Source organism: Pinus tabuliformis, chromosome 9 (genome assembly GCF_031772625.1).
Source record: "Pinus tabuliformis cultivar Carrire ecotype Pingquan chromosome 9, CPIR1, whole genome shotgun sequence".
Lineage (NCBI taxonomy): Eukaryota > Viridiplantae > Streptophyta > Pinopsida > Pinales > Pinaceae > Pinus > Pinus tabuliformis.
Window position 1 is genome coordinate 1,730,413,415 of NC_142307.1, and position 144,179 is coordinate 1,730,557,593.

Below are 144,179 nucleotides of genomic sequence, written 5' to 3' on the forward strand. Positions count from 1 at the left end.
ATATACCGTTAAACATGAATTGGGTGGATTATGCCGACTGCAAGGTGGGGAATTTCCAGACTTATTCGATGTCAGGGTGACAAACGAACAGAATCATTGCCTTCAAATTCTTACATGCCTATATTGCAACGAAATACAGGTAAAGCTCAATTCCAGTTGATAATTTTGATTGCCATGAGATTGAACTAAGCTTGCCTTTGTTTTTCGTTTTAATAAATGTTTACATGCATATCATGACAATCACTGATTTCTCTGTAAAATACTAGGGTATGATCTACCATCAGTATACATTATTTTCTTTTGAATTAAGAGTGTCTGCAAAAAAACATAGAAGAGTGATCGCTTATTTCCCTTGAATCACACTGCCTTTAAAAAATAAAACTAGAAGTCATTGTGGATAGCAATAACTGTCTGAAACGCCGAAGTATAATGTATATATGTGTACATTCTACAATCGTTATACATAAATTTCTTTTGAATTAAGAGTCTCTTAAAAATTATACAATGTTCATCGGTTGTTTCTTTTGAATCACCCTGCATTTAAAAATAAAATTGCGATTCAATGTGATTGGAATGCTTTTTGAGTTTTCTTCTATTTTGTCGATCTTCTTACAAACCAATATGGAGAATTATATAAATTTAAATCTTCAATTTTGACAACAAAAAATAAACTATAAATAATATTTATTTAAATATAATATCAACAATACATAAATAAATATAAATATTAAAACTATAAATTAAAAAAAAATAAATTGAAATTTGGAATTTACTTTTCATGAAATATATGAAGGAAACCAATGGAAGAGGGCTCTCACAGGATATGGGCTCTTTGTAATTGATTTTTTTAATAACTAAATAAATAATTTAAATTTGGATTTAATTTAAAAATATATATTAAAAATATAAAATAAATAAACCGAAATAATAATATTACCTTTATGAAATTACAAAAAAACTTAAAGAAAATACTGATTAAAATAAATGATATATATATATTTATATATAATATCTTTAAAAAAACCTTAAAACAATAAAAATTTCAAAACAATAAAGATGGGAGTCTTGGACATACAATATCTCAACTAAAAAATAACAAAACCAAAAAATAACAAAACCCATAACTTGCAGCCCATCCAAAGATATATTATCATATTCTAAACAAAAGCTACCCTCAATTTCATCCATGAAACCCTATCAAGAAATCATGCTTGATACGATCAAACTATTTATTTATTTATATATATTTGAGGCCTCTCCCCTAAAAACCGTGATTATTAACAGTGATTTAAAAGGGAGAAGAAAACGAAGTAGATGAATATATAAGAGAATGAAAGAAAAGCAGAACAATAGAATAGAGGCAGAGAGAGAAAAATGTCTCGTCCGCGGGGAGCTGAGGCCCGTATGCGCCTTCTCTATTTCGCAAAACTGTTGGCGCACAAGCCATTTATGCTCATTAATTCGCTTCTCTGCGCCATCTCTGTAACGATGCAGTCATCAAAATCTTCTGGCGCTGATCTTTTTCTGGCAAATCGGAAACTGCAAAATATGCAACGACAATACCCGGGATCTATTTTCCTCCCAGACAATCTTCCCGGGAGCTAATGCTATCGGCACAATATGCTTTGTTTCAAGCGTGACACCAAGGATTTCGCCGTGGCGTCACGGCAGGGCTGGTATTAGGACATAGGCTATGATACGCGAGGCTTTGACAGATAACCAACTCTTCCATTTCCAACCAACAACTTTAAACGGTACGTAGACTTCTCTTATCACCGATATTTTCAGGAGATTTTGTGAATGCGTTTGTTCCCTGGCCTTAATTCGCAAATTTTTTCGGACTCAGAACCCCAGACATACTCTGTAGAAACATACCATAGATATTATTTGTGCGTTATTTTCACTGTGATATCACGGCTAAGGTTCTCCAAAGCACTCGGGACCTGTAGGGTACTTGTAGTCAGAGTAAGTTACGCAGTTGCACTCGATTAAATAACCTGGGTTTGCATGATAGTATTGCTCAGGTCAAGCGCGTATGACTTCCACATGTCCTGCATCACCGGCCCACTTGATGTTAAAATTCTCAACTGCGTCTTTACCTTGTAGTATTTTGTTTTTTTCTAAACGGACGTCTAATTCCATGATTTTTTGTAGATTATATCATCAAGTTTCTGATATTCCAATACTATCATCTCATCTCTTTGGCTTTGAGGTGCTTAAGGTCACCTGATAACCTACAATGACTTCAAAATGGAAGTAGTAATTGCAACAGAGCTACCTTCTCCAAACGTCTTGCAAACTGTTCTGTTATCATTCACAACCCTTTTGTTGATTAACATTTGCATTCAGTGAATCTTCTGAGTTGTTACAATTCAAGACATCTCTTTCGTCTCTGAATTTCATAGTACGCTTTAAGATCAGAAATGTCAAGCAGTAGGGATGCCTTTTTACATGTAGAGTACCTTTGGTTGTCCTGCTTTCAGAAAGTTATACTATTTTGACATCTGCCATTGATTGAATAAGACCATAGATTTGAATGTAACTTGTACAAACCAGTCATATTTTAATCTGTCCTACAGATCTCATATAGACAGTTCATAATAAAGTTTGACTTGATATCTGTTAGAAAAGAAATCAATAGCTTTGATAGTCCAATTGGTGACATCTTTTGGGCTTTATGTTCTGTGCCGAAATGAGTGATTCTTCTTCTTCTTTCTGGTTTTTTCAAAGTGTATCCGAGAAAAGCCATGATGTTGGGAGCTGCACGACATAATATGGATTTTTTCTGCTTAGGTGCCACATTGGAGGGGTACGAATTCTGCCAAATTTTCCCAGGACTTGCACCCACTCATCCATTTTTTTGACATGCAATTCTGGTGGGGCAGACCACAGCAAAAAAGGAATCTTTATGGACGGCTCAATACTCTGTCAACCTCATTTGTGACCCAAGCCACATAGGGAATTCTTCATATTTTTAGACTATAGTGTATTGATTTTAGAAAGAACCTCAAGCGTTTGTCTGTTACAGAACATTTAGCTTAGTTTCACTATTATCCTGTGGGTTAAGGCATCCCTTGGATGATAAATGTTTATGGACAAACGCATCTGAAAAGGCAGTTAGAGTGATTGTCTTGGCCTGATATGCCCATTGGAGTGAAGTTTGTGCCAACTTTGGAAATTTGGAAAACGTACCCATTAAAATAGGTTGTAAAACGGGAGTAGTATTCGGAATTATGATTCCTTTATAGGACGTCCAAACATGAATATGAGCAGGAATAGTTGCAAGGACCATGGGAACATGAATATGAGCAGGAATAGTTGCAAGGACCATGGGACAAGCAATATACAACCCTAAACTTATAAACAAAATAATTCTTCGGCATTGTAAAGTCATTTGGTAACAGACATCACACATGTTAGTATCTTCCAGCATCTAATAGGGTAGAGTCGGATGATAAGTGGGCCCCCAACTGATAAGTCCAATGTTTTTTGGGGTCAAATATGCGTATTCATTCATGCATGCGATGTCTTCACCATTTGAAAATGTTCTGAAGCTGCTGTATTTAATGATTGAAGATGTACTTATCATGGAAGAGTGGGAACACAGTGGATTCTGGAAGTGTCACTGTGAAACATGGAAAGCATTATCAGAAAATCCTAGGCTATGTGCATATTATCCCTGAGTCCCCAGCTAGCATCCATTCTGTGGTTTGTCAGAGAAATATTTGTTTTCATGTGTCACCTTTTTTTAAGAAGTTGCCAAAAATTATTATTAGTTCACTAATAATGTTACACATCGTAGTTATCTTGGTTTTATCTATGATGGGTGAAGTTTCTAGCTGCTCAAATTTAAGAGTTTCAAAAACTTGTCTCCTAACATCAATTGTATCATGAGACAATCCTAGGCTATGCGCATATTATAACTTTGGTACATTTTCTTGCCCATGTAAGTCTCCAGCTAGCATCCATTCTGTGGGCTTTCGGAGAAATATTTGTTTTCATGTGTCACCTTTTGTGAAGAAGTTGCCGAGTGATTGAGTAATTGGTTGACTAATAATGTTACACACCATAGTTATCTTTGTTTTATCTTAAATGGGGGATGTATCTGGCTTCTCAATTTTAAGAGTTTAAAAAACTTGTCTCCTCTGTGTGCCAGTAACATTAATGCTGTTCCCTCTGTGATCATCACTATCTGTGAAGAATATTTTAGTTGAACCATCTGGAACCTAACTACATCTAGTTTTATTTGAGAACTATATATTTGTTGGACTATGTATGAACTTGAAGCTTCATTATTTTTGGAAGAACTAAATATTAGATCTTTTTGTGTCTTTGCAATAAAAAAGGTAACTGGATAAATCCTATCTATCATTCCTTTTCAGTTATATGGAAGCTGATTAATCATTCTAAAAGAAATTCTTCACCGCTCAGAGATTTTCAGAATGTTGAAAAAATGAAAACTTAAAGAGCCAATTAGAGCATGAATGCTTTATTATGGAACAACACTATGCAGAATCTCTACTCTGTAGAAATTGAATGGCAAGGATTACATTCCCTCTGATTGCAGATTAAACTTTTCCACTATATTTGAAAGGAGCCACAGGTTAAATTGAAATGAAATTCATCAGTATGCATTCCTATGTTTACAAGAAAAATTGAACTGAGACACTTTCAAAGAAGGTAAGTGACGACAGAGTCTATTGGGGTAGTTTGAAGAAAGACTTAGACTTCGTGATCCTTTTAAGCATATGCCAGTGATTACAAGGTGAATCTGATTTTTAAAACCACGAAACTGTTATTTTTCTGCTGTTTCTTTTTACATAGTCCCCTTATTTAGACTTAAGTTGGATCTCTTAAACACTCTGCATAGAGTTATTAGGTTTAAAAACTATATTTACACTTTCTTATTTCTCAAACTCACTGGAAAATATCTCAAATCTTGCAACTATACTTATCAGAGTCATGAGCCCATAACTTGACAGTTCACAACCTTGACTGCTTCTTTGCACTTTATTAAGGTCATGCTTCGATGCCTCTTAAGCAAATGCACTTGCCTCAGTCCTGGTCTGAACTCTAAGAGAGTATAGCTCTGCATGAAGAAGAAAATTATTTCTGCTCCGAGACTAAAATAGCTAGTTTTTTGCATACTTACTATAATGGAGTTAAAAGAATGGCTTACAAGAGTTAGTGACTTCGGATCTTGCAATGGTCATGGAGCGTGAAAAATCATTTTAACCATATGATCTACAATTTTAGGACAACTGTGCTAAACAGTACATTATTTAACTAAAATGTATACTGTTACAATCAGATTATCAGAATATGGTCTTGGCAATGTCGATAGTACATCATTATTATTGTTTGGCATAAAAAAAATTAAACAATCCAATATTTTTAGAATGGTATAATTAGCATGGGAAGAGAAAAGGTTATTGAACCTGTCAAAAATGAATTACAATGCAACATCCAACAATGTGAATTAGCTTTACCCTTTGAACATGTGCTGGTTCCAATGCCTTTATCCCGCAGTAATGACTGACTCTAAAAAGCTCATGGTCAAAAGATAAATAAATTCCAGAATACCTTCAAATAGGCCTTGGATGCGTGATTAATGAACTTGAACCCAGGGACTTTTACAAGTAAAATTACTCCCCTATTGCTTAATGTAAGCCCCAATTGTTTAGAAGCCTGCCAATTTTGATTTCTCGTTCACATTGCTAACTGCAAAATTTAGCCATTCACTCCTTGCTTCTAATAATCTTCACTAATGTTATATGAAAGATGGGCATGTTTCAGAACAAGTCTGTTAGTTGAAATTGGATTTGGTCTGAAGTATTGATTTCAAAATTCAATGTGCAATAGACATGGTCTGGAAGTAATCTAGATCCATGTCACAGTCATCTTTATGGATACTGGCCTCTTTTTAAGAGGCAAATCTTCGACAATAGCAAGACTATTAACCACTAGACTATCTAGTGCTTGTTAGCTATCTATTAGTGCTCATTTTGAGATCCCATTGATGGTGAGATAATCTAAGGGAGGTGTGATTTATGTGACAACTCCTTTTGCTATTCCCCGTGTAATTATCATTATGAATTGTAATTCATGTAAATATTGTGGAAATGTAAACACAAGGACTGGCTGTGAGGAGTGGAAATGGATTCAAAGTTTTGAGGAGGAGTTGCTTGGGAATTGGTAAGTCAAGGTTGTTCATTTAATGGCCACTAACCTTCTGATTGAGTTTTAATGGCCTTCATGGCAGGAAAGGAGGTGGAGTATGGGCTTCGTTGTGTGATCAACACACAAGAGGTCGCGAGGAGGTCAGTGGAGGAAAAAGGAGCCGACAGGAAAAAAGGGGCATTCACTTGAATGGGGAGAGCGAACTGCACACAGTGAAACAAGCGTGGTTGACATCGACAAGTTCACAGATACGGGCAGTGTGTTGTGAGTGTTGTATGTCAGTTTAGGCATACAAGGATTTGCAAGTGAACTTGTAGAATAGAGGGAAAATGTTGGAACAAGCATTGGCACTGGAACAAGAGTATGCTGGGAAGTGTGGTTGAAGAAAGAAAACGGGTGGAGACGCCGTGCCTTCTGGAATCCTCTGAGGTGTAACATGGTGTACTCTAGATCCCTGGTTTACAGAGGGAAAACTTTGTGTGTTTTGATATCTGCGAGATTAGCAAATGAACATCAGTGTGCTTTGGATTCCTAGGTGAGCAGGTGGAGACACTGGAGGATATAGTCTTGAACTAAGCAAGTGGAGACGAGGTGGTATCTAGATTCCTATGTGATCAATTGATTGGCATCGGTTTTAATTCCCTTGAACAATTACTCCTCAAACTCTGAATCCAGTTCAGGGGTGGTCAGCTGCAAGAAAGATTGCAGTGTAGTTGGCCTACGGTTGGGTGGAGAGTGGAAGTCCCTCCCTTAGTTTCCACTCATTCGCTTCATAAGATAAGTTGCTTACTTGTATTCTTTGTGTGTTCTTACTACACATGAATTGTAATGTTGTCATAAATGACAATGAATATATCAACAATACTCATGGAGGAATGGTATTATTCCTAGTTGTTTTCAATGAGATGCAAGTGTGCTTGTTCTCATGGTTTGAGGGGGAATTTGCAGATCCCTGTGACTATTGATGTTTTCCTGAGTACATGGGTAAATTACATAGTGTATGTAATTATTCGTTGGCTTCAGTTGTTTGTCAAAATGTGTGTGGTCTTCATTGTTGATATGCTATTCTTGTCATGATTAATTGTTATTATGGACTGGTTTAAGTTTGTGAACAATGGTTGTATGGCATGTAACATCAGTGGTTCGGATGGTGCTTGAGTTCATCATGTGATTAATGGGGTGTTGTCATATCAAGATTTATAGTTAAACCTCGGTGATGCTTTGGTTGAGATTTGTGCCAAGTGATAGGCATGTTAATAGTTTTCATTACTCTTATTATGGCTATGTTTTATGACTGTAAAACTAGTGTGGAATGGGGTTTCCATTCCTGCATATTTATCCTCTGATTGAAGGTCTTCTTGTTGTAGAAGATAATATTTTGCGTAACACTCTAATTTGAGGAGAATCCCTGGTTGAATCCTTGAAACACCAGAAGAAGCCTAGAAAGTTATTCTGGTTTGTCGAGGCAAAAATTGTCGTGTATTTGGGGCTGAACTTGGACTAGTTTGATGGGTCTAGGAGTCCAATCATTTAGGCAGAATGGCATGTGTTACATCACCAAGGATTCAGATTCTAGATGGGCTGGCCTCAGTTAGCGCAAGTGTTTATTGGACCGGATAAGGTATATTTGGTGAAGGGCCTTTGGGGTTAGTTATTGGTGTAGTTTGGGCCGGGCTTTGTTGCAAGCCAGATTGAATAGAAGTCCAGGGTGGGGCCCTCGTAGTGAGAGGTGAAGCAGGGTCGGACTAAGTTTAGAGTGGTCTGGAAGTTCGAGACATCTAGAACAAGAGTGAGAATAAGATTTTGGGACGCTTGGATGTGGGCTAGGTCGAAGGTGCACACCATTCAAAGCTAGTGCAGATGTTCGAGGGTCCATAACTTTTTACAAGCACAAGTTCATGGAAAAGCTAGATTTCTGAAGAGTTAGACTTATGAAGGATTAATGCAATTCACTTGGTGGGCACAAACTTGTGGGCCCATGAGGGATGTGACTTGGTAGATGTTGATTAAGGCCGAGTCATGTCCATGTTGTCACCGAAGTGATGTGGAACCACCTAAGTGCAGTGGGGTTGCCACGTAGGTGCCATGTGGAAGCCACATGGCAGGTCTGGCCTTTGTGGCTAAGTTTAAAAGGTGATACTATGAACGGGCATATCTTTTGATACAAGCATCAGATTTTGATAAAATTTACATCATCACAAAGCTCTTGACGAGTTGGTTGTTCAAAGTTACTTAGGCTAACTTTGGGAAATGAAGAATTTTGTAGCCCCATTTCCATAATGAGACTATGGAGGTTGGGTTAGAGCAAAGTAATACCTCCCACTAAGCTTGGGGAACTCTAAGGAGGTGGGAGGGAGCGTTACAATTTGCATTAAAGTGACACTTCTAGCTTCTAAACTATTACTATTTTTGAAATACTTTCAAATGTTGGAATCTGTTTCCATAATGTTTCTTGTTGTTGTCCCTAGCCAATGTAAGATATTGCTTGTATAAGTAAAATGGTATGCTAACATGAAAATAGGTTTATGAGTAATAAGTGAGTAACATATATATGTTTATTAGGTTGTGGTCTAGTGGCAATATAGAGTGATTGCCGTGAGGATGACCTAGATTCAAATCTCATCTTGCTTGCTCCCCGTTGTGTGGTGGATGACCTAATATGAATTTCAACGACCTAATCACTAATAATATTTTCATCATGTGTAATGTTAATGACTAGCCTTTGGTAATTTATATATCTACAATATATATGTGTGTGTGTAGTCATTTGCACATAGATGTATATGATTATTTGGTTTCTTACCCTTTGGGGTTATATGGAGATATTCTCCTATTTTCTAGGTGTTCATGTGCATCTTCTCATCACTTTATACTTTGGAGCATTGTTCCCCACCAATATTTGACATATTTCTTGGTTGGCTTTTTTGTAACTTGGAACATTACACTTTATTATGAAAATAAATATATAGTTGGCAAGAGAGATGCCATATTTGATGAAGATCATAAAAGGGGATTTGGATAAGTTTGAAGCTATGTTGTAGGAAATGCCCCTCAACTTGGCATACCCATACTAGCAAAGCTTGAAAATGTCGAAACATCACCGAAACACATGTATGGAGATTCGTGATTTGAAACACTGTTGAAACATTTTGGTAGTGTTTCAGCCCAATCTGCCCTGTTTCTGCGATTGCTTTTGCTTATGCAGGCTCACTGAAACACCCAAGAAAATTGTGGGGTTTCCCTTCTATGGCAAGAAAAAGTTAATCTACCACTTAAATTGATCTCTAATCACTCCACAAACTAATCTATATCTAATCAATGCATGCTCTATTTTTTCTAAACAAGCTCCTTGTTTTGTTTTTGTTGACGAGGATGAGGATGAAGATTATTAGGATATGTAATTGTACTTGTCTTTAGCTCATGTTTTATTTCATTTTTAGCACATATTGCCATGTATAAAGGTTGATTTGGAACCTTGGATGTATAGCCTCATCTATTTTGGATTTCGCACCATGTAATTATCCATGAGAGTTGATATAGACTTACTTTTCCTTCTAAATGTCATTGTTGTGTCTCATTCTTTTCTTTCTTGCAAGATAATGCGGTGTTGACTTATATATGTGTGTGTGTGTGTGTTATCTCGGGTGGTGGGGCAAAATGATTATTATCCTCCCCACCCTGGTTCAAACCCCCACTAGTGACATGATGACCTTTGATGCCTTGATGATTATTGTTGTAATGGCTTTGAGCCTGAGAAAAACACTCTTAAGTCAGTACAGTTGTGGGCTGGTCTAGTATCAACAACCTCACTCTTCCCTTTCGGGCTGAGAGGGAGGTCGATTTCTTTCCTCAGAAAACAAACACACACATATATAGAACTGACTTTTCACGTAACGTTTCCATTTATGGGGGGTCACGTTTCTAACCGTACCCATTTTGGAAACTTCTAGATGTTTCCACATTTTGTGCAACTTAGGTTTAAAGTGTCCTTGACTAGCAGAATAAAATGGTCCAAATTAGGAAGATAGAATGAATCAAGGTTCTAGTGATGATGAGGAAGCTAGTGTCAACAATGCTAGCAAGGAGTGGTCACTATGAAAGCCTAAGAAGATTATAAAGCATTAGTTGCTAACATTAAAGGATTCAAAGCTAAAGGAATTTCTTGAAAACAATGAACATAGCACAAAATAAATAAGGTTGTGATAGTTAGCTTCACAATAGGTAAATGTAGCTTTGATGGCCATTGCTTGGAATTCTAATGAACTTATTTCCTTTGAGGATGCACATGGAAAATAGGAATGGGGCAAATTGATGTAGGTTAAATAAGGTTCCATATAGTGAAAAGAAACATGGGAATTGGTAGAATTTCCTAAAGGAAAAAGTGCAATGGGTTGTGATTAGGTCTATAGGATAAAGTATAATGTAGATGGTTCAATAAACAAAAGGAGGGGACCAGGTGATGTATCCTTCTAAGGTCCTAATATTTTTATTTTTCATTTATTGACAAGCATAAACCAAGGTGAGTGCAAAAAAAGTTTCACATAGAAGGAAAGTATTGATTATGAATATCCCTTTGCACTTATGATGGAAGTGATCAAAGCTATATTAGTGTTAGTGGTAGCTCAAATTCATTAGATGGATGCCAAAATTAAACTTTCGAAAAGGAGATTTGGAAGTTTACATTGCAAGCCCAAGGATTATTACAAGGTGGAGAAAGTATCTAGTGTGTAACCTGAAAAAGGCTCATGGTCTGGAAGGTTCTTGATGGCATAAGCCTTAACCATACCCCTTTAATGTGACAATTGGAGAAAGGGTTGGCATAAAAGAGAATAAAATGATAATCTAGGAGGTCTTATAAGTGTTTAATTCCCATTTTATATGTTGGTGAGAATGTGACTTGCTAGGTCTTTCATAATTTGTTTGGAAGTCTTTTCCTAGAGTAGTGGGTGGGCACTTCGTTTGCTCCATTTTCTCCATTTTGGCCCTAACCTATTCCTATCTAAGGAAAATAATATCTTGTAAAAAATATACCTATATAATAGAAAAGGCACTCACCTCAACCATATAAGGACTTTGCTCCCTTTTTTTTCTTACATTTGATGGATGTACTACCCTCACATCATCTCGAGCTCCCGCCTCCCCTAGTTGAGATCCAAAAGCAGGTTTTCATAAAAAATTCCTCCCCTACGAGGCATCAGTCCAAGCTCAGTAGGTAAGAGCACCTCCCTTCCTCTAGGAAGGTCATTTAAAGATGTAGCGGTTTAGCCTATGATCTTCAATTCTTGCAAGCTAGGGATTCATAATAGAAAAAATGAATTTTACCCTAATAGATAAATTGACTCGTAAAACAAGAGAGGCATAGTTGACTTTTTGTTAATAAGTGTTAAAACCAAATCTTATTGGTTCTTGTCCTTAATGCAAACAAAAAGATGCTCTCTAGTCCAAGATTTTTTAAAGTTGCATAGAGTCTATTCCCTTGATACTAGTAGTAGCTAGAGGAACAATATAAGATTAGCTTTATTTTTTCCTAGAAAGAAAATGTAAAGAGTGTCATAAAACCATAATGGCCTCTTTCTAGTAGGAGGATCACATGGAGGAGGATCCAAGGGGTCCATGGGCTCCATGGGTTCATCAGCAAGATCATTTTCAGCCTCAGGATCTTCTTGTATTTCAAATACATCATCTTGTCTATCAACATTAATAGGAGGAAGAGGAGCGTCTCTTGCCTTTCCAAGAGCTACGCCTTTATCAAATGTTACATCCTTGCTAAACTCTATATTTATTTGACCAGGTACGTATATTCTGTAAGATGTAGAATTCTCACAATAACCAACAAACGAACCTTTCTTACCTGAAGCTTCTAGCTTGTTCATCTTTTCTTTTGGCACATGGAAATAGACAAGACAACGAAAGATCCTCAAGTGCCCCACCTCGAGATTTTCACCAGTGAAGACTTCTTCGAGAGCCTTATTGTTTAGGGCTTGGTGAGTGGATATATTTTGAACATATCAATTGTGTTAGCAGCTTCTCCCCATAGGAACTTTGGTAATTTCTATTCATGCAACATAGCTTTGACTGCTTCTATGATAATTATATTCTTCCTTTTGGCCACACCATTTTTTTATGGGTTAAATGGCACAGTGGTCTCTTTCCTGATTCCAACTTCTTTGCAAAAGTCAATGAAATCATTGGAAGTGAACTCTCCTCTTTTGTCAGATCTAAAGATTTTGATTTGCTTTCCAGTTTGTTTTTCTACCAGAGCTTTGTAGTCTTTAAACATGTTAAATGCTTGGCTTTTATTTTTCAAAAAATAAACCCATGTCTTGCAAGAAAAATCATCCACAAAGATTATATAATACAAGTAGCCACCAAGAGAAGTTATAGGCATAGGTCAACATAAATCAAAATGTACAAGATGAAGTACCTGATTGGTTCTGCTTTTGCTCAGAGGAAATAGTCCTTTGACTTTCTTTCCACTAACACATCCCTGGAAAAGTCCATCACGGTCTCCTCTAATCTCTGGCATTTTGAAAACCATCAAACTCACATGAGGTAATGCTTTATAGTGCAGATGAGCGCACCTTTGTGACAAAGTTCACTTTGATGATTGTCGTCATGGATTAGTGCATGGATTGGTCTTCCATTGACTTTATACAGACTTTCACATCTTGATCCTGGAGTGAAAGCGTCTCTTATGCTAGATCTCATCGACCAAGTGAGAACTTTACCATTTATGAAAGAAACTTTCATTCCTTTATCTTATAAAGCATATATGGATACAAGATTCTTTTTCAAACCAAGTACATATAAAACTTCTTGAAGTGTCATAGTTTTACCTTGATCCAGATGGAAAGAAACAAAACCAGATCCCTTTATAGGATATGTAGAGTTATCACCAAGAATGATTTTCAAATATGTCTCCCTCTCAACCAGATTTGAGAATATTTCTTTATAACCAGTAAAGTGCCTTGTGGCACCACTATCAACCAACTAGCTATCACAAGAATCCGTACGACAGGAACTAGAAAGAGCAGAAACAAGAAAGTATTCATATTGTGTTTCAGTTGCATTGTTGTCATACCTTGGGTTCTTTGAAGAACGGTAGCTTTCTTTATGAGTAGAAGGAGTTTCTCTTCTTCTTCTATATTCAGATTTGTTGGTATGATTGTTGTAGTTAGATCACGGTGCTCTTCTGTTTTCTGGACAGTCACAGGGCATAGTGACCATGCTTATGGCAATTGTAGCATTGGACTTTTGACAAGTCTTTGTTCCATTTGAAGGAACTGTTGGATCTGGGAGTAGGCTTTCTTGAACAATGATGGCCTCTTCTTCATTTCTACTTCTTGTCTTGGACAATAAATGCTGTAGGTTCTCCCTCATGTTTGGGAATTCTTCCGCTGGAAATCATTCGAGCCTCTTATTAACTACACTTTCCCAAGAGTTCATCAAATGTAGGAAACTTGTCATTGTTGCTAATGGTGGTAATAAAAGTTTACCAAGATGGAGAAAGAACTCCAAGTGTAACCATCACAAGCTCCTCATTAGATACAATTTCACCAACTATAGACAACTGATCTTTAATTTTAGAGATCCTCATAAAGTATGCTTGAATGGTCTCTCCTATGTTCATCTTCATATCCTTGAGCTGGTTCTTCGAAGCAAGAATTCGGCTCAAGTTATTCACTTCATACATTCCAATCAACTTATCATACATTTCTTTGGATTTCTTCAAGTTGGAGACATAGGTGATGAGATGGTCTCCAAGAGATTCAAGGATAATCTTTTAAGCCTTGACTTCTTCTTTCTTGTATTTGGCCTTGATAGCAACAATTGAGTTACTTGTTGGTTCTGCTACCTCTCCTTTAGCATACTCCAGTGCATCATGTTCCTCAAGAGTTATATCCAATCTGGCTTTCGAAGGGAAGAAATTCGAAGCATCAACTGACTTCTCTTCATTTTTAAAGTAAGAGAAAGACATCTTGATATGCTCAACAAATTTCTGCAACAAGTAGAAGGAGCAACAGGTAATATTTCAACAACAAATAGGAAGGGACAACAAGAGATATTTCCACTGTGAATGAGAATATTTCAGCAGAAAATGAGCTGCATATGGAAGGGACAACAAGAAATATTTCAGTAGAAAATGAGTTGCAAATAGAACTGGTTCTTCAACTTGTCCTGACGATGAATCACACTTGTTGGTTCGAAATGCATCGACAAATGAATTACGATGTGATTTTCGCTGAAAACTCTTCTCAATAAACTTGATATGGATCGCAGAAGCCTAAATTCAAAAACATGAGATATTTCAATAGAAAATGAGTTGTAAATAGAAGAGATAGCAAGAGATAATTCAGCAAGAAATGAACTGCAAATAGAAGGGACAACAAGAGATATTTCAACAGAAAATGAGCTGGGAGAAGTTCTCCACTTTCTGGACTTGTCTTCACCAAAGCTCTGATACCATGTTGAAAACTAGATGTTCTATGCTGAAGAAATTGCTTAAAATAAAACTTCTTCCAACTGCAAATTTAGATAAGCAATTGTAGATAGAACATACACCATATAAACCATATGAAAGATAGAATATAACCAAGAACATAAAGGGACACAAAAATTTAGGTCCAATGACCAAGGCAAAACCCACAAGGGGAAACCCAACCAGATTCTTCTTCTATTAGAAATCAATTGTTTAGCAGAGAAACATAATACAATGAGAGAATGAAGAAGTTCACCCAAATCTGAAGAAGATCTCTGATAGCTGCAGTTGATGCAAACATTGAATCACTTTGGCTCACCAAGTTCTGCTCTTACTCTCCAAGTCTCTCTCTCACTCTCTCAATCCTTCACTAGTCTCTCCAACTCTCTCTTTCGCAACTTTGAAGTCTCCTTTCACAATGCACAAGCGACTAAGAGTGAAGATGAGAGGCACATATATATAGGAGGAGCAAGGAGTTCGAGCCATGAAGGAGAGGAGTATCTCGCATGCCTTGAGGGGGAGTTACATATGCCATTTAGGGAGGAATGCATGCCTTTGTAACTCATGCCATTAAAGAGGTACGCTTGCCTTTGTAATTCATGCCATAAAGCAGGTGCACTTGCCTTTGTAACTCATGTCATAAAGAGGAGTACACGTGCCTTGAAGGAGAGAGTGTAACTTATGCATTGAAAAGTGCGTAAGAGGAATCTTTTATGATGAGACTTTAATGCGTGTAAGAGTGCTATGATGAGTCTTTAATGCGCATAAGACAGTGTAAGAGGAGTGCAACGAATCCATTAAGTGAGAGAGAGAGAATTGAAGAGGTGGCATGATTGAGTGCCAAGTAGGAGAGGTGACATGTATTTCTATTTTAATAATAATATATATATTTTTCTATATAATACTACCTAAGCACCCACGGGGGATTTGAACCGGTGACCTATCACAAGGAGTGCCTTAACAACGCACCCATTCACCATCAATCCAAAGCCCCGTGGGCTATTTTAATAATAATATTATAGTATCATAAGGATCATAATAATATTGATGATAAAAATTGAACAATTGAGATTGATTAAGGATAAGTTAAGTGATTTTCCATCATCTATACTTGATTACCAATTGAAGCAAGGTGATTTACTATTTTTGGAAAGTCATGCATGGAATGATGGACATGACTTTCTATTTTTTGAAAGTCACTCTATAATAGTAAAAAATGAGATTTTATTCAAGGGAATTCATCCCTTAGCTACCAAATTTCCACACTCCCTCTTGACTATGGAGGAATTTTTTTTCTGAAGCAAGGAACTCTGCTTTGGAACAATGATGTTACAATCTAATGGGGAAGAATCATCATAGCGGAGATTCATCCATCACCCTATATTCACTTGGGGGCATTACCAGTTGCCAACACATGACAAGGATCTTGCACGACCAAGTTTGATCTCTGCTTGGGAGGATTACCACTTGTCAAGGATCACACACAACCAAGTCTCTGCTTGGGGGGGTTACCACTTGACAAGGATCATGTTGGGTGTGTGTTATATTCTTTCCACGACTAGTCGCACACGTGGGGGTGATAGCCCCCCCTGTTTGTTGCATTGGGCGTAGCAGGGGGGTCACTGGGGGGTGCAGCCCCCCTTGTAACCCCCTTGCATGGGACTTGGGCAGCGCCCCATAATTTTTTTTGGACCCTATATTAGGTGGGCGGACCTACCTATGGTTTTGTGCATGGGTTTTGCACATGGTTTTGGGCATGATGGTTTTTTTCCCATGGTATTTTGTAGATCCGGTCAAGGGAACTATGATTATGTTCTAATCCAGGGTTAATGAATTGGGGTTTATGAATGCTTCAAAATGTATATATATGTATTGTAACATTGAAAGGAAAATAATGAAAAATCAATCTGGTAGTCCTGATTTTGGGATCCAGGGGAAAATCTTTGTGTATTTGTTTTATGTTTCTTGGCATTGTATATTTTTTGTTTTTAAGAATTCGTTTGTAGGTAAGTTCTGTATAGGGTTAAAACCTACAGATTGTGCACAACCAAGTCTTATCTCTGCTTGGGGGGATTACCACTTGACAAGGATCACGCACAACCATGTCTTTGCTTGAGGGGATTGCCACTTGACAAGGATCACACACAACCAAGTCTTATCTCTGCTTGGGGGGATTACCACTTGTTAAGCATCACACACAACAAAGTCCCATCTCTCTCATCCATTATTGCCCCCTCCAGGAAGGGTCACATCCGCTTGTTGAAAAGTGTAACTAGGTTCGGTCTTCATAATGACACGTGTAATTATGATTTTATGTAATTGATGTAAAGAAAACAAAAATATTTTTGTAATGCGTCATGGGTTTTATGCTTATTGAATTGTATTTTATAGTTAAGGCTCCCATTGTGAGCCTTTAGGGTTGGTCATAAAGTCATAAAGTCTAGGAAATCAATGTCATGTATTGAAGACATGTTACATATTGTAAAAAGTAATTTTGATTGTGTCAATAACCCTCTAAGACCATGTCACAAGCTCACCTTGAAGTCGGCCTAAAGATGATTCTAGAAAGGCATGTCGACCTTGTCACAACCAAAAGTCGGCTCATTTTGATGGACATATCACTACATATAGGGTAGCTTGGCCTCACGAAAGGACAGATTTCGGTCAAGGATCTGAAGCAAGAAAAGAAGTGTGAGAATCACATAAGAAGAGCCTCTATCCAAGTGAAGAAGGAGAACTAGAAGTCGAGTTGTGTTGGATCTGTTTTAGGGCTAATATCTATCACACGTGCAAGGAGTGGTATCATTTGCTGCAAGAGAAGTTGAGATTATCTTAGTCATCTTAGGATATCTTAGGATGTTGAATTAAGGAAGAAAACAAGTCAAGAATGCAAGCCGAGTTGAAGTAGAAGAAGTCTCCATCCTAAGCGAAGGGAACAAGGGTACAAAATTGGTGGTGATACTTCCCACGTGAAACGAGAGGCTGAAAATCTGAAGGATAACCGAGATCCAAAGGAAAGCAAGCAGTTTGTCTAGTGTTGACTTGGTCAAGAAGAAGCAGGGCAGAAGGGTTTGTGACTTAGTCTTGGAGGAGTTGATAGGTCAAGGGTCTTGACCTTGGTATTCGTCAATTGAAGTCTCTATCAGAAGAAGAATTCGTTTGGGTTTTCCACTCAAGTTGAAGAGGTTTTGGCCCTGGATGATTGCCTATATTCTGTGTCTCTTGTCTCTTTACTGTTTATCCCTTGGTAGTTGTTTGATTGAAGAAGAACACTATAATAATTTAAAGAGAAGATCCCAATCTAAAGAAGTAAAAAACACACACTAGCAATTATCATTCAAGATAAATCACCTCATGTTTATGCCCTAGATTTCTCAACATGGTATCAGAGCTAAGGTGACAAATCAAGGAAAGGGCATCCCATCAAGGGACACCCAAGCTCTCAAGGATCAAATCTCGAAGGACATCAAAGCAAAGTCAAGATCTACAAAGAAGTGTCAAAACCCTAGATCAAAGAAGAAGTCTACTCCAGAAGTAGTGGGATCCTCAAAAGACCACAAAGACCCTACTCAAGTTGAAGAGACCTACAAATCAAAGTATCTTGAAGACTATTCATCCAAGAGAAGCAAGATCAAGGACGTTGTCATGATCTTCAAAAGGTTCTAAGGTGATCTCCCTCTTTGTGGAGTCAAGGATCACTCTTGAAGAGAACTATCTTCATCAACGAGTTCTCTATTATCTATATCATCATCAAATTCAAGGAGGTAGCAAGTGGAAGAAGCATCTTCACAAGTGAGTATATTTATGTCTACATCTGAGTATGTCAAAATGTCTTTTTGCAAGGAAAACAACAAATTGGTTGGGGCTTCAAACTTTCTTACATGGAAGAAGAGGACAAATTTGAATCTCATTGAAAATGAGGTCATGGAACATATCAAAGGCCCAATCACAAGACCTCCAAAAGAAGATACTCAAGCACTTGCAAAGTTTATGAAAGAAGAAGTAAGGGCTCAAAGGATTCTCATAGAATCCATCAAGGATCCCTTCATCCCATATGTATCTAAACTTAAAACTTCAGAAGAAATATATTAGAAACTGGTAGAGTTGTTTTTTGTAAGCACTCCAGGAGAAGTTATCTCATTAAGGCAAGAATTCTACAAGGTAAGGATATCAAAAGAAGAAGGAATAGCCTCATACTTTATGAGGATATCTGAAATAAGAGATCAACTTCAAGATTTGGGAGAAATAATGTCTGACAAGGAGATGACCACAGTAGTACTAATGCACTACTAGAGGAATGGGGTAGCTTTACTTCAAGCATTTATGGGAAGAAAGAAGCTACTCCGATCTATGGTCACTATGCAAGGCTGAAGAAACCAGGTTGAAGGCAAAAACTTATGTAGGATCAAATGAGCAAACTCAAGCATATGCTGCTATGTCATGATGAAAGACCATCACAAAGGTAATTTTTGATTTAATGTTCATTTCTTATTTTTGAATGATATTTGGATGGGCTAATGCAGGGCTGCTAAGGGAAGAATTGTGGAAGTCTTCTAAAACTGGCAATCATGTGGTAGGATGAAAGGTCCTTAAGGAAACATGATATGAAGAAGGCAACATGGCATGAAGGAAGACCAGATATGGACTAATGGATCACTTTCCAATGAAAGAAATGATGACATGACTCATGGATGAAAGTGATGGATGGGTTGTTCCCTACGAAGAAGTCCCAAAAGATGTAGACTCTATAACAAAGAAGACATCCATGACATCAAAGGAAGGAGTTCTACAAGCAACTGGTTGTTTTATGATCTCCACCTAAAGAGTTGTTGAAAGCAACTCCCTGGTCAAGAGGGAGCTTGGTCAAGTCCCTAGTTAAGAGGGAGCTTGGGAACATTCTTGTTTATAGGAATGGGTACATTCCTTCATTGGAATGGGTATGTCCTCCCTAAGTTGAGAGGGATAGATAGACAAATCATCCTTGTCTTCACTTGGGAAGACAGAATGGAAGATTGGGTAAATATCTGGCATCCGATATTCTTTGAGGATGAGTTAGGGCATCCAAGATAAGAGTAGTTGTAGAGGACCAATATTCTTTGAGGATTGGGAGTCCAAGATAAGAATAATCCTAGTGGAACATAATCTGAGAGAACCCGGGTGGGGTATGTTCCGAGAGAGACAATGATGAGGGTGTCTATGCATCATTGGTCTCGCCAACATTGAGCTGTAATCTTTTGGAGAGATAGAGATGTTAGTCAAGGCCTTGCTATGTTACAATGCTGGTTAATATGATGCTATATAGATGGGTTGCCAATCTAACTCTTCTTATGAGAATTCTTCATATTGAGAATGTCCAAGTACCTTGTCTGAATTATGAATACCTCTCTAGTTAAGAGGGAGTGTTGAAAAGTGTAACTATGTTCGGTCTTCATAATGACGTGTAATTATGATTTTATGTAATTGATGTAAAGAAGTAAATAAAATTATCTTTGTAATGCTTGAGTCATGGTTTTCATGCTCAAGGGATTTTATTTTATAGTTAAGGCTCCCATTGTGAGCCTTTAGGGTTGGTCATCAAAGTCATAAAATCTAGGAAATCAATGTCATGTATTCAAGACATGTTACATATTGTAAAAAGTAATTTTGATTGTGTCAATGACACTCCAAGTCCATGTCACAAGCTCACCTTGAAGTCAGCCTAAAGATGATCCTAGAAAGGCATGTCGGCCTTGTCACCAGTGTTTTAAAAACCTGGTAGTTTGAACCGGTAACCGGTCAAACTGGCCGATTCATTAGCCGACTAGGTCAAACCGGTAGAAAAACCGGGTTTAACCCACCTCTTGGCCAAAAAAACACATAAATCGGTGCTAATCGATTAGTTTAGGAAGGAACTGGCTGGTTTATGGTCAAACTAGCCGGTTCCATCCTAAACCGATCAATTCACTACCAAGGCCGTGGAGGACCCACACAACACAGTTTAGGAAGGTTCCAAGGTGTTTTGGAGGGAAAATAAGGGTTGTTTCCCTCCAAAAACACCCTCTCCAAGCCTTTAAAAGGAGCTCACCCCCCTCATTTGCCTCACACATCTCATTTGGAGTTTTTGTGAGTTTGATTGGGAGCTTGGAGAGTGTTGAGTTTTTGCTGGAGTAGTGGAACAATAAAGAGTTTGAGCTAAGTAGTAGTCATCATGCCTCCAAAAGCCAAGGATACTGCATGGGCTCATTGTGATATGATTGATGGCAAAATGATCTGCAAATATTGCCAAAAATCTATTGGAGGGGGTATTAACAGGTTCAAGCAACACTTGGTCGGGATAGGAGGCCATATAAAGCCATGTGGAGCACCAAATGAAGTAATAGGGCATATTAGGGCGGAATACCTTCAGAAGTTTGAGATTCAAGTCACTAAACCAATAGAGAAGTTTGTGACTCAAGCAGTTGCAAAGTTTGGGAGTCGAGACTCAACCAATTGAGTTTGATCATGATAACTCATGAGAAGTTTCAAGTGATAATGTTGATCACTATTGTCATATATGTAGACTTGTAGTAGGCCAGTGGCCTCATAGTTTGTAGGCTTTTTTTTTGGCACTCTAGAGGCCATTTAGAGCTTCATTGATTATATATTTTGTTGTTGATATGTATTGCACTTGGTGCCATTTTGACCCGGTTTATTAGGTGGACCGGTCCAGTCACCGGTTCTGGTTTTTATAACTAGTTGTCACAAGTAGAAGTCGACTCATTTTGATGGAAAAATCACTATATATAGGGCAACTCAGCCTCATTCAAGGACAATTTTTGGTCAAGGATCTGAAGCAAGAAAAGAAGTGTGAAAATCACATAAGAAGAGCCTCTCTCCAAGCGAAGAAGGAAGAACTAGAAGTCGATTTCTTTTGGATTTGTTTTAGGGCTAATATCTATCACACATGTGAGGAGGAGTGGTATCATCTACTGCAGGAGAAGCTGAGATTATCTCAGTCATCTTAGGAGGCCGAATTAAGGAAGAAAACAAGTCAAGAATGCAAGTCGAGTTGAAGTAGAAGTCTTCATCCTAAGCGAAGGGAACAAGGGTACAAAATTGGTGGTGATACTTCCCACATGCTACAACTAGGGTTTCTGAAGAGGCCGAGAACTGCAGGTTTGAAACAAGAGGCTGAAAATATGAAGGATAACCGAGATCCAAAGGAAAGCAAGTAGTTTGACTAGTGTTGACTTGGTCAATAAGAAGTAGTAGGGAAGAAGGGTTTGTGACTTGGTCGTGAGGAGTTGATAGGTCAAGGGTCTTGGTCTTGGTATTCGTATTTGAAGTCTCTATAAGAAGAAGAATTCGTTTGGGTTTTCCTCTCAAGTTGGAGAGGTTTTCGCCCTGGTTGATTGCCTATATTCTGTGTCTCTTGTCTCTTTATTGTTTATGCTTTGGTAGTTGTTTGGTTGAAGAAGAACACTATAATAATCTAAAGAGAAGATCCTATTCTAAAGAAGTGAAAAGCACACACAAGAAGTTATCATTCAAGAGAAATCACCTCATGTCTATGCCCTAGTTTTCTCAACACCACCAGTCCAAGTTGCTCTCTAAAAACCAAGAACTTTCCTTTAGGCAAAGGCTTGTTAAGTATGTAAGCTATTTGATGATCCATAACCCGAATACAGTGGTATTTGATCTCAATGTGCTTGGAATTGTCATGGAACATGGGATTTTTAGCAAGTCGAATCCCACTCTTATTGTCACAGTAAATTACTATCGTATCCAATACATGCTCAAACAACTCTCCAAAGAGCTTTCTTAGCCATATTGCCTCACAGCTAGCCATGCTAGCAACAATGTACTTAGCTTTAGTCGTGCTAAGGGCTACAGACTTTTGCTTTTTGCTCATCCAAGATATCATGGCAGATCCCAAGTTGAAGCAACACCCAGATGTGTTTTTTCTATTAGTAGAGTTTCTAGCCCAATTAACATCAAAGTACCCATGTAGTCTTACATCTCCTGCAGTATAGTTCAATCCAAGATTGATGGTCCCACGTTGGTATCTCAACACATACTTTGCAGCAATCCAGTTTGCATGTGATGGCTTATTCATATATTGGCTCAGAGTATTAATTGCAAAACATATGTCTGCCCTAATGTTCACTAAGAACATCAGTGCCCTAATCAGTTGACCATACTCTAAAGGATTAGCCAAATCAGGTTCTGCAACTTCATCACATATCTTCTTCAAATTCATCTCCATTGGAGTATTCATGGACTTACATTCTGTCATGCCAAATATTTCTAGTAGTTTAATGACATATTTCCCTTGAGAAAGGAAAATCTCATCAGGTCTCTGCCATACTTCTAAACCCAAAAAGTAGTGCATCAAATAAAGATCTTTTATTTCAAATTCAAAAGCTAACTCCCTCTTACATTGGAGGATAAGAGGTTCACCACTGGTCAAAAATAAATGATCAAGATATAATACCAAAAGCAAAGTCATACCTTGGATTGTTTTGAAGTAAAGATTGGGATCAACATTGCTTCTAATAAAGCCAAGCTTCATCACGAAGCTATCAATGCAAGCATACCAAGCTGTTGGAGCTTGCTTCAAACCACAGAGGGCTTTCTTCAGTTTACACACATGAGTTTTTCGGACATGTACTTCAAAGCCTTGTAGTTGCTCCATGTTACCCACCATTTTTTGGGTGATATCCTTAGGAGAAATTTTTTCTCCAAGATGGTCCTTAGTCAGCAGCCAATAGCCCTTGCAGCCACCAACTAGTTCGTTGTGCCATTTCTCTACCACCTGATCCAGCGATGTGGGCCTCACTCATCTATCATGATTGTATGTTTGAAGGTGGGCCTCTCGAACCTAAAGGTATGCCTTGTCATTTGGTAATTGAGTATTTTAGTTTGCTTATTATGGACACTTATGAGCATGGATTAATGGGGGGGTTTGGCGGAAAGAATGGGCTAGGCCTGTGCTGTCGCACCCTAGACCCCTTTTGGATATTAACCTTGGATTCTAGCGCCGTGAGATCTCATTTACTGACCATTTGGCTTTAGGGATGGTATTTCATGGGAATCCCTGATTTTGGTTGCGTGGTCGCGCTCCCTCATCCACATATATTGCCCCTTTTCCACTCATTATAACCCCATTCATCATTTCTCCCACTTGGGTCCACATTCCCCCATTGTGTCCACGGAGTGTTAGCTCTCCCCTTCGCTTGCCCACACCTTGGGTTAGGCTAGAAATGATTCCCTGGAGGTTGATGCAGCTAAAAAGAAAAGTAAAAGCATAATTGGCCACATTCAATAGGAAAATGTAACACAAAATGCAAAAGATGGTTGGGACAAACACATTTAGCACGTGGGCAAAAGCCAATACATGAGCTCTACCCTATCATCATGGCCATCACCCTGGTTCCTACAGGTTCTATGAGCCTCCATCATATAGGAACCCATGATTGTCCCAACCCCTGGTGGGCAATGAACCACCCTACCTTAAAAGGGGGTATCCACTGTTATATCTCACACATCATGCTCTTACCCCTTAGCCCTGAGCAGTTAATTGAAGAAAAATCTTAAAAAGGCAATAGGCATATAAAGAAGGGTGGAAAAATCAAGGTCGAGGCAACTCATGTACCATGATTTCTCCCTCTTGTACATTATATACCCAAGTGTGGGCTTCCCTTCTACTAGTACCCTTATACCCCACCATGTGGCCTAGGGCTACCCCTTTTCTTTCCCTACTCCATTCACCTCTTTATCACATGCCACCACCTTTTAAAGGACATACCTTGGACATGTTATAGCCTTTAAAAGTAGAAACCACCTAATGGGATACTTCGTTAACCCCATTTGGAGTTTGGAGACATTAACACATGCCAAAGCCCTTTATGGAAGGGTAGGCCATTATGAAGTCCCCACCTGTGGTCCATGGTTTGTAAGCTCTTTTACTCATTTTCCTTGATGACTTGTTGTACTAAAAGGCTAGGGGACACACTGGATCTTTTACAGCTTTGCAGGTGGTTTCCATCTTGGGTTTGGTCTCCCTATACGGGGTCCTAACCCTCCATAGGGATACATTGACACATGTAGGGTGTGTGTTGAGAGTCACGGGCCTCCACAGCAGTAAACAACACTCCATGGATCCCCAAAGATGTTCAGAGATTGCTCGAGATTCACCTATTGGACGAGGAAGATGCATTTGGTTCACCTTTGCCCAGCCAACCCCACAAATGTACCATGCACTTGGCAGTTGACCTAGGACTTGTAGGATGATGTGGCATCACCAACACCATCATTTGAGCCCTTATAGATGGTCTACAGATATCTTCGACTTACTTGGAGACCCATGAGGTCACTTGTGTGCCCTCACAACCATTGGGAGCACCACAGGTTTATTATGTGGAGAACAAAGGGCCAACTCCTTGCCCACTACTTTTGGAAGTCCAACTCATCATTTGGCACATATGGACTTCATAAGGCCTCTTAGAGAGGTCAACGACATGCATTATTGATCATTCGACCTCTTGGGAGGCTTGTTATTTTATTTATGAGCTAGTTTGGTGGGCTTGTCACCAATAGATAGTTATTTGCACATTATTTTAGTTGATGGGCTAATGTAGGTTCAAATTAGGTAATTCGAACTCCTAATGAGTGTGTAAATAGGAGAGACATGAATTCATTTGTATTATCACTTTGGATTGGATCATTCTTCTCTTCAGAGAATTTCGCACTTTACCTAGGATGATGAATTGGAGCATGGATGAGTTTTGATTGGAGTATTTTATCTTGGAGCTTCTTTATTGTCAAATTGTGGATGGTTGGATATGTTCTATTACATGTAAGTACACACATTTAATGCTATTCTTATTTTACTTTTGTCATATGCATTGAATGGGATTTTCACTATACAAGAGCTAATTGTTGCATTGCATGATTGCGAAATTGTGGAATTATTGTTTCAATATAGCATCTCTCAATGTATGGGCCATGTATGTTGAATGAAATATCCTAGGGATAATTTTGTCACTAAATTTATCTTGATAAGCCATCTCTTTTGCCAAGCGAAGTATAAAAGCTTTGAGGTCTCTTCTTCTTGCCCTAAAGGCCAAGCGAAGTAGTCTTTAAGGCCTCCTTGACTGAAATACGAGTTCCTTTCTCATCATTCTCCTAGACTCCATTCTCCCCAAGGGATTAGGCACTGGTCCACCAATAGGTGATCACTCAAAGAACATTTTTCTCCACCTTTCCTTTCTCTTCTAGGTCTAGCCAAGTTGGGTCACCTAGGGCATCACTTTCTCGACAAAATAGCCAAAGAAAAAGTTCGATCTCCTAGCCTCTACTGCATTGGTGTGTCCTCAAGGCCTCCTCCAAATTTGAAGCCATTCCGATGGTGGAGTTGTAAGATAACCGAAGCCCTAGCTATGAGATCAAACTTTGCCTTAGTATTCGCTAGGCTAGCACCTCATTAGGATCAATTCGACACTTTCAATTGGAAAGTCTTTCTTTGATTGTTTCCCTTCCTTGTCTGGGTTAAGAACATCATTGGTTGCTAGGTTCTCTCTCCTTAACCTAGGTTGGGTCCACTTGGTCCCGTGTGGTCCCATACCTTTGAAAAGTAAATTCTTCAAGAACCATTTGGGAAGTCAAGTTCAATAAGGATTTTAGGATTGGGAAACTTCTTTACAAGGCATATTCCTCTAACCTAACCCTCAAATCCTCACCTCCTTATCCTAGAAATCTTTGTACCTTGCTTGAAGAGCAAGTAAGCTCCATTCTTAACCCCCTTCTAGGAAAAGGATCATTAAGGTCACTTCACATCCATTGGTTGATTCATCCTTCACAAGTGACTTTCTATATACTAGGTCTCCTCCCATTAGTGAAAGTCCGTAAAGAGTAGGGAGTCTTAGTTGAGGTGACAATGGGCTAAGCCTCCATTGTTGCTCTTGACCTAGAAATTGTCCCTTTAGGAGTCCCCTTTACGCGCCCAACTAGTTTGAGTGGTGGCACTCCACAAATACTTCTTCCTTAAGGAAGCCATGCAGAAAAATAATCTTCACGTCCATTTGGTGAAGAGTCCTCCCTGGCTAGCAACTAGAGCCACAATAGATTAGATGGTGGTGTATTGGGCAATAGGTGCAAAAATCTCATCATAGTTTATTCCCTCTTTCTGAGAGAAACCTCTAGCCACAAATCTAGCTTTATATTTTTCGATACAACTATCAACACCATACTTAATTTTATACAACCATTTAGAAGGCAACAAACTTACCTTGGAGTCTAGGAACTACTTCCCATTCATCATTATGAATGATGGACTCATATTCTTTAGCCATTGCATCTTTCCACACTTGATCTTTCACAACTTCTTCAAAGTACAGGGTCTAGCTTGAATAATGTTGCTCATGGCTACAACATATCCTTAGAACCGGCATGGTTTCTGTTATGAATAAATATATATAAATAATGAGGATATTTGTAATAATGGTTAGTTAATCAGTAATCAATACTGAAGAGGCATGTCTAAATGAGACATGAATCTCCATGAAGAGGCACCTATCTAGTATATAAGCAGGTCTCTCACTCTCATTTGTATCATTCATATTCATACATTTAATAGATAATATTTGTATCCTCAATGGATATCTTCATATTCCAAGTCTTCTGGAGTATTTAACTTGAAGAACAACTTTGTTCGCTTCATTTGGTATCAAAGCAGTTCGATCCTCTAGTCAATGCACAGATGTCATTCTCGGATCTAGGTCTTTGGCCATAGAAATTCAACCTCGTTGCCATTGAAGCGTTTCGCTACAAGCTTTTGGAAGGTCTCCAATTCGCTATGTGGCCTTTGGCGAAAAAAATAAATTAATAAATTATTTTAAAAATAAAAATCAAAAATCAAAATACAAAAAAAAGAGACAAAAATAAGGGGAAAAATTATAATATAAAAAATAAAAAATAAAAAGTGTTAGTAAAATTAAAAAAATAGGTTATATTAAAAAGGAAAAAATATACCAAAGTTATTAAATAAAAAAAACATTAAGAAAAAATTACAATAATATCAAGGAAAAAAAGCGCTACTGATTTCGAAAACAGAGAAAAAAGAAGAAGAGAAAGACAAAACGTCAACATACCTGCTGCTGTCGCCACCGTGCTAGCCACGACCAAGTCATCCATCCATATTTGTGTTTGTATACAGCTGCTGCACCTAATCGGTTGCAAACTTGTTCCATCCAACACCTTCGCGTACAGTGCTCAAGCCACCCTTCTGTCACCGTACCAAACTCCACTTGTCGTCCACTGTATTACCCCCGATCCATCGTTCACCCACTAGATGAAAGTCAAACCACAGTTGCAGTGATCATGGTGCTCAATCCACCCTTTCGCCGCCAAACCAAACTCCACCCTCCGCTCACTGTGTTACCCTCAATCCATCGTGCACCCATCGGTTCAAAGTCAAACCACAATTGTAGTGATCGTAGCCTCGACATCCAAACAAGTCAAAAATCAACCATATAACTGCCATCCAACCGTAAGTCTGTTGTACGCAGCTCGAGATACCACAACCATTGCCATCCTTTGCCAGCCACTGCTTCCCCACCTCTCCATTGCGCATGCTATCTCGTCTGCTTTCTCTATTGCCAACCATTGCCAACGCACACTATTTTTTTGGGCCACTTTTCCACAACGCTTCATAAATAGTCGTGATTTTAATCGTGTCTTTTAGGATAATATATATGAACAATAATAATAGACATATGTTATATTAATTATTTTTATATATTTTATTGATTTCCACAATTAAAAGTTCCCACTGTCAGTGATAGATTTTTAAAGGGGTTGAAGAATTAATAAAAGTTAAAGAGGTTACACTTATACCCTAGGGCTTGTCCCGAGAAAGTAAAATGGAGACTAGTAATGAAAGATTTCCTAAAACCTTTAGTAAATGTGTTGATACATTATTTAAAATCAAAGGATCACTTGTAGGAAGAGATATCATAATCTATATCAATCCTACTGAAAGAAGTAATTATGTTAGTCCTAAATGTGCTAACCAATTAGTGATTCCTTAATCAAATATAGTTGAAACGAATTTTGTTGACACAGGTGACAAACAATACGACATAAACAATCTACACCTAAGTATTGGAGATTATACTTTTACTTCGCAATTCACCATGAAAACCTTATTTTTTTGACGATAATGACATTGTTTTGGGCTCACCCTGGATGGAAACTCTAGGGTCCTTTATTCTAAATACAAAAAAGAAGTTTTTGACATTTTCCCACAAAAAGAAAAAAATAACGCTACAAGATGTTACTTTGAAGCCAGATTCAGTGACGCCAGAAGACATACAAGAAATCTCAAAAGTAATTCTTCAAGAAAGTAAAAAGCGATACAAAATATGCAAAAGGAAGTTGACAAAATCACCGCTGACAAGAATGAGGAAGTTTCTCAACTTAGAGACCATAGTGAAAAATTACTAATGCAAATTAAGAAGCTTAAGAAGGATAAGAAGTTGTTGGAAAACAAGGGGCAACAACTTGTTGAAAAGGAAGCGTCGAAATCTTCAAATGTAGAAATTCAAGTTGAAGAAAAAACGAACATCGATCCAGTGAATATGACAACTCAAGAAGAAGACAAGTCAGTTGAAGAAAAGACACACTTAGATGTTGCAGTTCAGATGATAAACATCCCAAGTGAAGGTTCTGTAACCAACTCAACAACATCGTCACCTGAAGTAAATCAAAAAAATTCCACACACTTAATAAGGGAAAGTCAAACCAAAAAAGTTCCCTATCGGCATCCGAATCATGAGAGTAAACAACTCAACCATGCTACATATCGGGACCATTCGGAACAAAAACAATAAAATTTTGTTCAAAGGAAGTTTGGCACAAATTTGGAAACTATATTTCTATAGAGAAATCATGGGTTTTGGCACAGACTTCAAGGCGATATTTTTTGCAAAAAAATCAAGGGTTTTGACACAAATTTTGAGGTAGTCTCTTTTGCATAGAAATCGAGTCTTCGCACAATTTTCAAGGTGCTGAAGTGGCTCAGAATTTGAGATAATTACAATTAATGTTTGTTGGAAAGAAATTTGTTGTAAACTCGTTTTATTTTTTCTATGGGCTCATAATAAAAATTCTCCACCAGTTTTCCCTTTGGGTTTTTTCCAGGGGGATTGCTCAAAATTTTGTGTTATTTAATGTGCTTGTTTTCCCTAGTTTTCGCTTAGCATTTATAGTAAATAATTCATTGTGTTTTCTTTCATAAGTTCAAGTTTTCAATGCATTTGTGTATGAGCATTAAACTCTAACAGCAAGAAATAGTGAAACTTATTGAGATTGAAAATCGTGATTGGGTCAAATTAAAATTTACAAAGAACTCCTCTCAAACAAATATATTGCTTTATATTGTGCCTCACATGATTACAAAGAAGATCGAGACTCCTATATATAGAAAGTAGCTCAAGGATAACTACTACATTGATTACGCTCCACTATGCCACCTTTGAACTATGATATTGATAAGAAACCACTAAATGGTCTTTAACCAAAGAAACTTAATGTCCATTAACTGAAGATTACAATAAACACATAGTAGAGTGTTAATTATGACAACACAAAGGTCATGAATGTGTTTGACCTTGATGATCTATTTCGATGGTTGTTAGGAATAATAAGTATATAAGCTGTTTTAGATTTCAAAGCTCTTTGTCGAGCAATGTGAGGACACTTAGTGCCAATTGATGCTCTAATGGAGTCCTACAATGACATATTGCTTTATTGCTAAATAGGTGGGGATGTTTTGAACGTAAACTAATTCCTCAACTTTATGCATAAATTAAATATGAGCTTTGACCATATCTACTCGAAATAACATATGTCATTAGTTAGGTGAAAGATGGACATAGATGTGGCCAACCACTGGATGCAAAGATGAGTGACCTTCCCCAAATCCTCTCAACATATGTATGACATATGTGAGGAAAGGTACCTATAAAGAAGGATTCACAATGTGGATGGAACTAATGGAAGAAGGGGAATTATATTGAAATAGGAAGGTATGCATGTGTTAGAGAAGCTTTTAAAATGGGAAGGTGAGTGGGTATGTATATCATGAACCAATAGACATCCCATTAAGCATTTGAAGTGGGTCATCAAAAAGAAATGTGCCAAAGATGAATAGTTTAAATGCTACTAAATATGTTTCAGTGAGGTTGTTGGAGAAAATGGGAAGCAAATATCTTGGAAATTGTTAATTAGTATGCCCCCAAGTGTATAATATTCATGAAATCTTAATTCTTAAAATTGTTAGGAATAACTATCCATTTGTAGAAATTGATCAAAGTATCACAAAAAAATTGGAGGCTATCCATAAAAATAAATTGTGCAACCTAGTTGATAGGCAAGAGTGAGTGCTTGTGATATGGTGTAAAGTGTTAGTGTGGATTTGTTGAGATGGATTTGGGTAGGAATGTTAAGCTTGAATCCCATTTCCATGTGCATTCCTAACTAAGTCAAATTGTTGGTTGACCCTAGGGAATGTTTTTGGAAAAATTGTTCTCCTCCAAATGCTAAGGCTCTTGTAGGGCCAGAGTCTATGTTTCCCTTCATAAAAAATGTAAATCATGAAACATGAAAAAACATGATACCAGTTTCCAAAATCAAGTACAAGGGTCTAAAAAAGTTAGGAACTTTGGGGTTGTCTATATAGGAAGTCACAAGGAAATGGAGAAAAACTAGGTAAAGATTTTAGAAAATAGGAATTGTTGCACCCAATTTTTCAACATTCCAAGGAAGCATGATCCAAAGACTTGAGGCAGTTTTCTCAAAGTCGGAATCATCAGCTAATAGTCTGTCATGTCATTGTAAACCCATTATGCAAATTTGTAATGTAAATGACGCTAGTACGGTCATTTAATTATGTAACAACTTAGTTAAGCCTCTGATTTTGGCGATGAATTTCATCCTAGCAGGTTTTTCATCTCATTGATTATCTGTGTTTCTAAACATGGATGATCGATAGAGTTTTTCCCTCCAGCCTCACCCCAAAGCTAGGGTGGAATTTATTGTCAAAGTCTTAGGTGAGTCCTATTGTTTTAGTTGAGTCTATTGTAAAAGTGATTTGGGAATAATTTAAGCTAATTGGCTAAATTATTTTATTACAAATCACTTGGTCTACTAGATCATATTGTGTTGCAAAATGGGGTGAATTTTATGAGGGTCTAAAACGAACGACTTTTCCCCTTTCGAGTATTGAATTTGCAAAATCTTATGTAAAAAATATTTTAGTGCATGGTCCTTCATACTTAGACACCATGGCTAAAATATTTGAGGGTGGAAAAATAATTAATCCCTTCAAGTGTCAATTAATTAATTTTTCTGGCAAAAATAAAATTAAATCCTAAGTCAGAAAATTAATTAATTTAGAATCAAAATTAAAATGTTAGAGAAATTAATTTCTCCAAGTGAAAAAATTCGTTGGTCTAAAAGAAGTTAATTTTTGGAGGTCCCCCACCAAGGGAATATTGGAAATTTCAAAGACTCTTGGGCCTTGGTGGTTAAGTCAAAGTCAAATTTTTTAGGAAATTAGTCCAAAATAATTATTTTTGAACTAATAAAAAATGGTTTTAATGAGAAATTTGAAAATTCCTCAAAAATAAGTATTTTCGACAGTCGAGATTAAAAATTGATCAAGGATTTATCAACGGTCAAGATTATTTTGATGAGGATCAAGCCAACTAGCCGTTATTTTCCACTTGGAGGAATCTCTCTATTAATAGAAGGCATTTCTCTTCTATTTGGATCATGATGATCTTGATCTTTGGTCAGATGTAATATTGTAAACGCTAGTGTGAAGCCACTGTTCTGCTGGGAATGTTTGAATATCATAATAAAAGACTTTGGGGTACAATTCATGGTGTCTTTGTCTCATTGATCTGTGGTATGTTTTGGGTATGTGCTTTCCTATATTATGCTTCAATATTATCTCAATTGTTATTCCATTTGTAGATGATAGGTACATTCTATTCGTGAGTTTTGGTCTTATCTTAGGTGATCCGATTCATTGTATGTTTTAACGATTTTTCTTAAGAAAATATATAGAGTTTGCAAGTTCCCCGACCCTTGGGCTCCAAGTTCACAGATGGTGGGCACAGGTCGACCTTGTTTGGACTTCAAATATTTTATGTGATTTTCTTACTTCGCTAAGGCTGTGGTTAACATCTATTTTTCGAAATACATCAAGCCATTATCAAATTATCATAAAAAAATTCTTCTTCAAAAATCTTTCAAGCATTGTATACTTGTATAATAATTTTTTGTAAATAAATTTTATTTTCTAACCCTTGTTTTGTAGTTGGGGTTTGGGGTTTTGAATTTTTTGTATATATTGGGGTTTTGGGTACTTGTATTTTTATTTGTGCAGGTGAGATTCAAGAAAATTTGTTGGGTTGGAGCTAGATCTAGGCCCTTGAGGGTAAGATCTAGTCTCTAGAATTTTTGCAGGGCCAACAATTGAAGAATTTTGTAGTGAAATTGAAGATCTGAAGCAAATTTGAATTTTGGGCGAGGGTTTCAAATTTTTAAGGCCTTTAGGCCCAACGTCCTCCATAACCTTGGTCGTCTAGCCTTCATAGCCCTAGCCATTGGCCATTTTTGGCCTCTAAGCCTTGGTTGTGGTGCCAAAAGCCTCAGTGTCAACCTTTCTCGACCTTCTAGGCCTAGCCCCAAGCCCTTAGAGGCCTCGGCCTGCCTTTAAGCCCTTGTTGTAGGTGTTTTAGGCCTTTATAGAACCGGCCGAGAGGCCTAAGGCCCTCACCCTCGCCTTAAAGTTTTGTCACAGACCTTAGAAGGCCTTCTCCTTCCAGCCCTCTGTCTCCCCTCCGTTCAGTCCCCTCGACCCTCCTCTCCTCTCGTCCCTTTCCTTAAGACTAGCGGCGGCCTTTCGAGGCTTGCCATGAGGCCCTTTTGGTCTCTTGACCCTATCGCTAGGCATTTTTTGCCTTTCCTTGTGTGTCGCAGGCGTAATTAGGCTTGTTGCTCTCTCTTCCTAGCCTAACTCTAGCCCTCTAGGGCCTAGCGTTGCCTTACCCTTGACCTCATTTGCCTTCTTTGCCTCTGTGGGTGAATTGTCATTTTCCGGACTGACTATTTGTGTGTTTTGCAGAGGCATTTGGCACAAGTTTTGGTGTTTGCAGGTGTTCCAGCCATTGGAAAAATTTGGGAAAGTTGGCAAGTGAACTTTAATACCTAAGGGTTTGATCTCCTAACCCATGTTTCCTCACTGTTTTGCTTCAGCAAGTAAACTAATTTATAACAGTGATAAAATCTCATTTAAATTAGCCTAAAATCAATACATAAGCTGCTTGAGATATTGATGAACAAATTGCATAAGTTGGGCATCTTCCATTGGGCTTGTTTAATGTCTTATTGCTGACTGTCATAGGAGTAATCAGATTTGATATAACTGTGATAATTACATCATAAGAGGGCTAAAATATCTAAATTTCCACATTGGCAAATTTGGCTTGGCATTTTGGAATTGTTTGACACATTTTGACACAAATTAGCACATTGGAAGTTCACTGCTCTTGTAATTTGTCTACTGCTGTTATAAAATTAATTTGTGGCTCATTGAATATCATAATATCATAAGGAACATAAAGTGCCCATACTCATTCTTTCTTCATTGGTATATTTACATTAAAATGAGTTTATTATTGAGCTAATTGTATCAAGAGTACCCCCGATCGAGTTTATAATTGTTTCAAGTGCACTAACATATTTGTTGTTGTGAGTTGACTAAATTTCACATCTTGCAAGCTCACTCCCTAAAGCACATAATCTAATGATATTGGTTGCCAAAGTAAACTAATTTAAGAGTTCATTGGATGTTGAAAGATCTAAGTCACATCTCTTGTCTTTGAAGTATAATTGTTTCCATCATTCAAATTGATATAAGAACCTTGGTGAATAGTCCTCTCATATTATCTTTCTTGTTGGCATTAAAGTCCTATGTGTTCTTGCTTCTAATCTGATTGAGCATCTCTTAATTGTTGCCATTGAGTCTTATTGGCATAAGATCATTGATATTCTTGTTGTAGAATCATCGTTGGCATATCTTCGAAGATTTTAAATTGTCTCAAGTAATTTTCATTAGCATCTCATATTGAATCATTAAGCGGAGAAGTGCTTACTTGTTGATTAATATCTTTGTGGAATTATTGTGAGAAGAGCTCTTGTTTGTTGTTGGCACTTGTATCATTCAGCACTTGGTCTTGTTTAAGATTTTCTTTCAATATATTGTTAAGTACTCTTGTCATAAGATAATCAATATCAAGTACTTGAATAACACAAACAATCTTAACTCAAGACTCATTCATAATTATTGCATATCATTCTATGCTAGTCTTGTACCTAATAATTACCTCCAAGAATAAGTTTGGTTGGTAGACTTTTAGGGCCACCTTTTCTCAATTTAGCTCGATGGAGATCTTGTAGTTGTCAGAGCCATAGTCTCTGCAGCGCCAGAGGCATCGAGTGGTTAGAACACAGGGGGGGTAGCATTCATCAAGCCTTTGCTTGCTTTCCATTGGCTTCTATCCCACAACCTACTCTAGAGACTAGTTCCAAAACAGTTAAGAGGAAGGTTACATTTAAAGTAGGCATCTAACTTAAAATCGGCCAAGATTTTGCATTTCACCTAGCTTGAAGGATTTCCACTTCATCTAGGATAGTCAAGCATCTAAGCAATGGTTGTTCATCCGGTTACTTGGTCTTTACTTGATCTAAGAGAAAGTTAGTTGACTCCATAAGGCATTGCTCTCACATTCAAATCTGATTTAACCTTTAAGCCTTGCTAATTTAACCAAGTAGCTAGGACATTCAATCATGTCTCCCGGACTATTTGGTTGCCAACTTGTCTCTCATTTCATTCTTCCATAGGGACTAACCCCGATAGTCTGTTGTTGGGAGACAACTAGAACAGAGTGGGCGAGGATTAGAGTGACTACCCTCGCCTTGAGTCGTTGTTGCACTGTGCTTGTACAATCTGAGCGACAACAGGAGCAAAAATTTTCAAGCAAAATTTGCATAATAAGATTTACTATTGTGCTTTTCTGTTTATCAATTATCTATTCTCTTTTGAAAAAAATTACGAGTTAGAAGATGTTTATTTTCACTTCCAACGGTTTTTGTTTTGCATATAAGGAGTAGTTGGCACATTTTGGGTTAGTATAGGTTCTACTTTAAAACATAAGTGAAAAATTCTTGGAAATTGTCCATAATTTAAAAAATGCTCTAGAAACTACCCAAAATGTTTATAGCAATTGCTAGAAATTGATGAGTAAAATATGGTTGCCATTGAGTAATTTTTGAAAAAAAAATGTCAACTAGAAACGTTTCAACAATTAGAAATGGGTTTACAGCTTGAGGCTTTTGGGATTTACTAACAAGAATTCATCAAAGAAGGTATGAACAAGAATGTTAACCTTAGAGTTAATGAAGAGAATAATGTGTGAATAGTAATAGAGGAGAAATGGCCAATAAGGTTGGACACAAGGCCAACAAAAGGAGATACCTTTGAGCTAAGGATTTCCAAAGTTTGAGTAAGTTGAGTGACAATAAGGGAGCCAAAAGAAAGAACCACATAGGTATCACTAAGTCATAAATCATTGGCAAGAGCACTAATGATGGTTGTGTACTCAACTTTGTCATTAGTGGCTTGTTGACGTGGCAAAATGCATTGCCAACAGTTAGGGGATCTCCTCAGTATGAAGTACCAATTAGACCTCACATCATTTGGGATAGGAGACCCATTCAAAATGTTGGCCCGATTGCCATATCGTGTTTGAGTGAGAATTAGATCTTGGACGGAGTGAGCAGGAAGAAAGGAAACCCAATAAGACTTCCGATGAAATGCATGTTAGAACAATTTATGGAAATACCTTAAGCAAGGGATATGAATAATATTTCAGCAGATTGGGAAGTGGTCATGAATTTCAAATAAATAGTGATAGTAGACTTTAATTAAGATGCATGAATAAAGAAGTATATTAGTTACCAATTGTAAATTAGTTCGCAATTAATAACCAGCATGAAAGCATATATAAATCAGCAAACAATTCCAAGTAAGATATAAGTTTCCAATTAACGAAATAGTTCATTAATTTTCAACACATGAACAACAATCACATACCATTAAACAACCACAAGAATAGTCCTTCAGTGCTCAACAACACATGAAATAAATGCTTGCCTTTGCCCAAAAGAGCTTATTAATATTGATGTTGAAATATCCCATGCACTATTACACAAAGTATCCATGAAACCCACTAGTGGGAATGCAAAATTGTCACTTTATCATCAACACAAATGTACAAGCTTTTCTTTTCGAAATGCTCTAAGGAATCCAAAATTAAAATCCCCTTCTAACTAGCTATGAGGATATATTTATACAAAGTTGGGTGACCTTTCACCTTCCATGAATTTTCAAATACACTCATGACTTTTCAACTTCTTTTACATCTAATTTCTATTTTGCTTTTAATTCTAATTCTACTTTATTTACATAATTACATGAAAATTCAAAATAATAAAACAAACATCTTTCATGGCACTAATTCCAAAATGGCCAAGGGTACGGTTTGAACTTTGAACTTGTAATTCTTGAGTCAGGTAAGTATGCCATGCTTTCTAATTGGCAACTATGGAAAAGACTTTGCTCAATATCAAGTTCTCATAGGTGATCTCACATTCGAAAGAACATGGCATTATTGTTTTCATGCCTACTTCTACTCAGTGGAATAACGTTGTGGGCATTGTATGAAACTTTGTTGGTTCCACCATGTGTTCCACAATGGCTTCTTTGGTGGGCTTGACACGTTCTGAGTGATAGCCAGCCAACAATCATCTACTATTTCCTGTATTTCTCGCTAGATATCTTGCTCTGACATTACTTCCCCATGAGCTTTGGTTTGATAATTGCTCGTTATCCTAACTATATCTTTCCCCAATTTCTCATGGGCTTGGATGATCAACCTGATTTATGCCTTAGCCCTTTCCTTGGCCATCTCATCTCTTCTTGGTAAATTATCTAGGGCATTAGGGTACTTTTTGTCCCACTTGTACATTATATCCATGATAGTTGAAGTTTTTGTTAATAGCGTGCCTTTTTCCTTTTCATTTTGAATAGCCATGAGCGAGGAGGCTACCTTCTGAAGCGTGATCATATCTTTGTATAGTCACTTCATGACGTCTTCTAGCACTCTGCTTTTCTCCAGTGTCGCTGCTCTAAAATCATCTTCATGGTACTTGAGGCTGATAAAGTTTCCTTCTCTTTATGAAGCCTTTGTTTCTCCTATTGTGAAATGGCTAGATTCTTCTCAAGTTCTTTGACCTTGTTTAGCAAATGCTCGATATTTCTTTCTCTAGCAGCAGAGAAGGCGAATCCTACTGAAGTGATTGCTAGAGGATTGATCATAGTATCTAATACTATATCTCATTTAGTAGTCACTGAGATTGGATTTGCCGATTCTCGGGCTAAGCACATTTGCCTCTCTTGAACAATTATGCTCGAGCCACGATCAAACCTAAAACTTGCAAGGTCTAGAACTTGGTTTTCTTCACTGGCTAAGACTCTCCTCTCTCCAAGTGGTAGGTTTCCTCTAGTGAGTGGCATGAAAATTGGGTAGCATGCTCGACATCCATGCTGGTCACTATGATTTGGGTAGCTTTCTTCTTGTGCTTGTTTGTCAGCTGCTTCTTTTGCTATTCTTTTTGCTTCTTGTTTTCTTGCTTCCTCTTCTTGTATTCTCCTTTCTTCCTCCCGCCTCTTCTTTTCCTCCACTTGTTTTCTTCTTTCTTCCTCCTTTTTCTCTTCTTTTTGTTTTCTCTCTTCTTCCTCTTTCCTCTTTCTTCTTTTTCTCCTCCTCCTCCTTTGCTTCTTGTTCTGCTTTCAACTTTTTCAGTCTCTCTTTCTTAACTGCCTCTTTCTTGCTTTCTCTCTTTTGGGCATTCTTAGGCATCTTTGCCTTTGGATGATTCCCCATTTGCAGGTTCTGCACCATTTGTTGGTTGACAGCTACCAGCTCCCTTCTTCTGGGCATCCACGACTAGTGCAACATTGTAAAAGTTTTTGACCTTTTCTTCTTCTTCATCAATGCTAGGTGTGTATGGCCATTTGTACTTTAGCTACTTATAGTGAGTTGCATTGATGCCTTTGGAATCATACCTATGGAAGCTAAGTTCACCAAACATGAAGTGTTCTAAATTGCTGGCCTTTGCATCTGCTTCTTTATAACTTTTGACACAACATGTGCCTACATAAATTAGGAAAGCGGGCCATGGTTCCATCTTTGCACGCACTAACATGCCTCCCAACTCTGTTGTTACCTAATGTGCTACTTCCTATAAGATTACTTTATCCATGACGAATAGAGGAAGTTGGTGTGGAGACTTGCAGGGTTCAAATACTCTAATGTAGGTAGCGTTTTCCGGTGTAAACCAATCAGCGATATCATGCAATGCTTCCCTTGCTTGGTCAGACATACAGGGCAAGTCAACATCGAAGAGAATGTGCTACAAGGGTGAGATAAATCCTTCAATTATCTTGTGGTACATTGCCCTATAACCAGTGTCCCACAAGTTCCAACAATAGATATGTATTAGCAATATTTCTAGAACCAAAGTCTATCTCCATCCCAATAACTCAAATTGACACCTCAAGCATATGGCATCTAGTAAGTATGATGCCATGTAGAATTCAAGTTGTTGTCTTGTACGTGGAATTTTTAGCTTGTTTTACCCTTGTTTGGTTGGAAGTTGTTAGAATTTCTGCCCAATTTGTAATATATATATATATGCCATTCTTGTCTCGGATGGTCATGTCTTTTATGTCAATGCATTTTATTATCAATGCAATGGTCTCTGCACATGGGAGGACAACAGGTTGTGATGCCACTTTATGCAACCAAGAACTCTTCACATTTTGATACACTTCATTATCTTCCTCATCTTCAGGAACCTCTTTACAAGCAAAAAACTAATATATTCTAGACCAAGTCATTGGTATAGATTTATCAATGTAGAATAATGTATCTGTATCGATTGGAGTTGAGATTATAGAACTTTCTTCTGCCTCTTCTTCAACACCTTCAATAATCTATTTGCCTGATCTTTTCTTGGGTGGGGCCATCTCTCCTGTTGAGGAGGAAATGTTGAGACACTCCAAATCTATAGTACCTGACATTACAAAGATGTTCATGGCGATAGACAATGTTAGAAGAAAGCAAAATAAAATTTAGTGTGTTGCGTAATGGGAGAGTCTGTGTATAATAGGTCAGTGTGTTGTTGCATAAGGAAGGCTTGTACACTATAGGAAATGGGTGCACCATAGAGAGGGTGCGTTGAAGGTAAGGTTATGGTAGCATGATCAATGATAATAGTTTTAGGCAAGCGGATAGTGTCATTGTGTAGAAATGAGGGATAGGCAACTAAAGGGAGATGCGGCGTGGCACAAGGGAAAGATGGTTGGTGACAATGTTGAAAATTGTAGTAACTGAGGGCAGAGAGCATTGTTACACCGGAAAGAAGGGTAGGCTGAACAGGGAGAAAGGTGGTTGGCGGCACTGAGAAGTGTAGTAACAAGTTGGGGTTGAAAGTGGCGTTGCACAGGAAGGCATGATAGACTACAACCAAAGCTTGTGCCACTACGCAAGGGAAAGGTGGAAGGTGAAGGCTAGCTTGGTGTCGTAGCACAAGACCTAAGTGGAGGAGTGTGTTGTAGCGCAAGAATATGTTATAACTCGCATTGTTGTGGGATTTGGAAGATAGGTAAGGAAAGGTAGAAATATGCTAAGTATAGGGGCAATGTGAGGTGGATAGAAGGAAGGATTGTGAGGATTGCTGAGTGAAGAGGGAGATCAAAAGAGTTATATTGCGAGGGTATAAGATTAAATAGAAGCCTAAGGGGATAGTAGAAGGTCAAGGGTTGGAGAGGTGAAAGGTGTTGATTTTCTAGTGCTAATTAGACAAGCACAATTTTCTACATCTAGTAATTACTTCCAATGATATATGATATTACTTTTACACACCTCAACAAATCATTAAGCAATTACACAAAAAAAAATTCAACTTCTTAGAAGCTTTGGCCTCTTCCTCAGATTGCTTCCCACGTGTGAGAGAGAGAGAAGTATGTGAGTGATGAGTGTGTGAGCAAGTGAGAAGTTCAAGTGTCTTTTTATAGTGTTTTTAGGGTGGCCAAGAGATGTCCCTTTTTCAAATTAAATTTAAAATTAGATTTATTTTTCTTTCTTTTAACTTGTGTTGCTGGGGAATACCTCTCGCAGCTACCCAAAAATCAACACTCCCTCTTAGCGAGGGAGGTACCCACCTTAACTTCCTCAGATCTCCACTTGGTTGAAAAATTTCTCCATCCCAAGAAAATATTGAATGAGCCCACTATGTTAATGTATCCATCCACTTCATTTTCCATTCTATAATATTCCCAAGTGGAAATTAGCAGTAAATACCAGAACAATGAACTAGGAACAACAAGATAAATTAAAAACCATGAACACAAATTAGAACACCAAGAAATCCAGTAGAACAAATTGAGCCATTTTATTAATGATGAGAATTGGGTACATAAAATGAGTAGGAATGATGGAACTTGGGCTTGCTATGCAAACTAAGCAAAGCCCAGGTGAAATATCTCAGACCCAAATGAAGAAATGGCCCAAAACAGGAAATGAGCACTGCCTAGAAAAGACTGTTGCTAGCTGCCAACTAGAACTGAAGATTCTGCTCAAAATATTGCTTGAAATGCCCAAAAACTTTAGCCCCGAAATCCTCTTCTAAAACCCACAAAAACTAGGAAATGGTTTGGGCTAATTCTAGGTGATGAGGGAGCCCTCCATATGTTGTGAGTGGCTCTTTGGCTCGTTGTACGTGTTGATGGAAACTATGAGGCTGAAACACCCCCAAATCCACCCCTGTAGAAGTCTTCCAAACTACATGTGGAAAATATCTCTGGGAGCCTACTTCTTCCAGCCCTTGGCCCTTCAAATTCGCTCCTCTCATATACTTGCGCAAGCTCTACCAAGAAACCCCCATGCACTGCCAGAAATGAATGAATTCTGCTCACAAGAATGGCCCAACACCATCCCTCCAAAATGTCACCAAAACTACGACTCCAAGATAGGAAATTCCCCTGCAATTTTTTGGCTCACCGAAGTCCCTTTAGCTGGCCCAAATTTTTCTATTCGATCTGCCTCTGCACCCTGGAAGTATTCACCACAGAAAATTTTGTTGCAAATATAGCTCTATGGAAGCCCGGGAATGGACTCCCCAAATTCCCAACTAGGGAGACACTCGAAGTTCTTCGAAGATGGTGTGGAATTTTGCTTGAAATACTTGTGGTCAACAACACTCCAACCCTTGCGTTGAACAACTCCAAGAGAGGTCGAATTTTGTAATGTGATGGTCAAAATATGAGGAGAAATGATCCCTTGCTACCTTAAGTAGTCATGGCCCCTTTCTCTCCCCATGGTGGCCTCCACATGCCACAAATTTACCCCCTTTCCTCGAGGTTCGAATTGCCTCCTTTGTTGGCCCCCACATTCCACTAGGAGTTTGATTTTTCCTTCTTAGTGTGTATGGCCTCCCCTTCTCTAAAGTGTGGGATCCATCTGCCCACTTCTCCTAAAGTCTAAATGCCCAAAATTGCCTCCAACGCCAAAATTACAAAATTGTGCTACACTAGCAATTTATGAAATTGGGGATATCACGTATTCCAAAACCACGTGGAAAGCATCCTGCATCAACATAATGCAAAGGATCTAGTCACCCACTAGCCAAATACTCTTTGGCGATATGGTCAGGTACTCCCTGACCAAGCTAAAAACAAAACTAGTCTTGGGTCACCAACTAACCAAATCATCATTTGGAACCGGGTCAATTTTCCCTGACCAATGGTGAAACCTTGGGCCCATTTAAAATTCCCCCTTGTTGTCACACAACACTTGAATGGTTAAAATACAAGCCTAATTCCTTGAGGTTACTCACTCTGTCCACTGGCCAAGTAACCCTTGGCAATATGGTTAGAACCTTTTGATTGAGGGAGCACTCTAGGCCCTTATGCTATCTGGGCCATTTTCCCTAGGCACATTACATGGCACCTAATCAATACCCTTGAGCTAGGGAGAATGTCTATCCTAATGCTACAACATCAATAGTCCCTCTCAACGAGGGAGGCGTTCTCAACCACTCCAACCTTGTCCTTGAAGTATTCAAAGTTCATCTGAAACAAAGGCTTTGTGAGAATGTCAACAAACTACTCATTTGTAAAAAATGTATTGTAACCTCTCTGCTCCCTTCTGTACCATGCCTCAAATGTAGTGGTACTTGATATCAATGTGCTTCGACCTATCATTACGGTCATCTCCAACACCTAATCAAACAATCCTGTGAGCAACTTCTGAAGCCACATTGTTTCACAATTCGCCAAACTAGCTGCAATATACTTAGCTTCTATAGTGTTGAGTGTAACAAATGTCTACTTCCTGCTCATCTAGGAATTATAGCAGAACCCAGACTAAAGAAACATCTTGATGTGCTCTTCCTATCTTTGACACTTCCTGCTCAATCAGAATTTGAGTATCCTTGTAGATGTACTTCATCATTTGAGACACATCTCAATCCATAATTGACTGTACCATGCAGATAACTCAACACATGCTTTGTTGCATTCCATTGTACATGCCTAGGTTCCACCATGAACTGGCTAAGAGTGTTCAAGTACTTATTAGACAAACAAAACTTTTTGCACTTGGTAATTACTTCAAATGATATATGATATTACTTTAGCACACCTCAGGAAATCATTAAGCAATTACATAGAAAATTCAACTTTTTAGAAACTTCGACCTCTTCCTTAGATTACTTTCCACTTGTGATAGAGACAGAAATATGTGAGTGATGAGTGTCTGAGTAAATGAGAAGTTCAAGTGTCTTTTTTGTAGTGTTTTTAGAGTTCCTAAGAGACATGTCCCTTTTTGCAAATTAAATTAAATTTACTTTCTTTTAACTTGTGTAGCTGGGGAATACCTCTTGCAACTACTCAAAAATCAACAAAAGGTTTCACAGGAGATGAAGCGCCAAAAGATAGATAGTGACAAAGGAGGTGCGTGGAGACATACCTGACACCTTGGGCCACCTTTTCGTTCCTGGCAGTAGCACAAATCTCAGCAATAGAGGGGCACATTACTCGTTTTCCATGTGTTGATGAGCTAAGGGCGCTTGTGACAAAAAGACATTGTGCAAATGACTAGTGGCTCATCTATTTGATAGTTTTCTTGCACATGCGGGGGGCTCTAATGTGCATTAAATTCTTCCTTGGAGAAAAATTGTGTGAAGTGCCAAGGCATGTGACAAGGCTTATGGTATGCATTGTGTTGAGAAGTTCCGATGCACTGTGCTAGGAAGCTGTGATGCGTTAGTCATTTTCTCAAAATGCACCAGTGAGTTTTATTAAAACATAAAGATTTCTATTGCTTGAAAAATAAAAGAGATGGGGGACTTGAAATTTTAGAAGATCTCGAAAATTTGGGGTTGTTGTAGCTGCTACAACATGGTTCAAGGGAGGAAAACGGAGGTATTGGCAACTAGGAAATCAAAAGGATATTTCAAGGTGTAATTGATGGTTAGTGACTCTAGATTTGCTCAATTTTGATGTTTACATTCATGATAAGTGTAATAAGCAATGGGTTTGAACCATATTTGTTTCTTGTTCAATCAGGGAAGGATATGCTAGGAACTCGAAGTGAGCTACCATCTTAGATAGGGGTTTATGCATGCTTGCCTTGATGGACAAGGATAGATGTGTTGTGGATGTCAAGGCAAATTGGCCTACGAGGAAAGGTATGCGATTATCCTTTGCATGGGTAGTGACCTATACATTTAATTGATTTTGAAGGATTATCATGAAAACAATATTGAGGTTACCACATCTTTGTGAGATAAGGTTGGATGAAGAAGCTTGATTTTTGGATGTTTTAGATTTAGTATGATCAACCATAGGATCATGAAAGATCTTAAGCTTCTATTAGGTTGAGAAAATGCAGGAGTCCTTTTGTTGTCCTTCCTACTTTTGTTTCTTAATATCTTCTTGGTTAAGAAAACTTGTTTGGGTCACAAGGATGAAGTTTGTTTTTGCTAGTTCTATTGTATTGCTTCGTATATTGTTTATCTTAGGGTTGTAAAGGAGCCCCCCCCCTCGCACCTGCTCTTGAAGCGTGCTCCAAACGGAAGCACTCAGGGAGTGACCCAGGGAACACGCCCCTGAATTACCCTTGTTTGGGAGCAATTGTTGGGAGCACGCTCCTAGAAAAAAAAATAGCTCCCTAGTAGATTTCTTTAATTTTCTTCACAAAAAAAAAATTCACTCTACTATTCAACACCCTTGTAAAAGTATGCGACAAAGGTAATGAGAAGGAAAATGGTTGGAACAACAAATTTTACATGCGCCCATTGTAAAACAACCTACTCTAGTTCATATACTTGTGTAAGAAAGCAACTCTACAAGATTATGGCATGTGATGAAAATAAAACTGTATGAGTCAAAACTTGTGATCAAGTGCTAGCAAAAGATAGGAATATATATAGAATAATAGGTAGCTATGATACAATTCCCTCATACAAAGCAAGGGTTGCCTTCTAGGGCAAAAAACCCTAAATTAACATAACTTCTATGGTCAGATCTTCTGCCTAATGAACGGTCCAGATTGACTACAAAATTATAATATTTTACAAGGCAATTACCCCCTTGCAACAATAGTGGGGGGGAAAGCCCCTCCACACCACCCCCCCCCCCTCTTCAACGTTAGGTACTGGGATCCAAATGCGATCAAACCAGAGCTTTGAATCAGGAAGAAAATCAAGCTCCACACCCAACATGATGAGACTCAAGATGTTGTAACTTGTGGACCTGAGGTTGATGAAGATTATAACTACTATATTGATATTATATATAACTACAAGCTTATAACTACAAGTTATGATATTATGATTGATATTAATATAACTACTAGATGAGGTTTTTATGCTTTTTATAACTAATTCATCATTCTATCAATTTGTCAATTAGAAGATCATATCAACTTGTTTCAACGAAGATGACAGTGCCAAGACGAGAAGACATTCGAAACTGAAAAAGAGATCAAGCCTTTTGCATCAACAAGCTTTGAGGACAAAGCTTTTTTAGGATAAAGGCAATGTTACGAATAAAATATGTATAAATAATATAAATATAAATAATTGTAGTAATGATTAGTTAATTAATAATTAGTTAAACAAAGAGGCATGTCCAAGGAGACATGATCGCTCGTGAAAGGGTGCTTACCTGCCTATATATGTAGGACCCTCACTCTCAATTGTATCATCATTCTTACTCATATATTTTAATATATATTCTTGTATCCTAAATGGAGATCTACATATTGCAAGTCTTTTGGAGTATTTAATTTAAAGAACGAACTTTGTTCGCTTCATCCTATTGAAGGTGTTGAAAATGGTATAGCTTGGGAGGTACTACCACAAGTCCTGGGTGTTTGACTTGTGAGGAGAAAACCCACAAAAAGACTTGTTTGTGGGCGAAGTACCCAAGTCTAGGGGTTTGGGACCCAAAGTTGTGGGCTTAGAACCCAAAAGAATTGATTTTATATTCTAACTGTTGTGGAGGAGACTTTTAATGGATCAAAAGGGCTCCTAAGGAAACCATTGGAGAGCTATAAATAAGAGACCCATGGAGAGGTTATGACACAAGTTTGGAAGGACACATCTTGTGGAGAGAATAGGCCCTAAGAGAGTCGTAGTTGTTAAAGAGAGGCCAAATTGACTGTCTGAGAGAAGAACAAGTCTTATATGAGCCTTATATGGGTCATTCCCGAGTCTTATACGGGTCGCCGAGTCAATAACCAGACTAATCTTATACGAGTATGAGTCGCGCAACGGTGCATATCACCTCTCTCTCTCTCTTAAGAAGTGCACACTATTTCTCTTTGTTTATTGATTGGTGTAAGTTTATTGTTGATTTTCTTCCATTTTGCATGCAAATTTCTGAAATTAGGGTTTCTTTTTGCCACATTAAAGAATGCAATATCTTTATGGAATCTTGTTTCTTTATGGTTTGAAAAATTAGTCTTTCAAGATCCATCAAAGAAATTGTTTGTATGCTTCCTTTGATCTTAAATCTCCACTTATAGAAAGTTATTAGGGTTTCTAAGAAAGGCTTCTTAGTCCTCCACCCACTTCATCTAGGTTCCTTCATATTTGACCTTGCCATCATTGACTTCATTGCCCAATTGAGAGAAGACACTAGACTAGCATGTGGTGGTCATTTTTATTTCTTCTTTTTCTCTTCAATTTATGGTAACTAGGGTTATGGTTAGCTTAATTTTGAATTTATTAGCAATTTGGTTTCCATTTGTTATTGCTCTATTGAAAGGCATTGCATTTAATAAGTGTGAAGAGGCCAAATCTAGCATTCATTTGCATGTTATCAACCTACATTAGGGCTGATGTCTTGATTTTAATTGTTGTCATGCATTTTCAGCCATTTAAAACCATCTTTAAATCGTTTACTTAACCCTAGGATACCTCGGTCATACCTTCGCTCCTTTGTTGATCCTAGCACTCAAACTATTTTCTCAAGTTGCTATATGCCATTGTATGCCCTGAATTTGCATATCATAAAAACTCTAACTTATAGCAACCTTCTTCTAAAGGTCTTAGAAAAGTGTACTTGAACTCTAGGAAACTCTTATTTTAACGTTTCAATGCTTGGCCAATACCTTTTCCTTTAATTATTCGACTTTACATCAACATTAAGCCCTCCTTAGTTGAATATCTTGCTACTGATCCTTTGTAGGAAGCCACCCTTGTGCGGATAATATCCACTACTGAATAGTTGGAGAGAAGCTACTAAGCTAATAGTGGTTGCTAACCTCTTACTTCCATAAGACCTATTACCCACCATTTTGTGGGTGATATCCCTAGGAGAAAAAAATTCTCCAAGATGGTTCTCAACCAGCAGCTAGCAACCCCTTGCAACCACCAACTAGCTCTTTGTGCCATTTCTCCACCACCTAAGCTAGACATGTGGTCCCTCACCCATCTGCCATGATTGTACGTTCGAAGGTGGGCCTCCCGAACCTAAAGGTATGCCTTGTCATTTGGTAATTGAGTATTGTAGGTTGTTTATCATGGACACTTCTAGGCATGGATTAATGGGGGGATTCGGCGGAAAGAGTGGGCTAGGTTTGTGCTCTTGTCCCCTAGACCTCTTTTGGATATTAACCTTAGACCCTAGTCCTTTGGGACTTTTTTTACTGTCCCTCGAGCTTTAGGGATGGTACTACATGGGAAACCTTGATTTTGGTTGCGTGGTCCTGCGCCCTCATCCATATATATTACTCCCTTTCCACTCATTATAACCCCATTTGTCATTTCTCCCACATGGGTCCACATAGGGTTAGCCTTCCCCTTCCCCTTGCCCACACCTTGGGTTGGGCCTGGAATGATGCCCCGGAGGTTGATACAGCTGAAAAGAAAAGTAAAAGCATAATTGGCCACATTCAACATGAAAATATACCCCAAAAAGCAAAAGATGGTCAGGACAAACACATTTAGCAGGTGGGCAAGAGCCAATACATGAGCTCTACCCCATCATCATGGCCATCACCTTGGTTCTTACAGGCCCTAGATGAGCCTCTTTTGTCATTCAGGAACCCATGATTGTCCCAACCCCTGGTGGGCAATGAATCGCCCCACCTTAAAGGGAGTATCCACCGCTATATCTCACACATCATGCTCTTACCACTTGAGCCCTGAACAGTCAATTAAAGAAAAATCACAAAAGGCAAAAGGCATATAAAGAAGGGTGGAAAATTCAAGGCGGGGGCACCTCATGTACCACAATTGCTCCCTCCTATACATTATATACCCAAGTGTGGGTTTCCCTTTTATTAGCTACCCTTGTACCCTAGCATGTGGCCCAAGGCTGCCCATTTCATCCCCTACTCTATTCATCTCTTTATCACATGTTGCCACCCTTTAAAGGATGTACTTTGGACATACTATTCCCTTTAAAAGTAGAAACCACCTAATAGGATACTTGGTTAACCTCATTTGGCGTTTGGAAACATTAGCACATGCCAAAGCCCACTATGGAAGGGCATGCCATTATGGAGTCACTACCTATTGCCCATGGGTTTGTAAGCTCTTTTACTTGATTTCCTTGATGACTTGTTGTACTAGAAGGCTAAGGGATGCATTGGATCTTATGCAGGATTGTAAATGGTCTCCATTTTGGGTTTGGTCTCCCTATACGGGGTCCCAACCCTCCAGAGGGCTACATTGGCACATGTTGGGTGTGTGATGAGAGCCATGGGCCTCCATAACAATAGAAAGCACTCCATGGATCCCTAGAGATGTTCAGAGATTGCTCGAGATTCACCTATTGGATGAAGAAGATGCACCTGGTTCACCTCTGCCCAGCCAACCTCACAGTTGTACCATGCACTTGGCAGATGACCCAGCACTTGTATGTTGATGTGGCATCACTTACACCATCATCTGAGCCCTTATAGATGGTCTACAAGCATCTTCAATTTACTTGGAGACCCATGAGGTCATTTGTGTGCCCTCACACCCATTGAGAGCACCTCAAGTTTATTATGTGGAGAAAAAGGGGCCAACCCCTTGTCCATTACTTTTGAAAGTCCTATTCATCACTCTAGCACTTATGGACTTCATCAGGCTTCTTAGAGAGCCCAACGATATATATTATTGATCACTCGACCTCTTGAGAGGCTTGTTATTTTGTTTATGACCTAGTTTGGTGGTCTTGTCACCAAAAGTTAGTTGTCTACACAATATTTCTATTTTAGGGGCTAATGTAGGCTCAAATAGTTAAATCGAACTCCTTAGAGGTGTATAAATACAAATGATGAGAGTTCATTTCTCATCATCACTTGGTTGGGACTTGTATCTCTTTTGAGACTTTCGCTATTCCTTCTTGGTGGACGAAATTTTGGAGCATGGATGAATATTTATGTATGGATTGTCTTTTCTTATCTTGGAGCTTCTTGATTGGCAAGTTTATTGGTGGTTGGATATATTCTCTTACATGTAAGTACAAATTTAAGGTTATTTATTCTTTTACTTTGTCACATACATTGATTTTTGCTATACTAGGGCTAGTTGTTGCATGCATTTACTGCGAAATTGTGGAATTATGTTTCTATATAGCATATCTCTATGTATGGGCCATGTATGTTGAACGAATTTTCCTAGGGATAATTCTATGGTTGAATTTATCTTGATAAGCCACTTCACCTTGCAAAACGAAGTATAAAAGCTTTTAAGGTCACTCTCCTTTGCCCTAATGACAAGCGAAGTTGATCTTAGAGCCTCCTTGACCTAGAAACGAAGTCTATCTTCATATTCTTCTTGACTCCAATCTCCCCAAAGGATTAGGCACTGGTCTACCATAAGGTGATCACTTAAAGAAACATTTTTCTTCACCTCTCCTTTATTCTAGGTCTAGCCACATTAGGGCTCCTAAAGCATCATTTTCTTGACAAACCACCCATAGAAAAACTTTGATCTCTTGGTCTCAACTGCGTTGGTGTCTCTCTTAGGCCTCCTCCAAATTTGAGGAAATTCTAACAGTGGGGTTGTGAGATATCCTAAGCCCTAGCCTCGAGATTCGTTTTTGCCCTAAGTTTCCTTAAGCTAGTTCCTCATAAGGATCATTTTGCACCTTCAACTGAAAATCAATTCTTTGATCCTCTCCTCCTCCTTGTTTAGGTCAAGACTATCATTGGTTGCCAAACTCCTTCCTCTTGACCTAACCAAGGTCCACTTGGTCCTGTGTGGTCCCATGCCTTTTAAAAGTCAACTCTTCAAAAACCACTTGGGAAACCAAGTTCAACAAAGATTTTAGGGTTTTGGAACCTCCTTTACAATTCACACTCCTCAAACCTAGCCCTTAAATCCTCATCCCCTTCTCCTAGAAAGCCTTGTACCTTGCTTAGGAAGCAAGCAAGTCCCACTCTTGAGCCTCCCCTAGGAAAAGGTCCCCGAGATCACTTCACATCTGTCTTAGTTGATCTATCCTTCATAAGTGATTCTCTATATACCGGGTCTCCTCCCATTGGTGAAATTTCGTAAAGAGTAGGAAGCTTTAGCTATGATGATAGTGGGTTTTAGCTTCATTGTTGCTCTTGACCTAGCAAGTGCCCCCCTAGGACCCCCTACTAGTTTGAGCGGTAACAAGACCTAAGTTTCCTAGAGAGGCTTCGCACTAAGCTTGCCAGATTTTGCTGTAACAAGGACATTTAGCATTCAAAAGAGAAAATGCTCTGAATGTGGTGGAAATAGATTATATGTGGCAATCATGAATATACATAATAAATTTGTTGTGGCTAATGAAATCACTAATGATAAATGGTTAGATTGTGTTGACACCTAATCATAGGGATTGGGTGAACAACTATAATTAGTGTAAATAAATAATAGAGGAAATGGAGAGTCATCGGGAGATGAACTGAACAGTCACTCCCTCTTGTATATAATAATGAACAACCTAAATGAATAACACAATTTAATTTTTGAGTTACCTCCTAGTCTGACATGGCATTAGAGCCAGCTCTATCTTTGGCATCACAATTTGCCCTTGTAACTCCCTCCTAGCCTATGTTTTGCCTATTTTGCAGAACTGGCACCTTTGTCATGCTCCAGAGGCCTGAATAGTGCACTGTCATATGCATTTATTCCTGCTTTAATGTTCTCACCGCCTGCGTCCAAATCCCAGTAAATGCAATCTAAATATTTCATGTGTTGCTCGACATTCCCTCTAGGTATCAAAGCGCTGCTCTTTGGTGTATGGTATCAAAGCATTGCTCCATTAAGCGCTCCCTCCATTCTTGCATATTACACTGCTCACATATGCTGCTCCCTTCCTTGGTATCAAAGCAAGGCTTATGCATTGATTGTAGCATCAGTAAATGAAGAGGTGAGTTGCCATATTTCGCCATTTTCAAATGCTTTCAAAGCCTTACAAAAATTGAAGGAACACTATGACTCACACACTACACTTGAAGTTGTTCAACTCATGATTAATTTGTTCACCCTTGAATTACAAAATGATGATCCTCTTGCTCTTGCATCAGAAGTAAAATCTATTATGCATGATATCAAAGTCACTAATGTTGAACTGGACATTCCTCTGATAACTTTTCTCAAGGCACTTTATCCCACTTACTCAAATTATATTGAGTCATTGCAAGAAAATGGAAACCTCAAAGATATTACCTTTGACTCCCTTGTGAAAAAATTTGCTAAAAGAGAGAAAGCTTTTGGGAAAAAGACAGCTCCTTAGTCTTCTGAAGAGGTTGTGTGCCTTGCACATAGAGAGAAGAATCTTGCTCAAGATTCTTTCAGAGGAAGAGGTGGTCGAAGACGAAGAGGAATAAATTTCAAAGGCAGGGGGAGGCAGACACTCTCAAGGAAAAAAATCAGATTTGCACTGCATACGCTGCAAAAGAGATGGATCACATGATGCATCCACATGCAAGTTGCCTTGGGACAGAATTGAGCAGGAAAGAAACCAACCCAAAGGTAAAACTAATGACAGAGAGAAAGGTAAAGCACCTGAATCCGCTCACTATGTTGTGGCACACTGTAATATTGGAGTAAATGAAGACTTATTTAATGCTTCACTTGCTTCTTGGAAAAATGATTGGTTGCTTGATTCAAGACCAACTTACCACATGACTTTTAGAAGAGATTTTTTTTGAAGAATTTACTGACAATGTTGATGGAGCAGTATACTTTGCAGACAAATCAAAACTCAAGCCATCATGGCTTGGTTCAATCAGCGTAAATTGCCCGGACTTTTAGACTTTCCTCTGCATCATGTTCTATATCTCCCATAGCTGAAGAGAAACTTGTTGTCCTTGGTCCACATCCGCCAGCAAGGACACTCCATTCATATGTTTGATGGCAAGATTGAGGTGAGAAGAGCATCAGACCACTCACTTGTCATGACGGGGATAGAAGAAGAAAGGCTTCTCAAGCTGCAGGGTACCACTGCTCGTGCACAAAATTTCTCGTACAATTCTCATTATGAAGAAGGTACATTTCCATCAAGTTTATTATGGCATGCTAGATTTGGACACTTGAACTATGACAACCTCCGCTTGTTGAAGAAAAATGGTGTTACTGGTTTGCCTGCAATTCCTAGGAAACTCAAGCAATGTGATGCTTGCATTCTAGGAAAGCATAGCAAACAGTGTTTTCATGATTCACATTTTAGAGCACATAGAAAACTTGAACTCATTCATTCAGATTTATGTGGTCCAATGCCTGTTCCTTTTGCAAATGGAAATAAATATATGATGACATTTATTGATGACTACATCAGAATGTGTTGAGTTTATTTATTGAAGAACAAATATGATGTTTTTCAAACATTCGAGAACTTTCATACATGGATTGAAAATTATGCACAATGTCATATTGGCTCTATTCGCACTGATAATGGAAAAGAATACACTTCAAATGAATTTGAAAACTATCTTTGCCAACATGGGATCAAACATCGAACAATTGTGCCTTATAATCCCCAACAGAACGGAGTAGCTGAAAGAATGAATAGGACAATCTTAAATATGGTGTGCTCCATGATGTTTTTCAAAAATGTAAAATTGATGTTTTGGGTTGATGCAGTTCTATGTGATGTATATGTAAAGAATAGATGTCCATCTAATGCTATTAGAAACAAAACTCATTATGAAATGTGGTATGGTCACATTCCTTCCGTAAAGCATCTCAGGGTCTTTGGTTCCACATGTTATGCCTTGATACCAAAGGTACATAGAAACAAACTCGGTGCAAGAAGTCGTAAGTGTATCTTCCTGGGGTATTCAAACACCTCCATAGCATACCGTCTCTATGATGAAGTCAATAAAAAGTTTGTTGTATCTAGAGATGTAATCTTTCTTGAATCATACAAAACTGACAATGTTGTTGAGGGGCAACTTGATCGCTTGGATAGATTCGCAAATGCAGAATCATTTCAAGAATTTGATAATTAGATTCCACATCTTGAAGGGGGGATTCCTATACTAGATCAACCTGTGGAATCTTTTTCTGAAGCACTCTCTCCTCCACATGAAACTCCAACAACGAATGATACTTTGAGTGATGTGATTGACAGAATTGGGAGACTCAATCTTGATTTAGTCCCAACTCAATCAATGGAGCAGCCTGGACCATCTCAGAAACGTTCCCCAAAGTGGCTGACAAAGACACTTGAAAGTGTTCATCCTGATGAGGTTAGGAAGACAGGAACTAGAAATTCAACCCAACAAAATGGAGGTGATGTAGATGACTCTGATTCACCTGTGGATATGGATGTTTCTTATGATTGTGAATTGAATTTGTCTATAGATTTTGAACAAACTACCTTCAAAGAAGCTGCTTCTCATGATGAATGGAAAGAAGCAATGCAAAAGGAGTATGATGCCTTGATAAAGAATGGCACTTGGAAGCTGGTTGATCCTCCATTGGGAACCAAACCAATTGGCTGCAAGTGGGTCTACAAGAACAAGTATAAAGCTGATGGCTCACTTGACAAGCACAAAGCCAGGTTTGTGGAAAAAGGTTTTGCACAGAAGGAAGGAGTCGATTATGAGGAGACTTTTGCCCTCACAGCAAAATGGGCTACCATCCGGACACTCTTTGTTCGGACACTCTTTGCCCTAGCAGCTTTGAACGGTTGGAAAGTCCATCAAATGGATGTAAAAACTGCTTTCTTGAATAGAGATCTAAAAGAGAATGTTTTTATGTCCCAGCCTGAAGGATTTGTTGTAAAAGGACATGAACATAAAGCATGTAAACTTGTGAAATCCTTGTATGGCCTCAATCAAGCACCACGAGCTTGGTATGAAAAACTAACTAAGCGTCTTCTGAAACTCAATTTCAAACATTATGATCTTGATGATGCAACTTTGTTTGTCAAGAAGGTTGGCAAAACAGTGGTATATCTTGTGGTATATGTGATGATCTTTTGATGACAGACAACAATGAGAGCTACATTGCATCCATAAAGAAGGAATTGAGGAAAGATTTTGAAATGACTGATTTGGGCTATGTTCATTACTATCTTGGTATTGAAGTAACTCAACATCCGAAGTCTATATTCCTTTCTCCAAAGAAGTACATTGGAGATTTGTTGAATAGGTTGGGCATGACTGAATGCAATCCTCTGACTACTCCAATGGAACAAAACTTAAAGCTCACATCCATTGAAGGAAAAGGATTTGAGGATGCAACAAAGTATAGACCGCTTGTAGGAAGTCTCAACTACTTGACTACTACCAGACTAGACATTTCGTTTGCTGTTGGAATCCTCTCCAGGTTTATGCAAAAGCCTTGTGAGGGACATTGGTCTGCTACAAAAAGAGTTCTAAAGTACTTGAAGGGAACTCAAGACTTTGGAATCAAGTATACACAGGTGGGCGACTTCAGCTTGACTGGATACTCTGATTCAGGCTTTGATGGAGACAAAGAAACTGGAGTATCTACTTCGGGTTATGCTATTAGCCTTGGATCAGGAGTTTTCTCCGGGAGATCACGCAAACAATTAGTTCCAGTAGATTCCACTGTTAGGATATTCCGACACATAGGATATAGTTAAGTTCAACTTGGTCTAGTGTAGAGTTAGGTATAGAGTTAGGTAAAGTGTGTTTCTTTACCGTTGTACATTTTGTAACTTACAATCCGACGGTCACGATATGTAGTGATCCGACGGTTCATTCTCTCCTCGGTATTACCGACACTTGATCCGTGGCTTGACACCCGATTGGTCCATGAGTTCTATTTAAAGCGCATGGAGGGTCATTGTTCGGGTAATCCGTGCATGAGAGAAGCTTATGTAAATTTTCATTCTTTGATTAATAAATTGCCTGTAGTACCCACGTTGGGACAGGCCGTGGACTGTTTCCCTCTTTGAGGGTTTTAACCACGTCAAAAATACTGGTGTATTGATCTGTGATCTGGTTGTGAGCGGTGTCCTTTTGGTATTCTTTCTGAGGAACTTACCCAGTAAATTCCTACATGGTATCAGAGCTATTTGAGGGCCGCGTCCGTTGGTGATCCAAATCTGAAGCCGGTAGAACTGCATGCGGCTGTCGTTTCCTAGATCTGTTGTTTCTGACTGCTTTCGGGCCGAGAGGACTGCTCTGTTGCGTTCGGAGCATCTGTTCCAGTGAGGAACCCCTTTCGTTTCACGCGAAAAGGTTTCCGGTAGCCCTAGCTGCGTCATTTTTCAGATCGGGAGGTATACAGTGTTTTTTGCAGTTTACTGTTATTTTCTCTCTGCTTATTTCGGTTTCGGTTTATTTAGCCTTTTTTTTTAACCGGATCTATACCTTTCATTTCTGCGTATGCTCTTTGCCCTGCGACTCTGTGCGATCTGGGCAAATAAAAAACAGAAAGGAAGGATTTTTCTCATGCGTATGCTCTTTTCCCTGCACCTTAGTGTGATCTCGGAAAATCAGAAACATTGAGAAAAATATTTAGTTTTTCGGCTAAAGCTAACTTTGAGATTTTTTTTAAAATTTTTAGTTTTTTGGCTAAAGCTAACTTCGAGCCGCAAGGTTCGTTTTTCTTTGCATATTCGTGTTGGGTTTTGTGTTTTGTGTTTTGTAGGGAAAAAGAGCTTTCTCAAGGCAAGCACGCAAACCAAGGCCCCCCCTCTCTCTCTCTCTCAAATTTTTTGTATAGATCAATTGATTCAAAGCTATTTTAAGAGAGTAGAGGTCTTGGGTTCAAGTCTCCATTTTGTGGGGGCGGATTTTTTCATTCCCGCACATTCGCGCATTTTGCCGGCAACGACAACAATTTTTTTTCAAAAAGCCATAACTTCTTCATCCGGAAGCCTTTTTCAGAGCCGTTTTTTTTAAAACCGCCTATTTTTTCGAGATCTATCCATTGGAACACTTACTTTCAGCATCTTCAGCTTCAGTTTTTTTTTTTTAAATGGAAAGTCCATGCCAAGTCATTCTTGACAGCACTAACTACTTCCAATGGGTAGCCTACATGGAAGATTTACTTAGAAGTAAAGGTCTCTTCAGAATAGCCACAGACCAAGAGAAGAAACCAAAAGATGAAGACAAGGCTGCAAAATGGGAAAATAGACAAGATCAAGCACATGGTTTGATAGGGATGTCTATTTCTCCTGATCTTAGATTCCACATTGCAGAACTTGAGACTCCTCATAAAGCATTAGAAAAACTCGCTAAAGTTTTTGGGATTAAAAATGAAATTAGAGCCCATCAACTTGAAAATGAGTTGCTTACTTTGGATCCTAATAATTTTTCTTGCATTGAAGATTTCTTGTCCAAATTCAAGACTCTTAGATATCTCTTGGAAGGTGTTAAAGTTAAGAAAGAAGATGGTAACCTTATTTATTCCATCCTTACTAAGTTGGGACCAGCCTACTCTGTATTTGTTTCCACTTTCCATTCTACAAGGGAAGCTTTCATTTGTCAAGGAAAAGACTACAAGGCCCCTTCCTTTGACTCCTTTTGTGATTCTTTAATAAGAGAACAAGAAAAACTCTTACACCTTGGTCTTCTTAATCTTGGAAACTCTTCCACGAAAGCGTTAGCCGCCCAGCAACAACCAAATTCAAAGAATCCTAAGAAGTCATATCCTCAAAAGAATGGTCCTAAACCAACTCAGCCTCAAAATGAAAGATCATTTCAGCAAAATGATAAGACCAATAAAAACAAATGGAAGAAGACTGATAGACATTGTAACTTTTGTAATCGAGATGGCCACTTAGAATCTAAATGCTTTAAGAAGATGGAAGCCTTGGAAGCCGCAATGAAGAAACATAACATCCATGTGGAGCCTACTTCAACTTCAACTTCCGGAATGGCACTTTCTGCATGTCGTTGTCAATCATCTCAGTCTGGTTATGCATTAAATGTATCTTCTTCTTCTTCTCATTCTCATGAGTGGCTCATTGATTCTGGAGCCTCTTATCACATGGCCAAAAACCAAGCCATGTTTTCTTCTTTAAATGATTGTAACACCAAAAATATATATGTTGGTGATGATAGATCTCTTAATGTTGTAGGGACTGGAACTGTTCATCTAGACAATGGTCAGTTTAATGATGTATTATGTGTTCCAACCTTATCCTGCAACCTTCTATCTGTCTATCAGATAACTCATTCAGGTGAAGGTAAAATTGTTGAATTTTCACCTCATGATGTTGTAATCAAGGATCTAAAATATCCTAAACAGATTCTAGCTACTGGTCTTGCTGATGATTCCACAAGGTTGTATAAGTTTCACAACTTTGGGTCATCAAATCTTCCCTCAGTATTTGTTGCTCATAATGATGAAGTGAGCAAACTTTGGCATGAGCGATTTGGTCACTTAAACTATCGCTCCCTTCAGCATCTATGTAAAGAAAATATGGTGACAGGTCTTCCTATGGTATCTTGCAGAGATGGTGTTTGTTCCGGATGTGTACTCGGAAAACATCATCGGGACAGTTTTGACAAACGTGCCTCTTGGCACGCCTCAGCCCCTTTACAGCTTGTGCACAGTGATTTATGTGGTCCTCTTCCTGTTGCTTCATTCTCTGGCTGCAAGTACTTCTTAACTTTCATTGATGATTTCTCCAGACGCACTTGGGTATACTTCTTAAAACTCAAGAGCGAAGTATTTAACACATTTTTGGCCTTCAAAGCCTTTGTTGAAAAACAATCTGGACATCAAATTCTTAAGCTAAGAACTGATAATGGTGGAGAATATGTTAAAAACACATTCATCAACTTTTGCACCGAAAATGGAATTCAAATGCAACATACTGTTCCATACACTCCACAACAAAATGGTGTAGCTGAAAGGAAAAATCGCACCTTAAAGGAAATGGCTAATTGTATGCTGCAATCTAAAGGACTCAGTCTTAGTTTTTGGGCCGAAGCAATTAATTGTGCAAATTATATAATCAATCGCACTCCTACTAAGGTTCTAGAGAATATCACTCCAGAAGAAGCTTGGAGTTCCATTAAACCAGATGTAAGTCACTTTCGTGTGTTTGGAAGTGAAGCATGGGCCCATATTCCAGATGAAAAGCATAAAGCTTTAGAACCTACGAGTGAGAAATGTACTTTTGTTGGATATTCTGAAGATGTAAAAGGTTATAGACTTATTCCATTTAAGTCCAAAAATGTTATCATTAGAAGAGATGTAAAATTTGATGAAAATAAATCGGCCTGCGAGCCTAGTCCGGCGGATGTGCCACCTCTTCCTATCTCTTCTACTTTTGAAAACATTTCTTCTTCAGATGATGAAAGCGAGGATGATAATCCTCCCCCACCTTCTCAGGATCCTCAACTTCCAAGATGGGTCCGTGCTACTCGGGATGCAGCTGGTGATCTTGTCGGTGATCCTACAGATCAACGACGTACACGTTCTCAGTTTGAAAGAGCCTCTTCTTTACTGGCTCAAGCTCCAGTAAATCATGATCCTGACACTTTTGCAGAAGCTTCAGGCCATCCACATTGGGAAGCAGCTATGAATGAAGAATATCATTCATTGATGACAAATGATACATGGGATCTTGTTCCTCTACCAAAGGGACGCAAACTTGTTAGATGTAAATGGGTTTACAGAACCAAGTATGGACCAGATGGGAAAGTTGATAAACATAAAGCTCGTCTCGTTGCTAAGGGCTTTTCACAGGTTGAAGGCATTGACTACACTGAAACCTTCTCCCCTGTTGCCAAAATGAACTCTATCCGCGTTGTTCTTTCCCTTGCTGCCTCTTTAAAATGGGAAGTCCATCAGATGGATGTTAAATCTGCCTTCTTGCATGGGGACTTGCAGGAAGAAATCTATATGGAACAACCCATTGGCTTCATACAAACAGACTCCAGCCTTGTTTGTCGACTTAAGAAATCCCTTTATGGCCTCAAGCAAGCTCCTCGGGCTTGGTATGCCAAAATGGATAGCTTTCTTTTAGAATCTGGCTTTTCTAGGTGTCATTCTGACAATACTGTCTACACCAAGAAAGTGGGCAACTCTCTTATCATCCTTGTTCTTTATGTTGATGATCTTATTCTTACTGGTAGTGATCCCAACCTTATAAACCATGTGAAGTCCAGCCTTAAAAAGAAATTTGAAATGACAGACTTAGGACACTTACACTATTTTCTCGGTCTTCAAGTCTTGCAATCCAAGGAGGGTATTTTCATTTCCCAGTCCAAGTATGCTTGTGATATTCTTCGTCATTTTCACATGGAAGACTGTAAGCCAGCCCCTTCTCCCTTTCAGTCTAGAGTCAAACTTTTAGTCTCTTGTACTTCTCCTGAAGTTGACGCTACCTTATACCGTCAACTTGTAGGAAAACTCTTGTATTTAACCCATACTCGTCCTAATCTTTCCTTTGTTGTTGGCCTTGTTGCTCGTTTTATGCAAAACCCCCGTGAAAGTCATTGGAAAGCAGCTAAAAGAATACTTCGTTATGTTCGAGGTACAGTACAGTTTGGGATTCATTACAGTGCCAAAGCAGCTCCTCTGTTAGTTGGTTTCACTGATTCTGATTGGGCTGGTGACCCTGATGATCGGAAGTCTATTGCCGGTTATGTCTTCACTCTTGGTTCAGGACCTATTACATGGGCTTGTAAGAAACAGGCTGCCATTTCTCTTTCGTCAGTAGAAGCAGAGTATCGTGGTGCCGTGGAAGCTAGTAAGGAAGCCTTGTGGCTTCGTCAGATCCTATCAGAGTTTGGCTTTGAGCAGCAGCATCCAACCACACTTTGGTGTGATAATCAAAGTGCCATTCAGCTATGCAAAGATCCAGTCCAGCATCAACGCAGCAAACACATTGAACTACACATGCACTTCATCAGAAAGCTCATTCATGACCATGTTCTTGAAGTGCAATATTGTCCAACAGATGATCAGGTTGCAGACATCTTCACAAAGGCTCTCACAGAGGCGAAGTTCACTAAACTTCGATATATGCTTGGAGTTCAGGAAGTTGTCACTAAGGGGGGATAGGCTCTAGTGCCTCCTTCCTTCTCCTATTGCGTCATATTTGTAAATCCTTCAATCCTATCCCAAGTTGTTCTTAAGGGGGGATGTTAGGATATTCCGACACATAGGATATAGTTAAGTTCAACTTGGTCTAGTGTAGAGTTAGGTATAGAGTTAGGTAAAGTGTGTTTATTTACCGTTGTACATTTTGTAACTTACAATCCGACGGTTACGATATGTAGTGATCCGACGGTTCATTCTCTCCTCGGTATTACCGACACTTGATCCGTGGCTTGACACCCGATTGGTCCATGAGTTCTATTTAAATCACATGGAGGGTCATTGTTCGGGTAATCCGTGCATGAGAGAAGCTTATGTAAATTTTCATTCTTTGATTAATAAATTGCCTGTAGTACCCACGTTGGGACAGGCCGTGGACTGTTTCCCTCTTTGAGGGTTTTAACCACGTCAAAAATACTGGTGTATTGATCTGTGATCTGGTTGTGAGCGGTGTCCTTTTGGTATTCTTTCTGAGGAACTTACCCTGTAAATTCCTACATCCACAACAGAGGTAGAATATGTGGCAGCAGCTGAGGCAACAAAAGAAATTGTGTGGCTCAAGAAAATTCTAGAAGATTTGCAGGCTAAGTCACCTGACACGGGGATTCGGGACACGTAGGATTCGGGATTCGTGGTGTCGGATTCGGGACACGTTGACCCCCGGAACAAGACACGTTAGGACACGTTATATATTATTTTATTAAAATATATATATATATATATATATATTTAAAATATATATATATATATGATGATATATCTTAAAAATTAGTTATTATTAATTAACTTATTAGCATATTTCTTACACAAATTTTAATTAATGATACAAATTTATTGATTTCAAACATAGATCTTCAATGTTCATCTATAGCTATTAGCATGCATAGTACATACAAAATTCAAATAAATGTCAGTGGTACTGGTCACATAAATGATAAATGATAAATCTATTAAAAATTTAAATCATGATTCATAATTCATAACTGAAAGACAACTTACAACTACAAGATAGTAAGATAAACACACTGACAACTGTAGTTTTCTCATTAAGTCATCAAATCAAAATCTGTTACATAGGTAGTGTTGGTGCAATGCCAATGGCAAATAGAAATAGAAAATATAAAACAACTATAGGTATACAAGCCTCAAGGCATCAATCAGCATCAGAATCAGCATCACTGTCCCCATCATCATGGTCCCCACTGCTCTCCTCTGCATCCTCCTCCTCCCCTGTATCCATAGTCGCCTCTGCATCTGCTGGTATGGAGGTTGACCCCTCTAAGTCATCAAAACTAATAGGGTCTAGCACTGGATCACCGAGATCCATGTTGGCCAATGCCAACTCAACAGTGGTGTCCAGACCCATATCTTCAGGAAAGACATCCCACATCTTTGTCTTTCCCTCAACCACTCTTCCCTCTGCCTGTAAATAAGACGAAGGTTGGTGTGCACATACACCATTGTCTCTGCCCTGGACTGCTCAAGCCTGTTCTTCTTCACAGTATGCAAATTCCCATATGTGCTCCAATTCCTCTCGCAACAAGAGGATGAAGTCACCTAAGAGAGGAGCCTCATGGCTAACTGCTGAAGAGGACGGCTTGTTGCCCCATGATATGCCCACCAAGAGTAGGGCTTCTTAAGCCCCCTGTCTCTAATCACATCATAACCTGCAAACCGACCAGTGCCAGTGGAAAACTCTGCAAAGGAATCCTCCACCTCAGCAAGCAATGCACTATCCTGATAAATCCGCTGAAGCGCCTCTTTCCTCCCTGTGAGATTTCACCATCCATGTGAGGAGGGAATCTGCGGGAAGGTCCACCATTCAGCCACTCATGGCTGTAGTATTTGGGGTTCAATGAGTGAGCCAAACAATGTAAAGGTGTACAATTCTTGTCCCATCTGCGGACAAGAATATCATGTATGGTATCGCAGAAGGCCTCTGGTGATGTCTCATACGGGGGGCACTCACTCTGTAGAATAATGCTCCTCACAGACTCAATCATGGAATCCCATCCCTCATAAACCTCTCCTAGGATGGGTTTCTCTGTATCTGCAACTCGAAGCAAAGAGATGATAGGGTCCATGATCCGAATAATTAGATCTACCCTCTCCCACCAAGCATCATCTAGTACCGTGTCCTTCACTCTTTTAGAGGCTGCCTGATCTGTCTTTCTCCAAAAAGACCAAAACTCAGAAATAACCATGGACCCAAGAGCAGTCTTGACCTCCCTCAACCTCTTCTACATCATGAATGAAGATGCAAACCGTGTATCAGCAATCTTCAACAATGATAGATTGCTGTACTCCTTGTAGATAGTGAGGGCATTTGTATGATTTTGCACAAAGTTACGGATATGTCTTGCATCCTCAATAATGCTTCCAATCCAAAGCACATCAGAAGCAATGGATTTCAGTGCTAAGTTCAATGAATGGACAATGCAAGGTGTCCAAAACACTTGTGGATATTTAGCTTCCACAATCATGCCAGCCGCCTTGCAAACAGGTGCATTATCTGTAATGATTTGCACACACGAATCAACACCTACCTCTTCAATAACTCTAATAAATAACTCACCCATAAATTGTGCATCCTTGTATTCGCCAAGTGTATCCACTGCTTTCAGGAAAACTGGACCATTCAAGGAAGACACCATGAAGTTGATGATTGGGTGTCGTGCTGGATTTGTCCATCCATCAGAAACAATGCTAACCCCAGATGTTGGCCATGATGCCTTAATAGGCTCGAGCATTTTTTGCACCTCTTTTTTTGCCTTCGTCAACAATGTGGTTCTCAGCGTCTCTGACCCAGGAGGCACATACCCTGCTGGAGCCCCTTGAGTTAGAGCTCGGCACATCTCAACAAATAAAGGTGAACGTGCAACATTAAATGATATGAAGTTTTGATAGAAAAAGAAGGCAATGGTGAGATCAAGCTCGTCCCGTCTCTCTTTTTGGAAAATCCTGTCCATTGGACCAAGTGATCTTCTTTTTAATGCTTGTTCCCCAATAGAAGTAGAACTCTCAAATGGAAATTTGGAGGTGGCTTTCCTCAAAAATGGAAGGGGGTCTTCATTCTTGCCCTTGGGTGCTTTTGATTTTGAAGCCAGTGCCACATGTTCCATACCAACATGGGCCTCCTTTACCAATTCTTTTCTCTTTTGTTTAGGAATATCTTTACAAGCTCCAATCCCCTTACCAGGTATAGCCAACAAATGTGCTCTCACACGGTGATATGTGCTTGTGAAAGAAATGTTACAAACGCTGCATTTCCATTGCACATTGCCTCCTCCCTTTCCCTTGCTGTTTGACCCACCCTCTCTTGCGACATATTTCCACAATGGATATTTTTCATTGTCTTTAACTCCTCTTCCCTCAAGATTACTTGCAGCAGACTCTGATGATATTGGGGGAGGAAGAGCATCTCTACCCATGACATTCTTGCCCTTCCTTGCTGCCCCTGCCGTTGATTGAGCCATGTTACCTCAACCTGTAAAAAAAATGAACAAACTGCTGTAAAAATTTAAATGAACAAACTGCTGTAAAAATGAACAAACTGCTGTATTACGAAACTGCAGTCAAACATTCAAGTACTTTATTTCTGAACTATGATAATTATTTCCAATGCTAAGGAGTTTATTTCTGGTTATGAACATTGAGGTCAAAGTTAAATGTCATCTAGTAACCATTCTGTAAAGAATCAGATTCATTCACAACTGCCAAATGGTAAAAGTCACCTAATAAAAATTACCCCCACTAGAAAGTGCCACCAAATGGTCAAGACAAGCAAAAGTTCTTAAAACTTATCCTGAGAACAGCACCTTCTAAGCATGATAGGGATGTCTTTTTTCCTAGTTGATAGAGTCCCATGTTTTATTCAAGCAATAAACAATGGTATAAAAATATTGCAAGCCCACAGAGGAAAACATAGTAATTAGTATACATAACAGAGATTTGCAGAGGACACGGGCAGATAACATAGTATACATAGCAGATATTTGGAGACAAATGGATGATCCGACAGGCAGATAGGAATTGTGGGGCGCGATCATGCTGGCAACTTAGAACAAATGTGAAAATCAAAATTAAAAAAAACAAAAAGAAAAAGAGCTAACCCTAACGCATACCCAAACGATAAAGCAATTAAAAAAAGATGAAAATCGAATGTTTGTGCAGGTCTGGACGGCGGCGGATAGGAGCTCGAGCGGGGGGCGGAGAGGGGCTGCAGGTCGAGTTCGCAGGTTGATGTAGCTAGGGAGAAACAAGTTTGTGAAAGGGAGGAAGGAGCCGTGGGTATAGAGCCTCACGATCATATATACGCAGTCACAATCGCAGTTTACCATCACAATCAGACTATATATACGCAGGCGGCAGACTATATATACGCAGGTTATACAACACAGCAACTTAAAACTGAAATTGTAAACCCGTTCCCTTACCTGTAGAGTCTAGACTGTAGTGACGCAGCAACTGGACTGTGGTCTCCTCGCACGCAGCAACTGGACTGTGGTCTCCTCACACGCAGCAACTGGAAATGGACTGTGGTCGTTCGACAGCAACAAAGAATGATCATAGCAGCAGCCCGACGCCCCTTTTTAACACTGCAAAACCTCAAAACGAACCCTAAAACCCTCCAAATGCGTCGAAAAACCAGGACTCGTTTCCAGGATCGAGACACGAATTCGAAAATCGCGGCACGTTACGGGACACGACGTGCCCCAGTATGACACGACGTGCCCTCTAAACATGACACGAATCTGCACAGAATCGTGTCCGATTCGATCGATTCGGGATTCGTTGCCTGTTTAGAGCGAATCCGGTTTCATAGTTTGCAGGTAAAACAAGTACAATCGACCCCACTCATGATTGACAATACCTCGGCAATAAAGTTGGCCAAGAACCCAAAGTTCCATGATCGAACAAAGCACATCAATACAAAATATCATCTGATTCAACATCATGTTGAGGCCAAAACAATCCATCTTCGTCAGTGTTCCACTAATGAGAAGATTGCAAACATCTTCACTACAGCGCTTGGAAGAGAAAAGCTTGAAAGATTTAGAACGATGCTTGGACTCACCAATATCCCTTCAGATTAAGGGGGGAATGTTGACACCTAATCATAGGGATTGGGTGAACAATTGTAATTAGTGTAAATAAATAATAGAGGAAATGGAGAGTTATCGAGAGATGAACTGAACAGTCACTCCCTCTTGTATATAATAATGAACAACCTAAATGAATAACACAATTTCATTTTGAGGAGTTACCTCCTGGTCTGACAGATTGGGAATGCACAAACTTTAATTTAGTGAGATCTCAGCACTTCACTCCATGTATACAATGGAGATTACTCTCCCATAGATACATCTTGGCAATTCCTTTCAAACTCTAAAAAGAATATAGATTAGTCTAGTGGATCCAAATTTAGATGCATATTAGTGTAGTAGAGTGTTGCTAATTAAGCTATCATTCCTTTGGGTTTGGGTAAAAGGTTCCAAACTTGTCTGATTACTGTTACAACATAGGAAACTCTTATTTTCAAGAAAGTGAAACGATGAGTAGAAAGCAGGACTTGGGTGTTCTCATCTTGGTTTCTTCTTAGGAAATATAAAAAAGGTTGGGCTAGTCATGGCCTCCCATAGAGCTTGCACATGCCTAGCACTATTGCAATCAAAATATAAAGTATTCTTCTTGGACAACAAGGTTTGGTCTATCCTTTTGAGGAATCTTTCATCTCCCTTCCAAAAGTTGGACTAGGTGAATTGGAGCATAGCTAGGTTTTTCTTATAGATCATTTGGGTCACAAAGCCCAAGGCTATCCTTGATGGTTCTAGGTTGGCTACTCCCGCAGAGGAATTTTGACAAGGGTCCCTTTTTACCTTCTCGAGCATCCACCATGTTGAAGTCTCCACAAACAAGCCAATGGGCTTGAAAAAAGCTCATCTGCTAAATATTTTAGACCATAATAAAACATAGCAAGTAAATATGCAATGCAAGCAACACACATGTATGAGTGACTAGTAGCAGAATACACTAAAATAGACTTGAACGGTGTCATTGTTTTTCCCGAAGATGCTACCCAACACATTATGCATCGTGCACATGTATGTAAGAGGGTTTATGGAATTCAAAGGCATTTTTGGATGAAAATATGGGCACAAATGAGTTAGAGCAGTAAAAAATGTTGGAAATGACTATCCATTTGCATCAATTGGGAAAACAACGGGGAAGGAATGTGAAAGTGTACATGTGCATGAGGTTTGAATGCAAAATAAAAATTGTAAAATGAAAGATATAAGTAACGTTGAATGGTAAGCTTCATCTTTCCCATCAAACTTTCTTGCTCAATCAGGAAGTAAATGTGGCTGAACTTTTGGCTGAAAGAGCATCTATATTGTTGATGACGACACACTGTGGCATAAGTAGGCTCCTTAGGCCGCCACCGATTCTGTGTTTCCTGCAGAAAATTTGCATTGCCTACAAAACGCTAGGTCTAGGATCAAAATTCATACTTTAGTCTAATTTCTCAGCTGTTAATCCAAAATTTTGTCTTTAAATCTCTTCAATTCTATGTGTATTCTGCTACCACACGCTCACATATAAAACTTTTGAATATGGAATTGCAGCACCGTGCAACACTATTTGAATGTTGTGGCTTATGAAAATCATTAAATTTCTGTGAAAATCGTGGCATATGTGGTGTTATCTTTGTGTGGGGCTTAACAAGGTTATTTTGGTGTTTACCAATTGCTCAAGGTAGTACTAGACGGGCTGACCTTGTAGTTACTATGAAAGAGTTGTGAATGCAAGGGATGTATAGTTGAGGGCACGATGCACAAAATGAGAAATAAGAATGTTGCATGTTATTATTATTCTATGTTCTAAATGCAAAATTTCTCTTTCATCACCTCAATTGGAAAATGATGCCATTGCAAAATTGAGACCTTCCTCTAATAAGGAGGTGGAAATGTTATCTATTGGAAAGTTTAACAAGTTGACGATGCATCTACATGCAGCTTTCTTATGGCTTATATTCAATTACATATTCGTGATGAGATTGGACAATGCATGATTTGGGTGTGTATTTAATAGATAAATGTTAGATTTATGTTGATTATTGATATAGTTTCCATTGGATGGGTTAGTATTGTTGTTCTCAAATGGGGTTCCTTGATTTGGATACATATTTGGTTGAGGAATCTTAGAATGGTTGTCCAAACATTCACACACAACAATGCTATGATTATATTTGGAAAAGGTAATGGTGATGCTATGAGGCAAGAAAATGACTACATTGTCTTATTTGAGAGATTCTTTTATTGTCCTATGGTTGTGGTATGGTTTTGAATGGTTGGTGTAGTGAGGTTATTGGTTAAGACAAATGACTTCAATGCACATTAGATGAGAGAATGAATGATTCTCACATAACGATAATATGGTTTTGAAAGGTTGACATGGTAGTGTTATAGGAGGAGGTTGTGCCATTTGAGTGCATAGTAGATGAAAGAATGTTTGATTTAGGCACCACCCTATTGTTGTTTTAAAAGGTTACTGTTATGGTGAATGGCATGATGGAAATTAGGTGCTAATTTTGATTGTTTAATGCTGCGGTGATGCTATCAAAAGAATCAAGTGGGGATGACAATGAATATAAGGACTTTCTCCAAATGGAATGGCAATAGCATGATCCCAACTTTGGGTACATGCCATGATAGACTTCCAAGACAATTTGAAAGGAATGAAAAAAAAATCAAAAGATGATCAAGCTGGAAGAGACAGGGTAAAATATAGAAGTGCTATATGATAATAAGAGCGTTGATACTGTAATTAAGAAGCACAACACATGAGAGAGTTGGAAAGGTTTAAAGAAGAAAAAAACAATAAGGAGCACAACTCATGAGAGAGTTGGGAAGGTTTGAAGAAGAAAAAAAACAATAAGGAGCATAACACATGAAAGAGTTGGAAAGGTTTGAAGAAGAAAGAAACAAGCCCCTAGCATGGGGAAAATAATTGTTGAGGTAGAAGATTTGAGCCATGTTGCTCAAGGAACGGTGATGAAAATAATAAAATGTTCAACATGTTCAATCAAGAGAGAGGAACATAACATAATCTGGGAGACCTAGTATGAGCATGGGAGTGTACACAAGGAATGAAATCATTTCAAAAAATCCCTCGATCACTAAAAAGTAAAAACAAATGTATAGGGCCTTTGGTAGGCCAACATAAGAGAGATATTGACGATGGTCTCAAACTTTTGTTGATTTGTCAATGAGGAATAAAATGGAGGACCTCCTTAACCCAATAGAGAGGATTGAAAGCAATTTTGGACTTATTTAAGGACTACGCTCTTGGCTCAACTGGATGGCCCATGTAATGCTTCAAAAGCTTTTACGAGGTGTTAGGGAGAGATATCTTAGTTGTGTAGTCTAGGGATTTTCGGAAGATATGTGGACCCTTAAGTTCTACTTTCTTGGCCAACTTACCCTTAATTAAAAACCCTCCCAACTTTGTCTCTTTTAGACCAATTTATCTCTAAAAGACTAAAGCCTATTCTCTCCTAAGTCACCATAAGTGAACAATTTGGTCTCTTAGAAGATATTTGATGCAATAGGGGTTGCACAAGAAGGGATGCATTCCATAATGAAAGGAATTTTCCTGCATCCATCATCAAATTATACTAGTCCAAAGTATTAGATAGCATAGATTGGACATTTCGGAGGTTGCATTTGTTGCATATGGGCTTCAATTTAAATTTTAAATACCATCAATTGGATGGTTGAGGCATGTTACCCTTTTGTGTCCAATGTTGATTAATGAAGCAACAACCCAAATCTTCAATCCCCTATGGGCTTATTGAAGGGTATCGATTGTCTCCACTTTTGTTTCTCTTGATAACTGAAGCCCTAAGTGTTGAGAAACCAAGTGCTAGATGGTTTAATGCTTGATTCCTCTTGATAATTACTTGTGAATGTTAGCTATCTTCTTATTACTTTTATGTTCTCTTCATCAACCAGAAATGTTCAAAGCATAAAGATTACAAAGAGACAAAGAACACCAAAAATTAGGCTCCAAGCCAGGGCTAAACCCCACAAGGGGGAAAACCCAACAATACCCTTATAGAATCAGATCAAAATGAGATATCCAAGACCCAAGACCAAGACCCAATCAGCCACAAAGATTCCAAGTCAAACCACCCTCCAAGTCTCCTCCAATAGTCAAAATCAACTCTGGTCAACCTTCTCCAAATCAGAAGATTGAGAATAGTATGAAGTTTTCAATTAAGGCTAATGACTATACCAGAAAGGATTGGATGCGGTCTATTAAAATTGTTGATAAGAGAATAAACTTCTGGTACAATAGATATATATACCTATTGATGGCAGTCTTTCTTTATTGAAGCTTTCTTTCTTCTTTAAGCTATCTATGATAATGTTTCGAGGAAGCTATCACAGTGGCTCTGATACAGAATGTAACTTTTCTATATTGTTTTCAAGGAAACTTTTTTGTCAACATATTCATACATAGCATGAAAAAGTTTGTTTGGCCTTTTAATATGGTACAAGAGGCATCACTTTTGGACCGATATCCTTGTGTCCATATTAGGATAACCCAGACCCTAATGTCCATTTTGAGAAAAAGGTATGTTGTAATTTTATAAAGCCTGGATACTTTTGAAGGAAAAAAATAATCCAAAGAACAAAAGAGAAACGATAAGCCCTCAGATGGGGGGTCATTAGGAATCTTTGAGTTCCTTTTCCTGACACCCTTTTTAGTTTTGTTTGAATAACCAGTGTAGCAATGCAATTGTTTCCTTTGACGCAATACAAAATCCACACAAGTGTATTCAGGTGTTTACATTAGCTCGGAGACTACATCCAATGGGTATTGCAGGATGACTTTTCTTAATGACACCAAATGCTATTGTAACGTGCTTCGATGATCATGAAATTATCTTTATGTTCTTCTGATCGTTTTAATTCCATACATAATATAACTATGACACTGGATCTGCTTCCTTGCCATTGGTTTGTATACAATTCCAACAAATGTGTATTACAGGGTTTTCACTGGCCCGAGGTTTGGAATGACTGGGAAAACTTTCGAAATAGCCTTGATTATTTTGGAAAATTAGAGTTGTCCTGATAATGCTTTAGAATGGTTGTTTGCTTTGTCAACTTTGAAAATGGCCCTTTCCTTCGTCTCAATGTTTGCCCGGAATAAAATGGTGCCCAAATCTCATAGGTGATTGCTGGAGGCGTTGCCCTTACAAATGATATTCTGGTTGTTTTTACATTTTTTGGGAAAATAAGGTATTATTTTTCTTAGTAATCTGTTTAAATTTTGTCACTTGCCTAGTTTACAAATTTCTGAAAATATATTGTTATTTTGTCCTGAAACACAGTTTGTAGTTTTGCATTATTAACTTTAAACGATCTCCTTGGAGTAGTGCTTTAGGGCTGTTTGAGAGATGAAGTTTTTGGCCCAGTGATCTGTGTTTCAAACTGAAACATGGAAAGTTGAAGGATTAGCATGATGGAATGAAACTGTTCGACAGAAATTAGCTGGATGAATTGTCTTCATGAGTATTGAAACTGCATTATATTTTTCCTTAGGGATTAGGAGTCAGTAAAGAGATCAGAGTATTGCTATGAAATCATTCAATGTAATAAAAGTACTTAATATGAATTGAAGAGTGGTCCAGACTCCAAAGCAGCAATTCAGAAGATGTCAACCATAAATTGAGAGAGAAGCTGTCGAAATGTTCAAGTGGGCGCTTGGCATATCAACAGAGAAAACATCAACCTAAAAGACATGATTGAATTTGAATACTACAATTGACTTTTATCCCTCATTTTCCATCATTCCCAATCAGTTTGTTTGCTCCCCTTCTACCAAGCATGCTGTATTTGTAAATCTTGGCTTTGTTTTCATACATGGGAAACAGGCATATCTACTACCTATTCGCCTATACTGGTGATATTGTCTTGTAATGGTTTCATCTCAAGCCCATGTTAAAGGGGGCGCCTTTGATTTTCCAGGTTCAATCTTTGGTCTATTAAAATCTGTTTCTTTCAACTCTGCACATAGAAAAATACCTTTGTTGCTAGTTTGTCTCACTCAAATAATATTAACTTAATACAGGCATTTGATTGTTTCTCCCTATTAAAATCATTTCTTGAGAGTCATCCATCTTGTCCTTCTTCATTTGGACTGGTACAGGTGTTTTGGTTTCCTCAAGAAAATCAGTTATTTAAGAGTTCTATTCTCATTGTCCTTTCCTGATTCTTTTAAGTCTCCTATGGGACAACTCATGGTCCATGCATATAGTTTTCTATTGTTATGACTAACCAAGTTATGTGGCCACAAAAAATACTTTAGTCATAAATTAGTCACCTTCTTCACTACTTACAAAGAATACTTAAATAATGTTGAACTAGCTTCTTCTATAGAAATAACTTGCAATACATCCGTGAACTTTAGCAGTGGCAGAGACGTCACTACTGTATTAAATAGGCATGCATTAAAGACACTCCAATTATTTTCTAAGTTGTCCATAATCCTTGTAACAAATTACTGCAGCTCAGATTAGGTTTTCGATGCAATTTTATTAAGCCCTTGCAGAAGAGGAAAATTATTCATTTTTTTCTTTGGATTTTAAAAGGATTATTATTCTTCCCTGTCATGGGCATAAATATACCATACTTTTCTGCTGACTTTTAATTACAGCTTCAGTAATTTGTTAATACCTATGTGAGCCACATATCCACATTTGTTTTTAAACAGTGTTCTAGTAAAAAATTGGTCATTAGGACTCTCCTAGTTGCTCATCAATCCTATGTCAAAATGGATATGAATGAATAAGTTCATAGGTTTTCAAGGAAAAATGCAATTTAGGAGAAAAATAAACGGTTCAGTATTTATTTATATTTAGAAGTCATAGGCATCACATCAGTTCCATTGGATTTCCAAAAAGCATTATGTAACTCCAATTATTGAACAATTCATTGATAGGCTCACAGAATTATATCATTCTAAGTAGTTGCATTGGATGTTTATAAGGATTCTTAAAATCTTGAATGTTACAAATAAACCTGGTGCATCATCTAAAAGAGTATCCTTCCAAGTAATGAAATGGTATAGATAAATAAATCCTTTGCATAACCATATTTTTATCTAAAACTCATCCTCGACAACTACTTTGAAACTTTTGAGTTTGAAATAGCCAGGTGACAAATTGCATCATTATGCACCATAACAGTTACCTACATTTTGCAAGCAGTTGGAACAATAGAAAAATTAAGCCTTATGCAGATGCAAAGGCTAAATAAAATAGATTTCCAAAATTTTTTACAATTGTCAACATGAGAAATCAGTATATGAGACCAGAAATATAGAATTCCTAAGAGATTTTATCAGGAAGCTCTTTTATTGCTTTGGATGGCCAGTTTTCCGCTTGTGGCGACTGAAGTCTGACACAAATCTAAATGTTTTGCCACATCCTGCAGTTTTACAAACGTAAGGACGCTCTTTAGTGTGGACACGAATATGTTCAGTTCTTGCCCATGCCCACTTAAAAGTCTTTTCGCAACCTTTCCAAGGACAAGTCAGGGGCCTGTCATCAAGGTGTACACGGCGGTGGTGCAAAAGGTATTTATGTGAAATAAAATGTTTTCCACATCCTTTAATAGGGCATGTGTTCCGTTTGTGCAAATGTAGATCCTGTTTTGATGTGAAATTCATCGTACATCCTTCTGCATCACAACGATATCCATTTTTTTCATCTGCTTTCTTAGATGGTGCAGCTTTTGCCTTCTTCTTTCCCTTTGAAACTTTCTTAATGGGTGCTGGCTGTGGTAATGATGCCTTTTCTGCAACTTTAGTCACTACCTCCACCTTAGTTTTTAATGATCTGGACCTTAGCCTTGTACTTGGGCCACCTTCGAGCTCAACTGTGTATGGCATAAAAAAAGAAAAAAAAAAATGGGAATGAGAACTTTAAAATACTTTGAGTTATAACAAGCATATCAGTGATCTGCTATTAAAACTCCAGATATTCAAAAATTTAACTTTACCTGTGGGAGATGAGTGATGTGAAACAATTTGTGACTTGCTCACAATAGTATTTTCCAAGTTTGAGACTTGAGAACCTTCAGCAGAATTGACCTTGACTCCATTTTTCAGCCCTAGCTGCGTGTTCCTTCTGCTTCTTAGGGAGCTTCTGCTTCTTAGGATGCATTTAGTTTCTTTTTTCTGGACTTTGTCACTTGAATCAACCCCAGATAAGCATCTGTTCGTAGTCCACTGGGAAATGAGACCTTTAGTTTGTTCATTAGTTCCTTGTCTGTGCTGGATTTCTATGCCTACCTCAACCGCCTTCTCTTCAGCATGATCAGTATTGACCTGAGGACAATTTTCATCCTCAACTGTCTGTTTTGGCTTCTCACCTACTAGACACGATGCAGTGGGTTTGGTTGCCAGTTCTCTCTTGGAATGTGCTGAAAATCCTTCATCACTCGCCATTACAGTATCTCCTTGAATATCCACTGGATTGTTGGGTAATAATGTTCTTCCATCAGAGTCCAGTGTTGTATGTTCCGAAAGCTTGACTTTCTTATTGATATCATATGTTTGTCCTGAGTGAATCTTTCTCTTCATAGCTGATTTTCCTGTGATTGAAGCCTTTTGTGTATTTTTTGTGTATGTAATCAATGAGTGCTCATTGCGAGTAAATGCTACTCTTTTTCCTAATTCAGGTTTGCAATCTGTATTCTGAACCACGGTGCATTGTTGAGGTTGCCCACCCTGTTGACATGCTGCCTTTTCTTCAGTGATGGCACTTAAATTGGGAGATGAAACTTGTTGAGCATCAGGACCTCCCAACAGGGGTATTGAAATTTGCTCATCTTTAATCATGGTCTTTTTTGGCTTTACTGCGTGCTTACAATCTTTCTTTTCAATCATGTGTTTCCAAGGATGCCCTTTGTCTTGGCTGAATTCATCTCCCAATTTCCTGGTTTGTAAGCTCCCTAAAGATAGTGATGATTGAAATTCATCACATGCCAAGTATGGATGTACCTGGTTCACCATCCAAACTCTTCCACACCATTTTCCAGCAACAGTTATTCTTTTATGCTTGCTTCTTTTCCTTTGCTTTTTGGAATCATATGGCCACTCTGATCCATGTGCGCTGTTAGAAGAATAATTATCAAAAGAGTTGCTAAAATACAGGGAATCCAGAAGTGGATTGCTTGGTATCTGCTTGCTATACAGAGGTGATTTGCTAAGATTGATGCTATGATGCAAACTCATGCCCAAGTGCACAGTCCAATCAGTGCTTGCAAGTTCAGAATCCCCTTTATCATCGATAACTGAATGAATTACTTCTAGATCTTCAACAGCTGCATCCCTCAATGGAATATCCTTCCACAAGTAGTTATTACCAATTTCAGAAGCAAGCGATCTTGCTTTCTTTTCTATTGTGGGATAATCTGTAACAGAAAACAAAGTAAAATATTTAGCTGTTGATATTTGAGTACTTTTTATCTTGATGCAAGTAAGAAAACAATGCCTTTTGATGGGTTCTATGTAATTGTGTACTTTTTATCTTGATGCAATGTAAGAAAACAATGCCTTTTGATGGGTTCTAAGTAATTGTTGTAATAGCATAAGCATCTGGTTTCCTAATGTCTTTTCTTTAGGATGTTGCCAAGATTCCTTCCCTCATACACTACATCAATCTACTTTACAAATCCTTACATAAATATCCAAATTTGTCCCTAATCATCACTTAGATATATCAATAAGTCTTATAACGAATATTGACACCTTATCAGATGAAAGGAACATAAAGTTGCAATTAATGAAAGCCTTCAATAATCCAAAAGGTTAAGCTCAACCACTGCTCAATCAGTTGTTGCTAAAGATACTAGGCAGTTGGCTAGTTCTGTGTCAGTGTGTGACTGGTTTGAATCTATTTGGGTTGTGTTAATGGGTTTACTAGGGATGAGGTTTTCAATGGAAAAAATAAAAAAGCCTTCAATGCCTCCCATATCAACCAACCAATTTATACAGGATTTGATGTACTTACAGAATTAAAGAATTATCATGATTAGGCCGTACCATATTGATGTTTAATATCATTGTACTTAATATTTTCTTCTCTGGATTGCACATATGAGCCCCAACCACTACCTAGTTTTGTTATTTATTTTATTATGGTTAGTTTTATGATTGATTAACGACGTTTACACTTATGCAAGTTAAGCGCAATAGCATTTTCCATGGTTAGAATTATTATGACAACTACAGGTACAATGATTTTAGCAAAACTAGAGTCTGCAATTTTTTGGAAGTCTTCTAAATGCTCTAGTCAATGGCAAGGCCTTAACATCATGGAGCTAATTAACAAAATTATAGTGAATGAAATATCCACTTCATAATTTGATGTTGATAGCTAGGCCCCACTAAGAACTAAAGTGTACTACCTTGCCACTAATTTCCTCATGAGTTGCAACACCATTGTCATAAAACTTTTATTAATGTGTAAGGGATTAAACTTTCAAAGTTATATTTATGTTTAGTGTCAAATGAAAATGACAATATCCCCTTTCCAAATTGCTTTTGACTAATTAGCATGTTGTGTCTCTTTCATAAGTTTGCTTTTGAGTATCGTATCACTAATCACTAGTTCTCTAAATTTGTTCAACAACTGCAAAGCTCAAAACCATCCCTGTCATCCATCTTCGTTGTAAGTGAGTTGGATGGGATAAAGCCAATTTGGAAATTATCTTTAATGGGTTCCACCTTTTAAAATTCATGCACTGCATGAAGGCCTCTAATGGGTTCCACCTCTCCAACCACCATGCACTCACCATGCACTTCATGAAGGGCATTAGAGATATCATTTTACACAACATATTTGCACATTATGGAATCTGCACTAGTTTTGTAAAAGCTCACTAGTGAGGTGAAACTTTATTGACTTCTAATCCAAATCACTGTCCTTGGCTGGAGTAAAGCTAGCAAAGGCTTGTGCTTGGACATAGTACTCGGCAATGTACACTAATTCCAATGAAAAAGCCATCAACCTCTCACAATATTTATAACATCATCCTGCTAGACCTTTTGTCTTGGAACAAGGTCACTGATCTTGAGCAACATGAGGTCATATACTTTGAATAGTATCATCTATCAACATAACTTTTCTTTGGCATAATGGATCTGTTCACATTGTACTTGTTGACTGGAGGGACAAAATGTCCCAACAATAGTCAAGGGTCCTCTTCAGTATGAGGTCCCAATTAAACGTCACACCATTTGGGATAAAAGACCCATCCAAATTCTAGCCCAGTAACCATTCCTGGTTTTGAGAATGTTGTTAGATATCAATGATTATCACACCAGGGGTATGTAGATTCTAACTTAAAACTTTCCAATGCACTAAGATGAAGACGAGGTAAGCTAGCTAGCAATAAAAGAAGATAATTAGGAAGCAAATGAGCCAGTAAACACACAGCTGCACAGGCAAGGAAACAATTAGTTGTAATCCAAGATAAGAATAGGTGCTCAACTTGCTAGAACAAATGAAAAATAGTCAGCATTTAGATCTAGCAAGTGCTCATAAATGAAAGTACAAAAACTGAATCGGCAAGTATGTGAGAGGAACCATCTAATTTACAGAACAGTCTATAACCTAGCAGTATACTTCCCACAAAGCACACAAACTGTTCAACAATGGTGAGAATCACGAACAAGATGCATGAAATCACACAGTTCCAACAATGGCCTTTTAGGGCTTCTGAGATTATACAGCTTCAGGACTCTGAATATTATAACGATTACAGAAGTACCAGTGTCCTAGATCTGGTTTGCAATAGAATAAAAAAATGCAGAAATTTTAAATGCATTCTACCGAGAATTTTACAAATTTATAGGCAAAGTTTAGTAACTGCCAGATGTGACTATTGAGATTTTGGGCATGTCAATTACAACTTTTCAGCTTCTCATAATTTGCAGATATAATAAAAGAATATAATCTGAGTGGATCTTCAGTGGAGGCCATCATGATGTCTTCAGGACATGCCACCTATACTTCACAGTTTGACGTAATCATTTAACTCTATTGAAGTTGACTTTCCATGACCAGGTGGTGCTCTATTGTTTCCTAGGAAAGTATTAACACATTCTGCTTCACTAAAACCAGAAGTGAGTTTAAGGCAATTTGTTGTTTAGTAAGCTCCGTAGGTTGCCTCTAACAAGTACACCAATGAAGATATTGAAATACAAATCTGTTGCATTCGGTAGCTCTTCAAATTCTATGCTCCCATTTTCACCAGGCCTAGCTTGTTGATGTTTGTAGCTTGGGCGAGTACTTTTATACAGGCCTAAGTGTTTAGGTGTGCAGAAGTTTCCCACAATCTCCATAGAACATTTGCCCAAGTGTGAGCAAATTGCTATTGTAACTTAGCCTAAGTTCAATTAGCAAAAACACATAATTATTATGTTGGCTTATTCAACTAAACTTAAGAAAAGTAAATTATTTACTTTAGAGATTATGTTTTAATCTCAGCCCATAATCTCAAGTGAGGCGAGATCTAATCTCGATTGTCAATCACTTTGGAGATTAGGGTTAAGGATTTAGTACAATGTAAATCAAGACTAAGGGGAAAGAGAAAACACATCATACAACAACACAAGATTGAGGGAGGCATCTTAGTGAAAGTGTTGGGTCCAAGGAAGGGGGCAACAAGGAGATCAGTGGGCTTAGATCCAGTTATTGTATGTATTTCCTCAATTGGGCCATTTTCCCCGGAAGGGAGCCCAAGTAATGAAGAACTGTAATTGAGCAGAATCGGTTGCGTCATCCACTTTGTGATTAAGATTGGTATATTTTGCTTCCACTAAATTTATTGTGTTAGGAACCTAGTTGTGCAATTAATCAGTAGATTTGTAATTTGCTAGGAATCAAATGTCGGGTGCTAGGTTTGCAGAAGTTCTAACATGGTATTAGAGCTGAAACTCTGAGGTACAGATCTTTGAAATCACAGGTGCCAAGTTAGTGCAAGATCATTGAGGCCAAGTTTCATTGCAATCGTAAGCAGGAAGATTTTTAAGGGAGGCCGACAGAATCAATCATATGATACAGGTGCGGTTGAAGAGATTTTTTTTTTTTTAAATGGGTCCGAAATCAGTTTTTTGCCCAAGCAAGCGAAGAAAAAAAGGTTGCCAACTAAGTGGTTGATAAGCCATTCACACCTAGCTATCGGACACAAGCAAACCAGGGTTTCCACCACCAGCGTAGGCTTAGGGGGCTTGGCCACAACATCAATAGGAGCAAGGTGTTAGGACAAGATATTGGAGTAGGTGCAAGATGGAGGCGCAACCATGGTTCATGTCAAGCCAACAATGAGCAGAGGCCATAAGCAAGTGTGAGGGAATATGTTTCATTCAAGAAGCCAATGGGCCAAAGGCATAGGTAAGATAGATCGCATGTGTGGAGCCACGTAATAGCCACTACTAAGTAGTCACAAGGTTGTCGTTGTCAAGCAATCATAGTTTTCAACAGAGTATACAACTTGTCAAGAGATTGTCAGCATGTAGGGGATGTGACACGGGCGGAAAGATGGTCGACGACCAACTAGTCACACGAAAATAATTGACAACAGTGGCGACAGGCTATGGGGTTGAGGTAGGTCAGAAAAGTATTTGGGGTGTCGTAGGTTAGGACACAGAAGGTGCAACTGGTAATAGGCCACTGTGCAGAGGTAGGTTTTGTGAACTAATTGTAGAGAAGTTTGGGCAATGGATCAACTTAGAGGCAATGAGCACCAAGAAAATTCAAGGGCCAACATTTGTCCAGGCTTAGGGGGCTTGGCCACAACATCAATAGGAGTAAGGTGTTAGGACAAGATATTGGAGTAGGTGCAAGATGGAGGCGCAACCATGGTTCATGTCAAGCCAACAATGAGCAGAGGCCATAAGCAAGTGCGAGGGAATATGTTTCATTCAAGAAGCCAATGGGCCAAAGGCATAGGTAAGATAGATCGCATGTGTGGAGCCGCGTAATAGCCACTACTAAGCAGTCACAAGGTTGTCGTTGTCAAGCAATCATAGTTTTCAACAGAGTATACAACTTGTCAAGAGATTGTCAGCATGTAGGGGATGTGACGCGGGCAGAAAGATGGTCGACGACCAACTAGTCGCACAAAAATAATTGACAACAGTGGCGACAGGCTATGGGGTTGAGGTAGGTCAGAAAAGTATTTGGGGTGTCGTAGGTTAGGACACAGAAGGTGCAACTGGTAATAGGCCACTGTGCAGAGGTAGGTTTTGTGAACTAATTGTAGAGAAGTTTGGGCAATGGATCAACTTAGAGGCAATGAGCACCAGGAAAATTCAAGGGCCAACATTTGTCCAGACTAGGGGAGGGGGCAGTCTGGTAAATAGTTGAGCAACCAAAGATTGCAACAGGGGTTGGGCAATGGAAACAACATGCAAATGATGCGACAGGGGTTGGGCAATGGAAACAACATGCAAATGAAGCCAAAGGTGCAGGTACAAGAGTCTTACAAGGGTTGTCAAGAGATTGTCAGCATGCAGGGGATGTGACGCGGGCGAAAAGATGGTCAACGACCAACTAGTCGCACGAAAATAATTGACAACAGTGGCAATGGGCTATGGGGTTAAGGTAGGTTGGAAAAGTATTTGGGGTGTCGTAGGTTAGGACACAGAGAGTGCAACTGGTAATAGGCAATTGTGCAAAGGTAGGTTTTGCAAACTAATTGTAGAGAAGTTTAGGCAATGGATCAACTTAGAGGCAACAAGCACCAGGAAAATTCAAGGGCCAACATTTGTTCAGACTAGGGGAGGGGCCCATCTGGTAAATAGTTGAGCAACCAGGGATTGCAACAGGAGTTGGGCAATGGAAACAACATGCAAATGAAGCCAAAGGTGCAAGTACGAGAGTCCTACAAGGGTCGTACAGGACATGCAACCATATAATTGAGTTAAGTGTTAATAGCACGAACTAGCAATGAAGCCAAAGAACGTGACTATAGAGTAACAATGTATTAGGAAGTTTCCTTTTGTAAAGGTCACAATCACAACTGTTTCAACAAATTTAACCAAATTTGCTAGTGTCATTAGGGGAGGTCATCCCTCAGAGGGAGAGAGGGAGGTCGTACCAATCAAGGTGTGATAGTAAGAAGATCTCAATGATTTTCTGATAGCATCAACCAATCTAAGGTATGAGAACAAATTAGATGGACCTTACAACTTCAATCCATGGAAGGAGAGCATAGTGTTGGTTCTCAAGGAGAACAACCTATAGGAGTCTACAATGTGTTGTCACGGCCATCAACAAAGTATAAGAGTTATCAAGGGATTGTTAGCATGTAGTGCGACGCGTGTGGAAAGATAGTCAACAGCTAGTGAGTAGCATGAAAATAATCAACAAAAATGGCAACAGGTTGTACAAATGAGGCAAGTTGGCGGGGGATTTGGGGTGTTGCAGGTTAGGAAGTGGAGGGTGCAATCGACCACAAACCACTATGCAATGGTAGGTTCTGGGGACTTATCGTAGAGAAGGTGGTCAAGCAACGGATTGGAGCATAGAAAACAAGTGCCTGGTAGATTATAGGGCCAACATCTATGCAAATGAAGGGTGTAAGGTAAATAGTTGAGCAACCACATGGCTACGACAGAAGCTGGGCACAGGCAACAACAATTATATGAATCCAAAGGTGCAAATATGAGAGTTGTACAAGGGCCATAAAGGACTACAACCATACAACTAAGTTAAGGGTTAATAGTGCATACTAGCAGTGAGGCTAAAGTGCGTGAATGCAGGGTGATAGGGCAGTAGGAAATTTTCTTTTACAAAGGTCGCAGTCACAATTATTTCAAAAGATCTAACCAGATTTTCTAGTGTTATTGGTGGATGTCATCCCTTAGAGAGAGAGAGGAATACCAATGAAGGTATAGTCAAGGTATAGGTATAATTAAAATTTTTCAATTATTTTCCGATGGCATCAACCAATTTGAGGTACGAGACAAGTTGGATGGGGCTTGCAACTTCAATTCTTGGAAGGAAAGCATATCATTGGTTCACAACAAGAACAACTTATGGGAGTTTTCAAACACCCAGGTTACAGCTCCTATAGACGCTACAGCGCTGACCAGTGACAACCCACAAATTGAAAAAATGTAAAGGCCAAACATATCATCACGGATGGGGTGAAGGATCATGTGATCCCTCACATTAAGGAAGAATAGTGCCCATGAGATGTGGACTACTTTGATGAACTTATATCAGAGTGACAATCAGAATCAAAAAATGGTGTTAAGGGAGAAGCTCAGAAACACCAAGAAGATTGAATCAGATACCATGGCTTCATACCTCACAAGGATTTAGCAAGTTTGAAACGAGCTTGGAGTTGATGGGGTAGCCTTGCCAGATGATGAGCTTGTCAGGACAACCCTAAATGGGTTCCCAAAACCGTGGGCTACCTTTGTGATAAGCATTTTAGCAGAGAGAGAAAAGCTATTTGATTTGAACGAACTGTGGGATGACTTCACCTAGAAGGAGATTTGAGAGAAATCATTGTTTGGAGGACAACATAATGGGGATGATGAGAGCCTTGCTCTTGCTAGTTGGGCAACGAGGGGCAAAGGTACAAGTAGTAGGGGTGAGGATTTAACCTCATAGCCCAAGAATAAGGACTTGACTAAGGTGAAATGTTTTTCCTGTCACAATACAAGACATTATGCTTCATAGTGTCCAAAGAGGAAAAAGGGGGAAAGGGCACTGTTACCCACCACCAATGGGTGATCCCTATAAGATAAATTTCTCCTAGCTTTGTCTTCAACAAGAAGCCAACAACCCCTTACACTCATCTGTCATGATCATATGTTTGAAGGTGGGCCTTCCAACCCCGAAGGTATGACTTTTCATTATGTAATTGGGTGTCTATGTTTGCTTTTTTTGGGCACATTTGGACATGGATTAATGGGGGGATTTAAAGGAAATAATGGGCTTGGATTGTATTCTTGTTCCCTTGCGTCAACTTCAGGGTTAATCTTGTATACTAGTCCAGTGGGATCTTCTCTATTGGCTATTAGCTTTAGGTGTGGCACCACATGGGAAACCCTTATTTTGGTCGAGTGGTCTCGTTTCCTGATACCATATATCTCACTCCCATCTACTCATTACAAGCCCTTTTCACATTTTCCCCATTTGGATCCACATTTGTCCCTTTGGTCCACAAGGTGTTCGCCTCCCCCTCCCCTTGTCCACATTTTGGGTCGAGCCTGGAATGATGCCCCGGAGGTTGATGTAGCTAAAAAGAAAGATAAAAGCATAATTTGACCACTTACAATAGGGAAAGGTACCACAAAATGCAAAACATGGTCGAGATATAAGGATTTAGCACATGGGGAAAAGTCAAATATGAACTCACCCCCTATCTCTATGGCCATCACTCTGGCTCCTAGGGCCCCTATGAGTGCCCCCTACATCATTAAGTAACCCATGATTTCCCCAACCAGTGGTGGGTGATGAACCGCCCAACCTTAAGAGGGTAACCATTGCTACATCATACACATCATGCTCTTATTCCTTGGAGCCCCAAGCAATAAAAGGAAGAAAAATCAATAAAAGACAAAAGGCATATGAAGAAGGGTGGAAAAACAAAGGTTGGGGTAACTCATGTACCACGATTGCTCCCTCCTACATTCATACACCCTCATACACCCAAGGTGTGGGCTTCCCTTATCAAAACCACCCTTGTACCATTGCATGTGGCTTGGAGCCTTCCCTCTTGCCCCCATTTCGTCATTATTTCACATGGCACCTTCCATTTGATGGATGTACCATGCACCTGTCACTCCCTTAGAGGTTGAAACCACCTAATAGGGTCCTTCATTAACTTCTCTTGTCGAGCAAGGTAACACCTATACTTTTTAAATCCCATTTGGAAGGGCATGCAACTATGAAGTGCCCACTTTTGCCCTTGATTAGCAAGCTTATTAACGCAATTGCACTAATGATTAATTGTACAGGAAGGTGAGGAGACGCATTAGATCTTATATAGGATTGCAGGTGGGTTTTCATCTTAGACTTGGTCTCCCTACACTGGGTCCAAGCCCTCCAGAGGGGTCATAATGGCACTTGTAGGGTGAGCGTTGATATCCATGGACCTCCATCATTGTAGAGCATTGATTTCCACACCATTGACTTCTTTAGCACCACATATTGCTTGTTTATATAGAGATGATGATGCACTTGGACCATGTTGCCCAATCAACCACACATTTGCAACTGACACTTAAAAGTTGATCCAGAGCCCAGAGGAGGTTTTGTCTCACTTGGAGAGACACGAGAGGGCACGTGTCATCTTCTAGCCCTCATTGATGGAGCATCGACTTGATTTTGAGCCATTTGGTGCCCATTGAGCCAAATATGGGGTTTGGAGCATTTGGAGGGCATATCCCTCTTATTCATCACTTTTGAGGCCCTCACCTCCATTTTCAACACATGAGGCTTCAATGCTAGCTTTGGAGAGCACTTCACATTAATCACATGGGCCAAAAGATAAATAAAATACTAATTTATATAAAGCTATCTTGGTTGGCTTGTAACTAAGGGTTTGTCACGTTGTTTTAACACTTTAGGGGCTTCCTCATTAGGAAATTCGAACTCGTTAGGCCCTCTCATTAGAGATTTCCGGCCTGCAAATTTGTGGAGAGATTTAGATGATTCTAATGTATTTTGATGTTTGGAAAAATTCATTATCTTTCTTGGAGCTTCTCTTTGGAAAAATGATGGATGGATATACTCTTCATTGTCTTGTAAGAGCCTTTTAATGCTATATTTCTGAAATAATGAATGTTTTATGCATGGAAATTTTCTCTTATGGTTATTATTGTGCCCTAATTCGTGAAAAAATGTTTAAGGCCTTGAGACTATTTGAAAATGTTGCATGTGTTACTCATAAGATGATGAATGAATGAATGTTAATAGAGGATAATTTGCATCCTTGAAACTCGATATCAATTAGAGACCATAAAATAAGTATTATTAATAGGATAAGTGCTTTTAATAAGTGTTAAGTTTGAAAAAAAGAGTAACACTAATTAGTCAAAGAGCATTTGTAAGGCGTGCACACACACACATATATATGTATCCTAACCCATAGCAAACCTCCTTTTCACTCAACAACTTGACTTGCAAATGCAATCTATGAAAAAGACATCATAATGTAATAAAATTAATTATGAATCCAAGTTATACTTAACTATTTACATTTTCTTGTGGCATGATTGCATCCTCTGTGTGCAAGTTGAAAGTTTTGCCTTTGTTCCCTGTATGTCATATCTATAGCTTGGAAAAATTAGAGGACTGTCTAAGAAGCAAACACTTAATGGTGCAGAAAGATGCTTCTAATATGTCTTTGTGACCTATTGGTGGTGAATGCTAAACTATGGTAGAACTTGTTAGTCTGGCCTTGAGCAAGACTAAATCACACATGACAAGCCTTGACCATTTAATCAGTAAGGAATTTAAAGAATTTCACCAAACATAAGAAAAGCTTGTTGGAGGTATATATGTGACAACCTTCTAAAATGTGCCTTTCATATAGCATGGATTTGCAATCCCTAAATGAAAGGCTTCAAAATTGGTTTTGCTCCAAAGAGGATGAAATTGTTGGTGTTTATCATTCTCGACACCCAATATGAGTAGATGAACTTTGTTGCTTTAGCAATTGATTTTTTTACTATAGTTTGGAGTAATTACTTTATTTCTAAAATATACATTTTACATAGTTTTAAAGAGTGAAGGGTCAGGAACACAAAGTATGCGAACTTGTAAAATCCTTGTATGGTCTCAAGCAAGCACCGCGAGCCTGGTACGAAAAGTTAATTGAGCATCTTTTGAAACTCAATTTCAAACATTATGATCTTAATGATGCAACTTTGTTTGTCGAGAAAGTGGGCAAAACAATTGTATATCTTGTGGTGTATGCAGATGATCTTTTGATGATGGGGAATAATGAGAGCTACATTGCATCCATAAATAAAAAATTGAGGAAATGTTTTGAAAGGACAGATTCGGGTTTTGTTCACTACTATCTTGGTATTGAAGTAACTCATCATCCGAAGTTTATATTCCTCTCTCAAAAGTACATTAGAGATATGTTGAACAAGTTTGGCGTGGTTGAGTGCAATCCTTTGACTACTCCAATGGAACATAACTTAAAGCTCACATCCACTGAAGGAAAAGAATTTGAGGATGCAACGAAGTATAGACAGCGCGTAGGAAGTCTCAACTACTTGACTACTATTAGACCAGACATTTCATTTGTTGTTGGAATCCTCTTCAGGTTTATGCAAAAGCCTTGATCTTTTGATGACGGGGAATAATGAGAGCTACATTGAATGCAGTTGTCTATAATGCGACTTTTTGAAAGCCTTTCCGGCGAGTTTTTCCGGTCGAAATCCGGCAGGAATTTATTGGAATCTCAAGTTTGATAGCTAGTTTCTGCACAATGAAAGCGTCCAAGGGGTTTTCCAGGGTGCTGAATCCAAATATGCAGTTAAAAAACCATTTTAACTGCAACAAATCAAGATTTAACCTCAATTTCTTCCGCCGGATTCCGTCACCGGAATCTCCAAAAAGTCGCATTATAGACAACTCCACATTGAATCCATAAATAAAGAATTGAGGAAATGTTTTGAAATGACAGATTTGGGTTTTGTTCACTACTATCTTGGTATTGAAGTAACTCATCATCCGAAGTTTATATTCCTCTCTTAGAAGAAGTACATTGGAGATATGTTGAACAAGTTTGGCATGGTTAAGTGCAATCCTTTGACTACTCCAATGGAACATAACTTAAAGCTCACATCCACTGACGGAAAAGAATTTGAGGATGCAACTAAGTATTGACAGCTCGTAGGAAGTCTCAATTACCTGACTACTACCAGACCAGACATTTCATTTGTTGTTGGAATCCTCTTTAGGTTTATGCAAAAGCTTTGATCTTTTGATGACGGGGAATAATGAGAGCTACATTGAATTCATAAATAAAGAATTGAGGAAATGTTTTGAAATGACAGATTTGGTTTTTGTTCTCTACTATCTTGGTATTAAAGTAACTCATCATCTGAAGTTTATATTCCTCTCTCAGAAGAAGTACATTGGAGATATGTTGAACAAGTTTGGCATGGTTAAGTGCAATCCTTTGACTACTCCAATGGAACATAACTTAAAGCTCACATCCACTTAACGAAAAGAATTTGATGATACAATTAAGTATAGACAGCTCGTAGGAAGTCTCAACTACCTGACTACTACCAGACCAGAGATTTCATTTGTTGTTGGAATCCTCTTCAGGTTTATGCAAAAGCCTTGTGAGAGTCATTAGTTTGCTGCAAAAAGAGTTCTAAAGTACTTGAAGGGAACTCGAGACTTTGAACTTAAGTATACACAAGTGGTCCACTTCAGTTTGATCGGATACTCTGATTTAGACTTCGATGGAGATAAAGACACTGGAGTATCTACTTCAGGTTATGTTATGAAACTTGCATCAGGAGTTATCTCCTAGAGGTCACACAAAAAAGCAGTTCCAACAAATTCTACAACTGAGGCAAAATATGTGGCAGCAACTGAAGCAACAAAGAAAATTGTGTGGAAACAGGTGCAAATATCACATCATAGTCTATACCTTCCTTAGTTTGAGCGGATGGTTGTATATCTGGAAACAGGTGCAAATATCACATCATAGTCTATACCTTCCTTCTGGGAGAAACCACGAACAACAAAACAAGCCTTATACTTCTCTGTACTTTCATCTACTGCATGCTTTATCTTGTAAAGCCATTTAGAAGTGACAATTGTCTTGACCTGGGGTCTGGGAACTACTTCCCAAACATCATTCTCCATAATAGACTCATATTCTTTGGTCATAACATCCTTCCATACTTGATGCTTGACAGCATCTGAGAATGATGGAGGCTCATTTTGTATGATCGTGCTCATGATGGTCAGGTATCCCTGATACCTGTTAGGTTTCTTACTTTCACGGAAGGTTCCTCGGGGTGCAGCATGTCCTTCAACATCATCAAGTATCCCCCTAAGCCATGAAGGCCTCTTCCTAGAAGAGGGAGGCTCAGGTGTATAAATAAGATTCATGGGTTCCTCCACATCAAGCATTGTTACATTATCTACCCATAGAGACATCTTCCACAATCGTACGGTTCTTCCTTTCCGCCACACCATTCTGTTCAAAAGTATGTGGTGTAGTAGGCTCCCTCTTAATGCCAGCCTCAAATATGCCTGAGTGAACCAACTGTAATATATCGGAGGTCTTGCTTTGGCTTGAGGGGAATGGTCTCCTTTTGAGCTTTCCTTCAGCACATTCTGAACATACACCTTTTTTTTATACTCAGAATTCGGGCATCTCTGTCACCATTTGTCTTACATCGGGTAGAGCTTTATAATGAAGGTGGGAAAACATTATTTTTCCATATACATACCTTGCCATCGTTGAAGGTTACCTTGTAGCCTTTGTCTTCCATTGTCGAGATGGACACCAAGTTCTTTTTGAGGTCAGGTGCATTTAATACATTTAATACATGCTAAAATTTCTAGCCTTCTTGAATGGTTGTCCTCTTCCTTGATTCCCATCTCTCCTCTTACCTTTGCTATTGAATTTGTCATTCCTTTGATTGCCATCAGAGGGATTTTGATCATCGTCCCGATGTAAGTCTTTTCTATCAGGGCCCTCCCTTACATAGTGACCTGCTTTATAGCAGATGTAACATCGTCCTTTTCTTCCATCCTTAGGTCCAGCGTTTCCTTTTGATTTAGTCCCAAAATTATTTATTCTCTTAGCATGAGAAGAAAAGGCAGCAGTAGGACCTTTAGGCAAGGGACTCTCTTCTACCCTTGTTTCTTCTTGAATGCATCTAGCCATGAATTCCTCGAAAGCGGGAATTACATTATTGTTTAGAAGAGAGTCCTGAACATGTACCATTCGGATGGTAATCCTCCAAGAGTCGTGAGTGCCATTTCTCTGTTAGTAATAGTCTCCCCAATAGATAGGAGATCGTTCTTGATCTCGGTGATTCATAAGAAGTATGCTTGCATATTCTCATTTTTACCCTTCTTAATTTCCCTCAGCTTATTTCTAAGAAACAAAACTTGATTTGCATCATTAACTTTAAATAAACTCACCAGTCTATCGTAGATTTCCTTGGAGGTGTCTAGTTCAGAGATGTAGGGCACCAAGTGCATGTCGATAGAGTCTTCGATGATCTTCTTTGTTTTGACTTCTCCATTTTTCCACTTGTTCCAGGTAGCAGCGGATGCATTTGATGGAGGCTCAACAATATTGCCTCTTACATGGTCCAATACTCCTTGATCTCTTGCTCTTGCTCTTGCTCAGGCTTTGTCTTCACCTCAGCTCTAATACCATGTTAAGTTATGGTATGTTCTATGCTTATAACAGTTTACTTATTTTCCTTATTATATTCCACAGATTAGCAATCACATGTACATAAAGTAAAGTGCAAATAGAACATTAAACGATCGATAGAAAACAAGCCAAGACAAGAGACACAAGATGTGGCAGCTAGCCAAGGACAAACTCCACAATGTGTGGGGAAACCCTTTGATCAAATCTTCTTTTATCTTCAATAATTCAGCAGAGAAAAATAGTACAATAAATATGATTCATATCAACAGTAGCAAACCCTAGATCAGCAACATCAGCATTAGTGGCTTCATCATCAAACTAGGGCAGACAATATCTCACAAACCGACCATTGGATTAGCTTGATTCCACCACCAAAAGTTGCGGCTTTCAGAGGAGGTTTTGATGAACCTATAGCGCAGTTCAGATGAGGAGATTTTCTAGTCCACGCAGGTCAATATTTACTTATGCAGTTGCAGCTTCAGTTTCACCAGCTTCCGGCTTCAAACTAGGACAGTTGATATCTTGCAAACCGTTCATCAGATTGACTTGATTCCACCACCAAAGGTTGCAGCTTTCAGAGGAGGTTCAGATGAACCTACAGCGCAGTTCAGATGAGGAGATCTTCTAATCCACGCAGATCAATCTTTACTTCTGCAGTTGCAGCTTCAGTTTCAGCAGCGTCCGGCTTCACATGTGTGAGGGAGAGACCCTTTTCTGCGCAGTAGAGAAGAGACTCTTTTCTGCACAATAGAGAGAGAGAGATGTGATGAGATAAGTGAATCCAAATGAGAAAAAGTCCTCCAGTATTTGTACACAATGTTGGTGTTTGAATAGAGGCGATTGTTGGGCTTCTGAGCCTACATGAGTTGTAAGTCGGCGTGATAATAATTTCATAATCAAAATAAATTCATATCTTCATGAATACTTATCGGAATCAGATTATCTTTAGATCAATCTGACACCTCTCGACGAGAGGAATCTAATGAACATATTATCAGCCATGAATAAAATGGCCAACATGAAGTTTGGCCCAAGTTGCCAATTTTAATAGAGATGAAACCCAATAGTCTCCCTCTCCATGTATATATCCATGTTCCATCTTAATGCAAAGCACAATGAAATTTGTGGAGTTACCCCTGGTTTGACAACCATATTGTGCATGAAATAAGGATGCACATATTTACACAAACAATAGTGGGGAGTAAAAATAAATGAAAGTTTTCATTATTAATGGTGCATCTTATGCACACTATAAATCATCATATGTGATATCTTCATATCACCTCTAATTAGTTAGGTGTCTTAATCACCTAACACCAAACCTCAACATTTAACATCACAAGTCACTAACTCATAAAGTGATATAAATACTAAAATATTATTCGTTGTTACCACTCTAACAAAATAAGGGGCCTTTTGGGTCTTTAGAGTCTCTAGATTTAGAAATAGTGTGTGTTTGGCTTCGAACTCATGCAAATTTTGTAAATAATTTACCAAATTTATGTCATTAAAGGCTCCAAAGCAAACACATATCTACTGTGTGATCCAAGGCATAGGAATTTATCAATGTTTGTTCTCTTTCTCAACTAATAAATTGTAGGATGGCATTTTGTACATTGAACAATTTCCAAGTCTATTAGTTATTTTTAAAATTTCCAAACTTGCTTAGTCATTTTTAAATTAGCAAAATGTAAATCATAAAATTTTTCATAAAGAGCATATCTAAAACTAACATGTATACATATAGTTTCTCAACATTGGCATGCAAAATAGGTATGACTTCCAAATTGGTCTCCAATTTAGCTGGAATTTATTCAACAAAATAAGTTAGTGCTTCCAAAGCGTTCACCTAAAGGTTGTGCAAGAGATCTCTCTTGGTCATTTTCTAAATCTCAATAACATCCAATTTGTTGTCATTACACCAACTTTCCATACAATCTATTAACATGCAATCAATATGAAATTGAAAATTGTTAATTCTTTGCACAACAATTCCATAATAATTTAAAACTACATGAGAATTCTCAACTCCAAAACTTTGGTAATCAATCTTCTACAATCATGCTTTCTTCATTGTATAACATTTTGGATGATAGAAATTTCTATGTAAATAATTAAAAAATGTAAGTCAAATCAATTTCAAACTAAGATTAATGCTTTAAATGAGTGTAACATTATCCCAAGAAATTATGAACAAAGAAAAATTAGCATTACGCAGGCTTTCTACACTAAATATTTGAAGTTTTAAACAAGATAATGCAAGCTTCTGATTGGCAACATGAAAGAGCTGGAGCGTGTCAAATGAGACAACATGGGAATGAGGATTGGCATTGTGGGATTAATACTTGATGCCTATATGATATCTTGTGAAGTCTTGAATTCTACTTAGTAGCAATGTTTTTTGTTGATTGCAGGCTGTGGATTCAATGTGTGGTTTTCTTTAGTTTATTGCCTAAATGCAATCCATATGCATGTATTGAATATATATTTCCTAGCTTCACATAGTAGGTCAAATTAATGACTCATGGCCCATTGTTGCCCTTATGGGATATTCCTCCAAATCAATGACTTCACAAGGTTTGTGTCAATTATATATTTTGATGCATATGCCAATGATAGACTACATAATGCAAGCTTGAGCTAGCGACATCTATAGGGATTATGACCCAAGGATTTCACTTGTGTTAGATTTCTTTCTCTAAAACATATAACAGTTCACATTTAAGATTCGTTTCTTCCACTTAAATTTGTTTTAAACATTGAAACTTTGTCATGGATCTATTGGATTGTTTCCCCCCTCGTGATATGGAATTTTTCTAGCAATGGGATCTTTAGAGTTCACATTTCAAAGAGCATGGTGTTGTAGGTGTCATTAATTTAGAGTTGTTCTTGTCTTTTTCTTCGTCAGATATACTCAATGGCATTCCCAATTTGGGGTTTCTGCACTTTGTAATAGGTAAAGAATCAAGGAAAAATTTAGGGGTCAAATTTCACAAATGGGCTACTTTTTCATGTTTCTCCCATAAAAAAGATTCATCAATTTCCATTTTTTGTAAAACTGATTGGCCTAAATCTTGGTAGCACATAACCACTCCCTTTGTAGATAATGTGTTTTATATATTTGATAGTGAAAATTATTTTTTATATTTATAGTGGCTCTCGTTAGACACCAATAATCTCATAGGCATTGAAACAATGATGATATACTCCAACAATTTCAATAGCTCTTCATTATTTGCCACATGAAATTGCAATTGCAATTAGCTACCAATTTTGCGCTTTGCTATTGTCTAGAAAAAAATGCATTTAAGACTTGCTAGTTTCTAGGACGACAATTGATGTTAGGTTTCGTTTTTCCCTTATTACAAGAGGCAAAAGAATCCAGATTAGTAACATGAGTGAGATGGCATTTACCCAAGGTTGGGCGCTTTTAATAAAGTAATTCAATACACCTAAAAGGATTAAAAAAGCTAGATGTCCTACTTAGGTAAATCTTAAATGGAGTATCTTAGAAAAATATTTTGGTTTGATTAAATCATACATGTAGATATGTAGGCTAATATTTAATAAAAAAATATGTAGTTTTCCATGGGGATGTGTCCTCCAAGGTGTGGTGCACGCACCCCACGTTTCTCACACACTCGAGATGGTGGGGCTCCTAGGGAAACATTTCCCCTTGTCCCCCTTTTGGGGAAACTCAAGGAGACACAAGGGAATACGTTTCCCCAATGTGAGGGGCATGTTTTGGGTGCCCCCACCCCACCTCAAAAAAGGGGTAGGTGTTTTCCTCTTAATTTTGCTTGAAAACAATAATTATAAGTGGGGAAGCCTAATATTCAACCCTAAGGCCCTATTAATGCTTCGTAATTAATGAGAATGTTAAATTCTTAAAGGAAAAATGGCATTCTCTTTTATCTTTCATTTTCATCATTTTACTCAAATTTTGAGATTACCATGAATTGACTCTGGATGTTTGAGAGCGGTTCTGACCTCATTAGATTTCATATGGAGAAAGTAGAATTTTAAAATTCACTCAAAATCCAACAAACTTAATAGCTTTTAGGATTTCATGATACTGCAACATTTCCTTTGGATTCTATCATGGATGAGGGTATAGAACTAGCATTTAATCAAGAGTACCAAGCTCTCTACATACCTCAACGTTGGTGGCCTCGTAAAATTGTACGTATCACCCAAACAAAATCTCAACTTGGTATGTTAAGCTTTTTCTATCTTATTTTAATGCTTAAAGGGTGATATTGATTATGAGGATCCCAATATATGCAATGGTTTTGATGATGTGCGAGCATTTGTTGCAACATTAATTTTTTGGACTATAAAGGCCATCTAGACTCTCTTTGTTGATGTATTTTTGGTTCAAATATGTATTGCACTTTGTGTTATTTTGGATCTCTCTCTCTCTCTCTCTCTCTCTATCTATCTATATATATATATATATATATATATAATAGTTTGGATTCATATGGATGCGTGTGAATATTTACATATTTTTTTTCCAAAATTTGAATATTTATGCATTTTTCCATTGACCAAATAGCCTTGGATGTTAACCTTATATGGCATTATATTGTGTTATATTATTAAATTTCTAATATAATATTGATGTGTAAATGTGAATTTGTAACCACAATTACTTCAATCTTTAAACAATCCACACATTTCTGAACTTCTTAAAAGGTGAACTGATTCATCTATTATAAACAATGTTGTGATAATCGCGATTGGGATTCAATTGGCGAGGGTCTAAAAAAAGAAAGAATTGGTCCGAAAAAAGAAAAACTCATAAAAATTGAGATAAAATCAGCGAAATTGAAAACATACAAAAAATTAAAAATTAAAAGAAATACAAAAATCAAGATTTTCTGGGAAAAAATCACTATTTTTTGGGAAAAAATCACTATTTTTTGGAAAAAAAAAATCGTTGATTTAATCGTTTCAGACAAAAATCACGATTTCCACAACACCGATTATAAACTTAGAATGAAAATAAATATAGACACCCGCCTGCAAGTTGAATTTACTAAACATCAAAAGGTTTTTCTTCCATAAGTGAATGGACACATCATATGATTTTAGAATTGATGATTCTCATTAATAGTATTGCATAATAGGTTATGAATATAAAAACTAGTATCTATCCCTATCTTCTCATGGGTGTAAACATCATTCCAAGGAGACCCCACATTTGCCTATTACAATGAAGGGTAGGCTAATCTTAAACAAAATATACAAGCATTACTTGTAGCTTGGTATGAATTTTTTCAAGATAAAAATTGTAGATTTAGTTTTTGCATGCTAGATTTAGTGTGGTTGCTCTGCACTAGTTCTAACAAGCACAGTATTGGTTGTAAAGACCCTGGATGTTAACCTTATATGACATTATATTGTGTTATATTATTAAATTTCTAATATAATATTGATGTGTAAATGTGAATTTGTCACCGCAATTAGTGCAAGAAAGGGTAGAAACTTGCTAAAATTGTTGTGTGAACATCTCGCACAGTATTGGTTGTACAGACCTTGGTTGTTAGCCTTATATTACATTATATTTTGTGAGATTATTAAATTTCTAATATAATATTGATGTGTAAATGTGAATTTGTAACTGCAATTATTTCAATCTTCAAAGAATCCACGCATTTCCCAACTTCTTAAGAGGCAAACTAATTCATCAATTATAAACAATGTTGTGATAATCGCGATTAGGATTAAATTGGCGAGGGTCCGAAAAAAAAGAAAAACTCATAAAAATTGGTAAAAAATGGCAAAAAAAAAAAAAAAAAATTACAAAAAATTACAAAAAAAATCGCGATTTTCACAACACTGATTATAAACTTGGAATGAAAATAAATATTGACACCCAAAAACAAAAAAATCGGTTAAAAAAACAGCAAAATTAAAAAAAATAAATAAAAGAAATACAAAAATCAAGATTTTTTGGGAAAAAATCACATTATAAGGGAATAACTAAAAAAAAAACAAACTATTTAAAAAAAAAAATCACGTTTTTCGCAACACTAATTATAAATTCAGAATGAAAATAAATATCAATACCTGCTCGCAAATTGAGTTTACTAAACATCAAAAGGTTTTTCTTCCATAAGTGAATGAACACATCATATGAGTTTAGAATTGATGTTTCTCATTAATAGTATTGAATATAAAAGCTGGTATCTATAACCATCTTCTCATGGGTGTAAACATCATCCCAAGGAGACCGAAGGGCAGGCTAAGCATAAACAAAATATACAAGCATTATTTGTAGCTTGGTATGAATTTTTTCAAGATAAAAATTGTAGATTTAGTTTTTGCATGCTAGATTTAGTGCGGTTGCTCTGCACTAGTTCTAACAAGCACAGTATTGGTTGTAGAGACCCTGGATGTTAACCTTATATGACATTATATTGTGTTAGATTATTAAATTTCTAATAAAATATTGATGTGTAAATGTGAATCTGTAACTGGAATTAGCGCAAGAAAGGGTAAAAATCTTGCTAAAATTGCTGTGTGAACATCTCGCACAGTATTAGTTGTACAGACCCTGGATGTTAGCCTTTTATGACATTATATTTTGTTAGATTATTAAATTTCTAATATAATATTGATATGCAAACGTGAATTTGTAACCACAGTTAGTGTAAGAAAGGGTAGATACTATAAATCTTGCTAAAATAGCTCTGTGAACATCTCTCTCTTACCCACACTTTTAGTACACGTTGTGGAGCTTTGTAGGGAGCCTGCAAGTTACATCAAGGAAACATTGCAGCCCTGCAAGATATGCAGAAAATCCAGGAAAGACTCGACATGGCCCACTTTTTAAAAAATTATTCAGAGAAAAACAATTTAAATTATTAAGAGAAGAGCCTGCTTGTGCGTCCTCTAGTTTCCCCAAGGTCAAGGATCAGGTCAGTCAAAAAAAAAAATACAGGGCTCATAAACCAGGCCATATCCCACCAACCAGCATTATCTAAATAATTAGTTGGTTACGCATTCACTGCTCTCTCCTTTGTTCACCTTCCAGATATGGTATCTATAATTCTCACCCAGAATATAGCAAGAGCAGCAGAGAGATTAGCTGTCCCTAACCAAAGAGAGTATCAGATTGGCTTTTCCAGTTCATCCTATTCAGATATTCATGACCATCACAGCTGGTAGTGGTATTTTGGTGTGGGCATAGCCCCATTGGTTATCCAGAAAGGGATCGACACCACTCACTGCACAAAGTTCAGTTGAAGTGTCAAAAGTTTAGACATAGCTACAGGTTAGTAAAGACCAAGTCAAAATAGGAAATCGGTTGAAACCATACCAGAATGGTGAACAGAACAATTAAATTGGAGTACTTGAAAAGTCACTAATAATTAGAAAAACCCCAAGGTTATCGAACAACCATTTTTTAAGAATTGTCTGGCCCTGGGCATTTTTCTATTTAGTCCATAATTTATGTTCTAATTTGCTAAATATACAAAGAAAGATAAAACAAATAATTAAGCCAAATCAGTTGAACCCATACCAGAATGGTGAACAGAACAATTAAATTGGAGTACTTGAAAAGTCACTAATAATTAGAAAAACCGCAAGGTTATCGAACAACCATTTTCTAAGAATTGTCTGGCCCTGGGCATTTTTCTATTTAGTCCATATTTTATGTTCTAATTTGCTAAATACACAAAGAAAGATAAAACAAATAATTAAGCCAAATCCACTTCAATCAATGTTCTAAAAAGGTGTGAGTCGTGTGAGTCATCTGCCATGCTCCCATGTTTATGTTATTGAAGAAACATAGAATGACTAAGTGCGAACATAGTAAGCTATAGAACAAACTAACAATACCATAAGTAAAATCCAAGAAGTAATAGCTACAACATATTCTACAAAAAACATCCAGCGTACAACAAATAAAATAGATATGAATGTGTGAAGGAATAAGGTTGTGGAGTCTTACTTGAATGACATAGAAGCAGCAGATATGCACCTCCCATTGCCTGCAATTGCTCCTCTACCCCAACAGCATGCTTAAGGCAGAATGCCTGTGGTCTTAAGAAGCCTTTGTAAGGTTTCCATAACCATGCATCATTTGCACTTTCCATTGGTGCTTCACCAATACTGTCCTTCAATGAACCTGTTTTTGCAAAACTGCTCATGGTATTTCCTGCAAGATGACAAGTTTGTGGTTTGTTTTTTCTGACTGACAGGTAAGTACTGCCTATACCCCTTACATTTGACTGTTTTAATCCATCATCCAATTGAACAAGAATGCCAGAGTGGTGATCAGAAGCAGGTAATGCTTCAGAGCATCTATGGGCATCACTGTCTAATTTATCAACTTCATTGCCCAACACTTCAACAAGTGTGGTAAAAGATGTTGGGACCACGTTTCCCTCAAAGAAAGATTTGTTTGCACTTGCTTCTGTGTTGACAGACTTACATTCAATCTTTCCAGTGGAAGAATTGATTGAGCTAGTAAGGTCTTTACTATCTTCAGAAACCTTCATATAAATATCCCCACATTGACTGCTAAGCAGAGCACTGCTCGCTGAAGTTTTTCTCCAGCTTTTGTCTGGATTAGTCAAAGTATCAGAACTAACATCACAAGCTGGAGGAACCAAACTACCTTTCTGTAGCTGATTGCTTTTTACTATAAAGGAAATCTGAGTTTCATCAACATTGAGTTCATTAGAGCTATTTTGATACTCAGCAATGGATGTGTGGCATGTTATATTCCTTTCTGATGATTGGTTTGGTTTATTATTTGACATTTCCTCCATGTTATATTTGTCCTTTCCCATTGAAATATTTAACAAATCCTCATGGCCATTATGTGAAAATGAACATCTATATTCTGCTTTAGTTCCTGCTGATATAGGGTCATCGTGAGTTTCTTCTATCTTTATTTTTGCAGCTAATGTGGAGGAAAAATGTTGACCTTCTGGCAGATGTTGGACACAGACATCACTTCTAGTGGCATCTGCAATGCCAGAAAGTTCATGACCATTTTCACGTGTTCTCACACTAATAGGCAGTCCGGAAAGAGAATCTGTTTTAGTTGCTTGACCTTCATCATTATCCTCATCAGAATCTACTGAATCACCATAAGTAACTGCCAGAAGATCTAGAGCTGATATTTGAGACATTTCTGAAGCACTGAAGACAGATAATGAATTTGGCATGCTTGCAACATTCAAAGTTGATGAGTTTGGAGCTTCTTTCCAATTCTTTGGATCAGAATGCTGACAAAATTTTTCTAGTGATTCAGGTGGCACAACTGCACTGACATCAACCGAATTGATATCCTCAGCTATATCTCCATAAGCATGTGTGTTTTTTTTATTCTTTGTATCAGGTGGGTTCTCTAGACAAATTAATGAAGATGGCATGTGCTTTGAGTGCCCCTCACAGGCATTATCCTCACAGGGCATAAATGCACTCTTAGAACATGCTACTGCAGTGTTTTCCTTAGCTATGAATTGCTGTGATGCCATCAAGTCATTTGGTAAATTATTCTTGCAGAGGTCTGTCGTCAAATGACTCTTCAGGTTGCAAAGATTTGGAAAATCTGTAGGAATGTGTTTGCGACCTTCCTTATCTAATAAATTTGTATACACCATTGTTTTTGCAGCAGATTCTAATGTAGCTCCATGGTTCTCAAGTCGTATATTTTCAGTGTCGAAACCGCATTTTTCATCTACAGTTGGTGATTCTACAAGAACACAATGAAAGATTGTGATGTCATTCGGTGTACAGGATGTGCTTTCCAAGAAGTAAACAAGACTAAACATGCAAAATCCCCTCTCGATTTTTATTTATTTATTGAAATTATGACAGCAATCAACTCGTGTTTAGACACAGAGAGAACAAAAATGCACGATACTTGTATGACACTTGTTCATAAAAAGGGAGATAAAACCACAAAAAATGGTGGGAAGGTTTTGCGAAATCAGAAATCTTACGTGAATATTTAGCTGAAATTCCACCCACAGCAACATCACAACTGAAACTCCCTGTGCCAAATGTCCCAGAATATTTCTGGTCTGTTTTATTGTAAGAAGGCAACAGGATCTGAGCTGCTTCCTCACAAGGTTGCATTACAACCATGCATGCAAAGCCCAAGACTCCACATGCAGTGCAGGTCAATGGACCTGAATCTCGCTCCATGTCGGTGGAAGATATTCCCCTCTTAAATGCTTGCCTCTGTATATCATTATTGTCACTACGTGAGCCTGGAAACCTGGCATTTTTATAAGATATCAGATTTTTATTCTTGCCATTTTGGGACAAGGAAACACCAATTCCTGTCATGCTCGATGCCTTTTCTGCTCCTATATTTGAGGAGCTTTCCAAAAACATGTCTTCGTTTCTACCTGGTGATGTACTAATATTGACCATAGTATATGATTGCAATGATGATACCTTCAATCCGTTTACACCAGTTGATGATGCATTGTCTTTTGTTTCAGATGTAGAGAAACACAAAGGTGACGATGGAAAGTCACAGGAGACATTTTCAGAGTTCCATAAAATGGCATGGCAAGTGGATGACTTCTGGAGAAGAATGCTAAGTAGTTTATTGTTCTCGATCACATCATTTACAAAATTTTTCTTGACTACCATTTCTCCTTCACCTTTCTGCCGTTCTTTTAATCGGCGACTGCGGGGTTGAGATGCTACATTCTCAGGTATCCTGCATAAGAAAAATAATTCACAGAATTGCCAACTGATAAGAATCGCACAATTCAAATGCAATGCAAATACCCCAAATTAATGGAAAGAAATGTTAGACTATCAGTCCCTAGACAATGAAAAGGTCTGAGACCACCTTCTTTAAATTATAATCCTTGTCTATCGATGAGGTGTTATCATGATCCCTGATGAGGTAGCAGTGACATCTAGATCTAGAAGTGGTCAAATTCATGTATTATAAATTGATATCATGAAACAATACAATGCATAGACAATGGCTTAAAACCTTTTCTGCCAAGTTCACTTGGTGTGCCTGCTTGTACTCTAATTCTTAACAAGAAAAGCATTTATCAGAAGTGTAAAAGAAAAGCTTCTTCAATGTTCTGGGGAATTCAAGAAAATAACAAATACTCTGCAGATGGCAACTGAAAACAAGAATAAACATTCAAGTGCATTACCTCATCTTTTGCATGCATTAGTCAAAGGAAATAAAAACAGACGGAATAAGAGCATCATGACATTAGAATTTTTTTGATTAATCTAAGACCTGAAAAAGCATCAGAATTTTTAATTATAAAGATCCATTCTAACCACTGACAAGATTTCTTTGATGATGTCTCAACTCTCAAGTACCTATTGATTCTTATATAAGGTTTTTGTTGTTCATTTGACTTCTAAACTCTACAGCTAAAGAAAGCATTCATTTAAAGGCTACAATAGAATGCTGGGAGATTCAAACCCAAAAATTTAGAAAGCAATCCTGTCACATGTAATGTCCCCAATTGATTAATTGCCCAGAGGAGGATGAAGTAGCCTATCCAACACATTGGGTAAATTTTGGGGTAGCTGGGGGTAAATCTACATGGTATCAGAGCAGAGAATGGTGTAAAGACCAGCACCAAGAAGATTAGATTTGTGGAGAACTGAGATCAGTTTGTGAAGAGCAGTTCTTTGGCCAAGGAGGGTGGCGTACCAAGGACTGAGAGCAACAGATCACTGTTTAGAGGGAGCCTCTAACTTCTCCTCATGGAAGGAAAGGATCACAATAGTGTTGGACGATAATGGGGTGGGAGAGTTTATCAAAAAACGCTATACAGCCACCTCAAGACCCCCAACAGTTGGCCCAGCATAGAATGACATCAAGGCAAAGAGGATTAATCTAGGTGGGGTCAATAATCATATTATTTCTCATCTCTATGAGAAGAAAACAGCATGTGAGGTGTTTAAAGCCATCTTGGATCTGTTTCAGGGTACCAGTGATGTTAGGAAGCTAGCTCTCAAGGAGAAGCTAAGGAGCATTAGGATGAGCAAACAAGAGCCCATTATCACATATCTTTCGAAGTTCACTCAAGTTCGAGATGAGCTAGGTGGTGTGGGTGTCACTGTACCAGAGAGTGACCTTGTGAGCTTTGCTCTACTAGGACTTCATAAGTCTTGGTATAGTTTCCAGGATGCTTTCAGTGGTCGAGAGAATTTTCCTGGTTGGGAAAGGTTATGGACTGATTGCGTTCGGGAAGAGATTCAAAAAGGGACCAGAGATGGTAGATCAGCAAAGACAGAGGACAAGGACAATTTTTCTCTGGGCGGGAAAGCTAAGGGAAATAAAGGAAAAGGGAAGGTCGGGTCTAGTCAAAAGGGCAAGAAGAAGAAGAAGGATCTGAGTAAGATCAAGTGTTCCATTGCCGCGAGTTTGGGCACTATGCTACTAGGTGTCCTCCTAATTGGAAGGAGAGATCCAACATGGATCATGTGGCTGCATCAGCTGAGGTAGATGGATTTGCTTCTCAGCTTGAGAAAGAGTTCTCATTGATAGCTTACATGGCAAACTCAATAGGGACCAACACGTGGTATATTGATTCTGGAGTGTGGAGCGTCCTTCGAAATGAATGGGAACGAGGAATACTTCAACCAGTTGAAGAAGGACATGCAGTTTTAGATAGAGCTAGGAGATGATGGCAAGTACGCATCTAGAGGAGTGGGTGCCTGTTAGCTTTGACAGGGAGTTTGGAAGCCCTCTCCATCTCAATGATGTCCTTTATGTTCCAAGCTTGAAGAAGAACCTTGTTTCAATGGTTACCCTTGAGAACAAGAGATATGATGTCATCTTCAGCAGAGGTAAGGTGTACCTCAAACCAATGTTGATAATATCGGTATCGACAAAATATTGCGATATTTACTTGGTGATATATTGTTTTGCTGAAAATATCGCGCTATTTCGAATATCTCCAATATATCGCCGATATTATCAACACTGCCTCAAACACTTAGCTTCTGAGTTAGTGAAGCATATAGGTGTGAAGATGAAGAACCTTTACAGGGTGCAGGTTGAGACATGCGCAACCTTGAGCAACAAGGCAGGTGGTGAGTAGAGTAGAGATGTTGGTGAACATATGGGACACTTGCATCATGGGGCACTGAAGATTCTTTAGCAGATAGCTACAGGAGTACCAACATGCAGCTTTGACAAGAATGGAGAGTGCAAGGGATGCACGCTTGGCAAGTATGCCAAGACTTCCTTTCAGGGCTGAGATAGTAGAGCCAAAGGTATTTTGGAGTTGGTGCATTCAGATGTATGCGGACCCTTCTCTTCTCCATCTCTTATGAGACACAGGTATTATGTCACTTTCATAGATGATTATTCTCGTAAAACTTGGATATTCTTTATGAAGAAGAAGGATGAGGTCTTCTCCAAGTTCATGGAGTATAAGGCCTTGGTAGAAAACCAAACAAGGAAGAAGATCAAAGCATTGAGGAGTGATAATGGCAGAGAATATGTCTCCAATGCCTTCAAGGATTTGTGTGCGAAGGAGGGCATTAGGAGAGAGTTGATAGCACCCCATAACCCTCAGCAAAATGGGGTGGCTGAGAGAAAGCATTGTTGGAGCAGCCAAAGCCATGTTGCATGATTAGGGACTGCCTATGTTCTTGTGGGCAGAGGCATGCAACACTGTAGTATTTTGCAAAATAGGAGTCCACTCAGGGTTCTTGGACGAGTTACACCAAAGGAGGCTTTCACAGGAAAGAAACCTGATGGTTCACACTTTTTTCTCTTTGGCACAAAAGCTTATTGCCATGTGTCCAAAGATAGCAAGAAGAAGTAGGAGCCCACAGTGGAAAAGGGTATTTTCATGGGATATAGTGAGACAACTCAGGGATAAAAGGTGTATCTACCAAGACTCAAGAAGACAGTTCTCAGGCAAGATGTGAGGTTTGAAGAGTCTAGAGCTCTGAGGGAGTCCTTAGAGAGAGACTAGATTGCAGTACCTGAGATGGAGGAGCTACTCGCTCCCAAGGAAGAACCTCAGCTAGGATCGCAAATTGAGTCTCAGCTAGGTGGGAAGAGGGTTGCAGAGCAAGATGATAAGGAGGAGAGACCAAGACGAGATCAGGCAACTACTTAGTTAGAGACTCCTGGCACAAGGAGGAAGAGAGCCAAGTGGGTTGATAAGTTGATTTAGGAGGCCCAAGAGCAGGTTGAGACTCCTAGCACCATGTTCAAGTAGAGCAAGCAGCCACAGAGGTACACAGGATATATGGCATTAATGACAGGGGTGGTGGACACTAAGCCTTCTAGTTATAAGGAGGCAACTTCTCAATAGGTTTGGCAGGATGCCATGGTGGACGAATATTCCTCCATCATGAAGAATGATGTTTGGGAGATTGTGCCACAACCAAACATAAAATCTATAACGGGTTCATGTTGGGTGTACAAGGTGAAGCATGGAGCAGATGGGAGTGTGGAGAAGTATAAGGTCAGGTTTGTGGCAAAGGGCTCCTCACAAATTGAGGACATAGATTATGATGAGACCTTTGCCCCAGTAGCCAGTGTTCATCCATTAGGACTATTCTGGCACTTGCAACACAGATGGGGTGGAAGATCCACCAGATGGACGTGTAGGCAACATTCCTCAACAGAGCAGTAGGGGAGGAGATTTATATGGACCTGCTAGAGGGGTTTGAGCACCTCAACAGGGACATGCTTCTGTGCAGGGTAAAGAGAGCTCTTTATGGGCTCAAGTAGGCTCTGGGAGCATGGTACACTCATATTGACAACTACCTTAGAGGATTGGACTTCACTAAGAGTGAGGTGGATGCCAACCTGTACTACATCATGGTTGGAGGGTTTCCGCTCATTCTAGTGCTCTATGTTGATGACCTTAGATTGACTGGAGCAAACAACTTCATCCAAGATTGCAAGGAAGACCTTGCAAGGGAGTTTGAGATGAAGGATATGGGGTTTATCCATTATTTCCTTGGATTGGAGGTTTGGCAGGGTGATGGTGAGATCTTCATGGGACAGGGGACGTACACTACAGAGATTCTCCAGGGATTACATATGCAACATTCTAGACCCACAACCACGCCTGTAGTCACAAACTGGAGGAAGGTGGATGCTAGCAGAGCAGAACGAGTAGACGCTACAGTATACAAGAAGCTCATCGGGTTGTTGATGTATTTGGTCAACACGCGACCTGATATTTGTTTTGCAGCAAACCAACTAAGTCAGTTCATGATGGAACCAACCAAAGTTCACTAGGTCGCTGCAAAGCATGTTTTGAGGTATCTCAAAGGCATAATAGATTGTGTGTCTTGGCGAAAAGAAATTAATTTCAGATTTGTTCATCATAGCAGTTGCAGAATTTCATGGAAAATGTACATTGTGGGCCGTTTTGCCTCTAAAAGGAGTAGTTTCATGTGGATGGGTATGTGTAATTCCTGGGTGTAAACTCCCGCTAGTCACAATTGCTTAGCCAAGAGAACTGCCTTCACATGTCTGCCAATGTAATTCCAGCTGTTGACTAGAAGCATTCAAAAAAATAGAAGTGTAATAGAAATACATGTGGGACTAGGGCCTAAATGTATTTGAAAGAAAGCTCAACAAATGGTGGCCACAAGAATCAAGATATCCCATTACTAGAAAGGTTACCATAGGAGATGGAACTGTACCAATAGGACATGTCTACTACCCATGCCTTTCCTACCACTTCAAGCTATAGGAAACAGAACTACTTAGGTGTTTCTTATGTGGAATGCAAGGAGCTAAGGGAGGGCTACCTTTGGCAGCCTGGGGCATCTACACCCTTCCTAGGGGACAAGAACTTGGATCGGTTGATGTTAGAAGTAGAAGAATAATTCTGATGGCGAAATAAATTGTAAGAGATACGAGTAGGGATGCCTGTCAGCAGACTTTAGTCTATCATTGTATTCATACTGCTATGTAATACTGGTATAAAGTGGTTGTAATAATGTAATATGTGATTGTAAGTGGAAAACACACTTTCAGGATATCAGGTTTGGGAGTCCTCAAAAGGGTGTGGCAGGCCTGGCAGCTCATATCCAAGGAACCGCATTTGGATTTTGATAAGCGGAGAAATGGTTGGATAACCTCATTTGGTGGAAAGAAAATATCTGAAAACGTCTTTCATAGATGGGACGAATCTCTGAGCCAACAATTCAAGCAATTGATTGTTATAGTGAACAGTTAGTCATCCCCAAAGGCTCCAGGAAACAGACATGCACGCTTTTATGCAACTCTGTAAGATCATTCCTGATCATAGTATGTTCAAAATGAGTCTGGATTCCCAGGGACCTATCTGGAAAGCTTGGAAATAATTCTACAAGAAATCTTTCTTCGAGTACAGTACTGAAGATTTTATGATAATACCCGCCCCTTGCTTCTCACTTGCATAAAGGCTCAATCTAAATGCATGATAGCTCAAACCTTCTGGAAATGGATTTCTGCCGATTGTTACATTCTGTTTATTATTGCAATTGAGTCATCTAATGGAGACAGACGGATGACTAGGCAGACAGAAATATTCCTTTGTGACACTATCAGATTGGTTGATAATTTGATATTAACTTCCAGTGGAAAAGGTGGTGTTGCCCTGCTTTTACGATAATTCTCTCTGCTTCAAGTGTGTGATTTCACAACATACAAATCTGATCAGTTGATAGAATTTTTAGTTAGTATAAGATTATTCAGAAAAAAATGTTGATTCTTAAAATTGATTCCAAAGCAGATCTATGTAGACAGTGTAATCCACATGCACATTTTTTGACCCACTGATGTTCTTTTATGTGTGCTAATGAAATATGAGATGATTTTTTTCAGAACAAAGTACATCAAGCTCTCATGCAAATGGAAGAGTTTCACACAATAAAATTCTTCAAATGTCATTCTCTATCAGAGTTGTTTTAGAAGAGAAGATACAAACCTTGAATTGAAAGCCAATGCAAGTAAATATAGTAGTTGCTGATGTGAAAGCATAGGAGGATACTCCATAGCTGCTCGACGGACTGCAGCTTCTTCTGCTGCTTTAAGCCACTCAGGAGTTGCTATATTAGCCGCTTCTCCACAATTGAATCCTATTTGAAGATGGACAGATGTTAATGACATTAGAATCAGGATAGCAATTCAAGCCATTGTTTACATGGTAACAGTTAATGTCATTATTAATTTTGCGATCTAAATTTAACCATTCAAAACATGGCAATGCTCAGCAATAGCACAGCACAACCAGACAACCATATGAATCTTACAATCAAAGTAATATTCAGCAGTCGTTCTAAATGAAAATAATATTAAACCTTGTTGATCCAGGCAAGAAACCAATCTTATCTAACTTCAAGAAAATGGAGATATCTTGGTGTCATCAATAAATATCCAAATAGTATTGTACCCAAGCTGAAAAATATATAACACACACAACCATGTACATGATAGTCAAACACAGGGGAATGATTAGAGCCATAGAAATTATAAACATAATACATTACAAACTATTGATAGCCTTATCGTCATGGATGATCCGGAAACAGTCAAGGAAGAAGCATACCCCAACCAAAAAGCTTGAGCATAAAGATTAAAGACAACCATATTTACCATGGTATTGCAGTTTCCAAAGACCACGTTTATCCAGAATAATTTTCAATGTATGCATTTTACAAGGATGCTTCAATTCTGGCAACCAAATTGTGATAGAGATAGAGTATCTCTTTAGTTGAGACTTTTAAGAGAGCTCAAGGCCTCCATTAGTTTCACAATGTATGGTTAGACCTAACAAACGATAAAGCTTGATCCAAGCTCTAGATATCACAGCTTTATTCGAATCTGTTAATGTACAAGAAAACATACAAACTTCAAAAGTAATTAGAACCATCAATCTTCCAAATTGAAAAGCATACCTCCTTATCTAAGTCCACTCAATATCATGTCCATAATTAAAATACTCCAAAGCTTATCTAAGTTTCCTTTTCAGCAAGTTACATGCATCATAATATCATTCTTTTATCAAGCTTTTGTGCCTAAATCTCTTCTATGTACTTGTACTTCATCTTCTACAAGGATACCATTCTCACATTCACTTAACAACCTTATAACAAGTTCTACTAGTTTGTTTTTTGGAAAATAACATTGGTTATTCTTTTATCAAGCTTTTGTATATTTGGTATGTGTGCCTAGATCTCTTCCAAGTACTTTTACTTCATCTTCTACATCCATTGTTAGATTCACTTAACAACATTCTAAAAAATTACAATTGTTTGTTTTTTCGCAGATAACATCTGTCATCCTTTATCAAGCCTTTGTGTATTCAGTACGTGTGCCTGAGTCTCTTGTAAGTATTTGCACTTGATCTTACATTATTTAAGTCACTTAACAATATTTTAACAAGTTACTTACAGTTCTATGAAATAAATACAAACAAAAACATGCAGACTGTGACATGACATGATGAAGCAGATGCAAGTCAAAATGTTATTGTCTGTATTATTTACAAATTGCATTTACAGCAGAATAGCTTGATGCCAAGCTTCTATCCACTCTACAGAAAATAAGAAATTTCTATGAGTACATTTTGCCTTGCAACTGCTTCATCTTTATTACGCTTGGCTAAATCAACTCTTGCCAGTTTTGACTAGCAGCTACCGCTGCTGCTTCATTCTTAATGACTTGACTAACAATGGGCTGTTTCACATAGTCAAGATGCTTATCCATTCAACCTATCTACAGCTTAATGAATTAACAGCAGACACGTTCAACCAATTTTGGCCCTTTAAAGTTTAAATTGAAAATCCAGTTGAATCTACAAAGACACTTCTAACCTGTCTTTGAGGTGTAAAATCATAATCCAATCAGCCAGAGTTCAAGAGGAAGTAACAGTATCCCTATTGAGGGGGGTCATGACAGCGGGATGTTGAGCATGGATATCAATTGCTGTTGAAATACAGTTTCTCCGTGATTTAAGTATGGTCTGTTAACAATATATGCCCACGTGACAAATTGTCAACAATGGGTTTAAACTTTTAAAGATTTTGTTTCCATATTGAGCAGCAAAACTCCGTCAAGCAATAAGAAGAGAAGACCTTCATGACTAGAGTTGACTCATATTATGTGGCCAACTTTACAAGCTTTGGAAATTAGTTACAAATGTTAAAATAGTCAAAACACAGTTTGTTCCATAGCTATCACATTCAATATGAGTTGAGTTTAGACAACCTAAACAAAGTCTTGGACATGGGCTTTTTAAGCAATCTAAAGACCAGCAATTTATACTACTGGCTATATGTATCTTCATTAATCACAGAATAACTTTGTGTTATATTATAATTTATAAACAATCTAGATATCAACATATCACATCAGTGATTGTAGATCTTTACATGGACCAAGAAGAAATCTTGGGTTAGCTTTGTTGTCACAAGTCAGCCAAAACATGCTTCTTGTACTGAATTCAGATCTTCAACTCTCCCTTCATTCAGGCAATGAGAAATGATATAAGGCCAAAAGAACAGCTTACCATGACTGAACCCTAAATGATATGCCCTCGGGAATGTAACAACAAATTCCCCTGCATTCTGCACCAGCCTGATGAGAAGAAGCAGAAGGCAGTTAAGACGATACTCCACATCCTCTTATGAAATGTAATCTCCCTAAATATCCATGGAAACTCAGAAATATATGCAGACTTGGCATTAAACTTTAACTATGATTTGAGAACATGCAATTCAACACTACTCATAATGCAATGACACAAATTAATAAAACCATAAAGAGTAAGTGATGAAAAGGAGCATTTTGCACCTGCAACAAGGAACACCTCCAGCCACCAATACTTCTGGTGACATAACTGTCGTCTTCTCAGCCAACATTCCAAATGCAACTGCCACAAAGAGGAAATGTTAAGTAAAACAACAATTCAGAATATAAGAATCATGTCAAAAACCTAGACTAGAATGCAAAATCAATGTTCTTTTGTTTGTTGTTATCCTAGATGCAGATGGCAACTTCATATTGAGTTTGCAACTGGTTATGGTAAGCTAAATTTAAGAAATAGTATGAGAAATGCAGAATTTTTTTTCTTTATAAAGAAGACAATTGTGGAAGTCTGCCCTGATCCATAGCTACCAGCAACATGACAATCTTGTCCCATTTCTGATTGACAAGCCCCAACAATAGAGAGAGTATAAGCATGTCCTGAGTTTATTGGATGTTGGTGCATAAAGTAATGTAATAGAAGATGGCCTTTTAATGGTTTACAGCCTTTTATTGGCATTGTGATAGCTTTTGGTAAGCTTTTCAACTAGAAAGAAAGAAGAAAGTTGCTGAATATGGGCAGTACTTTGTTAGTTATCTTTGTTGCCAAGCAATTTGGGAAAACCTCGTAACTTTTGCTTTTATATACTGTATATATTCAAGGTTATCCATCATGATATGCATGAGTTTTCAAACTTAAACTTGCTTATACTGTAAAGTTTGTAATTCATTCCATGAATTTCACATCACTGGTCAATACTTGTTTCGAATTTTGACAGGGATATATTGTGTGTTTAGAATCTAGATTGTTCAACGAGTAAGGAAAATTAATCATCTGTTAAGCCAATATCTAAGTGACTTGCAAAGGCGATGGTTATAACAAGCAGGTAGAATGAAGGTGATATCCGGCTTTTGCATATGTTTCAAATCCTGGGTCCTTGGGTAACCTGAAACCCTATACCTTAGCTATGAAACTGTAAAATACTATAACATTTCTGATACCTGAAACCTTAGACCCTCCCATTTCCCATTCTGCTCCCCCTTCCAGTTCTTGGCAACATAACCCTAGTCTATAAGAGGCAAGATAAGATAATTTTATTAATTTCCAGCAAATGACCACAATAGCAGGTCAATAAGACTCAAGAGTACATTCAGTGTAAGCACAGGAGGCTGGGAATTGTGAAAACCTCTCTCCTATTGCTACTCTATCAAAAACTGAAATAAGAAAAAATACTAAGTACCTAGCTAAATAGAACAAGAGAGAATCTAAGTTCAGAAACAACTACTCTATCAAAAGTTGAAAAGAGTAATAGAAAAAATGCTAAGTATCTAGCAGTTAACTAAATAGGATGATAACAATTAATTACAGAAACAGCTACTCTATCAAAGGCTGGAAAGAGTAATAGAAAAAATACTAAGTCTCTAACTAAATAGAACAAGGAGATGATTAAGTGCAGAAGCAACCTTAAAGCATAGTTTGGCCATGGATAGCCAAATCTGTCGCTAGTAAGACCATGAAAAAATAATAATAATAAAATACATAGATCCAGACAGTATAGTGAAATGGATTAAAAAGCCAACAGAAAGGGTGGCATTGGGCAAAGAGAGGAATTGCATGGAAAGCTTTAATGGCAGCTTACCAGCTCATTGAAGACCACTGAGCTAGGCTGATAGGACAATGGGGGCAGCTCCTTTGATTAGGTGTATATGAATGCAAACAGACTATCACAGAATCTCATTCACCATCTTCATTCAATAAATTTTCACTATCTTGCAAATGTTTATGACAGGGATCAACATGAACTGTGGAATACCACATGGAAAAGTGCAGAACAGTCAGGTCTGGTAGGTGATTGGGAAGTGGAGTGGAATGCTCAAAGAGGACAGTTAGTGGAGACCATAATTAGACTGAGGCATCGACAAGACTCCCTAGCTTGAACCTCAAGAAAAACAGGAGGATCTTATAAAGTCTCTTTGGGTAAACAGCTATCCAATTAGGAGAAGGGAGAAATTTGGTCAGCGGGCAGTATTAGATCATGTGGACAACTCAAATTTGACCATATTATTATGGGACATTTTTCTCATTAAACTCCATCACTAATGCATGGTGTGTGCTTTCATATAGAGGGATATATCTCTCCCTTAGACACTTGTTCAATCCTTATAGAGGGTCAAACTCCGTTGATGCCTTCCCATGTTACAAAGCACCAGGCTGTCTCATTGATAATTGTGAGAGGAAGCTGAATTAGGCATGTAATGGCATTAACAGGAAAGAACTGGAGGGTGGAGGATGGTATATTAAAATAACAGTAGTTAGGGAATATTGAGAAAGTGATCAAGTGTACATGAAGTTTGAAGGTGGAGAAAAAGGTGTCTCTAATCCTACAAAGTAAACAAAAGAAAAATCCTCCATTTTATTCTTGTTATTTGGCCCTTATCTTGTGTTGATCAGGAGATAGTCAAACAGAGAGACCCAAAAATATGGACCACAATGAATGTTCATACATAGGCACGTTACAAGGCAGAAGAAATGAATGGTGATAAAGTAGGAGAAGCCACTGATCATGTGATCGATTTCTTCTATTGCAATCCTTGTAGTGAAAGTAAGTTTGAGCTAAGTGACACCCACTTGAACTTGTATTTATTAGAATATTCCTATTTAGTAGTTAATACTCAGTCTTTTAGATGTTGCTATTCTTTCTTTTAAGCAGTTTCTTAAGATGAAACTGGGTGTTTCCATATTCTACATAGAAACCTGATGTTTCTATTATTGTAAACATCTCTGTATTATCATTGAGCGGTTTGCTCATTCTGAATTAATTCATTCAACATTCTTTTATGGTATCAGAGCACAGGAATTTTTTTCGAAATAATTTTTCATAGTTTGAAAAATTCAGTATTTCATTTCGAAACTGCTCTCAGGGTCTGCATCTGAGTTTTTTTTTAGATAGTTCCACGAACGCATTTCAAAACTCACGCCTTCTCCACCCTGCGCTGCAACGGTGTGCAATCGCGTTAAATGCAAGCTGTGTTAAATCCATGCTTCGAAAGCCCGATGACGGCTCTCAAGTTGGTATAGATATAATCGAATCGTATTGTGGGTAAACGACAGACTCATCGGCTTCGACGCCAAGAACTTAAGATCGGCGTCGTAATTGAGCCCCGACATAATAACCAGCACGTCGGGATTGGCATTGTGGACGAGGAACAGATGTTCCGGGCGACTCTTCGTCATATCTTTGCCACTTATACTTAAATACAGTTTATTAAAGTCCTGTCTCAAAGCCTCCGATCACTGTATTTCTCGAATCCAAATCCGGCGGTTTCTATCTGCGAAAGAATTTCTTGGCCAAGGGTAAAGAAACAGAGACCGAAACCGAGACCGAGACCGGTTGCATCGCATATTATGAACCATAATCCCGATCTGTCGGAATTTGTAACTGACTGACGGACTTGCTGAGTGCAAGATTCAGGCGCTCCGTTCGTTGCACAAGAAGTGAAGTCGAAGCGCACGATAAATTCTCCGTTGTTCAAACTCAATTCTCCCAGGAAAGCATCAATTTGGCCCTCGACGTATCCGGAGAGACAAGGTGCGGGCGTCATTTGCGTGCGTTCATTTGCCAGCAATAACAGAGTTTGATTGGGCTTCGACTGCAACGGCTTCCTATATTGACGTCTTCCGCATAGCATCTCTGAGCCGAGGGCACGTAAGTAACCGTTCTTTGCGTTTTACAGCCACTAATTTTTTCAAAGGAATACGTTAAATTGTACAGCAGAGAGAAAATCAAGGGTATTTTATGCACAGAACTCAAAGCCTGTATTATTTTGGGGGCTTGATTTTTTCTACGTAATCTGTCGGTGATTACTACAAGCAGAAAAGGGAGATGCGTTAATTTTTTTTTTTATCAAACAGAGTGTTACCGTTCCAGAAATTTCCTGTCTTCATATTTATCTGTCAAATTTTGTCCGGATCAGCCGGCATCCGCATTGAAATCCGTGCAGGATTTTTTTATAGTTTCTGTGTTTTGGGAAACGTACAGATGGCTTCGTTAACCAATCTGATGTTGGAAGGCAGTCAGCGTTTTAATGGCACAAACTATAATATCTGGAAACAAAGAATGTTAACAATTTTTGAATATAGGTGTCTTGACCAGCTTGTTTTGGCCAAAGAGCTCCGTCCTGGTACAGCTGGTACCGATCAAGATAAGTTTGATGATAGAAATCGAGAGGCTGTTATGCTTCTCAAACTTTCTGTAACTGATGATCAGTTACCACAGATTCCTTCTGGCAAGACAGCTGCCGAAATCTGGCAACAATTGAAAGAACTGCACGAGACATCTGACAAAAGCAGAGCCTTTTTTCTCAAAAATCAGTTGTTCTCCATCATGATGGACGAACATATGTCTTTACAGGAACATCTCAACAAAATTAAAGACATTCGAGATCAGCTCGAAGCCATTGGTCGGACCATGGAGGAAGAAGATATGGTAGTCATTACTTTGAAAAGTCTACCGAAATCCTATGAACACTTCATAGAAACACTCAACATTACCACCACAAATGTTGATCTGAAGTTTCCAGAATTATGTACCAAACTTCTGCAGCAGGATCGGTGGAAACAGCAATTTGGTAGTAGTGCTTCATCAGTGTCCTCGGAAAATGCATTTGCTTCAAAATATCAGTCCTCTCAGTCCTTTCAGCAGAAAGGCTCTTCTCAGTTTTTTGATCCTGCTAGGAAGAAAAGTGTGCAGTGTAATTACTGTCACAGGTTCGGTCACATGAAGAAAGATTGCCGACAGAGGATTGCTTCTGAACAGAAGAAACAGGGAGGGCCACATCAGACAGCAAATGTTGCAGAACATTCCGAGCAGACAGATTCTGCCTTTTACGCCTTTATGGCTAAAAGGTCTTCAGAACATGTTCCTTCCTCTGCATGGTACATTAATTCTGGTGCATCACGCCACTTCTCTCACAGGCGTGACTGGTTTATTGACTTCTCACCTTTCAGTGCTTCCGTGGTATTTGGCGGAGGTGAAAAGTACACTGTAGCTGGCAGGGGTACAGTTCAAATTCAGTCTGGTGGACGCACACTCATATTTCTGAATGTATACTATGTTCCTGGTATGGAAATTAATCTGCTATCTGTCAGCCAGATTATGAGGAATTCTCCTCAGCTTGATGTTGTGTTCAGTGCACACAAGTGCTCCATCATTGACAGGGAGACCAGTCTAACAGTTGTTGTTGGCCTAGAGGACCATGGTCTATACAGGCTACTTGACACCGGTGACTCTCCAGAAGTGGCTCTAGCAGCACGTGTCTCTCCCATCAGCACTCTATGGCATCAGCGATATGGGCATCTAAATATGCAGTATCTCTCTCAGCTCTCTCGGGAGGGACTTGTGTCAGGATTACCTGATATTCAGACTCAGCAGTTGGGGGTATGCAGCGCCTGTCAAGCGGGAAAGCAACATCGGTCTTCATTCAAAGATGGAGAATCTTGGCGCGCATCTAAGGTACTTCAGTTACTTCATGCTGATATTTGTGGTCCTATGAATACAGCTTCTATCACTGCTTGCAAATATTTTTTACTTATTGTAGATGATTTCAGTAGAAAGATGTGGGTGTATTTTCTAAAAAATAAATCTGATGCTCTTAGTACCTTTCAGAAGTTTAAAACCTTAGTTGAAAAAGAATCTGGTTGTAATATCATGACCCTTAGGACCGACAATGGGGGGGAATTTTGTTCCTCAGCTTTTGCCAACTTCTGTGATATTCATGGCATCAAACGTCAATTAACCACACCTTACACTCCCCAGCAGAACAGTGTTGTCGAGCGTCGCAACCGCACGGTTGTTGAAATGGCTCGTTCCATGTTACAACACAGGAGTGTTCCAAACAGATTCTGGGCTGAAGCAGTATTTACTGCTGTTTACCTTCTTAACCGATCACCCACTCAGGCTGTTACAGGGAAGACTCCTGAAGAGGTTTGGTCTGGCCGTAAGCCTAAGATCAGTCATCTCAAAGTATTTGGCTCAGTTGCATATGTTTGGATTCCAGCTGCTAAGCGCTCTAAGTTGGATTCCAAAAGCCAGAAACTCATGATGACAGGGTACAGTGATCATCATAAGGCCTATAGGCTGATCGATATAGCCACTGGTCGTCTTAGCTTCAGTCGGGATGTAGTATTTGATGAAGACAGAGGATTCTTTCAGTCTTCTTCTTCTGAGCAGTGTTCTGAGGATCAGCCTCACAGTGTTTGCTCATTCTGAATTAATTCATTCAACATTCTTTTAGTATTCTGTTTCTTCTTGTGTGTTGCATGCCGAAATATAAATCAAAATAGATAAGGCTTTAGATTCGCAGGATGGGCAATGCTGAGGCACTGTTATCGCTCAAGACATTGCCACTGGCACCAGAGTACCATCACACAAAGGCCAGATTTGTAGACCCAGTTGCATACATTTTGAAGATGGAGAAGGAAGCTAGCCAATGTGGCATTTGAAAGATAAGTCCTTCAATATCCAAGGCACCCAAAAGGGTTGTCATTGCAAATCTCAATTGCTGTTAGGGAAATTAGAGAGCAACAACACTCAGACTGTGATACATATTGGTGGTATAAAAGGGTTGTGTTGGTTCTGTCATTATAAGTGGAACACAGGCTTTTGGTATATCAGGTTCATTAATCCTCAGAAGGGTGTTGAAGTCTTGGCAGCTAGTATCCAAAGAGATGCATTGGAATTTGAAGAGCCTACAAATGGTTGGGATCTGATTAGATCAATTAGGACCTTATTGCCAGATCGATAGCAAACTGTTTTAATCCCCTCTACTGTAGGAACGAAAACATCCAAAAAAGGATTTCTTAAATGGGGTTATACGTGTTGAGGATTCAAGCAATTGGTTCTTATAGAGAACATTTGGTCATCCCCAAAGGCTGCAGGCAAAAGACGGTGATACTTTTATGCAACTCTGTAAGATCATTTCTGATTTCAAAACACGTTTAGATGCCGAGGGGCCTATCTGGAAAAATTGGAAATAGTCCTCAATGACATCCTTCTTTAAGTACAGGACCAAAGAATTTTGTAATAAGATCCAACCTTTGTTTTTCACTTGCACATAGGCTCAATAGAAGATGGTCTGTCTAGGACAAGGAAATCAAATGAATTCAAATATGTTAGGGAAACTGGAAGCCTGCTCTTTCTTTGATTCATGGTGCTGGGGTGGCCGACTCTCATGAATAGCATAGTAGACAAAGATGAACTTCAGTATACAGGACTTTTGGATGGTTGTTGCATGACCTAAAAGGCAAAACCAGTCAAGCATTTTTATGGGGTCTATCTGGAATGTTTGGAAATAGTCATACAGGAAATCCTTCTTTGAGAACAAGATCGAAGGACCTCATGATAGGACCCATTCATTGATTTTACATTTGCATAGAAGGTTAATAGAAGATGGTTTGACTAGGACAAGGAAATCAAATGAATTCAAAGATTACAGGAAAACTGGAAGGCCACCCATTTAAGAAATCCATGGTAATTAGGTGGCTGATTCACAAGAATACCATAGCACATAAAGATGGTATTCAGATGGTTGCTACATGACCAAAAAGGCATCTTTTGTGGAATTTCAAGATAGGTCAGACCTTCTGGAACTGGATTTCTGCAGTTTGTCACATTCTATTTGTTCCTCCTCTTTATTGGAATTTGGCCATTTAATGAAGACAGTTATTGAGGAAGCCTTACAATCTTTGCTGGACGATGAGGAGGTAAAGAAGATTCATCACTCTACCTATATCTCTCCTTTGGGCAATATTGCTGGACAAGAAATGCAACCCTCTTCCAAAACAAATCTGTCACACCAGCCATGGTCTTCTATAAATTTCAGGCAGCATACAAGCACTATTTACAGGTGGAAAAACCAAGACAGGCAAGAGAGATTTCTGACGTGGATATTGATTAATCTATATCTTGCAGTTTTTTCAATGGTGCCTCTCAAGCAAATCCAAGCCCTAGTGAAGCAGAATGTGTTCGATAGTTTAAGGATCTCACAAACTCCATTTTGGGCATGGTACAGGAAGGGATGCTATATTCTAATAATGATGCTGAGGTACGGAATGCCAAATTTTTGATGGCATTAGCACTGGGAATAGGTTTGGGTCAGCTGCAAATTTTTGGGGATTACAAACCAGTCATCTGTTGGATGGAGGGATCTCTTCAAGCCTCAAATCTAAACTTGCAAGGTGCTGCTCAAAGATGCTAGATCTGAACGCTGCTTTTCACTCACTTGCATGCTATCAAGTGCTCAGGGAACACAATCAAGAGGCAGACGAGGTCTCAAAAGCAAGCACGCAGTGAGACTCACAGCCCTTTGCAGATTGATAGGTGGAGAGAATGGGTTGAAGAAGCTCTTTCACCCACGACAGATTTATTCTTAACTTTACTCTTTAAGAGCTTGGTATAATGCATTTATAGTTAGAAATCAGGATGCTTTGAATGGATGTGTAATTTTAGCACCCTGATCTCTGCAAGGAAAAGCATAACATATAATGCTATTGCACTCTTTAAAACATAGGTGATGCTGGACAAACTATCATAGCTTCTTATCAGCAATGCCCCCAGTTGGTGTTGGACAAATTATTCTAGCCTCTTAGCAGCAATGCCTCCATTCATGGGTGACCGAGAAGTATCTTATTAATTCAAGGAATGGAAAATGATACGATCTTTACAGAGGGAAAAGAAATAACAGTACGTAAAAAATTATGGCTGCAAAAGAAATACGGGGCATGTACCTATTGGATTAACCTGGCCGCCATAACCTTCACGTCTGACCACTTCGTCAAATGCAGGAGCTGCATCTCCGGGCACAACATACCAAGTTTTCGAAGCACCCATATGCAGATAGTTCAGACTGTGCAGATCATGGTCCTCCACATGCCAAGCAAACCAACTGAACAACATGGCAATGTAAACCATTGGTGAAGTAACTCCAGGCACCTCATCGGGCATATAACGGAGCAATGACCCTTGTGATCGTGAGGCAATCCGCATATTCCAAGCAGTGTTTGAGAGGTCCAAACATGAATTCTGAGAGCCCTCTTTTTGCCTGTGTTTCCTTTGGTACTGTATTTTTCCCTCCTGTGGCGCAGATACTTTTCTCTCCTGTGGCGCAGATGATGGTGGTAGAAATTTCTCATTAGGTTCCCCAAAGGCAGTTCCAGGGATATCATTGGCATACTCTACAGTAATAGGCTTATCAGCAGTTTCCCTCCAGAACAACGTTTCCACCACCAGAGGAGCAGCGTCCCTTGAGGATTTCAGTCTAGACCTTGCAAACAGCTTCGCCTTGGTCTCAAATTGTTCCAGTGTGTAGGTCTCCCCACTCTCCCATACTGATTTTTGCACCACGGTCTGCAGAGGGCCTCCTCTGGTTTTCTTGGGACTCCATCCTATTTGCTGTTGCCGTGTAGAGAATTTCGCAAGATTGGTGCCTTTGTTCAACTCATTGGCATCTTTATAAGCATTGGACCCCTGAGCATTTGGTGGTGCTCCTGCAGTAACACCAACTGTATCACTGTTGTTGTTGCTGCTCTGTAACTTCCCCAAACAGCGATTCAGATTTTCAATGACAACCCTCTTCGGTGCCTTGGGTATTGGAGGAATGATCTTGCAAATGCCGTACTGGCTAGCTTCCTTCTCTATCTTCAGAATGTACCCAATTGGGTCAGCGAATTCGGCTTCTGTGGGACGGTACTCTGGTCCCAATGGCAATGCCTTCAGCCATGGTAGCACCTCAGCATCCCCCATCCTGCGAACCTAAAGCAAAAAAAGAATAGGAATATCTATTATGCTTTATATTTCAGCATGCAACCCCACAACAAGAGACACAAAACAAATTCAACTGGGTGTTACTTACCTCAAACTTACTCTCACTACACAGGGTTGCAAGAGAAGAAACCGATCACACGATTATTGCCTTCTCAACTCCATCAATAACTTCTTCTGAGACTGTAGAGCGCCTGTGAATCGAAACGTTGCTTGTGTTTCATATTATTGGGCCATCTCTCTGTTCGACCATTTCTATAGATCAACAGAGGACGAGCCCGAATAACGAAAATAAAATGGAGGATTTGTCAGTTTGCTTTATAGGTTGAACCTCCTACTAGAGATCCCTTTCGCGACTCTCACCTTCATCGAGACTTTGATCACTTTCTCAATATTCCCTAACTCTCCTATTTTTTAATTCAATGTACCGTCATCCGTCTACAAGATCTCGCCTATTAATAATATTTACCCATTACTTGCCGAATTCGGTCTCTTCTCACATTTTTCAGTTGGAGAGCTTGAAGTTTTGTAACATGGGAAAGCATCAACATGGTTTGACCCAAGTCGCGTGAGAAGACTGGAAACGATACTCTATGGGGTTCGAACAAGTGTCCAGCGAAATATATATCTCCCCATATGAAAATGTCTCATGATAAACTATAGACAATTTTGAGTTTGCCCATCGTGAATAGATTTAATTATATGGTTAATAACCATTATTAGATATTCATAGACAGTTACGTGTATGAACAGAACCGTTAAAATGATAAAATGTGCGGTTTGCCCATTCCAACACTCCCATACACACCAACCAACCATGTTAAAAAAGACGAGGGCTTGGATGACTTAACATTTATTCGCAGAAATGATGTTGGGAACACATTTTAATTTAGGCTATTCATATACCTTTGTTAGTGACCTTTTTGCATGCAAATTATGTTAAGATCTTTTTGCCTTCAATTTATCTGGAGTTTTAACTGATGTTAAATATTCGGTTATATGCTATTTACATTTATTAAGGTTATGTATTGAATGTATGGATGTAAATTTGAGTTGGTGTAGTTCAAAGCGGATGCTAACTTAACTTTAATTTTATTAAATATTCAATTTTTTATTATGATTGGGAAGGATTATATTTATTATGGGTCACAAAATTAAACAACTTAAATTTATGTTTTAAAAATCTTGCCAGATTTGAGTTAAAATTAACCAGAAATAATGCTAAAAAAAACTATTAATTATTTATGAATGTTTGATTTTATAATTTGGGAACATATTTGCTTTTGACTTGTTTTGTTAGGTTATAAGGTTATAGGTGAATGAAGTAGATTGAGAACTTAGCTGTATTATTTTGAATTTTTTACAATAAAATATAAAAATATATTTATAAACATTTAATTATTAACTTATTTGTGTTTTTGGTTTATTTTTTTAATTTTTTTTTCTATTTTTCCATTTTTTAAATTAATATTTAATTTCATATTAAATATTTTTTAAGTTTTTCACTAATGTTTATTTTAAATAAATTATTCATTTTTTTATCTGTTATAACTAACCATTTTGCATCTCTATAGTATATATTAACATGATTCGATCAGAACATTCATCTAAGTCCTGATGATGAACCACACTAACATTCATCTAAGTCCTGATGATGAACCACACTAAGTGGTTCGAAACGCTTGAATTGGAATGTGTTTATCTAAAAAAATATTTTAAAAACATTATGAATCACAAAAGCTTTCACTTAAGAGTTAATAATTGTGGAGTTTCTGACTGAATTGAAATGTGATTTATCTAAAAAATTATTTTAAAAACACTATGAATCACAAAAGCTTGCACTCTAAGAGTTAATTATTGTGGAGTTTCTGACTGATTTATCGTTGGAATCAGGAAAATGGCCCAATCATGATTTGTGTTGTTTAAATTGGTACTCTTAATTATTGTGGAGTTTCTGACTGAATTGAAATGTGATTTATCTAAAAAATTATTTTAAAAACACTATGAATCACAAAAGCTTGCACTCTAAGAGTTAATTATTGTGGAGTTTCTGACTGATTTATCGTTGGAATCAGGAAAATGGCCCAATCATGATTTGTGTTGTTTAAATTGGTACTCTTAATTATTGTGGAGTTTCTCACTGATTTATGGCTGGAATCATGAAAATGGCCCAAGCATGATGTTGTTTAAATTTTTTTTTTTATTGCATATATGGATTCAACACCCTTAAAAACCTTTGGGACACTTGGATTGTTAAGGGTTCACCTATCAAACTTGTGATTTCAACGAATCTTGCTTGATTCTAGACAAATTAGCTGAAAACTTTCCAAAAAGTTGCACTTAAAAACTACTTGTTTAATTATATGTTTAATTTTTTTAAAATTAGTGCAGTCATATTAAATGGTTAATAAATGTTGATAGGCATCAATCTATAATAAGCATCTAAACACATATTTCAACACAGATCATAAATAGTTAAAATTGAAAAAAACACTAAATTATAATTTTATTTTTTATTAATGACACATAATTAAAATATAAGTTACCATGGGCAAAGACCATGGTTATCAATACCACATGCCCAAATAAAGCATCTAAACACATATTTCAACACAGATCATAAATAGTTAAAATTGAAAAAATCACTAAATTATAATTTTATTTTTTATTAATGATACACATAATTAAAATATAAGTTACCATGGACAAATACCATGGTTATCAATACCACATGCCCAAATAACCATAATCCATTTCATATGATATTTGTTCATATGACATTTTTCAATTAATGAATTTAAATAAAATGGCAAAAAGGCACAACTAATTTCGAAATAAATTGCATTTTTTTTTGTATACTATTAGGAATATTTTAAAATATTATATGGAGATTAAATCTCTACCATCCACTTAATAATTGTCCATAATTAAATTAAATTCTAAAACTCCAATTCCAAACTTTTGGAGGGAATATGAGAGTTTAAAAAAAGAGCAAGCAAGAGAAAATAAATGATTATTAAAATAAATAATTATTATAAATCTTGATCTTTATTTTTCTAGGAATGGCTGAAATTTTTTGGCTTTTGAGACTCTTGATTCTCATAATGCTTCAAAGCATATGCAAAAGGTATTTTTTTTTTTTTTAATTTGTATTAATTTGTAATGAAATTATTGTTTAAGAAAAAAACATTTGGTTTATGGTAGATAATTAGTGTATATGTTATTTAATTTAATTTATATTTAAAATATGTTTATATTAATTTTGATTGTTAATGTATATGTATTTAATGTTTCATTGTAATTTTATTAGTTAGTTAAATTCTTATCATGATTTGGGAGGAATACATTTTCATTTGTAAATATTCATTCTTCTTATAAGACTTGTTCATGACATGTTTTATTTGTGGATGGGTTAGAATAAAAAACCAAGTTAATTTGGTGATTCAAGAATTCATTTATTATGCATGAGAAGAAAGTTAAGTATTTTTTATTTATTTATTTAATTATTATTAGAAATTTGATAAATAATATTTTTCAAATTTGTAATTTTGTATTGATAAAACACTTTATTTGTAATGTAAAAATAAATTAATTGTCTTTAAATACTTCTTTTGTAAATAAATTATGTAATGTTAATATGTGATATATGCAATTAAATCAAACAAAATTATTTTTACTAAATTTCAATGTAAAATGTTGATTTAACTTCTCATTATTTTAAATGGAGTGGTAAATGGAGTGGTAGAAAGAAGGTTCAATTTGTAACATGTGTACACTATGTAATATATTTATGTCATGAATAATCAAAGTTGACCATGTCTTAAGCAAATTAATCATGCATTGAAGATTGATTGCTGACATGTTTTAAACATGTAATATTATATTCATGCCTTGAGTAATCAAAGTTGACCAAGTCTTAAGCAAATTAGTCATGCATTGAAGATTGATTGATACATGTTTCAAACAAGTTGATATGCATTGGAGAACTAATTAAAACATTTAATATAAATTTAGCTAGTAAATAATGTAATTGGCTAGTGAATAAATGTTACCACAAATTTTTAATAAAAGCTAACTCTCTCTATATATGAAAATTATACAAATACAAATAAGTTATCAACATTACATGATTTTTTCAAATTACTTTATTAAAAATAAAAAATTAAAATTAAAATCATATATAATTAAAAAATACAAATCAATTGTCAACATTACATAATTTTTAAAAGTACTTAAAAGAAACATATATAATTAAAAAAAAATGTATTTTTGAAATCTTAACCTTAAAAATGTTTTATTACTTAAAAAAAAAAGTTTATTATTTAAAAAATAAAAAGCAAAATTCTCTTAAACAATAGAAAATAGAATAAGCTATAAAGAATAAAAGATAATCCCAAAAAAATTCGAGACTCCCCTCCACAATACTCCTTAGGCAAAGGTGATATTTAGATCACCTCCAAATCCCTTGAAAAAGATGTTAAGGGATTTCAAGATACATCCATGTACAAGAAAGCTAAACTAACTAGCCATGCCACTTTTAACATTTGGGGAACCTATCAATTGTTTCATCCTCAGCTCTTCATTGTAAGCCCTCACACCTCTGCACAAATCCCCAATGTATCCAAGAATAGGTATTATGCTCTATAATAGGCTTTCCACTCCAATCTCCCTTCAACCTAGGATTGAAGTGCAAAATCCTAGGTGGGTCCTCCTCATTTACGACTTCCAACCTTTATAATTCAATCATAAACTATGAAATAGATCATGTAGGGGGCACTTTTGTTGAATTGAGTGAAGTTGTGCTTATTCTAGTGTGCACTACCTATGGAAAACCCTACCATTACATTATCATGATTGAATCACATATTAAGGGAAATAACCATAGTCATTCATGGATAAAGCTAAGGCTACTGTAAAGCCCATTGATTTAAAGGTTAAAAGTGAACTTTTACCTAGCTCATTTGAACTTGTAGTTGGAGAAGATATTGACATATCTAAAAGTATGAAGATGGTTGTTCTAGATGTCAATAAAACCAGAATTCATCAATAGCATGGGTCATGAGAATAATAACGGGGCCAAAGGCTAATCTGGTTGAAGGAGCGTGAGGAACCGTGTTTCAAGGGAGTAGTCGTTCAAGAGAGAGGGCATGGAAGTATAACAACCTAATTTGTTGTAGAAACAATGTGAGGATCATAGCCAAGATTTTTGTGGATCATAATGTGATTTGATTTATATTTTAAAGTTGGAGATTGAAAATTACATCAATTGAATCAATTGCCTAAATTGTTGTGGATATTCAAACTAGAAGTCAGTGCTAGAAGGTAAGAGCACTCTACAAGTTCCCAATACCCTATCTGTTATATTCATTCTTGACAAGTGAGCATTATTTCAAAAATAGGTAGAGGAGAAAAAATACTTCACAATGTTAATCATGGAATTGAACTGCTGCAACAAATCCTAATGATGCTTTGCAAGAAATAAACAAGTTACAAAAGAAAAATGGATTCCATAATGGAACTAACATGACGATATAGTAAAATCTACTATGAATTTGTTGGTCTCACTACATAATGCATCAATGTTTTAGAGGGAAGGTTGGTATCAATAGATCAATGGATAGGTGGCATTTTGAAATTTTGAGATAAAAAAAATAAATTGATAAAATCTTGCAACAAGAGAAAGTAAAGTGTGATGCAATTTGTGATACAAGTGACCTGATTCAGAAGATTGATAGTTCTTTTGATACTTGTCATTTGGTTGATGATAATAATGTTGATGTGTGTCTCTCATGCTATGAGGCTTAAAACAATAATCTTGGTGATATTTCTAAAGATGAATCTCTTACTGAAGATGATGAACTAGGTTGTTTTGAAAGCACACAAAAGGATTTGGTTCCAAACTTTTGAATAAAATGGGTTTTGATGGGAAAGGTTTAGGCAAAAATGGTCAAGGTATCCAGAAGCCCATATAGATATGTGCAATACCAAGAAATCAAGGTCTTGCTTATGAAGGTCAAACAACTAATGAAGCTATCAAGTTCGTGAAAGTAGAAACATTGATAATAGGTGAGTCATATACAAGTAATAATGCAACAACATCAAGTGCAAAAACGTGGACAATAGTGCAGTCATGGTAGCAGAAAAGGATATGTGCAAGTTAAGTATTGGAACAAAGACATATAAAAGCCTCACATGTAGGTACATTATGGTTGGATAGAAGTGCATGAATGAAAGAAAGTTAATTTTGCACTGAAAGGATTCTACAAGATCAAGTGTTTCAATGTACAACAATATCTCCTATACAAAGGTCATGTGTTTTTTGGTCCTCCAAAAGTTAGTTGTCATTAAGGAGAAGTTATACATGTTTAGGGAAGATTTGTCATTTTATTGATTCATTTCTTTGTGTCATGAGTATTTTTGTTGTAATGATTGGTGGTAAATCAAAAACAATTTTGTAAAGGTGAAGATAAGTGAGTCAAGTCCAAGAAAAGAGATAAATGAGAAATGAGAAGTGTTGAAAATGGCAACAAGAAATGCTAAAAATAGAAATGCTATAAATGGCATTGCTATAAATAGCATCTCAGGTACCAGTGTTGGATATAGCAACAAGGAATGAAAAATGGAAATGCTAAAAATAGCATTGTTATAAATAGTATTTCGGGATAGATTCCAATTTTAGTTAGTCCCTGAACTAAAATTGAGAAGTAAAATGTGAATTTGATCTTAGCAGTTGTTTGTAAAATAATTAATTAATTCATCTTGAGTTAATTAGTTGTAAAAAATCAAACATGAAGTCTATGTGAAGACATGCAACAATTTTTCCATTGATTGAGGAAGTTATCCCTTGATTAAAGGAGATTAGGATGAGTTGTACTTTGAGTTGTAATTAGTTAGCTCAGTTAACTGAGTTAAGCCCAATTAGATTAGTTCAAATAGTTTGTTGAACTAATTGTGAGTTCAATTAGTTAATGCATGCATGCATGTAACTGTTGCACTTAAGATAACTGAATATTCTCTCATAAATAACTCATGCATGTCAGTTCAGACAGAGACCCAGTTGAGATCATAGGAAGGTACAATGTATTATTAGTTGGAGGATTTTTCCTATATAGGAAACTCATCCATGTAGAAGGAATCACCTCCTTCAGGTTTGTGCAGTTATTTCAGAGGTCAGAGCAGTGTGTGAGGGATTATTACACACAGGTGGCAGCTTGCGGACCCAGGAGAAACTACGCAAGGAAATAGGAGGCTTGGAGGACTAAAGGAAGGCATATGTGTTGTCTATTATGTCTATGAGCAGCAGTGAGGGATTGTACTGAGAGCTGGATAGCTTGTGAGCTAAAGCTTTGTGTAATCTTGAGATATTTCCACTTGTATGATAATACAGATAGTGGGGTTTTTAGTTGAGGCTTTCCCTAGAGTATTCTTCTGTGTTCATGTGTGATTGATTTCTTCTTCATCTATTATATGTGTTCTATTTGATCTTGCTCAAAATCGATTAAGCTTTCGCAAGTTTGTTTGTAGAAGTAGATCAAGTATTTTGCTTTAGTATACTGCATTATCAGGTGATCTACAGTGAAATTTCTACATGGTATCGGAGCTAGCTGATTTGTAGAATTTCTACATGGTATCAGAGCAAAGGTGATCAAAGGAGAGAACATTATACTGTGAAGGGAGAAGTTCGAAGTTTGAGGTTCCTAAATATAGAAATCGAGTTCTTATCACATCCCAATTTCACCAATGGCGTTCAACGGTTTAAGGCTCGAGTATGCCCTTGATGGCAGCTCGAATTATATAGCCTGGAAGCAGTATCAGAGGATAACCGGCTGAAGGACTTCATTGATCAAGAAGTCCCCAAGCCCGCAGTAACTAATGCTACAAAATTAGCGGAATGGAAGAAATGTGTGGCTAGAGCTAGGAGGATTCTTCTGGAGGGAGTTCGAGACCACATAGTCTCGAGTCTCCATGGGAAGGAGACACTATTTTCAATGTGGAAAACATTGAAAGATATATATTAGAACAACAACGATCAGAGGAAGCTGGCGTTGAAAGACAAGCTTTGGAAAATCAAGTGTGAAAAGGGCGACATGATATCTACATATCTTAACAAGCTCACCACCTGCAGGGATGAGCTTGGAAGTGTAGGGATCACAACAGTCGATGATGAAATGGTGAGTCTTGCACTCCTCGGTCTTTCTAAGAGCTGGCAAAGAGAAAAATTGCCAGATTGGGAATTACTTTGGTCGGATCTGATGCAAGAGGAGATAAGAAGAAGCACTAGAGATGGTTCTTCATCCAAGGAGGATGAAGAAAATTGCGCCTTAGCGAGTAAGGTGAAGAAGGGGAAGGAGAAGGATTCTCATCCCAAATTGAGTTCTTCCCATGGTGGAAAGAAGTTTGACAAATCGAAAGTGTGATGCTTTCATTGTCATGAGGTGGGCCATTTTGCTACAAATTGTCCACTGAAGAAATCCAAGATGGGATCCAAGGAAGGATCTGAAGGTGAGGCATTGGCCTCAAAGTTCGAGTTGGATTTCATCCTTTTCGCATGCATGGTTTCATCCATGGTGGGATGTGGTTGGTTTCTTGACAGTGGAGCTTCTTTCCACATGACGAACGACAAGAGTTTGTTCAGTACCTTAGAGGAGAAATATCTCCTAATACTCATAGCGATGGGTAATGATGAAAAGTATAGTGTCTCAGGTGTAGGCACGGTTGTTTTTTAGAGGGAGCATGGAGTTCGCATTACCTTGACTGATGTCAAGTATGTACCAGGACTAAAGAAAAAATTGGCGTCGATCGCAATGCTGGAAGACAAAGGCTATGATGTAGTCTTCAGTAAGGGAAAGGTTTTCCTTCAACACATCACCATGAGACAGGTGAAGTAGATCGGTTCACGAGTCAAGAACCTGTATGCTCTTAAGGTTCAAGATGCATGCAAAGCCTTGAGGAGCAAGACAAAGGTTAGATACTTGGTGGTTGAGAGGGAGATTAAATTATGTCTCAACATGCAGCACCAAAAGAAGTCTCAGACAATTGTGGAGGAGCCACAATTGGTGAAGCAACTTCAGGAGGTTCTGGAGTAGCCACAAATAGAGAAGTCGAGAGGAGACCGAGTGGAGGCATCCACTCATGCAGAGACCTCCAGTAGGGGGAAATTTCGAGCCAAGTGGGTAGAGGGATCACATGCATCCATACCTCCAGGTCGGAGGTGGGGCGATGTGGAGTGACAGTCCCAAGAAGGCTAGAATAGGGGCAGGATCATTGAGGTACCCAACCTCTTTGATTAGACCTTGCTACGGGAACCCTGATGAGGAGTAGCAGGACTGGCTGAGTGGGTAGAGACAGATGCAGATGGAGCGGCAGAGAGAGCTATAGTGTAGGAATCCCAAGACAGTGCAGAGCTAGCAAGTTGTAACAATGCGAGAGGCATAGGAGTGTTGCACCAGTGCAGGATGGCACAGAGAGGTGTGCAATAGTGTGAGATGCATGGAGTGTTGTAGCAGCTCAAAAGTTAAAAAGGGAACACTTGTCAGCGGCAGAGGAAGCTTCAGCATCAAAGGATGTTTCTAGCCCAACAGGGAGGTCAGTTGGGAGTTTTTTGTTTCTTGAGTTGCTGGAGCAATAACACTTGGGAGAAGTGTTGCATGCAGAACATTCCAAAGGTTTAGGATCGGGTTCGAGTTGAATGCCTTTCTTGTTGAGAGGGAGTGTTGAAAATGGCAACAAGAAATGCTAAAAATAGAAATGTTATAAATGGCATTGCTATAAATAGCATCTCAGGTACGAGTGTTGGATATAGCAACAAGGAATGAAAAATGGAAATGCTAAAAATAGCATTGCTATAAATAGTATTTCAGGATAGATTCCAATTTTAGTTAGTCCCTGAACTAAAATTGAGAAGTAAAATTCGAATTTGATCTCAGCAGCTATTTGAAAGATAATTAATTAATTCATCTTGAGTTAATTAGTTGTAGAAAACCAAACATGAAGTCTATGTGAAGACATGCAATAGTTTTTGCATTGATTGAGGAAGTTATCCCTTGATTAAAGGAGATCAAGATGAGTTGTACTTTGAGTTGTAATTAGTTAGCTCAGTTAACTTAGTTAAGTCCAGTGAGATTAGTTCAAATAGTTTGTTGAACTAATTTTGAGTTCAGTTAGTTAATGCATGCATGCAACTACTGCACTTCAGATAACTGAATATTCTCTCATAAATAACTCATGCATGTCAGTTCAGTCAGAGACCTAGTTGAGATCAGAGGAAGGGACAATGTACTATTAGTTGGAGGATTTTTCCTATATAGGAAACTCATCCATGTAGAAGGAATCATCTCCTTCATGTTTGTGTAGTTATTTCAGAGGTCAGAGCAGTGTGTGAGGGATTATTACACACAGGTGGCATCTTGCGGACCCAGGAGAAACTACACAAGGAAATAGGAGGCTTGGAGGACTGAAGGAAGGCATATGTGTTGTCTATTCTGTCTATGAGCAACAGTGAGGGATTGTACTAAGAGCTGGATAACTTGTGAGCTAAAGCTTTGTGTAATCCTGAAATATTTCCACTTGTATGATAATACAAATAGTGGGGTTTTTAGCTGAGACTTTCCCCAGAGTATTCTTCTGTGTTCATGTGTGATTGATTTCTTCTTCATCTATTATATGTGTTCTATTTGATCTTGCTCAAAATCGATTAAGCTTCTACAATTTTGTTTGTAGAAGTAGATCAAGTATTTTGCTTTAGTATATTGCATTATCAGGTGATCTACAGTGAAATTTCTACAAGAAGTGATGTGTGGAGATGAGATGGGATTATATTTTGGGGCATATGAATTGCTACAAAGGAGTGATGGTAACTTGTACCAGAGATGAAATGATGTAATTGTTCAAGGGGTGCATGATTGGTTGTACCTGATATCCAAAAGTTTTTGGTCCATGTTGTATATTTTGTTTTCCCTAAGTGTTTTGTAAGTGTTGTTAAGTTAGGTATGCATGAATTAATGTGGTAACACATGTAATCACATAGTGTGTATCCTCTAATGTATAGAGAGGATGTGGCATCAAGTTGTGGAATGGACTCTTGAATAAGTATGAGGGTGGCAAGTATACCCATATGCTAACCTAGTGTGGATTGAAGAAATTACATCTTCGATTAATGGGGGAAGTGAGATGGATTACTTTCTATATGAACATCAATAATCAGTTTTATGCATGCACAAAAAGGAAATAGAAAAAAATTAAAGGATGAATCTCAAGTGAAAACAATGAAAAGTTGGTGACAATGCACATGGAAATCTTACAACAACAATGGAGATGGCAATAAAGGAGAACAAATGATGATGGACAATTGAAATTAAAGGTTTGTGAGTGATGTGTATGTGAGTTATACGTTGTGTTTGTAAGGAAGTATATGGTGTCATATTTGACTTGATGTATTGGTCTAAAGAGAATATTTGATTATGCACATGGTATCTCCATGGATGGAGTATGAGAATTGTATGCACGAGTCAAATGATTGTGTGAGCCTAATGAAGTAAAGTGTACTCCCATAATGTTCACGTTAATATAAGGACCACTCTGTAGTGCAAGGTTCATGGTCAACTAGAAACCACATGACTAAGGAAGGTTCGTGACCAACCAGAAATCACTAATGCAGTGTATGGTTCATGGTCAACTAAAACCATTTAATGTGATGTTTGTGGTAAGCAAAAAAAAACCACTTTAGGTATGATGTTTGAGGTTCATCCACAAAACCCATAAGTGTAATTCTAGAGTGTGATTATTGGTAAGCCAAGGAAAACCTTATATATTGATGATGTAGGGGTAGTTAAAGTTACATGTATGAAGACATGTGGTGGAAGAATGATTTAATGAACCATGTTCATGAAGGATATCCTACTAGACCAATGATTACAATAGTTGGTTGCCCATACATTCCGTGGATGGTTGTCCCTTTATATGGACATCAACATTTCGGTAATATTTGTATCACAGAGGTATAAACCTTATTGATAAGGAGGTTTTTTAGATCATAAATAATCATGTGTTATAGAGGAGTCAACGTATTGATGAAGACCTTAGCTTATGGAAATTAAAACAAGTTAGGTAGTGTAGAGAATCCATTTCTCCATTAATGGGGGGTGTTAGAGTTAATAGGAGAATTGTATTATTCGAACGCATAATTGTTCCATTTTATTCTTCTATAGGTGGTATTTTTCAATAAGTGTGAGTTATAACCACATACATGTCATCATCATTCTAGCTTGTAATACTTTGTCACATTACTATAAATATGGGATATTATCATGTGTTTGAAGCATGGATTCATTAATATATTTCTTGTTTGATAGTTTTTCAATGTTATTGTTCTGTTTTAGCTCTAAGAGATGCTCCTGCACTCCCAATGTATTATACTTATACTAAATGCATTCTTGAGTCAAAATGACCTATTATTGTGATTATTCATTGGATATTAATCACATTAGTTTATATTATGTTATTGTCCCTTATAATCTAACACTACATTATTAGATATCTGGTTTTTTGTGTGGAGGGGCGGGGTGGGGGGGTTGGGGGGAATGAAGTAAGAATTGCAAAGGTTTAAGGTTCCAAGGATAATAAACATTTTATGGTTTTGGTCCTATGGTATAGGGTTTAAAGTTACCCGAAGGCCCATGATATTACGTATGCAAACATCAAAGGTCAGCTTCATTCTTGCTATTCACTATAACTATAGTTGATATTTTCATAGAATATTACAACTTTGTTTACTCATTATATAATTTAAACACAATATTTACTCATATTGTTACTTAATTTAACTAATTGCAATTAAACTTATCGTAGCTAGTTGTACACTCATTACAAAGTTGACCTCTACATTTAGGAGAACAATAAACAAAAGAAGATTCATTTTGCATCATAGTTTAGGATTTTATATATGATTCTTATAATTAAAATTGTCTTGTTCACTTATCATTTCTACTTTGTGGCAATTGCATTTATAATGCTAACTAAGATAAAAACAATCATGTCAATAGAATTATTAATCATTGTATGTGTTATTGGTTGTAGGAGCCAAACGCTTTGTGTCATCACTTTTTTTTATATATAGTTTATTAATTCTATGTTATTGTTTTATTTGTAGTGTTGGATTGTAGGTTTTTAAATCTTAGAGTTAATAATTGATGTCAAAAAGTTCACATAAATTTCCTATTTTTATTTTATGAATATTTAGGTAGAAGATATTTCATATGAGGTTGAGGAGAATTTCCTTAGTTACCTTCTAATCCTTCTTATTGAGATGTTACACAATGTATGGTGGTTTGTTGTACCCTTCCTAAGGGCATATCAATTGGTGTGAAGTCATAGTATGCTCTATTTTTTACCCTATATCATTTATCATTGCATAAATAAGGGGAGATTTAAATCACTGAAATAAGTGCAAGGAGTATGTTTTCGTTGACTTTTGGAAACAAAGTTAACTTCATATTTCTTTTTGGTCAATTGAAACACCTACAACCAATGATATGATATGTTGGTATATGAGATTATTCATAATGAAATACAAATCTAATTTGTGATTTCATATATGTAATGAAAATATTTGTAAGAAATGTTGCTCTTTAGGTTGTTTAGAAAGCCCATATTTGAGACTTATCATGTTTGATCCCTCTTTGTGATATCTAAGGAGTGATTGTGTTTTGACTATTTTATCATTTGTAACTTACTTCCAAATATTGTAAATTTGCTAACATGAAATGCACTTATTCACATAATATGAGTAAATCGTCATCATAAAGGTCTTCTTTACTTATTGTTTATTGGAGTTGTGTTGCTTAATAATGAAGCAAAATCATCTTTAAACCTATTAATCACATGTTTTGAACTTTATATTTTATTATAGAGTAGAGGGCTTCCTTCTTTGGGGATAGGTGGAGTTGTCATTGCGTTTTTTCTCTTTGGGTTCAAATTTCCAACTTCATAAGGTCAAGACATGTTAACATAAGAGTATGGACCAACACAAGAGGAAGCATGAGGAATCAATAAAATATTATTTAATTATCTTGCCAAGTGTTCTTATCCCAAGCCTCCTTATTATTTTGTCTTATGTCTCTTAATTGCTAACCTTTGGGAAGATTAATTCTCTTATTCATTCTCTTATGATTGAAAAGTGGTTGGGAATGTTAGTAGGATGAGAATGCATCCTACCACTATTGGGTTATCTTCCCATTGTTTGTTGCCATCATGCATGTGTAAATTATGGTCAAGTTTATGGGTAACAATTGAGCTAAAACTGAGACTCCTTAGTTACCAACATTAGAGATTTCTTGGCTAGCCTATGATGGGGCATTAGAGGGAATTAGGATTAAGGGACTATTTAGTGGTGAAGGGGATCACATTCCTTATGTTTTGTAGGGATGAGGGGGAAATAGATTGCAGTGAGTGGGTTGGTTGTAATAAAAAGAGATATGGGATTTTGATTAATCGTCTGAGAGGTTTAGATAATGGGTTGAGTGAGAATGTCAATTGGGTTTATCTCGGGTGGTTGGGAGGAATGATTATTGTCTTTCCCACATAGGTTCAATTCCCATAAGTGACATGTTGAGTATATTATTGTGATTGCTTTGAGCCTTGTTGTTTATTGACTTTGTGCCTTAAAGATTCTATGGTTTTGGTGAGCCCTTGCAATGTACGCTTGAAGGCCCATATACAATGTTATTCCTTGTGTTGAATGAATTCTTAAATGATTTAAATCATGCTATAGATTTGCATGACCTTTGGTAGTCTTGACACATTAATGTGGATAGACTTTTGAAAGCAACGAGTCCTCCTCTAGTAGCCTACCATAAAGGTAGGGACCTTGTCCCCTTGGCTATCAATGTGAACCTCCAGGACTGCTCAAATCTAGGGTTTTATTAATAGTGAGAATGAGATGTGGCTACACAATAAATCCAAGGAGACAAATTGCCCATAATGTAGGGGATTTTTGAGGTAAATGAACCCTCCTATTGAGGACATTGCTCCCTAAGAATTATTATATAAGAAGGGGACTTGAGATTGGTCCTAGAGAGAAGAACAATTTTTTGATATATTGTAGCTCTGCAACTCTTCTATTCAATCTTATGTATTTTTTATTTACATAATGGAAAAAAAAATGTTTTTCCAAGCAATTAGAGTTGGATTTTTCTCAGGTCTTTGAGAACCTTGGGGAGGCCCAACCATAGGACCTTTGGAGATCCTTGTGTACTCTTATGTGTCTTTGGAGATCCTTGTGTACTCTTATGTGTCTCATTTTGATTTATATTTCTTTGGTTGTTCATGTCTTCCATTTTGACTATAGTTCATTTAGTGAATGATGCACTTTGTCATTTCTTGTAGAAAATTAGGAATTTAATGTTTTTCATTTACCAAGTTGTTCTCATGAGTTATATGTTTTAGAATTAGCTTTCTTCACAAGTTTTAAGATTCCTTTCATTAAGTTGTTGCATTAAGTTCAAATATGGAGGTTCCTATATGTCCATAGGACTTTCTAGTAGAATTACATAGTTTCCTATAGGAATGGACCTAAATGATTCTATTCAACATTGTTTCTCATGGTTTTGCATTTTTAATTTGAAGAACACCTTAAAAAACCATTGTTGACATGATCTGGTAAATAGGGGAGTTGAGAAGAAGATATCCATCTCTATAGGATTACATTCTTGTTTAAAACATTATATATTTCTTTGTTACTACATTTTTATTTTGACACCTTTTTGTTTGAGTTTGTTGTAGTGTGCATGACCTATGACTATCTTAGAGATGAATAGAAACTCAAGATTTTATCTTCTACTATGAAAAATGTAATCCTAAGGTTGTTCATGAGTCTCAAAGGGAACATCATTGCTAAATGGGAGCACATGAAACAAAGCTTTAGCAACAAGTACAAAGATGATTGCAAGGCTCACGATACAAGGGATGAGATCTTTAGAATGATCCAAGGAGACAATGGATCCTTTGAAGGCATTGAAGAGAGACTTCAATCAAGTTTTAAGAGGGCGCACAACTCGTTACTCTAACTTCCTTGCCCACAACCCTTTAGCATTAGGGAAATGCAACAAAGACTCTCTAAAACTTGTCTTGCTAAGAGAAGTAAGAGAGAACTTGATGGATACATTTACTTTCTTGGCCAATGGGGACATCTACCAATTAAACTATGCCACTATTAAGCAAATCTTTAAAAATTGTCTAGAGAAAATTAGAAGAAAGGTAAATCTAGTAGAAGTTTGGTAAGTCCTTCTTCTTATTCCCTTGTACTTACAAAAAATTAAATAGGAGGAATGTTAGAAGATATGAATACATATATATTCCATTCACTAGGCTTGAAGATGGACACATTGTAGGACAAAAAGAAGCAAGAGGAGGTAGAAAGGGAATTAGTTATTTTTTGTCCCAAGTGCACCAAAAGACATGCTCAAAATGAGTGTTCTCTTAACAACAAAGAAATATGTGCACTTTGTGAGGAACATCCTATTAATGTTTGTCATTATTTTCTAGGTTTGAATGTTATATATACTAAGGAAATGAAGGAAGCATGGAGTTAGTATGATTCATCAACTGAAAGAGGCCAACAACACCAAGACCTTATCAGTAAGGCATGGACTTTAACCGTTCACAATATTTCAATAATTACCCTCCATAGTTTCATACTCATCCTTGGTGTCGACCTAATCTTTCACCTTGGACCATTCCTACCCAATGAAAATAGCTAAACCAACTCGGTATCCCTCGTTATCAGCAATTCCAAAACCAACATTCTCAATGAAATAATCCTTCATAAGGTTGGAGGCCTCTCATGGATCAACCACTATACTTAATGCCTCCCCCTCAAATATCCTAGCATGCCCCAACATACTACTCCACCAAAGCAACCTTAGCTTCCTACCCAACCCAATCCAAGCCCCAATAATAAGTAGTTTTAACTTATTTACAATAATGATATTGCTTATCAGAGTTACTCCTTGGAAGTTCAAGAAATCAACCTTATATCAAGGAAGGTCCTATAGAAACCACCTCAACCTTCACTACAAAAAGATCTAGAAAACTAAGGAGGGGAAACTACACCTCAACAAATTTCTCGAATTCCCCTTTTCCCTAAGAGATTGGTCATAAAAAATACACATACAATTGGAGAGGTTAAACTTTTAAAGGAATTAAAAGATTTGTGTGTTAAGATATTTGTTTTATAGGCAATCAATTATGTTCCCAGCTATAACAAATTTATTAAGGAAGAATGTCTTAAAAGGCCTGGGAGGAAAAAAAGGGATGCCCCCACAATCAAAGTCATATGGAAACTAGCTAATCTACTGCTTGGAAGGATGATTGTTCCTAAGTATTTGGATCTAGGTAGCATGCTTGTATATGTCCATATTAATAAAATTGCATTTCAAAATGCTTTGATTAATTTAGGAATTGTTATCAACATCATAACTAGGGACCTTATGTTTAAACTAAGTCTTCAAGACTCCCTATGAACAACTACTATTGTGCTTTAGCTCACTAATAGATCAACCGTGGAACCAAAGGGCATGATAGAATTTGTCATCGTCTCAATTGATTATTTGGAGTACCCCATTGATTCCTAGTTTTGCAACCAAAGACCAAGTTCAATGTATATCACTCATCTAAGGGAGATGTTGGTTGTCTACAACATATGTTGGAAATACTGTTGTCATTGATTATAGGGGGAGATGTTGTGCAGGCAATCCTTTCTGTTGACAAAAACAATCCCTCTAGTCCTATGGGAGGATCTAGCAACTACATAAGACAATTACATGCAACCTTTCCTAATTCATACTAGAAAATGCAAAGGAGGATAGATCTCCTACCTCTCTCTAATGCTAATACCCTTGATGTCAACCTTGACTCTTTGGCTTCCAAGCTCACGATCTCCTCTTCGCTGGTGTAGATGAGTGCCTGCAAGAAAGATCAAGTGGAGACAACAAAACTATGCAAAGCATAACATTTTCTAATACAAATTATGTAACAGATCAAGGAGCATTACAATAAATGGACAATAATTGACACATTTATAGAAGAAAAAAAACATATATTGTATTATTAATAGATGAAAAGGGAGCATTACAACCAATAAAGCCTTGATATAGGAAGCCTCCTTCAAGTGAGATTCCAAGTCCAAGCCTTAGCCTTCAAACACCTTTCCTCCATTGTAAATGGGCAACATTTGGGCACAATTTAGCACTAGGATGGCAACCAATCAACAACCAACAACCAACCATTAGTGGATGGTGGGAAATTCATTTATAGGAAAGGAGAGGGGGTTGATGGTTCATGAAAAGAGGGAGGAGTTCCACATCTCAAGGGAGAGATCCATGGGAGTAGGATCTAGGGCCAGGAATGGGAGGTCTCGTTCCAATCTTCAACTAACTGAAACCACATCATCATTCTCGAGCTTTCTAGTAAGAGAAAATTGTCCTCCATTTTGGGAAATATTGCCAGCGCAAATTTTCCTGATAAAAGTAGCGCTCGCAATGCTAGACATGTGTTATGCTAGAGGTTACCAGCGTAGATTTGCCTAATAAAAGAAGTGTTGGGATTGCGAAACAACGTTTTTGACAAGCTCTTAAGAAGTATTTCAAGGCAAGTTTTCTTCCTTTTCTTCAAGGGTCTTCTAAACATGTTTCATGGTGAATACATTGTTTGTGATTGTTGGAGAGGTAAATCCCCTCTGCGGACAGAGGCGATCCCACTAGCCCAAAATGGGTCTAGCAACAATCAATCACGCTATTATGAAAGTTCCTAGTTGTAAATCAAAAGTGGATAAGAAGAACCAACCTGGAATCCAACGCTATTGTCGAAGACGAGTTGATATCCCTGTTCTCTAGCTCCGGCAGGTCACAATCCTAGCGATCTCCGCGTATGGACACCTGCACATGCACAGAACGAAGCGAATACAAGCATAAAATCCACGATATACAACTATATGTCAGTCAGAAAGGACATAAATCAATCATCATCATTATGAACAGTAAGATTGGAACCATAATAATAGTCGTTTATTAATGAACAAGCAGAGAAAAGTACAACCAATGTTCTGACGTTGAATCTCTCCTCTGGCTGGGCGAGCAGCTACATATGCCTTGCAATAGATCTCTCTCTCTCTTTACTTGTGGATACAGCTCAGACTTCCGGCAGCATAACCTCACTCAAGACAAGTATAATCAATACTAGCACTATCATCAATACTTTAGAACTCAAGAACTAGCTTGTCAAGTGCATGAGGATGGACTTTTATAGATGGAGAAGGGAAGAAGATACAATGCATCCAGACACTCATTGTGGATCGACATTATCCCTGAAAAGCTGCTGTGGATAGATGATGAGGATGAATGATGAGTCTCGACATCTAGAAGGCCAGCTTTATCCCAAAAAGACTGAATGACAATGAAGGGAAAAAACATCCGGGCGCGTGCTTGCCAAAAATCTTTCCCAAATTTGGTTGGCGCGAGTATTTCTCTATGACAGAGCGCCAATGGTCGCGGGTGTTACTCTGTGGACCCACGCTAATGGAAAAGAGACACTTTTTAGGGATATTTTACAGGAGGTGTCTTCAGGGCAAATGAAGTCCATACTGAGGGGAACATATTGCAAGTGTTTTTAAGCTATGTCACTGCTCACAGGTCCCGGAATGAGTCCTCCACCGTGCGGGAAAGGGGTAACAGGGACGGTGACCAACGGTGACAAATTACTGTGTAACAGATGCCCCCCAAAGCATGAAGCCCGAGAGAGAGAGAGGGGTGAAATGCTTTACAAGAACATATGTAGCCGCCGCGGAGAATCTGCATCGAGAGATACAACTGATAGCTTAAGTACATGATGTATGCGGTATGGTCGCAGCCATCCATAAGAGAGTACATGATAATCTAGATCCATAGTATGGGCGTAGCCATCTGATTAGGATCAATGAATAGACTCAGGTATGGTCGCAGCCATCCAGTTATTGAGTCATGTATCAAGAATCACGCCTGGATTACAATAACAAAATCCAGGGTCTTGCGCTCCATCTCGACCCGAACGAAAGTACAAGTTCAAGCATGCGAATATATGAGCTGACGTCGAACATGCATGAGCATCGTCTGATTACCAGTCAATAATGGAAACTGTTAACAGACGCGAGAGGTACCACCAATAATGACAATGGCCCTCAAGGTACTATAGGTACAATCTACGGCGTGCGAATTAGTGATCTGATGTCGAACACCCGTAGAATCATTCGATCGGAGGCCAATGATGAAAACCTCGTTTCGAACACGAAGAACCTGCCATTAAGGCATGCAGGCTCCAAGGCACCGGAAGGGAGTCTCTAGATCAACTTCCCGGATAATGAGCTGAAGTTGACAGGAAGTGACCTTGATCGAAGGTGGGCCATAATGTTTCCCACATCATCGACACGAGACAGAGAGATAATGTTGTGAATCAGGATTATATGAGCTATCAAAGGTTGTTTTTCTGCAAGGTCAACTTCTTTGGAACATATCGGCGGCACGACAGTGGAATTGGCAGTATTTGACATCAATGTATCAGAGGTCATGGTGACGAGGCATTGAGCAGATGAGAGGTCAAATAGGATTACCCAAGTCCACGGAGGCAAGTGAAAAATAAGATGAGATATCCCCACCCAGACATGAAAGCAGAGAAGTGCCATGTTCAAGAGCGACATACTGCCGACACGACAATAGGTATGGTTCCAAAAAAAAAAATTCCCCCACCATTTCTGGCGAGTACCCCAATTATTTTTAACAAGCTTGATGGGGATAGCATATGCTTGCAGTGTGTCATTTCGACAAAATCCGATGTCATCAGGTTTTAACGAGTCTGACAAAGGAAGAACTCGGCGTCTTTTCATGTTTAGAGAGTTTGAAAAGACAGCAGAAAAGGAAACTCCAGGGTGTCCTTTTTCGTAAAGTTGTGTCTCTCGAGCCCGAAAAAGTATAAAACAACGCCCGAAAGAACCGCCCGACCATTACGATCGAGGAGTACTTTTCATAAATAGTGACTTTGACCTGAAAAAGTAAAAAAGTGATCAAAACCACGTCGTTTCGTAACCATTAACGAGTTTGAAACGACAAAAACCCGGTAATCTTTTTATGTTTTAACGGTCGACAAAAAGAACTTAAAACGACCGCCCCTTTTTAACGTTTTAACGAGTCAAGAGGAGTAACTCAGCAATCTTTTCCTCTTTAAATGGTCAGAAAAGAGCTAAAAGCAGACCTTAAAATAACTTTTCCACATATTTTATTGAGCTTGAAAAACTAGAAAAAGGAGCTCATTTCGTTGCTCGAGTTGCACCGGTCCCTGTCATTATATAAAAACAGTATAAAACCCACTTTGACATTACTTTAACCCAAAAATAATATTTTTAATGAAATTTAGGTCAAAAAATGCTATAAATAGTGAAATGGTCAAAAAATAAATTTACTTTTCACTTTTTACCTTGTGAGTTTACCTTTGGAGGGTTTTGGGTGCAAACTTCAACTGCTGATTGCGATCAATCCAGGAGGTCATTCGAGCCGCCGTCTGAAGCAGGTAAGAGGCCTCATCCTTAGCTTTATTTTCATTCCATTTTTTCAGCTTTTTATCCACAGAATGATCCTCTGCAAGGGGGATTGCAAAAACTAGGGTTGCGCCCATTGGCGCGAGTTTCCCGCACGGGTTCGCGCCAATGGGATTGTTTTCCTAAAAGGCGCGCGACATTGACGCGACTGTTTTCAAAACAGTCGCGCCAACCGCGCGAACCAATTTTGCACATAGTTTTGACCGTTGAATTTGCAATTTTTCCTGGTTTTTGTCTTCACCATTGATCTAATGATGACATTTTCGACTTTTTGGTTGCAGGGTTTGGTCAGAATGGCTGTGGAATGGAGAGAAAGAGAGCATGATGCCATAGATGCCATGGCATTAGAGGATGATGCATGCATGGATGCTCTGAGAGACTGTGGCTTGAAGAAATTCTTCCTTACCTCGTACTTACGTGCACAACCTGAGTTACTGCGATTCATCGTGGATGCCTGGGATACGGAGGATCAGGTATTCCGCCTGAAGGATCAGACATTGGAGTTAGATGTTTCCGATGTCTACTTTATCACTGGTCTATCACGGCGAGGTGCACGGCCCATCTTGACTGGTAGTAGGCCTTCCGGTGAGAAGATGGGAGAGGTGATGGAACGAGTTTGTCCTGGGGCACGGTTTGGAACAAACAGTGCCAAAGTAGATATTATCACAGTTCCTGATTTGGTGCTGCGGGTGATATTGTTCACCATTACACGGACGGCTGGGGTACAGGCACCCCATGAGGCCAGCAAGAATCATTTGCTGCTGGCAACCGAGTGTCTGAATCCTACTTTGTTTGATTGGGCCACAGCTGTGACCACAAACATCAAGAGGCAGCTTACGAAATGTAAGCGTGGCAACAAACAGTTCGGATACGGATCTATCATTGTATCTTTCTTCCTGGAGCGACTGCCGATATTTCGGATTCAGGGTGGTATGGTGGCAGATCCAGTGCCACGGGAGCCACGGTTGGCTCGATGGGCAGCACTCATGCCCAGAGGAGGAGGGGGCCAGCAGATGGCCTGGAGGCCCGAGTTCTTCATTTGGCTCCGTCACCAGATGATCGTCATAGAGGACTGGCCCTATGCGGGCACGGATTTTACTGGAGATCCAGATCTCCCACTGCCTGCGGGAGCAGACTGGGACGAGGAGCTAGGTAAGAACTCTTTGTGTTTTTGATGTTTTTATGTATTTAATTTTTTTTGTAATACATGCCAGTCTCTGACAACAGATATATATATGTATGCAGATGTTGGTGCAGAGCGGCCAGCTGACTTGCCTCACAATGCACGGAGGGTACAGCCCGCAGCCGACCCTCAGGTAGGGGGTGATGCGGACGACGATCTAGTACAGAACCTGGAGGCACTTACTCGAGGAATTCCAGATTATGGCAGATTGGCAGACGTGCCCAGAGCGTATCAGAGGCACACGGTGGGAGTATCTACTCGTGTCCATCGTCTGTTGAGACGTTTGGTGCGAGCGGTGTCATGCTATCATGAGCATCACCATGATTAGACGCCTAGGTTTCATTTTTGCATGCTTTTGAGAGACATGTTGTCAGCGGCTATATGAGTTTTGGACATGTATTATTTTTTGGATTATGTAATGCGCGGGGCGCAAACATTTTGACACACACGTATATATATACATATGCCTATGGTTTATTATTGTGTTTTCATGTGCTTGCTTGTATAATGTTTTATTTACAAATTACGCAAATGTCTATCTAATACATGATTAGCCAATGCATCAGATAATGTGTTTAATTGTCGTGGAATATGCTGATATGTAATGAAATCAAAATTCCTTTCTAACAATCTCACACGTAAATACAACCTCAAAATATGATGGTCTCTGACGGAATAACGCCCATTGAGCTGGAGGACGACAAGTTGAGAGTCCAGGTTTACTACCAATGCCCGTATGCCGAGATTAACTGCTTCAGCAAGTAGTTCGATTACAGCACAATATTCGGCGACATTATTAGTGGTATGACCCAAACACACACCTTGAAGATCTATCAGCTCGCCATGAGGATCATAGATCACCCATGCCGCAGAGGACAAGTTGCGAGTACTGCGGCAGGCACCATCAGCGAAACCAATATAAGGTGTATTAGACATCTGCACAAGAAGCGAAAGACACAATAAGCGACAATCACGCCTATTAAGACTGACACACATACACACAACACACTTGCTAGAGTACATGTATATACAAAATGAAGTGTACCAGCATCACGCATAGTACTTTTTCAAATACAGCCCGTTTCGGGGCTGTGCGAGAGGGTTCCCTTCATAGTCAATTAACTCATAGGCCCCTTTTTGCAAAAATTTCTTGACAATGTAAGGGCCTAGCCACATAGACTCGAGCTTTCCTGCTCCTAGCTTATCGTTTGCCTGATCATATAGCAGAACTAAGTCTCCCTCAACAAAAGAACGTGGATGCACAGTCTGGTCGAAGTGAGCTTTGACTCGCTTCTTCTGTGTTTCGATGGCCAAAGAGGCTAGGCGACGGGTCTCATCTAGCCGTTCCAGATAAAGTAGGCGTTCTTCTACTGGGGTAGTGTTGGGAAGTAGCTCGACAGCCAATTTTAACGAAGGGATTTCACACTCGATTGGAAGGGTAGCCTCTAGTCCATAGACTAGTTGGAATGGAGTGAAACCAGTGGCATCCTTCACGGAGGTTCGGTAAGCCCACAAGGCAGGGAACAACATCAAATGCCAGTTAGACTTATGCATGCCAACGGTACGCTGAAGCATTGTAACCAAAATCTTATTGATCGCTTCAACTTGGCCATTGGACTGAGGGTAGTATGGAGTGGAACTATCGTGCTTTAAGCCTAGCTGGGTTGTTAGTTCCGTCATCATATGATTACGGAAATGCTTCCCGTGATCAGTGACGATGGCTTGAGGGACGCCGAATCGCGAGATAACATGGTTGAATAAAAATTGCGCCGCTGTGTGACCGTCTTCAGTCAATGTAGGCATCGCCTCGGCCCATTTAGTAAAGTAATCGATGGCAACGATAATAAACCCATGCCCCCCGGCCGAGCGAGGGTTACAGGTCACATAATCAATGCCCCATTTTGCAAAAGGGCCGACGGTGACAACAGGGTGCAATGGAGCGGGAGGTGCTCGCATCTTCCGCTGGAATATCTGGCACTCATGACAGGAACGGACAACAAGAATGCAATCTTTAAAGATAGAGGGCTAGAAGTAGCCAGCACGGAGCATTTTCTGGGCAGTTGCATATCCGGACATGTGACCACCACAAGCACCAGAGTGGCAATCATTCAAGACTCGTTCTGCTTCCTCGTGAGTAAGACAACGGCGGAGAACAGAGTCAGTGCCGAGGCGATACAGTGTATCCCCTATGATACGATATGGTTGAGACTGATGACGAATCCTCCGCCGAGCGTCTTTGGAAATGCCGGGGCGAAAGGAGGACGTGTGCAAATATAAAATGATATCACCGTACCAGGGGTCGAGGGTGCTGATGAGAAACAAAGTTTCATCCGGAATTTGATCCTCTGCATGAGAGGGTATGGAAGAAGATGGCGAAGAGCACATTAACTCAGCAAAGACAAGGGATTTCTTTGACTTGGTCGTAGTAAATTCCAAGTCAAACTCTTGGAGGATGACAATCCACTTTGAGTATTTGCCCCCCAGCAACTGGCGTGACAAGATATACATCATGGGGTTGCAATC

General features: G+C 38.2%; 1 protein-coding gene and 1 long non-coding RNA gene across 2 annotated transcripts; one reads left to right on the plus strand and one right to left on the minus strand.

The window, feature by feature from the left end:
- The first annotated feature begins 1,330 nt into the window (after positions 1–1,330).
- On the plus strand, positions 1,331–107,643 carry LOC149155629 (uncharacterized). Its single transcript, XR_016263712.1, has 3 exons — positions 1,331–1,754; positions 73,336–73,477; positions 107,562–107,643. It is a non-coding gene; the product is annotated as an uncharacterized LOC149155629 (long non-coding RNA).
- LOC149155630 (lysine-specific demethylase JMJ705-like) lies at positions 73,125–119,420 on the minus strand. The gene is made up of 9 exons (XM_089445839.1): positions 118,949–119,420; positions 117,825–118,848; positions 109,088–109,166; positions 108,804–108,871; positions 106,221–106,371; positions 99,273–100,003; positions 97,268–99,022; positions 73,903–75,318; positions 73,125–73,779 (listed from the first exon to the last, which is right to left on the minus strand). Exons 2-9 carry the CDS (start codon positions 118,837–118,839, stop codon positions 73,256–73,258), a joined length of 5,739 nt encoding a protein of 1,912 aa, XP_089301965.1. The 5' UTR covers positions 118,840–118,848; positions 118,949–119,420; the 3' UTR covers positions 73,125–73,255.
- Positions 119,421–144,179: the final 24,759 nt, after the last annotated feature.

Bases quoted from the DNA above. Each gene is read 5' to 3' on its own strand.
- LOC149155630 (XM_089445839.1), bottom strand. From the start codon at position 118,839: ATGGGGGATGCTGAGGTGCTACCATGGCTGAAGGCATTGCCATTGGGA. The intron at 108,872-109,087 runs GTGCAAAATGCT...TCTTCTCATCAG, and splicing joins GGAGGTGTTCCTTGTTGCAG to GCTGGTGCAGAATGCAGGGG. The intron at 99,023-99,272 runs GTAAGATTTCTG...GTGTTCTTGTAG, and splicing joins AATTTCAGCTAAATATTCAC to AATCACCAACTGTAGATGAA.